The sequence below is a fragment of the Miscanthus floridulus genome, chromosome 7 (assembly GCF_019320115.1).
Source record: "Miscanthus floridulus cultivar M001 chromosome 7, ASM1932011v1, whole genome shotgun sequence".
Taxonomy (NCBI): Eukaryota; Viridiplantae; Streptophyta; class Magnoliopsida; order Poales; family Poaceae; genus Miscanthus; species Miscanthus floridulus.
Window position 1 is genome coordinate 134459152 of NC_089586.1, and position 141076 is coordinate 134600227.

At 49.4% G+C, this 141076-nt stretch overlaps 12 protein-coding genes, 1 non-coding gene and 4 pseudogenes across 14 annotated transcripts in view; 6 read left to right on the top strand and 11 right to left on the bottom strand.

Annotated features, from left to right (window-relative positions):
- The window catches only part of LOC136468096 (uncharacterized), a 5331-nt gene extending 5241 nt beyond the window's left edge, over positions 1–90 (top strand). The window contains exon 7 of the mRNA XM_066466966.1: positions 1–90. This exon is cut by the window's left edge and continues 299 nt beyond it. The gene's annotated coding sequence lies outside the window, so the exon portion shown is untranslated.
- Positions 91–744: 654 nt separating this feature from the next.
- Positions 745–2329, top strand: LOC136468097 (protein ELC-like). Its single transcript, XM_066466967.1, has one exon. The coding sequence runs from the start codon at positions 888–890 to the stop codon at positions 2091–2093; it is 1206 nt and encodes a 401-aa protein (XP_066323064.1). The 5' UTR covers positions 745–887; the 3' UTR covers positions 2094–2329.
- Positions 2330–3831: 1502 nt separating this feature from the next.
- On the bottom strand, positions 3832–6150 carry LOC136466347 (SEC1 family transport protein SLY1-like; annotated as a pseudogene).
- A 15990-nt stretch (positions 6151–22140) lies between these two features.
- LOC136468098 (U-box domain-containing protein 24-like) lies at positions 22141–25645 on the top strand. The gene is given in 5 exon segments (XM_066466969.1): positions 22141–22385; positions 22758–23392; positions 23556–23865; positions 23989–24626; positions 24628–25645. Coding segments are annotated over 4 exon segments (2526 nt in total). The 5' UTR covers positions 22141–22385; positions 22758–22819; the 3' UTR covers positions 25633–25645.
- Positions 25646–25708: 63 nt separating this feature from the next.
- Positions 25709–28669, bottom strand: LOC136468100 (metal tolerance protein C2). The gene is made up of 10 exons (XM_066466971.1): positions 27971–28669; positions 27630–27738; positions 27496–27535; positions 27086–27162; positions 26867–26955; positions 26692–26761; positions 26541–26579; positions 26291–26441; positions 26110–26199; positions 25709–26018 (listed from the first exon to the last, which is right to left on the bottom strand). Exons 1-10 carry the CDS (start codon positions 28281–28283, stop codon positions 25917–25919), a joined length of 1080 nt encoding a protein of 359 aa, XP_066323068.1. The 5' UTR covers positions 28284–28669; the 3' UTR covers positions 25709–25916.
- Positions 28670–28824: 155 nt separating this feature from the next.
- On the bottom strand, positions 28825–30771 carry LOC136468099 (uncharacterized). The gene has a single exon (XM_066466970.1). The coding sequence runs from the start codon at positions 30417–30419 to the stop codon at positions 29058–29060; it is 1362 nt and encodes a 453-aa protein (XP_066323067.1). The 5' UTR covers positions 30420–30771; the 3' UTR covers positions 28825–29057.
- A 2437-nt stretch (positions 30772–33208) lies between these two features.
- On the bottom strand, positions 33209–63016 carry LOC136468101 (callose synthase 3-like). Its single transcript, XM_066466972.1, is given in 43 exon segments — positions 33209–34020; positions 34101–34286; positions 34663–34713; positions 34819–35583; positions 35585–35617; positions 35700–35929; positions 36014–36126; positions 36427–36510; positions 36597–36715; positions 36791–36910; positions 37653–37797; positions 41484–41664; positions 41751–41819; positions 41941–42066; positions 42167–42276; positions 42856–43007; positions 43113–43242; positions 43987–44084; positions 44157–44280; positions 44394–44554; positions 44647–44731; positions 44823–44926; positions 45049–45174; positions 45702–45788; positions 45871–45920; positions 45991–46072; positions 46601–46661; positions 46740–46792; positions 46873–47207; positions 53311–53425; positions 53536–53658; positions 54276–54366; positions 54461–54537; positions 54610–54747; positions 60597–60723; positions 60812–60903; positions 60992–61084; positions 61190–61306; positions 61418–61528; positions 61668–61761; positions 61880–62105; positions 62227–62592; positions 62729–63016. Coding segments are annotated over 42 exon segments (5868 nt in total). The 5' UTR covers positions 62462–62592; positions 62729–63016; the 3' UTR covers positions 33209–33771.
- TRNAK-CUU (transfer RNA lysine (anticodon CUU)) lies at positions 37408–37480 on the top strand. The gene has a single exon. It is a non-coding gene; the product is annotated as a tRNA-Lys (tRNA).
- Positions 38234–39481, bottom strand: LOC136468103 (uncharacterized; annotated as a pseudogene).
- On the bottom strand, positions 58872–59911 carry LOC136468102 (uncharacterized; annotated as a pseudogene).
- Positions 63017–63527: 511 nt separating the features above from the next.
- On the bottom strand, positions 63528–66658 carry LOC136466348 (uncharacterized). Its single transcript, XM_066464715.1, has 3 exons — positions 64294–66658; positions 64096–64214; positions 63528–63998 (listed from the first exon to the last, which is right to left on the bottom strand). The coding sequence occupies exons 1-3, from the start codon at positions 66149–66151 to the stop codon at positions 63528–63530; spliced, it is 2448 nt and encodes an 815-aa protein (XP_066320812.1). The 5' UTR covers positions 66152–66658.
- A 1891-nt stretch (positions 66659–68549) lies between these two features.
- LOC136464909 (outer envelope pore protein 21, chloroplastic-like) lies at positions 68550–70688 on the top strand. Of its 2 annotated transcripts, none has more exons than XM_066463858.1 (5): positions 68550–68792; positions 68934–69023; positions 69131–69286; positions 69413–69511; positions 70405–70688. In XM_066463858.1, exons 1-5 carry the CDS (start codon positions 68703–68705, stop codon positions 70486–70488), a joined length of 519 nt encoding a protein of 172 aa, XP_066319955.1. In that variant the 5' UTR covers positions 68550–68702; the 3' UTR covers positions 70489–70688. The 2 variants fall into 2 exon arrangements, with proteins under 2 accessions (XP_066319955.1, XP_066319956.1); XM_066463859.1 differs by lacking the exon at positions 70405–70688 and adding an exon at positions 69628–69699.
- A 3142-nt stretch (positions 70689–73830) lies between these two features.
- On the top strand, positions 73831–74903 carry LOC136464910 (probable E3 ubiquitin-protein ligase ATL44). Its single transcript, XM_066463860.1, has one exon. It carries the CDS (start codon positions 73890–73892, stop codon positions 74607–74609), a length of 720 nt encoding a protein of 239 aa, XP_066319957.1. The 5' UTR covers positions 73831–73889; the 3' UTR covers positions 74610–74903.
- A 2201-nt stretch (positions 74904–77104) lies between these two features.
- On the bottom strand, positions 77105–78433 carry LOC136466349 (uncharacterized). The gene has a single exon (XM_066464716.1). The coding sequence runs from the start codon at positions 78431–78433 to the stop codon at positions 77105–77107; it is 1329 nt and encodes a 442-aa protein (XP_066320813.1).
- A 41237-nt stretch (positions 78434–119670) lies between these two features.
- Positions 119671–122069, bottom strand: LOC136464911 (monosaccharide-sensing protein 2-like; annotated as a pseudogene).
- Positions 122070–130631: 8562 nt separating this feature from the next.
- LOC136468104 (calcium-dependent protein kinase 6-like) lies at positions 130632–134710 on the bottom strand. Its single transcript, XM_066466973.1, has 3 exons — positions 134418–134710; positions 131333–134205; positions 130632–131202 (listed from the first exon to the last, which is right to left on the bottom strand). Exons 2-3 carry the CDS (start codon positions 132884–132886, stop codon positions 131086–131088), a joined length of 1671 nt encoding a protein of 556 aa, XP_066323070.1. The 5' UTR covers positions 132887–134205; positions 134418–134710; the 3' UTR covers positions 130632–131085.
- Positions 134711–136662: 1952 nt separating this feature from the next.
- On the bottom strand, positions 136663–137823 carry LOC136466350 (homoserine kinase-like). Its single transcript, XM_066464717.1, has one exon. The coding sequence runs from the start codon at positions 137821–137823 to the stop codon at positions 136663–136665; it is 1161 nt and encodes a 386-aa protein (XP_066320814.1).
- Positions 137824–141076: the final 3253 nt, after the last annotated feature.

The window sequence follows — 141076 nt, forward strand, 5'->3', positions numbered from 1 at the left end:
GCTTTTGCTTTGTACTCCGTAGCACAGTAACAGTACTATAGTAGTAGCAACACATGCATGCTTCATTCAGGGAGAAGCATGTTATCCATAGTTGATTGACTTGCCATGGTTGAGGAGGCACATATACACATCAAAGATGCATCCTTGAATTGGATTGATACTCTTGTGTGTGCGTTGGCAAATGGCAATGGATTTTTTTTGGAAGAATAAATGGCAATGCAAATTGCAAATGCAGGGTGTATGTATGGAGGAAGCAGTTGTTGAAGCTGTCAGAAATTCCAGTTCCAGTTTCAGTTCCTTGGAGGCTAAGGAAGGAGGTGAGCCAAATTGGGACGCTGTGCCTATGCGAAAGCCTACGCGGTAAGCCAAATTGACACGCAGACGCGGAGAGAGAAAAGGATGGTTTTTATTACAGTGTAAAATTCGCAATAACTTAGTAATATATATTTTATTAATTACTAAGTATAAATAAGGGTAGTTTTTTTGAACTGAAATACGTAGAAATAACCTTTGATTGTTTTTTTTGTATAAATATAAAAGTATCAAAAGATAATACTACAATTATTACTCGGGAACATTATTTTTTGTTGAAAAAGAAAGAAAAACAAGTTTGCTTGCTTGCAGTTTGCTTGTTGGCCGTCGCCGCTTCCTTGCCTCTCCACCCAACTCCCTCCGTCTCCGTCTCCGTCTCCATCCCAAGGAAGGGAGAAGAAGGGATACCCAACCAACCAACCCAGCGGCGGCGTCCCCACTCCCCAGCGCAGCAAGGAACGACAAGGAAAGAAAACTCCCCCTCCCCACCCCCACCCCAGCAGTCCCCACAAACAGTTGTTCGACGACAAACAAATCGGAATCGAAACCCTAGCTCGGTTTCGCCCTCGGATCCGATGGCTCGTTCGCCGCCGCCCCCTTCCTCCGCCGGCGGCGCGCAGTACGCGCAGCAGTTCCTCAACACGGCGCTCTCCCAGCGGGGGCCGTCCGCGCTGCCGTACGCCGAGGACGTCAAGTGGCTGATCCGCAACCACCTGGTGGCGCTAGCCGAGGCCTTCCCCTCCCTCCACCCCAAGGCCGCCCTCTTCACCCACAACGACGGCCGCGCCGCTCACCTCCTCCAGGCCGACGGCACAATCCCCATCGACCACGCCGGCGCCTCCTACAACCTCCCAGCCGTCATCTGGCTGCCAGAGCCCTACCCGCGCTCCCCGCCGCTCGTCTTCCTCTCCCCGACCCGAGACATGGTCATCAAGCCCCACCACAGGCTCGTCGACAGCTCCGGCCTCGTCGCCAACGCGCCCTACCTCCGCTCCTGGGTCTTCCCCTCCTCCAACCTCGTCGACCTCGTCCGATCCCTCTCCCACCTATTCGGCCTCGACCCGCCCCTCTTCACCAAGAATCCTCCTGCCGCCGCTCCGCCACCGAATCCCTCACCGACGCCGACCCCGCCACCACGGGTCGCCCCATCCCCCTCCCCCTCCCCCTCCCCCTCCTACAGGCTTGGGGGCTTCCCGGCGTCGCCCCAGCTCGCCCCCCGCCCGCCCCCCACCGAGGACCCTGCCGAGGTCTTCAAGCGCAACGCCGTCGCCAAGCTCGTCGACATGGCCTACGCCGACGCCGCGGCACTGCGGACCGCGCGGGAGGCCGAGGTTGATGCCCTCTTCGCCGTCCAGGCCGAGCTGCGGCACAGGGGTGACATCGTCGCTCAAGGGGTGCGCAAGATGGGGGAGGAGAAGGAAGCGCTCGAGCGCCACCTGCAGGACGTCATGATGGCCACCGATGTCATGGAGGCCTGGGTCAGGGACAACAACAGGAGAGGCGGCAACCAAGCCACCGAGGACGCCATCGAGCCCGCGGATGTGCTGTCAAGGCAGATGATCGAGTGCACAGCGGCAGATTTGGTGCTCGAGGACACCATCTACGCTCTCGACAAGGCAATCCAGGAAGGATCTGTGCCCTTTGACGGCTACCTCAGGAGCGTGCGCGCACTGTCGCGCGAGCAGTTCTTCCACCGCGCCCTATCTGCCAAGGTGCATAGCGCGCAGCAGCAGGCTAAGGTTGCTAGCATGGCAGCACGTGCACCGCAGTACGCATCATAGGGATCATGGTCAGTATACTTGCTTGGTCTGCAGCCCCTCAGATTTTGTCTGCTCGTCTTATTAAGTACCTGTGTCTGTAAAGTTTCTACTCCATGTTTGTTTACTGCTTACTAGGGAAGGGGAAGATACAATGTTGCCTGTCACATTTACTTTATAGGACTAAGAGGACTGGATGGATATGAAAGGACTTGTGTCTATAATAACTTGAGTTTGAATTGCATCACATGATGCATGTATGGCTTTTGAGCTCGCAGTTCACATTGCATACTTCATTTCTGTTTATTCTTCAATACTTGATAGTTCCATCATCAGAAACCTTTCAATGTCCTGTTCTTCTTTGGAGATGAACCACGAACTTCTATCTGTTTATCTCTATAATTCCATGGGCCTGCTTGTTCCCCATGTGTTAACTCAGCAGTGCAACCATGATGAAATTCAAGTGCTAGCTCATTGTCATATAGTATATAGATTCATGTTCACCTTTGGAAGGTTAGATTTTCATTCTTTCATTTCCAGGGGTAACTATGTGAATGCTAGGATCTTTTAAGTTGATCAGTTCTGAGTTCTTGCTTATTTTCAAAAGCGTTCTATCTTAACATGGAATATGAGTAACCATATTATCTCTGTTGGAATTGAAGGTTGACTGCTTTAGCTTGATCCCCTTTTTTCTTCATTTTTTGGCCCCCAGATCCCCATGGAAGGATAGGATGCTAGTATGTCACCATTGCTTGATATGATGCTATCCTTTTTTTCTCTCTCTCCTTGGTTCCGCATGAAGATCATCCTAATTTGGTAGTTGCAGTGCAGCCCTGATGAGGTTTGACTCTCTCGTGTTAACGTCGGTTAATCAGTTTCTTTGGTGGGGAGAGCTTGGGTTTGATCTCAGTGGTTTATGGTCGAGCTTTGGTAGAGATTTTGATCTGATCTTGAGTTTGAATTGTAACTGTCTGACCATTCTACTTCTATGCATGTTAAGATGTAGAGTTGAGCAGCACAGGGGTTACTGAAAGCAAAGGCTTCTGTTTCTAAGTTCTGCTTGCTTTTATTTATACTTTATGCTAATTCTGTAGGTTAGTTATGACTTGGTAGCTGTCAGATTCGTTTGTCATGGTCATGGCAGTGACTACTTCCATAGGAACCCAGAGTCAAGAACTGGTTAGCTCTGTTTTCACATGTTGTGGTGATTAGAGAGAAAATAAGCTTCTTATAACTCTGTTGAGACTCACAGATGTATGGTTTGTCTTGTGAATAGATTACACGATGCAATAACCTGTATGGTATTTTGTGCTGAAGAATTGTAACATCAACTTGGGGCGGCGTCAGATGTGTTGGATCATTTTTTGTTTAAAAAGCTTTAAATACTGCTCTTTTCATCCTAAAATATAAATGAGAGAAAAACACTATAGATTCTAACTGATAAGCCGGCTGATAAGTTCAAGCGAACAGGCCAGTTGTGTCCAAACCAATCTGGATTTGACCAAATTTGTAGAATTTTATTAGTTTTGAGTTGGGCAGTTGTCCAGAATGTGAGGTAGTTGTTTGGGTTTCCTCTATGCAGTATCGATGTTGTGTTGGAACCATGCAATTCAACCCCTGCTAGGGACTGTTTGGATTTGTTCATCTGGAGCTGTTTGGATTGGTTCGGCTGGGTACATTACATACTGCTTGCGGTGACTCATATCCACGGCCCTGTTCGCTTATCTTATAATCTGTCTTTTTCAGCCAAAACAGATTTTTTCTCTCACAACAAATCAGCCGGAACAGTGTTTTGGCTAGTTTTTTCAGCGAAGCGAATGGGGTCAATTATCATCACCAGGCAAAACTTGTAGATCCTTTGCTCGCGCTTGCCTCAACTCACTGCAACTGCAAGTAGTTTTAACAGTGGTCGCGTTTGGATCCCTGTCCAGCTGCCGGAAGGACCTAATGAACGGTACATGTGCTAAGTGGACATCAGAATCCAGCAGCTGGTGAAATAAAATGAAAATCAAATTTTCAGTGACAAGAAACCAAGAGTTGGGTTTTGGGCAGTCCTCATCCAAGACTACAATACAACTACCAGATGAACAGAAATAAAATGAAAAACAAATTTTCAGTGACAAGAAACCAAGAGTTGGGTCTTGGGCAGTCGTCATCCAAGACTGCAATACAACTACCAGATGAACAAACCATAAGGAAAATCACGCCACAAAACTCTTTGCACTCTGTCAAACAGGTTCATCAAATAAATCTACCCTGCAGAGCATGGATTCATTTTAACTGGATTTACAAGCTCCTCTGAACCTGAGTTCACTTACTAGCTGTGCACTAACTGTAACCAGTGCAAAAGATTGCAAACCAGATTACACTACTAACATATTCTGAGTAAAGAAAAACCAGAGAAGGAAACTGATGATCATCTGACAAGGTTCAAAGGATATATGAAAGAAAAGCTATATATTGATAACTTATCCAAGGCGGTCTCAGTTTGGCAAATTTCACTACCGTTGAATTTCAGTCTAAGGTTTTAACATAAAAAAGGCCTGGGATGCAAGGAAAGAGCTCGTTACTGTAGCAGTGGAGGGTTGTTGACACCACCACCCAGCCCTGCTTTCTGCCCCAATTCTGAGAGTTGCTCGATAAACTCCACCCCATTGACAATCTCGGTTGCACCGTATATGACATGCTTTGAAGGCTGCGAGCATTCTGCCAGCTCCATCAAGCTCCTGTACTCAATGCAATTCCCACCACCAATCATGAAGACAATTGCTTCTCTGAATGGCCCTTTGAACTGCCCACCACTTCCCGATCTAGGGGACCGTGGATCAAACAGCAGATAGCTGTCCACCTCCGGATTCGGCTTCCCTTCCATGAGAGCTTCAACTGTCCTTGTCAATGCAAGCTGCCTCCCAGTGGACAGAAGATTCTTTACCCCTGCCGTCACCGCGCTAATGGACTGCCCATACAGCTTCTCTGCCCAATCAACAATGTTGCTCCTGGTTGCTGTGTTTGAGGAGGCACTAAACTGCGTGTTCAGTGACTTTACCCTCTTGACATACTGAAACGCGGACATGTCGCCTCGACCTGCTCCAGCTCGGACACGACAGGCGACTCAAAAGAGAGGAGGTAGGTCACAGCCAGACGGAGCTTGTCCTCCTTCGTGCCCTTCCCTCGAGGAGGCCCAGCAGCGCGCTCCTGTCCACGGTGCCCTTGGTGAGCATGTCGTTCTCGCAGTCGCAGTATCCATCCAGCGATCTCTCCTTGATGTGCCCTAGCAACGCTGTTGCGATATTCGTGTGCTTGTCAATCATCTTCTTGCGTTCTGTGAGCTCTGGGAGCGAGTTCACGGCATTCATGAGGTGCTTGGTGTTGCCAATGAGATCCGTGCCATCGAACTCGATCCCATCCTTGCTGCCACCGGTGCGCTGGTTCACCTCGTCGACATCCTGCTTGTACTTGGCGAGCTGTGACTCGATCTCCTCGGCCACCCTGGGGAACGGTGACCAGCTGTTCGCCACCCAGAAGGCATCGGAGTCATCGAGATCGTAGGTCTTGGCCGGGCCAGACTTGTCTGCGGGCATCTTGAGCTTGAGGCCGAGGACGTCATGGACCAAGGGGCAGTAGCTCCAATCGTGCTGTATCCCCACGGAGAGGTCGAAGTTCCTGTCGAGGAGGCAGAGCACGGGGCGCTGGAAGAAGGCGACGGAGGCTGAGGCCTCGGTGAAACTAGCCAAAGAATTGAAAGGTAGGTACCCATGATCGGAAGTAATGTCGTAATACTTTGTTGTCGTGACGAACCATTGTAATTCTTGTAGATTATCGACATAAAACCAAGGCGCAGTTCGATGTGCTGGTGCAGGAAGCCAAAGTCCAGAAAGACAACTTCAACACTATAATCGCCACAATAAAACCAGTGCTCGACTACGTCGACGTTGAACTGGTGCCCCGTCCTGACAGCAGGCAGCAAGGGCCAGATACCATCATTCAGAGATGCAAGGCAGCGTGGGAGAACTTCAAAAACTTCAATCGCGACACCATTTTGACCGCCGCTACTCATGCCCTTGCAGTGGTTCGGTCCCATTATCCGTCCATCGACATCTAGTTGATAGGTGGTGGGTTTGCCGATGGGCTTAGCGACGCGCAAACCCAGCAGCTAGAGGATAACGTTGAGGATGTAGCAAAAATTCTTGTCGGCGATATAGACCTGTTTGGTGAAACAGAAACTACCGGTGAAGCTTAAGAAGCTGCCCGAATATTGTCGTCTATAACACTTTAATTAACCTGGCGATGAAGAATCGTTGTATTTACTTCCCGATGCAGTTATGCATAAGTAGTGTTTGATCAGTTAGTTTTCACTAAACTTGACGCCTTAGCTAGGTCATAATCCATAACGCGTAACGCGGAGCTCATGCGTATGTTGGAAAAAACAAGCGTTATCACAAGACCGTAGCCTACCGTCCAACATGCAGAGCACGGAGCTCATAGCACGTTTGGTGGGATGTTGGACCCATGGTGTCCTCCGGAGTTCTCATTGCAAAAAAACATGCTATTCAGCAGCCAACTTGAGTAACTTGGCGAGAAAAATAGTTCAAGTGGCATCCGAGCAGTTAGTTCAAGCCTGAAATCTAGGCCTTGACTAGCCTGTAGTCCATAACATCGAGCGCAGAGGCCCTGACACGTGTAGGATGAACAGGCATGACAAAGGAATCGCAACCGACCAACCGTAACGTAGAGCGCGGAGCCCCTAAGCGCGCGTAGGATGTAGTCGGAGACTGGGTCTTCTCCATAGAAAACAGAAGGAAAAAACATGTGCTGCTCGAAGATTGGCGAGCTATGTTTTGAAATTTGGAGCAAAAAATCGTCGTCGTTTTTTGTAGAAAAACCTGTGTGATCCGGAGAAAACATAGTAGGCGATTTATGGAGAAATCGTACTCGGCGAATTGGAGAAATCATGTTCGGCGATTTTTGGAGTTAACGTGTTCGAAGAATTAGAGAAATTGTGCTCGGCGATTTGGAGAAATCGTGCTCGGCGATTTGAAGAGATCGTGCTCGGCGATTTGGGCATACTTGGCGAGCGTATTGGAGGCCGTCACGGAGTGGCGTATAGCCCGCTAACGGTAAGTGAAGCTTATGATGAAGGAAAAAATGGAGAAAAATTATGGAGACCATAACTTTATTAATATTAAAGAAAAGAATACATATCTATGTTATTTTAGGGGTAGAAACGTATAAGGTGCTCTATGTGCCAGGAGTTGGGAACATGAGTCCATCTAAGTCACATAAGCGATAAGACCCTAGTCAAGTAACACCTTTTATGACGTAAGGGCCCTCCCATGGTGAAGACAGCTTGTGAAGCCCTTCAGTTTTTTTATTTCTGATGTAAGACGAGGTCGCCGATCACGAACGAATGACCTTTGACGTTACGGTTGTAATACCTCCGCAGACCTTTGAGGTACTTGGATGTGCGAACACAAGTAATCAGACATTCTTCCTCGGCCCGATCAATGTCTTCTGTCCGAACAGCTGCGGCTTGGTCTTCATCATAGTTTTCTACTCTAGGTGCTCGGAATGCAATATCCGCTGGAAGTATGGCCTCTGAGCCATAGACCATAAAATATGGAGATACGCCAGTACTGTGACTAGCTTGAGTGCGCAGTCCCTAGACCACAACTGGTAGTTCTTTGAGCCATCTGCCTGGATGCTTTTCTTCTTTTTGATAGAGCCTTTTTTTGAGGGCGTCAAGGATCATACCATTGGCTCGTTCGACCTGGCCGTTAGCTCTAGGATGAGCAACGGAAACGTATTTAATAGAGATGCACCGTTCTTCGCAAAAGCCCCAAAAATGATGGCCGGTAAAAGTTGTCCCGAGGTTAGTGATAATGCTGTTCGGGAGACCAAATCTATGTACGATGTCTTCAAAGAGCTCGACTGCTTTCTTAGCAGTAGCTGCGATGAGTGGTTTGTACTCAATCCACTTGGAGAACTTATCAATGGCGATGTACACATACCTAAAACCTCCTGGTGCTAGTTTGAAAGGTCCGATCATATCCAGTCCCCAACATGAGAATGGCCAGGAAGCTAGGATGGTCTGTAGTTCCTGTGCCGGTACATGTATTTGCTTGGCAAAAAACTGACAACCCTCACATCGTCGAACGAGATTTTCCACATTGGAGATGGTCGTGGGCCAGTAAAAACCTGCTCGGAAAGCTTTGCCGACTAGTGTTCTCGAAGCCGCATGATTGCCATAGGAGCCAGAGTGAATTTTGGAGAGTAGCTTCACACCATCGTCTTGGATGATGCACTTCTACAGTATCCCTTCCTTGGCACTTTTCCTCATCAGGCTACCGTCTACCAACACGTAGTGCTTACTTCGGTGAATTAGTCGTTCGGTTTCGATTTTGTCGGCGGGTACTTCGCCATTGGAGAGGTATTTGATGAACTGTTCCCTCCAATCGGTGACCTGTGAAGGTATCATGAGCACCAACTGCTCGGCAGGGGGTACTTCTACAACTTCCTTATCTTCTTTAATGGATGGTGTCAAGAGGTCCTGAACGAAAACCCCTGGTGGAGACGCGGTGCGAGACGATCCTATCTTTGATAGCTGGTCGGCTATTTGGTTTTGATCCCGTACCACATGGTGGTACTCGATGCCATAGAATTTCCCTTCAAGCTTCCTGATTTCGGCGCAGTATGCGTCCATCTTCTCACTGGAACAGGACCAATCTTTATTGTGCTGATTGATAACCAGCATGGAATCTCTATATACCATGAGGCGTTTGACGCTAAGCTCAATGGCTATATGGAGGCCGTGGAGACATGCTTCGTATTCCGCAGCATTGTTGGAGACCGGGAAATGTATGTGAAGAACATATCAGAGTTTATCCTTTGTTGGTGTGATGAACAGAATGCTCGCACTGGCACCATTGATATTAAGGGCGCCATCGAAGTACATCACCTAGTGCTCGGGGCAAGTGGCGGCGATGGGTTCTTGGATTTCGGTCCACTCAGCGATGAAATCAGCAAGCGCCTGTGACTTTATGGTCGGTCTGCTTTTGAAGTCAATGGAGTAGGTGCCGAGCTCAACAGCCCACTTGATGATACGACCATTGGCCTCTTTATTGCAGAGAATATCCCCCAGAGGGAACACAGTGACCATGGCGATCTTATAGTATTCGAAGTAATGTCAGAGCTTGCGTGAGGTGATCAAAATTGCATATAACAGCTTTTGCACCTGAGGATAATGAGTTTTGGGCTCATTAAGTACCTCGCTGATGAAATAGACCAGACGTTGTACCTTGTAGGCGTGTCCAGTTTCCTCGTGTTCGACGACAATAGCCATACTGACAACTCGAGAAGTGGCGGCGATGTAAACCAGCAGAGTTTCATCTGGTCGTGGCACTGTCATGATCAGAGGTTTTGTTAGAAACAATTTGAGCTGCTCGAAAGCTGTGTCTGCCTCCTCCGACCAAGAAAAAAGCTCAGAGGCCTTGAGGAGCTTGAAGAAGGGTAGCCCTTTTTCACCGAGGCGTGAGATAAATCGGCTTAACGCAGCCATGCAGCCTGTAAGCTTCTGTATATCCTTGACACACGTCGACCATTTCATGTTGGTGATGGCAGAGACCTTATCAAGGTTCGGTTCAATGCCCCAAGCGCTGACGATGTAGCCTAGCAGGATACCGGATGGAACTCCAAAGATGCACTTTGAAGGGTTCAGCTTCCATCGGTATTTGCTCAAGTTTGTGAAAGTTTCTTCAAGGTCGGCGATGAGTTTGTCGGCGGTTTTAGTCTTGACGACCACGTCGTCGATGTAGGCCTCGATGTTATGGCCGATCTGTTGGTCGAGGCACGTCTGGATAGCCCTTTGGTAGGTCGCTCTAGCGTTCTTTAGTCCGAAGGACATAGTAGTGTAGCAGTATGCATCGAAAGGCGTAATGAAAGATGTTTTGACCTGGTCTTCCTTGTTGAGGGAGATCTGATGGTAGCCGGAGTAACAATCAAGAAAGGAGAGCAATTCATAGCCAGCGGTGGAGTCTACAACCTCGTCTATCTGAGGTAGGCCAAAGGGGTCTTTAGGGCAGTGTTTATTAAGATCAGTATAATCAACACACATTCTCCATTCTTTATTCTTTTTCTTAACAAGAATAGGATTAGCTAACCAATCTGGATGATACACTTCTTTTATAAATCCAATAGCTAAGAGCCATTTTATTTCTACCCTAATAGCCTCCTTTTTGTCTAGCGCAAATCGGCGAAGTTTTTGCTTGATCGGTTTAGCGGTCGGTGAGACATTTAAGGAGTGCTCGATCTTCTCTCATGGTACCCCCGGCAAGTTTATAGGTTTCCAAGCAAACACATCGGCGTTGGCATGTAGGAAGGAGATGAGCGTGCTTTCCTATTTGGGGTCAAGGTGAGCCCCAATTTTCACCGTCTTGGAAGGGTCGTCGAGGCCGAGGCTGATCTCCTTGACTTCCTTGGACTTGGTGGAGGCACAAGGAGGTTCTGGGATCTCCATGTCGTCAGCAGACAGCATCTTGGCTTCGGCGATCACGCTAGCCATTTGGATGGAGAGGTCGGTGGTTTCGGCGAGGGCGAGACTTTCTGTCTCGCAGGCGTAGGTGATGGAGAGGTTGGCCCGCAAAGATAGGACCCCTACGGGCAAAGGCATCTTTAACACCAAATACGTGTAGTGTGGAATGGCCATGAACTTGGCCAGAGCCGGTCACCCCAGTATGGCATGATAGGTGGTGTCGAAGTCTACGACGTAGAAGTTGATATGCTCCACTCGGTAGTTGGTTATCGTGCCAAACTATACTAGTAGGGTAATCTCCCCAAGCGGTCTGGATGCCCTACCAGGTACCACGCCCCAAAAGGAGGAGTCTGAAGGCATGACATCTGTTGGACCGAGGCCGAGCTCCCTTAGGGCCCCGGCGAAGAGTAGATTCAAAGCGCTCCCACCGTCGATGAGGACTTTTCTGAAGAGCACCTTCTGGACAGTCGCGTCAAGGATGAGGGGAAAATGCCCTGTGTAGGGTATGTCCACCCACTGGTTGGCCCTATTGAAGGTGATGGAGATTTTGGACCACGAGCGATAGCTAGGGTTGGTGGTAGTTTCTTCTAAAATGACGACGAGCACTCGTCGGGCGGCAAGCTTCCATTCCCTTCTGCTCTCGTTGGAGGCGAAACCCCCAAAGATGGTGGCAACCACCTTATCGTGGTCCTGGAAGGCATTATTGTTATCCCTAGGAGGTCGACGTCCTCCGTTCCCGCCATTGTCGTCGTTGTACTTTTTCTCCTAGAACTCCTTAGCCAAACCAAGACAATCCTTCATCTTGTGTTTGGCATTCTTATGCAGGGGCACGATCCATCAAGGATCTTCTTATACTGCTCATCGTAGTTATGCTTTGTGCGCGGCTCATTGACGTTGGCAACAAAGTGATCTGGTCAGCGGCGGCGATTCTGACCAGCTTTGTATCCATCTGGCCGATCTCGTCCGCTGTCCCGATGGAAACTACGGTCATCGTAGCGACGACCGTTGTGCTATCGGTCGTCATTGCGGTCATCGTGGCGGCAATCGTTGTGCTGTCGGTCATCGTTGCGGTCGTCATGGCGGGTGATTAGTGCCCGTATCTTCATTAAAACGCACCTTCGCTTCCTCAGCGTCGGCGTACTGGTTGGCAGTTGTGATCATCTCGCCGATTCTGGTAGGTGGCTTCCTATTGAACTTAGAATGGAGTTCTCGGTGATGAAGTCCTCGGACGAAGGCGGTAATGACTTTGGCTTCCATGATGTTGGGAATAGAATTCCTCATCTCAGAGAAGCGTCTGATGTAGCTATGGAGTAGTTCAGACGGCTTTTGGGTGATGCGGTTGAGATCATGCTTGGTACCCGGTCGCCTGCATGTGGCCATGTAGTTGTCGATGAAAACTCTTTTCAGATCTTCCCAAGATCCGATGGAGTCTAGGGCAAGGCTTGTGAACCAGCTCATGGCGGCTGGCGTGAGCATGACGGGGAGATAATTTGCCATGATGTTGGTGTCTCCTCTAGCGGCGCGGACGGCGGTGGCGTAAGCCTGCAGCCACTGAGTTGGATTCATCCTCCCTTCATAGGGCTTGACCCCAGTGATTTTGAATCCACAGGGCCACTAGAGCATTTAGAGCACCCTGGTGAAAGCTGGGGGCCCTTCCAGGCTGTCGAAGCTGACATCGGCAGTATTGCCAATGACGATTGGCTCCAAAGCTGAGTTTGGGTTGCCGTACTCTACCTTGTACTCCTGGCGACGTCATACTTCATATTCATGGCACCTGAAATGTCATTGATCGATAGGCCATCGTGCATCCCGAAGGTTATTGAGGTGCACTCGGGCGTCCTGTTCGACCTCTTGGTCGTGCTGGCGATGATGCTTGGCGTTGTGGCCTCCAACTCCCCCCTAGGGAGGTAGTGACTGGTCGGTGAAGTGGCTTTGACTGGGGCGGCGATTAGATCTAGGACCGGCTGATCGGCAGATCACGCTCATGGAGCATGAAGGTCTCTAAACTTCTTGGATCTCATTAACTTGACAGTGTGCTGCTTTAAGCATAGCGGCGACCTTGGCGAGTTCGGGCGTCTATGGTAGGTGAGCAAGTTCATTGGCGGCCACAGCCAGATTGGCACTCGGAGTCTTGAAAACGTCGTGGCCGTCAATGCGGGGGAATTCTTCGTTGAGGTTGCGATGGAGGGGCCTTCCTTATGAATCGAACTGGTTATCACGAGCGGCCTCGGCCATCGCAATGGCGTGTTCGTTATCACGTTGTTGCGCATGGTTGGCATTCCTATTTTCACGAGCGGCGTGTTCCTCATCTGTTTCGCCATTTCGAGGGGGCTGTCGATACTGACGTTGAAGATTGCGCCACCCCAGAAAGGCAGGAGAGGAGGTTGCTTGGTGAAGGTCTCGGAGAGGGGCTCGGTGGAGCCTTGAGACTCAGAGTCTGGATTTTCCTCAAGGATAGTTTGGAGGGATGCTCCGAGACCCCAGCTGGCGTGCAGCATGTTGACGGTTGGTGGAAGCTAGTCGGCGAGCTGGTTGGTGAATTTGCCCCTCAGGGCGTCCTGATACGTAGCGGCGGTGTTGGCGAGCCCGAAGGGCAGGGCGGTGAGCCCTAAGGTTTCCCGAGCACTAAACACTAACAGATCAAGATCGGAAGGTGGTCAGTGCTGAACAAGGGTGTCTAGAGCCGACTCGGCAATGGAGAGGCAATCGGCGAGTTTCAGGCCGACCCGATCAATAGACTCGATCAGATCGTCATTGTTGACGTGCCTCCTCCGATAGCGAGGAAGCGAGCGGCGAGTGGCTGATGAAGTCGGCCTCGGAAGTGGCTCTGAGATTGGATCTACAGTCATAGGTGCGAGGGTGGTCGGCGCAGAACGGATCTGCACTGGCTCGAGAAGCTCTCCAACTCCATCGGCGTTGATGACCCATGTGATGGATCCAACTGTGAAGATCTGGCTAGTCTACGGGAGGAACAAAGAGCCTGTAGAAAAAGCCATCTTGGTCGACAAGGAAACAGCACGCACACCCCTACCTAGCACGCCAACTATCGACAGAATATCATCGGCAGTCCACCGAGGGGTATCCCACGATGGTAGATTGATCGGCAGAGGAGCGTGTAATCAAGAACAAGAAGGCAACAGAGACACACGAGTTATACAGGTTCAGGCCATCAGTATGACATAATACCTTACTCCTATGGTCTGTTGATTTGTATTAGCTATCATATGATTTGTCATGATTTCATAGGGGGTCCCTACCCGCCTTATATAGTCTAGGGGCAAGGTTACAAGACGGTTAGATCTGAGAGATAACCGGAAAGTAATAACAGATTACAAAAAACACGGGATCGTGCATATCCTATCAGACTACGTGACATCTTCCGAATATCCTTCCCATGCCTTGCGGGAGGTGCCGAGCAGAATCGTGCCCCGCAAGGCTCCTTCTCGTGGGCTAGACTGCCCCTAGAGGCGTAGCCCATGTGGCCTACCGTGGGTATCCGGGGTCATACCCCCACAGACACCCCCAAACAATAGAGCCGTTGGCTCAATTATTGGGCTGACTACGGGACGACCGAACGCACAGGTCGTGTGCACTGGACGCGTTCAGTGTGGTGACCAGACGCGTCCAGTCGTAGCCTGACTGCCATGTGTCCCTTTCAAATTGTTTAGCCATTGGTGCCCAATGGCTATCTCTATGCACAGTAATACTTCATGATTGGACGCGCTGTTAGAAAATGATCGGACCCCAAAGACACAGCGTCGGGTCGAGTCTAGAGAGCTCCTAGAGCTGCTCTGGACCGACCGAACGCTCCCAGCGTCTGATGAATTATTGCGCTGAAAACCCAAGACTTGCTGGTTCACACTGGACGCGTCTGGTGCGGCGACCGGACGCGTCCAGTCAGCTCTCTGCAATCCTACTTCGGGCTATATCACTTTGACTTGACACTAAATAGTAACTCAGTCAGCGTCCAGGTCACTCCACTAAGCCAGAGTCAGGTCACTTTCACTTAGTCGCTCACCTTAGGTCCAAATATCGGATGCGTCCAGAGTCAGGTCACTTTCACTTAGTCGCTCACCTCGAGTCCAAATATCAGGACGCGTCCGATCACTTCTGTCTGACTTTCCCAAGACTGGATAAAATACCAGACACGTCCGGTCCTAATTTCGGACATAGCCGGTCACTCTACGACCAGCGCGACTAACTCCTTTTCAACTCTATCTTCTTTACCCTTGCTTGAAATGTGCCAACCACCAAGTGTATCACCTTGTGCACATGTGTTAGCATATTTTCACAAATGTTTTCAAGGGTGTTAGCACTCCACTAGATCCTAAATGCATATGCAATGAGTTAGAGCATCTAGTGGAACTTTGAAAACCGCATTTTGATACGAGTTTCACCCCTCTTAATAGTACGACTATCGATCCTAAATGTGATCACACTCGCTAAGTGTCTCAATCACTAAACCGAAAAGCTCCTATTAATTTCACCTTTGACTTGAGCTTTTTGTTTTTCTCTTTCTTCTTTTTCAAGTTCAAGCACTTGATCATCACCATGGCATCACCATCATCATGATCTTCACCATTGCTTCACCACTTGAAATAATGCTACCTATCTCATGATCACTTAGATGTAACTAGGTTAGCACTTAGGGTTTCATCAATTCACCAAAACCAAACTAGAGCTTTCGCCTATCCCTATCAACCAAACACTGAGATGGGTCCAACCCAACCCAAAAAACTAGGGTCCGGTCTGACCCATCCCACATGTCCTAGAACCAAACACACGCTAACTATCAGTCCCCCTGGTGCCTCAGTTTATGGATCCACCACTGCTGCAAAACGTTAGTTATTTTCAACATCGATATGAACAGCTGAAAGAGAGAGAAATGATTGACACTAGTGTATATGTAAGCAATAAGCATACCATTCTGTTTTCTTCACTTAGAGCATCCCCAATACATCCCCTTATCCCCATAAAACTGTCATATTGGGGATAATTATGCCTTTTTCTCAGCAGTTCCCCAATATCTCTCCCCTTTTTTGGTGGTCGCCAATATTTCTCTCATCTTCCCTCAAAGAAAGGGGAGATATAACTCCCCCAATACCATGTGGACCATCCCAACTACCACTTTTGAGCCATATTTTCTCTTACACTCTTGTGGGACCCACCTTCCATATGGGTAGTGGAGGAGATATATTGGGGTACTGCTGCAACAACTCCCCTAATATTGACAAAAGATGATATTGGGCTACCCCAATACATGTAATTAGGGAAAGATTATTGGAGAACTGCAGGAAGATGCTCTTACTATGTATGGGATAGATCCATACACACACACTTGAACCCGTAAGTTTCGCTTGCAAGCTTATGGTACCAAAATCATATGCCTTCACTTATAATTGTACGTTCCAAAAAAAATGTGCTCCCGACTGCAATTAAAAATTCATCCGTTTATATATACTCCTTCCATACTGGTAATTCAAGTCAGTTTTGGACAAGGCTTGGATCAAACATTTAGAATATAAATCATGAATAACTTTTAAGTTGTTAATTTTGTAAATGTGAAAACCATTTAACTAGATTTGTATTGAAAAGTACTTTCATAAAAATATACATATATCATTTTTAATAAGTATTTTTATAAAAAAAATAAAAAGCTAAAGTTATGCTTTGGAGACCGTGTTGTCCAGAACACCTTGAATTACCCATAGAGAGAGAGAGAGTATATGGTTGTTGTGGTTTTTGAATTTTTATATTTTCTATCGGGAGGCCGAAAGCAAAATGGGCAAAGGTGAAGGAAGGGGGCCTGCCAGGTGGCCTCCGTGGGTTTGGTTGGGTTAGTTGACTTGACTGGTTGGGTTAGTTGACTTGACGACCCCGCCAAACCAAGCCAAAGTGAAGCTGACCCTCAGCCTGTTCGACAGGCTTGAATTGGCTGGCTGGGGCTGGTGTTGGACCAGCCAGCCAAGCAGCTGCTTCCAGCAGCCAACCAGCCCCCAGTCAATTCAAATTGGCTGAATAGCCATTTGAAATTTAAACTCTTCCCCTCAACCAATCTCAGTTCTCTAAGTCCAACAACACTACCAAAATTTAACAAAAAAGGTATGTAGCCATGGTCATGAATTTTAAACTATAAAATTAGTTCCAACGTGCACCGGCACTAGTAAGATACTTATAAAGACGCTCGAATCAACTGATGAACTACACTTGTATTAAACATTTCTCATGGTATTTCGGTCCTCCTTGCATTGAAATCCAGCTTGTTCTTTAGCCTCAACTGAGAACATCTTCCTGCCTTCTAAGAACTCCTAACAAATGAACAAAGAATCATGAGCAATGGTTCAATCAAAGACAAAAGTCAATAACAGTATAATTAGCAGGGATCGAAGATTTTTCTTTGATTCAGGGCAACAGCTACATACAAAACAATCAAAAATCAAAAGAAGGCACCCAAGTTGTGTCATCCAGTTCTTGACCCCTACTATACATCTTCTAAGCAATGAGATATCAACAACCTGTACAAAGGAAGTAACAGTAGGCCAATAATTATGTCTGACTAAGTGTTCTTCACAGTTCAAATATAACAAAGAAATAAAAGTATAATGTGCATGCCTCAAACAAGAATAATGGACTGCTGCCACCAGAAATAGAATTTCACAGCTCAAATAAAATATAAGGAGATGGATGTACAAATGAATGTGCTCAAATTAAAGGACAATCTACAAACACCAGTTGCCAAAATAGAAGCACAACATGATATGCTTGTCCCAGTATGATGCATCTAAACAGATACAATATGCCTCGCTTTATGCAAAAAGCATGTCGCAACTTGCCATAATTAAAGCAAAACAAACATCATTCAAGAGGGCTACTGAAATTGCAAACATGTATGTACTGCTACAGGCTACATGAATGAATGATCTGGGTTAAAGGTGAATTTTAAGGTTTGACAACAACCTCACCTGTTTCCAAAGTACAGTGAGTCAGATGGTAGACACCACAAAATACTCCAAGTACAATATAAAGTCATCAACAGAGAAATGAGAGTAGAATAGAAAAATGAAAAGAAAGGAAATCAAAATATGAGATCCAGATAGCCAATCTAAAACCAGTTCCACCTGCAATAGAGTGACAAAGGACCAAAACCCTCAAGTCTATCACTTCCATCTGCTTCTCTGTCAACCATGTCCATGATATCATCATCAACTTGTTCACCCTATCAGAATATGAAAAGGCATTTGAGCATTTATTTCTAAAACGAGAAAAGGAACAATTAGCCTACTGACAAACCAATCAAGTCCTCAAAGCCTGCAACATTGGTCCATCCAGTGAAAACCTTAGGTGCAAACAAAGATACAAAGCGCAACTCTACCTAATGATATCCACTGGCCCAGTTGTTCCTGTACTCCCTGTTCTGAACTCCATTGATCACTCTCGCCTCCAAGTCACTGAATGCTGACAACTTACTATTATCCTGCATAGAAATTGCAAACATATATGTACAGCTACAGGCTACATGAATGAATGATCTGGGTGTTGGGTCATTTTCATCCCACCCTCACACATAACTTCATAAAATAAACGTACCAGGTTAGTGATATATTCAGCAGCAATGTCCTTTACTAGTGACTACAGTTTGTGGCTGCAAAATCAAGAACAACACATATGAGCAAACAACAAAGTCTTTTATTATCACTTACAATGTAAATTACTAATCTGAACTGTATTGGATAATTGATTGCATTATAAACTTAATAAAATAACAGAAGATTAAATTAAGGAACTAGAAAAAGGATGAAATAATCTTGGCCTATTCAGTAACTTACTTGTACAGATGATACATGCATTTACTCAACTAGGATCTGCTTCTATTTTGTAGCTACCAAATGACAGTCCATTACAAATACCCAACAAATGACACTCCATTTGTTTAATTCCATACAACAAAAGATTACAACATCCACTAGGGTTAACAAATCTTGGCCCACACAAGATGCATTCATTAAATACCTAACTTAAATTCAAGTACTAAAGTAGGTTCATTACATCACCTTCCCTCAATCATATACCACTCCACACTATAGCTGATATAAACTCCCTTACTGTAGTTGTTTAGGTTCTACTATTTAGTATCACCCACTCTGATAGATCATACGATGGTGCATTATGTCCATACTTACGCAACCACAAATAATTATCCATTGCAAAGCATGATATGATAATCATTGCTTGCTTTTTCCTCAGAAAGAAAGGAACTCGTTCAAGAATATGCCATCATTCTTTGAGCCCCCCAAACCTTTTTTTTCAATTACATTGCGTAGCCTCGCGTGAATGTAGTTAAATTTCTCTTCGCATTCTAACTGTCTCCAATTCTATGCCCCTAAAGTCGTTTATATGGTACCTTGTATTCTGGAAAGGAGTCATGTATCCTTGAGTCTCCGTGTATCCCGTGTCTGCCAGGTAGTAGCGTCCTACAATAATTGAAATAATTTCACAATTAGTGCCAACAATGACCTGCCAACTACCTACACATATACTGCATGAAAGATATTTGCAAGTCATCACGAACCTGCGGGTGGATGCGAGAACCATTCATCGGCCTGACAGTCTCTTAGGACTACCATGTCATGACATGCTCCCGCCTTCCCGGCACCCACATAGGTGAAGCGGCCATCCATATCCACAATGGCGCAAACATTAATTAAAGTTTCTTCTTTCCTATTAAAGAAGTCAGCTTTGGCTTCCTGATTAACCTCAACCTTTATGTGTGTACCATCTATAGCACCTATGCACCCATCAAACCATGGTGCATATTCAGCAAGTTTCTAGCTGACTCGTCGGGTAGTTCCTATCTACTGGAACTAGTATAGTCTGTGCCCACCTGTACATAACCTCTGTTAGTGCAGTAACCTTCCTACTAACCGTATCTAAGGACCTTTCCAATCTATCTTTGCATTCTCTACTAGCAGACTGGTGGGCACAAGTCCAGACATATATTCCTAAAGCTTCAACGGAACTACACTTGTCTGTAGATGGCAGCTCAAACGAAAGCAACATGTTATGCAAATGCATGAAGGCATCACGGGACATACGCAAATTATCTATGCATTTTGTGGGGTCATCAAGAGTAAGTTGCATCCATTGAGAACCGGTGAGCTTAGGGTATGGGACAAGGAGGATTTACCGCTGGACGTTGCTGCGCCAGAATGCCTTTCAAACTTCTTAGCACCATAGCTGCCTTCGCCAAGTTCACCATGCCCGATCCGTCACTGGAAGTGTCGCTATTGGACTGACTCCTCGTTGCTACTTATTCTACAATATTGAAAAGTGCACAAACCAAAAAGATGTGACAGCATATATTGGCATGTTATCGTACTAGAAATAACAAAAAAGAATCACTTTCAATTACCTAATACATGTGGAGGACACAACCAGTCAACTAACAAAATTTCTGCAGTCAATTAACGAAATATCTGGGACCAACCATATCCTGCTGCCAAAGTTTACTATACATGCTCAAATTAGAAATTGACATCAAATAGAATGCAGATGGTGCTTCAACTAGAATGTTCATAGTACACCACCCATCTAAGTGAACATAGTTCTCGACAACGGTCTTTATTACAACGAAGGCAAAGAACATAACGCTGACAAGGTACATAAACCACTCAACATGCTCACGCTGGAAAACTAAACTAACTAAAGAAGCCGCAGGAGGAAGTATGATGCTGATCACTTTGACTTGGACGAAATGAAGTCCCATGAGACATTCACCCAGTTCAGTCGACCCTCTTTTGTTTCCAAATCAAGAAAAGCCCGACGACGGATCCTGCTACTACAAAGATTAAGGGCTTGGGCAAAGACTACATCACTCTCAGTGTAACCATCTTGCTTTAGAATCTAATTGACTTGGGCAATCTCCTCGGCATCAGTGGCTTGACGGGCCTTATTCCCCCTAGCATCCCTGATAATGTCGCTTAGGTCATCAAGGCAGTCATCAAGGGTTGGAGTCCTACTACTCTTCTTACTACGAGGACTAGTTAACGGAATGATCCCTAGTGACTCTCTTAGAGGGCTGACCAACACTACGTGGTTGTAGGGGCTCGTCGGACAAGGCTTGAGGAGTTTGAGGGCTGGCACTACTAGGTGTATGGTCAGGTTGATGTCCCCCTACTAGATACCAACTCGCCCCTATCATGTGGGGTACGTCCCAAAATCAAGGTAAGTTGCTCACAGCATGGTGGACGTCTGAACCTCTCACGAGCGGTTTGGCTACTTTCCTGCACGTGATCCAGGGATGGCCATGTTAGTAGTCAGTTAGTGCGAACCTAAATGCTAAAAAAGAGTCAACGAAAAGGGTGTAGTTAGTACCCATTGCCTGTGGTGTACCAACCAGGGATCAGCTGTCACTTCTCCAGTCTACGGGTCACGGCCAAGCCCAGTATGGCTCTATCCGTCGCGCCAATTGAAATACGCCCTTTTCAGCTCGTTGTACTTGTTCTAGAGCTGTTTCTTGTTGTACCCGAGCCTTGTGGCCTCGTTAAAGGCACGGTAGACATTTGTCCACCCAAGAGGGGTTGGGGAATTGTTGCCCCAGTGACATAGGTTTTCCTGTTGAGTGATTAGCTCAAGAAACAATGAGCAGGTTCTTTCATCCCAACTAGCACGGTCACGGTTCATCTGATGCAATGTGCGACATTCCAATGTATTATTGTCATGGATGGTATGGAAAAGGAAAAAAGATGTTCCTAGCATTACGGAAAGTAGGGTTTGGGCGAAGAAAAAGGGAACTTGCCTTTCCAAAACGCTTGCGGCGTTTTGAACGGAGGTTGTACTGCCTGGCTGCAGGTGGAGAGCACGACGAAGTCGACGACGCTGCTAGTGTGGGCAGCGTTGAGCAGTCGGCGTCGATGGAGGCGGGTTCGGGGAGGGAGGCGCAGCTCAAGGTCTCCAAGGGGGGTGGGGCGCGGGGAAACCTACAAGACAAGGCCGTGGGGTTCAGATCCGGCAGGGTGAGACTGCGGCGGTGTGGGATCCGCGGGGTACCTTGCTGGAGGCAGTCGGCGTCGATGGAGGCGGGTTCGGGGAGGGAGGCGCAGCTCAAGGTCTCCGAGGGGGTGGGGCACGGGGAAACCTACAAGACAAGGCCGCGGGGCTCAGATCCGGCCGGGTCAGACCGCGACGGCGTGGGATCGGGGGTACCTTGCTGGAGGCCGTCGGCGTCGATGGAGGCGGGTTTGGGAGGGAGGCGTAGCTCAAGTTCTCCGAGGCTGTCGACGGCGAGACTCGACGACACGGCGTACAGAGCCGCTCACGACTACCGAGACTCACGCGCAGAGACGGGGACGAACAGCGAGGCTGCGGCGGAACCCTAACCACGCGAAGGAGAAAAGAGGAAGGAGACAAGGGCACGCACGCGCCTAGGCATAGCTTATCGGCCAGCCGTTCGGCTGGGATAAGCCCGAGCACAGCCAGCACAGCCAGCCGGTTAAGGCCTGCCGAACAGTCTGCCTATCAAAATTCAAACACAGACTGGGTGGGGGGCCCGCATGGCAGCCTGTGTAGTCGGGCGGAGAAGAGAAGAGAAGTCGACCGGGCCAGCTCGGCGTCGGCGGCTCCTCTCCTCTTCTCCTTCCCCTTGCATAGTTCCATTCAACGCCGCACGCCGGGACCGGGAGCCGAGCTCGTCTCGTTTCCCCTCCCAGGTCGCCACCAGCCCAGGCGCGGACCTGTTCGCCGGCACGCCGTCCCCCTCTCCGTCCTCGCCGCCGCTGCCCGCTGATTGATTGGTATGTACAGTACAGTTGGTTGGTGGGTGGGTGAGGTTCGTTTCCTTTGTTATTTATGCAGAAGCTGATTGATTGCCGTGCTCAAGCTCAACAATGGACATGGACGGGCAGTCCCATCCCTGATCCCTTTCAATTAACTAATTTCTCTCAAAGGCTAGCTGCTACTAGTGCTGTGCTAGGCCCTCATCATCCGCTAGCATAAATTAGTTGGTGCTCACCTCACCGTTAAGCTAGGATTTCTTCTTATTACGTTGTACGTAGTTTGTAATTTGTATTTGTGTCCTCAACCGAAAGAGGGGTCCGGTCAGAAAAAAAGAAGACGACGAAATCATCCATATCCATCGGCTCATAGGATGCTTGTTGTTTTGACAGACAGGCAGGCAGACATAGATCGTCGGAATTGAATTGAACTGAATCGAAGTCAAAGAAGATAGATGGCGGTGGCACATGATTTTGGTGGCGGCGACAGCGAGCTGGAGGAGCAATCCAACGAGGGGTACCAGGAGCCGGCGTTCGAGGCCTTCATGTGCCCTCTCACCAGGCAGGTGATGCACGACCCCGTGACCATCGAGACGGGGCAGACCTTCGAGCGGGAGGCCATCCTCAAGTGGTTCAGGGAGTGCAGGGACAGCGGGAGGAAGCCGACGTGCCCGCTCACGCAGGCGGAGCTGCGCAGCACCGACATCAGCCCCAGCATCGCCCTGCGCAACGTCATCGACGAGTGGAGGGCCAGGAACGAGGACAAGGAGCTCGACAAGGCCTTCGCTTCCCTCGCCCAGGCTGTGCCTGCGTCTGTCTCTGTGTCTGCTCAAGACGACGCCGACACCCTGCGCGCGCTCCTCTACGTCTCCCACATGTGCCACAGGAGCGCCGCCAAGAAGACCCTCGTGCGCAGGCAAGGCGTCATACCCACCATCACTGACCTGCTCAAGAGCAGCAGCAGAAGGGTTCGCCTCAAGGCCCTTGAAGTCCTTCGTCTCATCGTCGAGGACAACGATGAAAATAAGGTCCGTCGTCTCCGTTGCTTAATTGGTGTTGTTTGCTTTAAAACAGAATTCCCTTGTACCCATTTGAATCAGCATGAATGGCTCATACTCCTGAATCCTGATGCTGCATCCAACAAGCATAATGCTTCATTTCCCTCCCTTGTATGCATGCATGTATGTATAGGAAGAGCTGGGGAAAGGTGACACCATACGCACCATCATCAAGTTCCTGTCCAATGAGAATTTCCAAGAGAGGGAGCTTGCAGTGTCTCTATTGTACGAGCTCTCCAAGCTCGATCCTATATGCGAAAGGATCGGCGCAATCTACGGGGCCATACTCCTACTGGTTGGGATGGCAAGCAGCAAATCAGAGAATGGTGTGGCTGTGGAGAAAGCCGAGAACACGCTCAAGAATCTGGAGAAGTATGAAACAAACGTCAAGCAAATGGCTGAGAACGGCAGGCTTCAGCCTCTGCTTACAAAACTTATTGAAGGTATGTTATACATGCAGTTGCAGTGCACTTCCCTTGTTGCCAATCAATCTGCTTCTTCTTTCTCCAATACAACTTTGCAATTTGCATAACGGATCACAAGGCTGAATATATAAACTGCCGCAGGCACACCTGAAGTTCAGGTCGCCATGGCTGAATACCTTGGTGAGCTTGCGTTGGCGAACGACGTGAAGGTTGTGGTGGCAGAGCAGGTTGGGGCTCTGCTCGTGAGCATCATGAAGACGGGCAGCCTTCCAGCGAGAGAGGCCACGCTCAAAGCCCTGAGGGAGATATCGTCAAACGAGTCCAGCGCCAAGATCCTGCTCCAGGCGGGCATCCTGCCGCCGCTGGTGAAGGACCTCTTCTCCTTGGGCGCCGGCCACCTGCCCATGAGGCTCAAGGAGGTGTCGGCCGCGATCCTGGCCAACCTGGTGGCGTCTGGCGCCAGCTTCCGGTCCATCCCGCTGGACGACAGCGAGGAGACGCTGCTGTCGGAGGAGATGGTGCACAGCCTGCTCCACCTCATCAGCAACACCGGGCCGGCCATCGAGTGCAAGCTCCTCAACGTCCTCGTGGGGCTCACCGGCTCCCCGTCGACGGTGGCCGACGTGGTCTCCGCCATCCGGAGCTCCGGGGCCACCATCAGCCTGATCCAGCTCGTGGAGGCCGCGCACCGGGAGATCCGCGTGGAGTCCCTCAAGCTGCTGCGCAACGTGTCGCCGTACATGGGCGCGGAGCTCGCGGACGCCCTCGGCCTCGGGGGCAAGCACCGGCCACCTGGGCAGCCTGCTGGGGGTGGTCACCGTCACCGAAGACCACCGGAGCGGCGTGACGGAGGAGCAGGCAGCGGCCGTGGCTCTGCTGGGCGACCTCCCCGAGAGGGACTGGAACCTGACGCGGCAGCTGCAGGAGCTGGGCGCGTTCCGGGCGCTGGCTACGAAGCTGGTGGAGCTCCGGCGGGGCACGATCCGCGGCAACCGGCTCGTGGCACCCTTCACGGAGGGGGCGGTGAAGGTGCTGTACAGGGTGACGTGCGCGCTGCAGGAAGAGGAGGCGGAGGTGTACGTGGAGCTGGCGCGGGAGGTGGGCCTGGCGCCGCTGTTCGTGGAGCTGCTGCAGCAGATGAGCAGCGGGCAGGACGCCGTGCTGCTCTACTCGGCCATGGCGCTGGAGAACCTGTCGCTGCAGTCGGCGAGGCTGACGGACGTGCCGGAGCCGCCGCCGCCTCGGAGTCTCATGTGCGGGTGCTTCGGGGGCCCAGGGCAGGGGAAGCAGCCGCAGCCGCCCGGGGCCATGGGGACGTGCCGCGTCCACGGCGGCTTCTGCTCGCTGCGGGAGACGTTCTGCCTCGCGGAGGGCGGGTGCAAGGCGGTGGAGCGGCTGGTGGCGTGCCTGGAGCACGCGGATGCCCGCGTGGTGGAGGCGGCGCTGGCGGCGCTGTCCACGCTGGTGGGGGACGGCGTGGCCAACGCGACGGAGGGGGTGCTGGTGGTCGGGGAGGCGGAGGGCCTGCGCCCCGTGGTGGAGGTGCTGGTGGAGAACCGGACGGAGGCGCTGCAGCGGCGGGCGGTGTGGGCCGTGGAGCGCATCCTGCGCGTCGAGGACATCGCGCTGGAGGTGGCGGCTGACCAGACCGTGGCGTCCGCGCTGGTGGAGGCCTACCGCAATGGCGACGTCCGCACCCGGCAGACGGCGGAGCGTGCGCTCCGCCACCTGGACAGGATCCCCAACTTCTCCAGCGCCTTCCACCAGGCCAAAGGCAGAACATGAATCAAGTTTTTTTTTTTCTAGCTGCTGTGAGTATATATAATTGTGTGTGTATGTATATGTATCTATGTCCATGGCGTATGCACATTCATTTTGTTCATTCCTGCGTCTTGTGTGTATAAAACAACCATTCCATTGATTTGGGTATATATCATGCCACAAAATGTCAGCACAGCGCTGATCTAACCTGTCGAATGCAGTGAGCAGTGTCACACTGGCTCTACCGCTCTAGCTTTTTCCCAATAATGTTGATATATATGGCGCGTGGGGGACTCAGAAACAAACTACTACGACTCATCAGTATGGACCGTCAGATCCTGTATGCCCAAATCCTGATACAGACCATGCGTGTATTCAAGGACTGCCCGGTCGTCTGCGCCGCTCTTCACCTATATAATGCAATGCAAAACAGCCAGCATCAGGAATTGCTTCAGTGCAAATAATGGGCTTTGCAGCAACTGTGTCAAGGGTTTTATTTACCCTGATGGAGACAGATCCAACTGCCTGACCAGGAACAAGCTCCCAGAATCGACCTTGCCATACTTCGGAGACATCTTCACAAGCCGCAATCTGGAGAATATCTATCACTTACTCATGTGTCTTAAGTGCATTTTCTTTTTCAACCAAATGAACAACTACGTCTACTTGAGGCATTGTTTACCTGTCTGGAGCACTTTGTAAATGCTGAAGGTGGCACATTGCTAGGAGCAATTTGCAGTAGGATATTACCGGTGGCTTTAAATAACGGCAAAACCAGCATAAAAACTGCCACCGAGACAATTCCCAGGCACAGAACTTCAGCATTCTCAACCCTACGGATAGGAGCACAAAAGGACTAAACAGATGGCCACAAGTCACCATGATAAATGGGAAGCATAGGAAAAGTGGAAAACCATCAAAGGTAGGCTTACCCCAATGAAAGAAACCAAGAAGCTAGTATCAATCCTGCACTGTGAAAGAATTAACAAGCGCCAATTAAAACCAATGGTGTGGCGACCGGCAAGGCACCAAAGTTTGAAGTGTACAAGGGAAAAGCACAAAAATGGCTGAGAATGCATGTACCTCCGTATCGAATCTGCCAACACATGCAAACAGACCGAGTGGTAGTTCATATCCTCTGCATTCCTGTAAACTGGCAATCATAATTATGTTTAAGTTTCAACTCTTATCTGACATGGAAACAAGTACAAAATCGCCATTTGCACTAGAAGTAACAGGATATAAGTTGCTTCCATACCTATGTTAACACGAGCGTAGCTCCGAAAGAACCAAACACCAAGTAAATTAACCAAAAGATTGGTGACAGCAGAAACAATGAGATAATGCCTGCAAGATAGTTTTTTTAGAAGATAAGCAGGTGTCAGCATGAACCCACAGAAAGGCAGTGGAGGAAGACTACTAATAGCAAAAACAGCTATCATCCCATCTGAAGACACTTAACATAAATGGCACTTACTTGTGCTCCGATTCATCTTGCATAAAAGCATGCAATGCTTCAACAGCCAAGGAGAAAGACAGGAACAATAGAAACAGCTGTCTACACAAAGAACCATATGGTGATGGTCAAAATGTTAGCACAAAACAAAATGTCACAAAGGGTTAAAATCAAGTGTAATACTCAAAACCGCTATACCATATGTAAGCACATGAACAGAGTGTTAAATTTTTGTTTTCGGCAAGTTGTAGGGACAGTACACATGATAATCAAGTGAAGATGTAAACCATGGATGAATTTCAGCTCTATCATCGAACAAATGTTTAACATAAACTTGAAAGTTGGACTTGATGATATTATTAATAATATGAGAGCATTCCATACAACCGTATGCACACGTATTCATAAGATGGAAGGTTTTGGAAGCTTACGGCATTTGTAAAGGCAGCCAGAACCTCCAATCTCTTGTACCTGAAAGAAAGCAGGCAACAATAAGTGAGTGTGAATCAGTGCACGGATGAACAGAACTAGAGCCTGAAAAGCGACAGGGAATGAGGAGACTGACCCATAAGTGTAGAGGTTATCAGGCTTGGTTCGAGATGCAGCCATAGCGAACAATGAGAAAGTTAACAAGCCACATCCAAAGGTGAGATGGAAAGCATCTGAGACTAAGCCTGCAAAACAAGGGCACCAGTGATCACTGCTCGAGTTCCTCTTCCATCCAGCAGCATAAATGAAGCAGATATACCGAGTAGTAGATGTAGGATGCAATAATAGTTTATAGGATGCAGTAGCAGCATGCTGTTGACACAGAAGTGCTTGCAATGAATCGATCGACGAAGCCCTAGGATCCATTAACTATGTCGTAATCTGAGTCATGGAGCTCTTGTTGATGTAATGTAATACCTACGCGTCCGGTGAAGAGGCCGATGGCGAACTCGGTGGCAGAGTAGGCGACGTTGAGGGCGAGGAGGAGGGCGAGGCGGCGCATGGGGCGGCTGGCCGTGGCGAGGCGGAGGAGCTTCCTGCTGGGCTTGGGCCCCTCGTAGACCGAGGGAAGGGGAAGGGGGATGGGCATGGAGATGGAGGAGTCGGAGCGGGCAAGGCGCGGCGTGATGGCGTTGGAGGAGAGCTGGCGGGAGAAGGCGAGGCGACGGTCCCCGCTGCCGACGACGCCGTAGTTGGCGTTCCACGACGCCTTCGCCGTGGGGGTGTCCATGGCCGCCGTCGCCGCCGCCGCCGCCGAGATCTGGTGCCGCTGCTACTGGGATCGCGGGTAGTGGTCAACGGACAAAGGTGAGGACGAGGGAAGGACGGATTGTGGCCGTTGGATCCTAAATCTATAGCTCTCTTCTTTGGCTCCGGTTGGGTCTCCTCTCCCTGGCCTTGCTTGACAAAGTTATCAGGCATCTACTGACCAGCATGTCTCTCAGCCGCCGCCTGAATTCATTTTACAGGCTCCTTTCAACAACCGAAAAGAAAAAAAAAATACAGGCAGGATCACGCCATGTTCAGCAACAAGAAGGGGGATGGTCTCACATTCACATTATTACGTGATGAGTAATATATAAGATATATAAGATGCTGCCGCATTTTACAATTCCAAGCAAATGACATAAACGGACGATACATTCAGATTCAGGTATACACACCACAACTCTATAGACAGAAATATATAAGCAACTTCTATTAAAAAAAAGAAATATATAAGCAACACATAAACAGCGCAACATCAGAAAACCACCCATCCGGGACAATGATTATGACAACAAATTCATCATCTCAGTTATTTCCTCCATGTCTGCCACTTTGAGATCATCATAACAAGTTGTAGTAACAAGAAAAACAAAGTGAAAGACAGAAAACATATACGCAACATGTCAGTCTCCAAAAGCAAGTCCATTCCATGTCGCTCGCATCCCTTCATCCTTCATTGACAAGTATGTACAGCACCAATAACAAGTACTGAGCTACTTCTCTTGTCCATCTCTCATCAATCTTCACTGCAAAGCTGCGCGAGCCTAACCTCATCCTCGCCATTGTCCTCATCCATCTTCTCCTCTAACGCTGAATCAACCATCTCTATGCTGTGCTCACCTGTCTTCTCAGTACCCACAACACCCTGCTGCTTCTCTGCATTGTGCGCGCCAGTCTTCCCCAAAACACCAACAACAACATCCTGCTCATCTGCACCACCAGTCTTCTCTGAACCCGCAGCACCCTGCTGCTTCTCTGCATTGTGCACGTCAGTCTTCTCCAAAACACCAACACCATCCTGCTCACCTGAACCATTTCCACCAGTCATCTCTGAATGTGCAGCACCCTGCTCCTCGGTATCGTCCCCGCCAGACTTCTCCAAACCCATGGCACCCTGAGCTTGTGCTCTGCCCTTCTCGGATCCCACACGAACCCTCTCTACATCATCCTCGCTGCTATTCTCTGAGCCGATATGGATCCTCTCTGCATCATTCTGAGGAGGAGCTTCCTCCACTTCATTCTCACCACCTCCGACACCACCACCTAGCGAGAATCGTGCCTCAAGGGCCTCCAGGCGGCGCCTCATGTCACCAACCTCTTGCTCCATCAAGAAGAGCCTCTCCTTTAGCGTCAGGTTCTCCTCCTCAAGGCGAGCCACATGCGCATCCTGGTCATACTCGTCCTCGTCCTCCAACACGTAGCCCCCAGCATCCTCCCCTCTACCAGGGTACACCATCTCAAAGCGGCTGAGGTCATGGTCAAGGCGTCGCTCCACCTCGACGTGCTCCTCGACATCGCTTCCACTGGAGTTCCCCTCGTCATCGTCATCAGATGCGGCAGCATTGGGGTTGGCTGGCTGGGGGGAGCTACGGAGGCGGATGAGGCCCTTCATGGAGCCGTACCCATCGACGCCCCACTGCGCCTGGGCCATGTCAGCGAGGCCCTCGCGGGAGGGGGAGAGACGCGGGGTGGGGAGCACGGCGGGCGTGACGGGGCACGGGGAGACGAGGGAGGCAATGCCGCCGGCGCGCTTGGCCCGGATGATGAAGGAGGTGGTGTTGCGCGGCGCGGCGGCCTTGTTGTTTTTGTTCTTGGGGAAGAAATACTTGCGGGTTTGGTTGGGGTTGGGGTTGCCGCCGCCGTTGTTCTTGAACCAGCGGCGAGCCTTGGCGCGGTTCTGCACCTGTAGATCGCCGAGGGCCGGTGGCTGGTAGGCGGCGGCGGGATTCTTGCGCTTCCAGCCGCGGTTGGGATTGGGAGGGGGGAGGAAGGGCTGCGGCTGCGCGTTGGGGGCGGCGGCGTGGTCCTCGGAGGGTGGCTGCAAGGCGGCGGGAGGCGGCGCCCCCCAGATGGGGAACATCATCTGGCTGGGATCCATGGGCTTGCTCTCTTCTTCCTCCTGCTTGTTCGAATTTAAAGGATTTGTAGCAGGATGATGTGTGGGATCAAGGAAATGGGTAAATCCCCTTGCTAGCTTGTCCCTTTTATTACTTCCCCTCTCTCTCCCTCCGAAAAAAGGGCGGCGAGACCGCGAGATTGATGATGTCGAGAGGTGGTGGAAACTTGATCGAATCGAAGGATGAACGGATGGATCGGTGAGGACACCGGCTAGAGGTGTCCGATTCGATCAATTTCCCAGGGAACGCGAAGCAAACCCTAACCCTAGCTCGAAGAGGCGGAGCTGGAGAATGGGGAAGGGAAGAGAGGGAACCCACCCTCAGAAGAAGTGACCAGACCAGACCAGACCAGAACACAACAGAGATGGGTGGGTGGCCATGTCCAGGTGGGTAGTCGTAGTCGATCAGAATAGATGATCCTTTTTTGTTTGATGGAAAATTAGAAAGAAATACTGTCGATATTTGAGAGCAGAGAGCGCCAAGTGCCTAGGCGCGCCGCACAACGCAGTGCTCCAAATTTTTTAAAAAGTTTGATCAAATACATCCATATACTACTATTTATAATATATAATAAGTATCATTAAATTAAATACGAAATATATTTTCATAATATACTTATTTGGAGCTAGTGATATTACTTTTTATATTTTTAGCCAAACTTTAAAAAGTTTAACTCCTCGTAAGATAAAATGTGCATTTATTTTAAGACGAAGAGAGTAGCAAAAGGCAAAAGATTCGAACGCTTTGTTCCTGCTTTTCTTAATTATTAAACTAATTTCTATAAAATTTCTACACAGTTTCTCTGAAATTTATGCGTTCTAAACTGACCTTGGATGGTATCTTTTTATAGCCCAACCTTCGTATGTGAACTCACGTATTAACGCACACCACGGGCACACATATTGGACGTGTTTGGTTGGAGACCAAAGCTTGCCATGCCAAAGGTTGGTCATGCCACATTTTCTTCGGCAGTTGTTTGGTTCATTGCCACAGTTATGGCACGCCGAACTTTCCTAGCACCCTGCCTCACATGTCATAGACTCATTTTCGTGTTATAACTTGCCTACAAGTTTGGCTTCGATTTTGCTCGTCACACTTTCTGTGGCAGCCATAGTTTGCCGAAGGTCAGGCGTGGCAAGTTTTGGTCGCCAATCAAACAGGCCCTAACACATCTACACCTCTAGTGAGTAAGCTAGACCTACATACTATATTTAGGGTTAAGAGTACACAGTTGAAAAATATGACAATTGTGGCTCATCCGTGCTAGGCAAATGAATTTATTAATAGAGAATAAATCCCATGGGTGAGACACTCGAAATCAGCACTCGAACTCGGGTGGGCAACCTGAGCGCACGCTCAGCTGACCAACCCAGCACAAGCTCCGTCTTTATAGGTTGCCCAGGTCTCGTTGGGACGCCATTTCAATAAAAAAATAGTTCCTATGATCTTCCTAAATTTCACCCAATTTTGATTTACCTTTCCAATCGAAAACATAGTTTTTTTTTTATTTTCTTTAGCTTCTGAAGCTGTTCGAATTTGCTCTTTAACGGTTTTAAAAACGGTTTTAGTTCACGTCTCCTATATTACAGTCCATCAGTTTTCTATATGACGACAGTCAGTTCACCAAAATATAAGTGAAAGTCCCGGAGGTACCAAAAGTATATATATACTTTTCAAGAAAATAATCAAAAAAAAATTCTAAAAATGTGCAAAAAAAAATCCTAAAATCTTATTTAATCTTAGAAGTTTAGCTCAGTCATTTTTCATTTTCTCCCCTAAAATAAAGCCTGTATTATGGTGACTAAGCTTGAAATTATTTGAATCTTATATAGTTTGTTTTATGTTTATTTGTTAATATCGAAATGTCTATATTGATGAACGATGACCCTGGCCACGTGGAAGTCAACTAACTTCAGTAACAACATGTGTTACTTTCTATTTAATACTTTCTCCATTCTAAATTATAAGTTATTGTGGTTTTTTCTATACATAGCTTTTATTATACAACTAAATCTAAATATATGCCATGTCCAGTATATCTAGAAAAAAAATAAAATGATTTGTAATTCAAAATAGAAGCATTATTCGACCTAAGAGAGCATTAGGAGCAGATCCGGATACTTTATTTCTGCTAGAGACGAGGCAACTGAGGAGAGTGGGAGAGCGAGGAGCCGATGACGCATCCTCATGTACAACTATGACGGACTAAAGATAGTATTTGGTTGGAGGGACTAATAAGTGGGACAAGACGGACCTAGTTCTAGTAGTGTTTGGTTAGAGACAAGTCAGAGTTAAGGATATCATACTATAGAATATTCCCCTACACGTAGGAGACTGCCCCAAAAAACTGACTGGTAGAGTCATCCTAAGTGGGTCAAGCGTCACTGGCATGAGCACACAAGGAAGAAGAGGGGGCACGAGCAGAGGGTGGCGTGGCATCCTGAGCTTGCAGGCACAGGGCCAAGGGTGGCTCGCCGGCGTGGAGGCCGAGCTCGCCGAGGGCAGTGCAGGGTGCTCAGAGTTTACAGCCTGTTCGGCAGGCCGTAAATGATCGTGGATTATTTACTGCTGGCTGGTTTGGTGTAAGAGAAAAATACTGTTTCAGCTTATAATCCACGATCGTATACGAGCAAGCGAACAGGCCGTCAGTGAGTAGGGGCGAGACGGAGAAGAGAAAAAAAAAAAAGATGCTGACATGTGGGCCCCACATGTCATTGTTTTATCTCATTTTTTATGTCCTGAAACCAAACACAGAATAAAGATGGCCATGTTTCCCTCAACCAAACAAGAAATAGAACAGTCATATCCTTTAATACAGAGACGATATCTCTCACTCCACTTTGTCTCTCAACCAAACACTACACAAGTGAATGAACGAGGATAAGTACAAATGTCCAATGAGGCAACGGAGCAATCTCAATTGACCGGCTCAAATTCTGTCGCCTACAAAAACCATATAAAGAAAGCACATGAAGAGGTAGGCACATATACAATCTGGCATGTTAGCAGAAATGAATTCCTTGCAATATAACCTGGTCAGTTTCGGGGTCTCCAGTGCCCAATAACCAATACTACTATAATGCCACGTGGGGGCATGGTTGCATTGTAGGTCAGCACTCAGCACTACCAGGCAAGGAAGGCCACACACAACAGAACAGACCATGCAAACTTACCATCCGCGGCCTCCCTCTCCCCCTCTCTCTCACGCATACATACACTTACATTATCGTCCAACAGAGTTGAAAGAGAAACTACCATTTACAGTCAAGAGGGGAGGGGGGCAACTAGTTAAATTGCCTAACAATATCATCCTCCATCTACCTACTCGGCTACTCACTCCTTGTTCCGCGCAGCCCGGTCTTTCTTGTGTCCGCCTAGGATACGAGAAATCTGCAGACCTCTACTGAAGGCCTGGTTGAACAACATCCTTGTCTGGAACTCCGAAACAAAGGGGAACCAAGCGAGGAATGCGATCGGGGTGAACAACAGCAAGCCCATGATGATCTCATAGCCTCGGGCAAGCGCCTTGACCGATCCCCATAGCCCCATATGTGAAATAGCTGACCTCATAGTTTGTGCTATCTGAAACCAACAACACGTGAGGGAGGGTCACGACCCAACCGTCAGCCAAACAAAGCAACCATGCAGCAGAAACTACTTACCAGAAGCAAACCCCATCCAGTTGGCATGAACGCAAGGATGCAAACAAAGATGTCCTGAACTGTCATGTGTGGGATTGCTATCAATATTATGATAATAGAGATAAACGTTATGAATATCAGCCCCTTGATCAACCGGAACACAAGCTGGAACTCTGCACTGAATTTCCTCCTGCCAACTGATACAGTCTGCAAACGACAGAGCACGTAGCCAACAGTCAGCAGCATTTCACGTCAATGATATACCTATTCGATCAAGTAATAGCCTAAACAATCCTTTCTAATTTCTAAGCTGGTAAAAAACATAGTAAACGTGCTTCTAGGACCCTCTAAACATGCAACCTTCCAGTGGGACACCACAAATTCCGGTATTTAGTTCACCAAACCCATTGCAGTATCCTTGCACAAATCTCTATTACCTTTAGAGCATTAAAATCGCACGTGCATTTCACATGTGCAAGTGGTTATGCATGTATGTTACATGTACAACTCTAGCCAGTGTCACTCATGGGTAGGCATCAAAATTAAACAAACCAGAGTGATAAGAGCACAGGTGGCAGGTTACCTTCATCACGAGCAAAATGACAAAGATTATGACCCATGAGATGCAATAAACCTGGAAAGAACATAAATAAATGTTTGAGTACATCCTGTACAGCATTTGCTGATATGCATAAATCAGAAAGATATATCTCACAATACTAAATGAGATTTATATTACCAGAACGCTCTTTGTGTGAGTGGTGATGTTCAAATGATAAACAAGACCATACTGGTAGATAAAGAAGCGCAATGCAAGCACTATTTCAAGAACAGTGCCACGCTTTCCAGAATGCCTAAGAGGCTCCTGCTCTTTTTCCCACCATGACTCCCAACTTTTCTCTGGTGGCACCCCAATACCTCCACGGTTACTGATCCACTTATTCCAGTCAGTCCAGTCATCCACAATTTTCTGCCACTCGAACCCAGAAGGATTAAACAGGAATGGGGCAAAGAGCCAGGTGACAACCATAAACCACATGGAAATTGTGATGAAAATGTACGCGATAGCTCCTCGGTATGACTGCCCAAATATTTCATACACAATAAGCAAAATCATCAGTTCGATGCCCTTCACAAAATGACTTCGCGAATACAATCGATAGTTCTCAGCAAATTTGGCATGGAACACCACAAATCCACGCCCTGTAGCTCTATATTCAGCTCCTCCATGTAGCAGTGTGGTTCCGTAGTAGTGAGTTTTGGTCCCAAGAGAGAATGTGAAGAACACAGATGCTAACTGGAGCTGCATAAGTACAAAGTCACTCAATGCAGTTCTGAATCCTCTCTCTAGACCAATTTCCATCATCATAGGCAGCGCCATCAAGAACCCAAGCTGCACAAAAGACTGTGAAGCTAGAGCAACCTGGAGAGGCTCATTGTGTATAAACCTCTTTCCAGTGGCTAGTGCTTCATCAAGGCCACTGAGGACAAGATACAGGCGCCCAGTAGAGGAATACATACACGGTCCAAACTGTTATCTGAGAAGGGGCAGAAAAAGTCACAAAGGTCAGATTAAATCAATAGTTCTGAAAGTTGAGAAGTCAAGGGAGAAGTTTATACCATTGTGCTGAAGTAAAAACCAATAGTAGTGTAGTAGCAGGACAACATTCTGAAAAAGTCAAAACGATGTCCAAGTCGGTAGACGTCACGGCTCAGTGTCTGTTCACCATTACCATTTGCTATTTTTGCTTCAAATAGTGAGATCTGATTGAGACCAACATCTCTGCCCTTGCCAACTTGCATGTATTCATGATGTGTAACATTTCCTTCACGCAATGTTGAATTAAATCCTATCATCAAGTAACAAATATATTAGCAAAATAATTTCCATTGAGATTAAGCAATAATGGGAGGCAGGGGAAACAATGGCATACCAGCAAATATGTCTTCACTAAGATTGATAATCTTAGAAGCTTTGCTTACACCTCCCCTTGTGAGGTGGAAAAGTCGATCAAAGATATCAGGATGCCCATAATGAAACCGAACTCTGGATACAAAGATTTTTGTGAGGAGAAACACAAAAAAAATCAGTTAATGAGTTGTAGTACTCACAGAGGAAAAAACAAGCTAAGCATTCCAACTTGACTGAATGCATATAATATTAAGATGGAAATTCCAATAATTGTTAGTTCATTGCAAAATTGGAAATAAAAAATATTGATAAGAAACTCCAACATATTAATTATCACGAAGAAGCTTGCTAAAAACCAGGTGAAGTAAACCCACAAAACATGAAATACTATGGATACTGATGTGGTATAGAAATGTCCATAATAAGATGAATCACCTCAAAGGATTGGCAAGTACACGTTGTCCAATGGTCACAAAACTTGTTTCTTGGTTTGACATGAACCATGCAAGAGAAGAAACACTGTAGAAGAATTAAGAGATTATACATTGATTGTCCAACTAAATGGCACTAATAAACTCAGAAATTAAACATAAATTTAGGTATACCTGCCAGTGAAGATATGTTCTCTCACACCAAGTATTGATGGATATCTCACACCATCATGTTTCTTCAGAAACTCTTGCAACAAATTCCTCATTTTCAAAGTCTCCTCCATATAATGTTCCTGTTAGATAAAACGGTATAGTAAAAAACTGTCACATAATCTGCCGTGGAACAAAAGGAACCAATTGATGCATACCTGATTCATGTCGATGGTTTGAAGACCTTCACCTCGTGTGAAAATTATGGCATGGTTCTGGTTTTCTGGTTTTCCTTCACCTAGCATTGCATTCCCTGGAAGCTTTATCCTATATATATCCTATGCAGCAAAATATGAAAATATGACAGGTAAACAGGTTTATCCTCATTTGCACCAAGAGATCAGGAAATACATTCATTCTAATAGGTACTATTTGAGTATTCTAGATTTCTTATACAGTTCTAGTGAAATATCATAGACCAATTCAATGACACAATTGGTCATATATTGTTCCCTTCACACCATCTTGTCAGCATACCTCAAAGTGCCAAACAAATCTAGGATACATATAGTGCCAATTTATAGTGCATGCATAGCCACGAAATTTAGCAGGTTACAAAGTAAAAAAAAAAAAAAAAATTGGCATGGATTAAATTTTGGAACGAGCAATATCCACAACAACAAAAACAACAAAGCCAGAAAATAAATATATAGAGATATTGTTAGTGGATCTAAAGCCTGTTCATGGTTCGGGCAGACAGCTGCTTCCTCTGCACTCATATTCTCTAGATATATTTCATCTTTAAGTCCCTTTTTATTGTCTCCTCCCATGTCAAGCCCACCTAGCTCAGTTAGTAGAGCACAAGGCTCTTAACCTTGCGGTTGTGGGTTCAAGCCCCATAATGGGTGTATTACAGATCCACAGACTACAAAAAACTAACATGCTTATGCTACAGAAAAAAAGGAAGATCCAGTACATACAGGTGCAGAAGTAAAAAACTATAGTAGAAACAAAACAATATAATTTTAATTTGATCAATCCAGCACGACCAACAATGAATTAAAAATCATTTCGCAGTACCTGATCAAGTTTCTGGCCAGGATCATCAGGCTTTGTTACTGCTGCCTTCACCAATGCGGAGTAGTAAACCTTCTCTATTTTCTTATTTCTGTCTTTGCTAGGCTCTTCGACTTCGTCGATGTAGGCAACCCTAAGTGACGGATAACTGCCAAAGAGAGATTTTCCTTTCAATCACTGTGAAGGTCAGGGCTTCAATACAAGTAACATAAAACAATGTGTTGCAATGGTCAAAGCAAAGAAACCTAAGAACAGGAAAAGGAACCTAAATCGATCTTGTAAAGGGAATAAAATAGAAGTCACAGATGAATTACGAGAAGAGGAAAAGATTTAGAGAGCCAACATGTTATGTGGCCAGTTGGGGTTGTTGGGATCGAGAGGAGCGAGCTGAGGGAAGTGGCGGCGATGTGCGTGCCACAGTACCCGCAGCGCTACAGTATCCGCGGGTACTGTTCCCGCAGCGCTAGGGGCGCAGTGGGAGGCCGGCCGCGGGGCTTCGCCCACGGCCAGCAAGAGAGAAGGGATTTCCTTCTAATCTCTTTCTTAATTATAGGCCCTTGACTCCTCTAACACTACACCCCACCTGAACATGCAGCTCGTCCTCGAGCTGCAATCTAACGATGACACTAACGATGCCTCCACTAGACACAAACCTAACACCTAAAAATAAACCTTTTACATCTCGGCTTATTTTATTGACCTGAAGAAGACTACGACTTTTTATTTTTGACTCCTGAAGATACGGCGGACACCCTCCGCTTGCTGGACCAGCACGTGTGTAGCCACCTGGATCCCATGGAGACCATCGGAACAAGAGGGGTGCACGGGTATGGCCACCTAGAATTAGTGGCAACAACAACCAGCGGAGATGTGCTCGTGGCGGACGGTGGCGGAATGCGATGGCGCTAGGCAGTGCGTCCCCGCCGGTGACAAGGAGGGAAGCGGCTCCCATATCGCCGGTGCCGCAGAGTTGGAGTTCGCCGCCCACGGAAAAAACACCATGCTTGCGCCTGAAGACAACAGCAAGTTGGCGCGGTTGCTGGTGGCCGTCCGACCAGGCGAGGTCGACCGACCATGCTAGGTCGCGCTCCTCTATGCTGAGGTCGACCGCCGTCAAGGTCGCCTCGTGCATAGGTGAGCGCATCTTCTGCAGCCGCCGGCGCGCTAGGAGGCCACGCGCCGCAGCCTACAGCCGCATCGCCGCAAACACCTTGCAGACACTTGCCCGCGCAATCGCCTTCCTCTCCGTGAGCCGCAAGGCTGCTGCTGTAGGGACGACTGGACGCCGCCGCTTGAAGATGGGGTGTTGTTGTCCCTGCCGGCGCGCTAGGAGGCAATGCGCCACCGCCTGCAGCTGCGCCGCCGATGCCTGGATGCCATCCACGCCCCCATAGAAGACGCCATCGCTGTCCTGCTGTGGCGGCACGGGGCTGGGGGTGGTGAACGACGGTATCAGTGAAGGAGAGGTGGAAAGCAGCGCGGGACTGCTGCTCTCCTCGGCGGTCAAGAGTCCGTTGGACGGTTGCGGCGGCCAGCTGACCGGCTGCGGGAAAGGGCCGGGCGCCGAACTCGCATGCAGGGCGGCCAGGGTCGCCTGCATGGCCGCCATGGCCGCCTGCATGGCCGTCATGCCGCGGGCGATCGCAGCCACGTCGGCGGCCAAAGATTCCAACGTCAGGGGCGCTCCCGAGGATGCGGACGACAACCCCGACGCGGCCGACGGCGCTGGCGCTGATGGCAGGGGGTGGACATGATCGAACCAGATATCTCTGATACCAGATTGTTTTGGGGTTGTTGGGATCGAGAGGAGCGAGCTGAGGGAAGTGGCGGCGATGCGCGCGCTACAGTACCCACAGCGCTACAGTACCCGCTGGTACTGTTCGCTTGGTGGTGGCGGCGGCTAGGGCTAGGGGTGCAGTGGGAGGCCGGCCGCGGGGCTTCGTCCACGGCCGGCAAGAGAGAAGAGATTTCCTTCTAATCTCTTGCTTGATTATAGATTGATACATCTCCTCTCATTATATAGAGAGGTCTGACTTGGCCCCTAAGCAAGCGACTAATTAACTCTAATGGGCTAAGGCCCAATAGGCCCTTGACTCCTCTAACACAACAACACATTATTTAAGTGACAACCTACAAGGGATTCTTGCTCTCCTACAACCACTCTAACCTTTAGGACCCTAAGATTCTTGCCATAAACAACATTGCCATGTCAGAATAGCTAAATTTAAATCCACCAGTGTGCTTCCTAATTGCTTCGGATGAGATTTTCTTGGTTGGACTTGCTTTTTTTTTTTGGAAAACGCAGGAGAGCTGCGCTTCATTGTATTAGAGAAGAAAATGGTCCCCATACAACCCACTTATCTCATACGGGGACTTGCTATTGGCTTGCACTCTTTGGTTATGTAGTCCACCACAGTTAAGTAGGAATCCTACTCCTAGTAGAGTTAGTATAGACATCCTTGAGAACGCATCTTATTCAAATGGGAATAGGCTATGAATCACCTTTTCCAACATATACACACATGAAATACAGGCTAAAAAAATATGTTTGTAGTACTTGTTAGAGTATATTTGGTAGTCAGAATATTTTAATCTAATATTGCCATATGTATCTGGGGAGGCATCTTGCCCCTTAAGTCTTTGTACTCTATATATCCTGCCAAAGGCTCAATGCAATATAATCCAATTCCACCCAATTCTATTCCTTCTACATGGTATCACGAGTTTTGGTTTAGATCCTAGGCACAAACCCTAAAGCTTCCACTTCTATGCCGAGTGCAGCGTTGCCCGTACCTAGGGCTCGCATCGACAACTGTGTTGATCGGCCGTTCTAGAGTCTTTTCCCAATCCATTAGATGATTGGGGTTTTCTCTCTCGCTGGTCATTGGCCGGTATTTTTTTGGTTCTCTACCGTCTCTACTCCAACGTCTGCCATCGACTACACTAGCATCTACCTCCTCGACCGTACGACTAGGCCGGACATGTGATGCCCGTGTCGTTTCTCAGTCATCCCATCCCGCCTCATGCGTACTCCGTCTGATCAACCGATTGTGCACGATCCACTGGGATTCTGTGACGTTCGTCATCGAGTACTACACACATCCTCTTCGAGCAACAGGGGTTGCTATTGCTACTGTGTTGACTCCTTGGGCTGCAGCACCACCACCCATGTTCGTGTGTCCTCTAGCTATTCATCTACATTGTCGTCCCATGTGTGCAATCTCTTGTGCATCGTCTGTCTGCAATGGTCTTCATCATGTTGATTGGGTCTTCATCACCAACATCACGCCGTACCTTGTGTCAAGACTGCTTGCCTTTGAGCAAGATTGTCCACCCAAACTACTCGCCTTCTGGTAGGAGCGTCCGCTCCCTCCACGACTTCAACCGCATCCACCTCAACCTCGGTTACTTCGGCGACTAAAAATGGCAATCGTCTGCATGAGCTACTCGTCGGTTTCTACTCCAATTGCAGCATTTAAATTGCGACGTCACTATGATTGCGAGGGGATGTTAGCCTTCTACTTCTTCTCCATACCGCCTGCGATGCTCCTGCTAAGATTGCGGGGGATGTTACAATATATTTAGTAGTTATGATATTGTAATCAACTATTGCCATATGTCTCTATATATACCGCCAGAGAGGCTCAATGCAATGCAATGCAACACAAGCCATGCATTATATGCAATTCTTCCTGCTTTCACTTATATCTTGGGAGTCCGGGACATTATTATCAAAACACAATTTTGCTCTATTTTACTACAGAACATAATATGTTCTCCTGTGGGTACTCAGTAAATAGAACATAGTCTAGTTGATTTTAAATCAAGACTTACGTGGTCATCAATCTCAGAATATCCTGTGCATGTGGATCACCAGAACGTTTCTGGATACCATATTGCTGGCATGATACAACATATGTGAATTTCATGTCAGCTATAGCTTTGCATTGAGTCAAAAGTTGCGATTCATCAGATTCAGATAACAGGTCAGCTGCTCTAAAACCCTCCATAAGATCTGAGGAAAGAAAGTCAAATAATGAAATAGTCATACAATGTTTAGAGTATCGAAATAGGATAAGCTGTCAAGTATTCAGAAAATACCATCATCTCTGGCCATATCAAGGAAAGCCTGAAGGACTAAAGCTTGTCTGTAGTACATCATCCCCCTTACTGTAAGAAAGGACAACAATTATTAAATTAATGAAATTATCGAACATGTACTATATACAAAGAAGTTTCATTGAGAGAAGAAAGTATAATAGCAGCTATGACAGAAGCCAAAGATGATTACCAGTTCTTGTCAAAGTTTGTCCCCGGTATGATGCCCAAAGGCGAAGCTGCTCTTCAGATTGCTCAGTCTCGTGGAGTTGATCTTCACTCTCACAATACACCCTTTCAAGAAAATTTTTCCATTCATCTGCAAGGATGTTGGATAGAAACATTCTTTTGATTATCAGAAGAATTTGTGGGAAATATTGAGGTGTGTCTAGCCACAAATCAACATTTCAGCAAAGAACCTGGGTAGATTTTTTGCAAATAGAAAAGGATAGAAACTCCATCCTCATTCTGTTCCCCTAGTGCTTGTGAAGAGAAAAGAACGTCTTCTATATAATAAGGAGTCAAGACACTGCAATAGCCACCCAGTGAAGAGGAATCAAAACAAGTGTAATTAGAACATGAATTGTAACTCTAGTTAACAAAAGTTCAGAAAAGGAAGCAATATGATTTGAGCATATGAATAGAATTGTATCACATGTTAGTCAGTAATGTTCATAGATAATTTAAGCCTGTGGCCCATAAAGCTTTGGGTTGTACTATGACACTAAATCACTTGTAGTCAATAACTTCATGGAATAAAGGTGTATAGTTTCCTCAAAAGAATAACAAAAAATGTTAGTGTGTACAAAGTGTACAGCTATAGATATTTTCATCTCTTCTAGTTTATCTACAAGATACTACCATCCAGCTGGAGATAATATGTTTTGTTGGTCACTAAGTGAGGATGAGCTTCCTTTCTCGAAAGATACATAAGAGAACCAACAAGTTCTATTTAACTGAAAATAGTGTTGAATATCTAAGTAAATAGAAGCATAATAACTCCATGGATAATAAATGGAAGTCTGTTAACGCTTATATCACTTACTAGTAAAACATACAAGCCAGCTAGGAATGTTATAGCATAGATCTTATAGTGAGTGAAACTTACGAGAAGGGCAACATTTGCCGCACTTTTGGGGCATCTGGCATCGACATAAAAAGAGAATTAGCAAAGAAAGATATCCTCCTTCTAGCATCCAGGTTTGTAGGGACATCCATAGCTGATTCCTTCACCGTGAGCAAAAGTCGAAGCCTTTTTATCTGAAACCAATAAATAGGCATAATAAAAAAAAATAGCTTTATTCAAAATTAAATATTTTTAGTAATACAAGAAAATAATAAATAAAGTCAGACAAGAAACAGAACCTTTTCATTCCATGCTTGTGTTTTCTTTACAGGAAAATCAATAGCTTTTGTGAACAACTGATCTTGTTGGTCAAGTGGTGTCATTCCTTCAGATCTTTTATTATTTGCACCATGTATTGACTCCAGTAGTCTGCCAAAGAGATAATGATAATAATAGATATATCAAAAGAAAATACAATAAACAACCACCAAGAACCTAGCCGTGATCACCAAAGATATTGATGAAAAACTATGTGTGGCCACATGAGTTACTGCAAACTATTCATTATGAACAAAAATATTGTTTTTATCTATCAAGAACAGCGTGATGTTTTTGTATAATAAGATAGGCATGTTCAGTTGGCAACTAAATTTACCACGCCAAAACTGAGGCGGCCACAGCTTTTGGTCCCTCCCACAACTTAGTCTCTAACTTCTTAGCTTTTTGGTTCACATGTTATAGACTCATGTTTCTTGCCTAACTTTACCTAAGGTTAGGTGGCTATTTTTCTTGGCACAAACGTGTGGACTAACATTAGCCACCTTAGCAAAACATGTGTGGCAACATTAGCTACCAACCAAATATGCCCAAACTGACCCATTACAGACACCATGTTATAGGAGACACCAGGGAAATTCTGAACGACTATACCCACCAACCAAGAAAAAAGAAACAACTCTCATTACGGCCAAATAACTTCTTTAATAGCCATTTTGTAACCAATAATAGCACATATTCGCCACTACTAGGTGAATTGTGCATGGAAAGCAAGCTCCCCGTTAAGTAAACATGCATATAGAAAAAAAATTAACGATTAAAACAAATTTAAAGATATTTAAAGATTAAAGGCTACTCTTCAAGTTTGTACAGTAGAATGGTCACTAGGTTCCGTACTCGCTGAGCTGGTCAACCATTATGTCCCTTGTAACCACTTCAAGCATGTCTTGGAACAATATGATGACCTGACCCTGTTCTTCTTTGTTGTTACTTTCCTGCATTGAAGGAATGAGAATTAAAAATTTCCACACTGAACATTATTAAAACATTGATAACTAATTTTATACCAGTAAGTCAAGCAGCTCAATAAACTTCTTGCTTAGGGTAGGAAGGTTACTCATGTTCAGCTCCTTTATCAAAGTCTCTTCTGCTATATGCTCATCCACCGCATAGAAAATCTTTTGTATGAAACTGAAAATATTGCATAATATATCAACTTAATCAACTAGGTTCAAAACAAATTTTAAGCTTTAACAGTCAAGGGTGTAGTAATATGAATGAAAGCATAATAATGTCAAACATACCCTCTCTCTTTTGTACCGATCACTAGTGCATATATGATGTTTTTGAAAGAAGCGTAGCATTCCTTGATAGCATAAGTAAAATATGGGTCCGATTTCATCCTCTTCTTTAGATCACGATCTTTTCCACCACTATCTGCGGCCATATCCAATGCTATTGGAATCTGAAATACAGTCAATAAAGGAAACTGAAACAAAAGCTCATCGAAATAGATAGCACAGAAATAGGCAGCAAACAAGTTACAAGAATATATACCTTGCTGGCAAGCAGGAATGGTGGCCATTGGATTATATCCATATCACGATCTTTGCAGTATGGAACAAGTAACAAGTCCTTCTCTCTGCCGTTTTTTAAAATATCATAAACAACACCTTGGCAAGAAGGCAAACAAGGAAGTCCATATATACATGAGTAAAGATAGGATGTTGCACCTGTCGTCTATCAAATCTTCCTCGCGAAAGCTTGTGATAATTAAATTCCAAATCTGAGCAAATCTTGCGGCTATTTTTTCTTCTTCTTTGGTGTCCTCAGGTGTCTAAAGAAATTCAAATGTACCAGGTTAATCGAACAAAAAAATGTGTAATAAATACTTTCCATGGCAAGAATCTACATTAGACGTGGTGTCAAGTAAAAGCTGTTAGAAAAAAGAGTCCACACCTTAGAAGGTTTGGAGAAAGCAGCCCGGAGTCCTCTCCTCTTGCTTGTGTCAGATGGAATCAAGCATTGATTGAAAGCCTTAGGCAGAGATTCAAACCGAGATCTCAACATTTCCAATGTCCTTATCTGATCTCATGAAACCAGCAACAGTGAATAGGGTAAGTTACTTAGATCACTTATAAATAATTAATACAAAACCATCAAAAAGTACAATACAACTCAAAAGCTCTATATGCATGAAACAAGCTAAGTGTTCATACACATGCACACAAAAAAAAGGTGTGTCAGAAGAATTTGAGCTTCTATCAATTCAAACAGAGAAATGCCTCAGGAAAAATTTAAAAGGAAGTGACACTTAAATCAGAAGATCATATCCAGTGATACCAATCTCAAAAACTGGTGCAAACAGACACAAAAAAGAGATGTATTTGAGAACATGATTCAACTAATCTATTATGCTACAAGATTTCGATCCAGAACCTGACTGCACACTGAGACTGGGAAAAGAGGGCAAATAAGAAAAGCAAATATTTCATTTGTTGCTGAAGATTGCATAGGAGAATAACTAACAAAATAACGTCACACAATGACACAAGCACAACCAACCCCCGTCTACTGAATAATAAAGTAATTTATTGGCCAGCTTTACTAACCTCACCAAGGCGGCGACAAGCCCCATAGATACCACCAATTAGCGTTGAAAAAATTGCATACCAAATTTGAGTATCCATGAAATAGACCTGAAGCACTCAATTAGGGTAAGTCCAAACAGGAGCAACAGAACCTACTGATCAAGAGAACAAAAAAGGGCAAGAAGCATACAAGAATGATAGGAGCCCAAAGCGCAATGACAACACCAATGTTGTTATTTGCTGCAGATTAAAAAAACCAAGTAAGCAAATATCAAAATATCTAATAGAAGATCATCATTTCGAGGCATACCATGGGGGAAAAACTCGTGCCACTTAAATGTTCGTATTGGCTCCTTCATTATATCTTTTGTTGGCTGCACAAGTGGTTTGATCTGCACAATATGTACACATGAGAGGATGAGTAACCAAATTTTGACTTATCAACAAAAGGAGGAAATGCCAACTAATCTACAGCTCTCCATCCTAAGTCTCACAGATTTTGATGAGACAAAACTCACATAGAGAATAGAGTAGCATATACAGTTTATTCGCTTATGGGAAACATAAATGTTAATCACTTTTAAGTCCATTGTGCATAAGGTCCGTTAACATACATAATTTTGGACCTGCTATTACACATCTTACACTTCCGATCATACTTATGTTGCATGTGGATCTTAATATCTTATCTTAGTATCATATAATTCTCTTTAATTGACACCTCTATAGATCCCAACCTGCATCTAAAGAATTGTCGAACTGCCTCACTCTTGTACATTCTATCCTCCTGTAGGAGCAAGGAATTGATATAGAATTTGAACTAAATGCTAGGGATTTGAATACACATTCCCCCTGCCATGCATGAATATACTCATGCACATGTATAATAGAAAAATGAACACATTGATTCCAAATAATACCTCCACATAGAAGCTCACAACCAATTTAGTGGCCAAAAGCAAGACCCAGAACATTGTATACCTACAAGGGCAACAACACTCATTAAAGGCATTTAATGGTAAACTAAAAGAAACAAAAAACTGAGATAGGCAAGCATACTTGAAAAGGGAGAATGCGCCCTCATGCATTCCTCTTCCAACAAATAAGCGAGGCTGTATAAGTTTTAGATTAATCATTACTATCTAAAGGGTAATAAGAACTAAATCAGCTTAAAATATAAAACAAGAAATACCTGCGACCACCACATTATGAATGTTACGACTTTAAGATTTGATCTCTCAAGAGCTCTCCTAATTACAGGGAAAAGAAATAGTGTAGCGGACAGCAAGTTTGGTGCCAAATAAATCACAACTGCCAAAATGTATAATGATGGCTGATTCTGACCATCACCAAGCCAACTTTTAATTGTTCTTGCAAGGCCAGTTGGATTCTCCCAAGTGTATGCATAAGTTACAGGCAAAACCACAACCCAAGCAGCAGCTGATAGTAACTTCAAGATGTATCGTAGCTTAATAACAAGAGACATGTTTCTTCTTGCTTTCCAGCTCAAGATAATATCCAAGATTGCTGCAGTAGAAAATACCCCATTAAATCATAAAATAAACTTCTGTAACCTAAATAAATATAATGCTCCTCCAGTTTTGTGCAAAGATAAATTATTTTGAATCCTTTTGTCCGGCTATTTTGAGATAAATGTGCTCATAAATCTTCTCATCGTTCTTTCAACCTTTTAAATATATTGTTACAGCAGCAGAAGCTCTAGCTGTTCTCATTGTTACCAAAAAAAAAAAAAACTCAGAGGTAAAGTCAATAGATGTTTAGATATCATGATTGTTAGAGTATTTATTTCCTACCTGTACATGCCGCCTCCTCCAGGCTGGCCTGGCCCTTTGGGCTACCCTGTATCCTCTATTTATATGTAACCCTCTTGTAATCTCATCATAAAGTGAATCTAAGCCTGTTGGCATTCCTCTATCATGGTATTAGACTAATCACGTCTTGGGCCTTTCACCTCCCGCCCACCCCTCTGCCTCCCCCCCCCCCCCCCCCCCCCCCCCCCCCCCCCCCGTCCCCTCGGCCGCCGCGCCTCGCCTTGATGGCTGCAGCGCCGATGGCCCCCGTGGCCCCTTCGGCTGCCGCGCCCTACTCCGGCGCCTCGGCAGCTTCCACCGCGACTCAGCTTCGTGACGAAGCCCTCACCGCCGCCAAGACGCTAGAAGAGGAGGCCGTCTCCTTGCGCATCACCAACTCCGAGCGCAGTCAGCAACTCCAGGAGGAGGCTGACCTTCTCAAGTCAGCCGCCGCTGCCCAGGAACGCGTCCGTGCCGCCGCCGCTGCTCTTGACCAAGAGCGCGCGCAGGCTGATGTCCTGGAACAGCAGGCCGCTGCCCTCCGTGAGCGTCTTCGCACGGAATCCCTCCGGGACGACGACACCCTGGACGGCGACGACGACCGCTCCGAAGCTGCGGCCATTGCTCATCTGCACAGCCAGGCCGCCGCTGTCCAGAACATCAAGACCTTGATCCCCATCGTTCTTGATCTACAGTCTTCCAACTACTCCAAGTGGCGCGGCTACGTCCTTCTCATCCTCTGCCGATTCACTCTGAAGGACCACGTCCTCAGTGACGATTCCCGCTTCGCCGACCCGACATGGTCGCGCATGGACTGTGTGGTCGTCTTCTGGCTCTTCAACACCATCTCCTCCGACCTCCTGGACGTCATCCACGAGCGTGACGGCATCACTGCTCGGGCGGCCTGGCTCAAGATCGAACAAAGTTCCTGAACAATCGTGAGTCCCGCGCCATGCTTCTCGACGCCGAGTTTCGCACCCTCTCCCAGGGCACCCTCTCCATCGACGATTACTGCCGCAAGATGAAGCGTATGGCTGATGCACTTGCCGATCTTGGCGAGCCCATCAACGACCGTACTCTTGTGTTGAATGTTCTGCGTGGCCTCAACGAGCGCTTCTAGTTCATGTCGCAGCTCGTCACCCGTCAGCGGTCGTTCCCTTCGTTTGCTGACGTCCGCGCTGACCTACGCCTGGCCGAGCTCAACATGGCGCCTCCCTCGGCTCTCATCGCCTCTTCGTCCAGCAAGCTGCCTGCCTCCTCGTCGACACCTGGGCCTGCATCCCCGCGCCCTCCACAGGCTACCGGGGGGGTGTCATCTGGCAGCAGCTGTGGCCGACGTCGTCGCGGCGGCCGTGGCCAAGGTGGTTCACACAGTGGCTCGCCAGGCGGATCGCAGTGGCCCTCCCTCCTCGACCCATGGACCGGGTCCATCCATATGTGGCCCGAGTCTGCCCCCAGTGGTCCTCGCGGTCCACCGCCTCGCGTCGGCCCGCCTTCGTCTCTGCAGCAAGCTCTGATGACGGGCATGCCTCTTCCTGGAGCATACTGTCCTCCGGCTCCTGCAGCGTACTACCAGGCGCCCACCCAGACGTCCCCTTTTGCATGGTCACCATGGGATCCCCAGTCCCTTGCCAACGCCTTCAGCACCGTCACCCTCACCCCGCCACCAAGTTCCTCGGACTGGGTTGTCGACTCGGGCGCCACTTCTCACATTGCTTCCAACCCTGGTATGGTCACCATGTCGCCATCCTCCTCTTTTCCTTCCTCCATTGTGGTGGGCAATGGTGCCACCTTACCGGTCGTTGGCACCGGCTACTCTACTCTTCCTGGTCCCTTTCATCTCAACAAGTTCTTATAGCCCCTGACATCATTAAAAACCTTCTTTCTGTTAGACAGTTCACCTCTGATAATCTCGTTTCTGTTGAGTTTGACCCTCTTGGTGTTTCTGTGAAGGATCTCCGTACCAGGAACGTCCTCCTTCGGTGTAACAGCTCAGGGCCCCTCTACACCCTGCAGCTCCCGTCGTCGCCCTCCGGTTCCTGCGCTCTTGTGGCCACTCCCTCCCCGGCTACTTGGCATCGTCGCCTCGGCTACCCCGGCAAGGCAACTCTTCAGAGCCTCACCCAGTCTTCTTCGATTATCTGCAGCAAGCCTGATGATGACTCCCTCTGCCATGCTTGTCAGCTTGGGCGCCATGTCCGCTTACCCTTTACTAGTTCCTTGTCGAGAGCACCTCATAATTTCGATTTGATCCATTGTGATCTGTGGACATCCCCAATTATCAGTGCATCTGGATTTAAATATTATCTAGTTATTATTGATGATTGCTTTCATTTTCTTTGAACTTTTCCTCTTCGCTTAAAGTCTGACACTTTTTCTGTCCTCTCTAATTTTTCGCCTATGTGCTCACTCAGTTTGGTTGCACCATCAAATCCGTGCAATGTGACAACGGCCGTGAGCTTGACAACTCTGCGTCTCGTGCTTTCTTTCTTGCTAAAGGTGTTTCTCTCCGCATGTCTTGCCCCTATACCTCATAGCAAAATGGCAAAGCCGAGCACATGCTTCGTACCACCAACAATGTCACCCGCACCTTGCTCTTCCAAGCTTCCATGCCCCCCTCCTATTGGGCTGATGCCCTTGCCACTGCCACCCACATCATCAATCGCCTCCCCACCAAGACTCTAAACATGAGCACCCCTTTCTTCGCGATCTATGGCACTCATCCTTCCTATCATGACCTCCGGACCTTTGGGTGCACTTGTTACCCCAACCTCACCGCCACCACTCCTCACAAACTCGCCCTGTGTTCTTCTCTGTGCGTTTTCATTGGCTATTCTCCTGATCACAAGGGCTACAGGTGCCTCGACCTCTCCACCAACCGCGTCATCATCTCTCGCCACGTTGTTTTCGACGAAACAATGTTTCCTTTCTCCCTTCGTCGGCCCTCACCACCTACACACGAGCTTGATTTTCTAACTGATGACGACCCCCCGTCAGTCTCTTTTCTGCCTGCAGGTATACCTGGGGGCGCAAGCTCCCTGCCAGCGCCTACGCCTCTACGCGCCCCCTCCCAGCCTGTGCCATCGGTCACTTCGGTGCCGGGACTGGGCACGCAGGCGTCCAGACCACCTCCACCGGGTTTCACCGTGCGCCGGCCGCCGGTCGCCTCGGTGCCTGCCCCAGGCACACCGGCGTCCCGGTCTCCCCCACCCGGCTTCACCACGCTTCGGCCGGCGCCCCCTGTGCAGGCGCCCCCGGCGTCCGCCCCTGCACCGGCGTCCACGACGCCCCCTGTGCAGGCGCCCCCGGCATCCTACTTCGACAAACCGCCCGTCGTCCATGTCTACACCCGGCGTGCCCCGGCACCCAGCTCGCCGCCTGAGCCCCTCGCTGGGGCTCCTCCTCGACGCTCCGGCGTCATTCCCTCTCCACCGCGCTATGTCAAGAGTGGTCCTCCGCTTCCGGCAGGCGCTGTTCCCATCCCGCTCGTCGCAAATTCTCATGGCATGGCGACCCGTGGGAAATCTGGGTACCAGCAGCCTCGTCTCGCTCTGCACACCGAGGCCCTGTCCCCGCTACCTTGGTCCTGTCGTGACGCTCTCACCAATCACCATTGGCGTCGGGCTATGGAAGAAGAATATGTTGCTCTCTTGGACAACCACACTTGGGATCTCGTCCCTCGCCCTGCCAAGGCGAATGTGGTCACCGACAAATGGATTTTCAAACACAAGTTTCAGGCTAATGGCTCTCTGGACAGATACAAGGCTCGATGGGTGCTTCGCGGGTTTACACAACGCCCCGGTGTTGATTACGATGAAACCTTCAGCCCTGTCGTCAAGCCAGCTACTGTTCGCACCGTCCTCACTCTGGCTCACTCTCGGGACTGGTCGATCCATCAACTTGATGTGAAGAACGCTTTCCTTCATGGGACATTGTCAGAAACGGTGTACTGCTCTCAGCCCACTGGTTTTGCCGATCCTACTCTTCCCGAACACGTCTGCAGGCTCAACAAGTCCCTCTACGGTTTGAAGCAGGCACCGCGAGCATGGTACAGTCGGTTTGCTTCTTATCTGCTCTCTCTGGGTTTCACTGAAGCCAAGTCCGACACCTCCCTTTTCATCTATCACCGCGGCACCGAGACAGTCTACTTGCTCCTATATGTGGATGATATTGTTGTTACAGCCTCCTCTCAGCCGCTCTTATACCGGGTGATTGATGCACTGAAGAAGGAATTTGTCATGAAGGATCTTGGTTCCCTGCACCATTTTCTTGGCGTGGCAGTTCAGCGACAGAAGGACACTCTGTTTCTCTCACAGCATCAGTACACTCTGGACATTCTTGCTCGTCATGGCATGAGCGACTGCAAGCCTTGTTCCACCCCTATTGACACTTGTGCCAAAGTCTCTGCTGATGCCGGCCTCTCTGTTGATGATCCTACAGCATATCGCAGCCTTGTGGGTGCTCTCCAGTACCTAACTTTCACCCGGCCCGACATCGCGTACGCCGTTCAACAAGTCTGCCTGCACATGCATGATCCCTGGGAAGTTCATCTTGTTGCTGCCAAGCGGATTCTTCGCTACCTTCTGGGCACTATCGGCTTTGGTCTTGTCATTCCCCGCTCTGCCCCGACTCAGCTCATCGTCTACACCGACGCTGACTGGGCTGGCTGCCCTGACACCCGCCGTTCCACCTCCGGCTATGCTGTCTTCCTCGGTGGCAGCCTCATCTCCTGGTCGTCCAAGCGCCAGCCCACTGTTTCACGGTCGAGCGCCGAGGCCGAATACCGTGCAGTTGACAACGGCGTCGCCGAAGCCTCCTGGCTGCGGCAACTTCTGCAGGAGCTGCATCACCCTCTGGATTCTGCCTGCCTCGTCTACTACGACAACGTCAGCGCCGTCTACCTCTCCACCAACCCCGTTCAGCATCAGCGTACCAAGCACGTGGAAATCGACCTTCACTTCGTCCGAGAACGGGTCGCCCTTGGGGCTGTCCATGTGCTTCACGTTCCCACCACGTCGCAGTTCGCCGATGTCTTCACCAAGGGCCTTCCTTCTTCTGTTTTTATGGATTTTCGCTCCAGTCTGAACGTTCGTTCTAACGACGTTCCGACTGCGGGGGGGTGTTAGAGTATTTATTTCCTACCTGTACATGCCGCCTCCTCCAGGCTGGCCTGGCCCTTTGGGCTACCCTGTATCCTCTATTTATATGTAACCCTCTTGTAATCTCATTATAAAGTGAATCTAAGCCTGTTGGCATTCCTCTATCAATGATCAATTGCAAAGTCGTGTGTACTCATTTGTCCTATTGCACAACAGAGTCTTGTTTTGTGTTCAAAATTGATGAGAATGAGAACTACGTGACACCTTGATAATTCAACAATCCCAACCATTTTCTACAAAGTACCAACAACAACAACAACAAAGCCTTTAAGTCCCAAACAAATTGGGGTAGGCTAGAGTTGAAACCCAGCAGAAGCAATCAAGGTTTAGGCACAAAGTACCAAGTTGCAAAAAATAAGTTGCTAATAGTGAGTTCCAAGACTTAATTGACCTAAACAGAACAACCATTGCAATCTTTTTTCCTTTTCTTTGATGAAGATTGGAACTGAGATTGCTAAGGCATTATAAGTATTCAGTATGCTATTTACAACACAGCAGCCATCTGCTAAAATTCATATAGAACCCAAGCCAATTCTAGCGAATTAGACATGCAACTAAGATCCTCATTGATAACAGCACCAACAGCACGTACCCATTAGCCTTTGTCATGATATAAAAAAGGAACATAGAGAGGGGTTGGGGGGGGGGGGGGGGGCATACCTTGACCCAGTTTCAGTATAGCCGCAGTTATAAATATGCTCAAAACCTGTTTGAACACTCCTCTATCAAAGATATCACTTGGTGTGCCACCATTCCAAGCAATTATAATCATAGCCTGTGTAAGTAAACATGGCATAAATAATTGTAACAACTAAGGATAAGAAAACAGATCGCATAAAAAAAAGAGTAACCAAAAGAACTCGAACAAGCCAGAGAATTGAAAACCTGTAAAGATAAAATTAAGAAGCTCCACATCCTATCAAAGCTGCGGAAGATGTGCCAAAATGACCGTATTTCAACAAAGTTGACTTTTCCCATCCAATTGCCATTACCCACAGGCCTGTCCTCCTGGAACAAAATAAGAAACAACAGTACCATCTATCAAAATAGTGTATCCACATGTTTCACCAGCTCTGGTGTGCTCTCTAGGCTAAACTGCAAAAGCTAGAAACACGCAGCCAAATTGTCTCTTTCCCACTAACTAGAAAGTTCTCCCTCTATGCTTGACTTAAATTCATCTACATTAGAACTGAAGTTTGGCATAGAATCAAGCCCTTAGTAAGAATATTCACTAAATAAAAGGTCAAAAAGTACCAAATGAAGAAGAAGAAAAGAAGCAGCTTGCTACAGTACCATACCCACATTGCTACATAGTACAAACTGCCTTTTTGCATTAATAGCAAAAACATACTGACTAGTATCAGATGAATCTTGTTTGACTGCTGCACAACTCGAGAACGTTTTACATTCCCATCCTCGGATGAAGTTTCTTCTCAGAAATAGTTAGAACGGATGTATATTTGCCAAATGCCTCTAGTGTCAGGTCTATGGAAAGATATAAAGGTGTATAGTACTCTACTTTATATCAACGCTCCCATTATAATACTCATGTAACAAAATATTACCTAGCTCAAACCTAATTGATTTAAAAAATGTAAGTATATTCATTATCACAAGGGACATACTCCATCCACATGGTGAAGAGAAGCATTTGGAGTCTTGAAAAAATCTGCATCAGATCGCATAGGCCATCCCAATCGGAAGCAATCTCTTGACCTGAGTAGCAGTGCAGAAATAATTGCATGACATTCCCCAATATATAGGCCCATGCAACTATATAAGAAAAATGAGTGATCAGATCAGCCCTTACCAAAAGTACTCATTAAGATCATCGTAGTTTCTCCAGTGTGAGTGCTTTGATTTCATGGTCTTGCTCCTCTCGACTTCCTATGTAAAAGGTGCAAAGGATATAACTATGATTCAGGGCATAACAGTGGGCAAAAGAAATTAAAATTGTACCTTTTCTATAACTTTGTAGATTGGAGTCACAACTCTCTTCAAGAAGGCTTCTTCTTCTCCACCATAAGCTGGTTTAACATTTTCACCAGTCGTCGGGCTCACATTTCCAGCCAACATACCATAGAGTTCAAAGGCCATCTGTTATTAAACAAAATAAGACTCTCAACACTCACTAATAATAATCCTACTGCAAGACTTATGGTCGATAATGTCCCAAAGCCAATCGATCATGACCAACAAGCTGCCTTGATACTTAAGCGCATTGCAAGCATATTAATTTACACAAGTTCATTATAGCCACAAAGAAGAAAGAAGCATGAAAGGCCAGTAAGATTACACATGTTATGTTGATAACTCGTTAGGCACAAAACATTACGTATTAAACACACCATTTCACCCGTCGACAATGGTTTGAATACTCATAGCACCCTAAAGAAAAGGAACAACACAAACTATATAGTCGGATCGGACGCCATCATGCATTTAAATTATCAGGTCACTTTCACCATGCTAGTCTCAGGGCTGTAGTCAGAAAATGACAGTATGTTTACAATCTTTGAAGTCAGAGAGAGAGAGAGAGATGACGCAAACGAACTTTTTAAGCTATGTATATCTGTATATGTACGAATATTTAGATTTGGCACGCGAAAACCAAATGTGTAGATTGTCCTGAAATCTACTAGTGCAGTATGATAATTTGCAAGGTCCATACATGTACTTGTAGAAAAGTATAGGAATCACACCACACACCCAATGTGGGGGGGTGCTGGATATATATAGCCACAGTCACAATACAATACAAGGCAACTAAGCTATGGTTAATCACTATCCTAAAATACATGATCCCGATGGATCCTTTCCTAATGCTAGCCTTCCTAATGAGTCATTTCCTAATACCCGCCCGCAGTCGAAGCGGTAGGAGGATCACGGACGCAGAGGCTGGACCGAAAGTCTGTGAACAGCTGCACAGGAAGACCCTTGGTCATGATATCCGCAAATTGGTGAGCCGAAGGAACGTGGAGGACGCGAATCTGACCCAAGGCCACCTTCTCGCGAACGAAGTGGATGTCGATCTCGATATGCTTGGTGCGACGGTGGTGGACAGGATTAGCAATCATGTAGATGGCGCTAACGTTGTCACAGTAGACCACTGTAGCCAAGGGAACCGAGATGTGAAGTTCCTGAAGGAGTTGCCGTACCCAACAGCATTCGGCGACGACATGTGCAATAGCCCGGTATTCGGCCTCTGCGTTGGAGCGGGAGACCGTGGTCTGGCGTTTGGATGACCAAGACACTAGATTGTCGCCGAGGAAGACGCAGAAGCCGGAGGTGGAGCGGCGGGTGTCCGGGCAGCCTGCCCAGTCAGCATCGGAGTAGGTGGTGATTTGGTCGACGGGGCCGGTGCCCAGGTGGAGGCCGACGGAGAGCGTGCCCTTCACATAGCGTAGGATACGCTTGATCAGCGCCATATGCGGCTCACGCGGGTCATGCATGAACAAGCAGACCTGTTGAACAGCAAAGGCCAAGTCAGGCCGCGTCAGTGTGAGGTACTGAAGGGCGCCGGCGAGGCTCCGGTACTCAGAGGGGTCAGCCACCGGGGCACCGTCGGTGATGGACAGCTTGGTCCATGCATCGGCCGGCGTGGCAGTGGGGTGGCACTCGGACATGCCAGCCCGCTAGAGGAGGTCGACGGCGTACTGGCGCTGGGACAGGAATAGACCGGAGTGATCCCGTGTCACAGTGATCCCGAGGAAGTGATGGAGGTCGCTGAGATCCGTCATGGCGAACTCCGAGGGGAGGCGAGCCATGACGTGCTAGAGCAGCTCAGGAGATGACGCCGTGAGGATGATGTAGTCGACGCAGAGGAGCAGGTAGGCGATGCGGGCGCCCTCTTTGTACACAAAGAGGGAGGCGTCAGACTTGGAGGCAGTAAAGCCGATGGTGCGGATGTAGCTGGCAAATCGCTGGTTCCAAGCCCGGGGCGCCTGCTTGAGTCCGTACAGGGACTTCTGCAGCAAGTAGACGTAGTCAAGGGTGGCCGGGTCGACGAAGCCAGACGGCTGCTGGCAGTAGACCGTCTCCTCGAGATGCCCATGGAGGAAGGCGTTCTTCACATCCAGCTGATGAATGGGCCAGGAGCGTGAGGCGGCGATGCTGAGGACGGGGCGGATCGTCGCCGGTTTGACAACCGGGCTGAAGGTCTCGTCGTAGTTGACACCAGCTTGCTGGGAGAAGCCGCGGATGACCCAGCGCGCCTTGTGCTAAGCCAGAGTATCGTCCGAGTGGAACTTGTGTTTGAACAGCCACTTGCCGGTGACAATATTAGCGCCGGCGGGCCGAGGTACGAGGCGCCAGGTGCCGTTGGCGAGGAGAGCATTGTATTCCGCCGACATTGCAGCCCGCTAGTTGGGGTCGGCAAGGGCGCTGCGATAGTTGGCCGGAATCGGGGAGGTCGTCATGGCGGAGAAGCCGTAGCGGTCGACCGGACGCCAGCTGCCAGTCTGTAGCCGTGTCACCGGGCGCGAAGGTGGTGGAGGCGCAGCAGGCGGTGCTGCAGACGCCGAGGGTGCCGTCGAGGGCACTGGGGGCGCGGCAGGGGGCGCCATGGGTGCCGCAGGGGGCGCCGGGGGTCGTGGACGCCGCTGATAGGTGGCCCCAAAGCGACCAGTCCCGCCCGGACGCGGAGCAGGGTGTGCTAAAGCCGGGGACCCGCCCGGAAGCTGCACCGGGCCGGCGTAGATGATCGCCGGGTCCTGGTAATCCAGCAGCACAGCTTTGCTACTGGGAAGAGGCGCAGATGAGCGCTCAATAGCAGTAGGAGGCGGAGTGTCCGCTGGTGGAGAAAGTCCCTGCATCAAGAAGTCAAGTGATGACGGCACGGAGGCTGCCGACGGAGCTGCAGCAAAGGGGAACACAGTCTCATCGAACACAACATGACATGACACTACGACACACCGAGTGGCCATGTCCAGGCAGCGGTACCCTTTGTGGGAAGAAGGGTAGCCGAGGAACACGCACGGGGTCGATCGAGGGGAGAGTTTGTGGGATGTCGTGGCATTAAGATTTGGATAGCAGAGGCAACCGAACACACGAAGGGAGGAGTAATCCGGGAGCTGCTAATGAAGGAGTTGGTAGGGGATGGCATGTTGTATAGAAGCAGATGGGCGCCGGTTGAGCAGATATGTGACAGCGGCCAAGGCTTCAGCCCAGTATGGTGGTGGCATGGAGGCGTGGAGCAGCAAAGTGCGGATGGTGTTGTTGATAGTGCGAAGTATGCGTTCGGCTTTGCCATTTTGTTGGGAGGTGTAGGGGCAGGAGAGGCGCAAGCTGATGCTGTGGCTGGAGAGGAAGTCAGTAGTGGCCCGGTTGAGGAACTCGGTGCCATTATCAGCCTGAAATGCTTTGGGGGTGACGCTGAACTGCGTACGAGCAAAAGCGATGAACTCAACAAGATGGCGATGAACCTCATATTTGTGGCGTAATGGAAAAGTCCAACAAAAATGAGAAAAATCATCAAGCATTACAAGATAATATTTGAACCCCGAAGTGCTCAAAACAAGGGATGTCCATACATCACAGTGAAGTAACTCAAAGATAGAGGTAGTGATAGATGTAGAGCTACTGAATGGGAGCCGGGTGTGTTTGCCAAGTTGACAGGCATGACATAAAGACCGCGGCTGCTTATTACATGACATGACAAACATGTTCTGTAGGGTGGCGAGGGCGGAAGGACTCGGGTGACCAAGACGATGATGCCAGAGCGTGGCCGAGGTGGCGAGGCTGCAGGTGGGCGGTGGCGTGGGGGTGATGGTGTAGAGATCCCCGCCACTATTGCAGCGAAGAATCACGCGTCCCGTCTGCAGGTCCTTGACAGAAAAAACCCAGAGCGTCAAATTCAATGGAACATGAATTGTCGCGAGTGAATTGACGGACAGAAAGAAGATTGCGCACTAGAGTAGGAGCAACAAGGACATTGTTAAGGTGGAAGGTAGTGTTGGTTGCCGACAAGGTAGAAGTGCCACGATAGGAAATAGGAATGTTACTGCCATTACCAACAGTAATGAAGGAATCGGAGTGAGGGAGGCGGGAGAGGAGTATACCATCCGAGGGCGACATGTGTGTAGATGCGCCCGTGTCGAGGACCCAGGGGTTTGAACCCTGGAGGGACAGCTGGTTCAGGGCAGCAACAAGACCGGCCTGATTCCAGGGACCAGTGCCCGGCTGAGGAGGGGCGTCGTCGGAGTACTGTGCTGGGGCGAAGGCAATGTGGGCCAGCGGAGGGGGTGGGCCAGCGGAGGGGTGCCCAGGACGCCAGGGCCGCTGTGGGGGTGCCACTACTGCTGGTAGCCGCCCCACTGCTGCTGTTGGCCGCCCCAGGGGGAGAAGCAGAACCAGGGGCCGGCTAGCTGGGGAGGGCCGCGGCTGCCTCCCTGGGACGAACCGCCACCACCCTTCCGCCGATTGCGATAGCCGCCGCCGCCGCTGCTGCCCGACCGGCCGCCGTGGCCAGAAGCGCCTTGACTGCCCATGGACGCATGGCAGGCAGTGCCGCAGGAAGGAGTTCCTGCGAGGAGGGCGGTCTGGGAGGTGACCTGGCCCTCGTTGGCAAGGCGAAGCTCCTTGAGGACGAGCTTTTCGCGGGCGGTGGCGAAGTTGGGCAGCGGATTGGAATCCGCGATGTTGTCGGCGGTGCTAGGAAAACGGGGGTTGAGGCCGCGCAACAGGTTGAGGACAAGCTGCGATTCGATGACGGTGTGGCCGACGTCGCACCGGGCATCGGCCGTGGTCTTCATCTTCTGGCAGTAGGCGTCGATGGAGAGGTCACCCTGAGTCATCAAATGGAATTCGTGACTCAGGAAGACGGTGCGAGAGGCCTTGTTCGCCTGGTAGATGCCGGAGATTGCCGTCCACAGCTGACGGGCGGTCTGATCCGGGGCCTCGGAGAGATCGAGGACGTCGTCCCCGACGGTGCTGAGGAGCCAATTGCGGACACAGGAGTCAGCAGCAGCCCAGGCCGTGTCGGTAGGGCGTGCCATCGACGTGCAAGAGAAGGTCGAATTTGCCGCAGAGGGAGAGGAAGAAGGACGACCAGCAAGTGAAGTTAGGGCACTTCAACTCGAGGGTGATCGGCACATGGGATTTGACTGAGATGGTGGCGTAGGGAGGAATGGAGAAGACAGCCGGTGCCGAGGCTGAGGATGAGGAGTCGGTGAGGGCAGTAGAGGAATCGTTGGAAAGGGGAGGGGTAGTCATGGTGGCGGCTTGGCAAGAAGGACCAGTGCCGGGGGTGGGAGAGGGAGAGAAGGGCGCGACCAGGGTGGTGGCGCAGCAGCGGGAGGAGGGGGTGGGCGAGTGGACCTAGGCCCGGACTCGTGATACCATGTAGAAAAGTATAGGAATTACACCACACACCCAATGTGGGGGGTGCTGGATATATATAGCCACAGTCACAATACAATACAAGGCAACTAGGCTATGGTTAATCACTATCCTAAAATACATGATCCTGATGGATCCTTTCCTAATGCTAGCCTTCCTAATGAGTCATTTCCTATTAGTACTGCAATCTAAATTATTGGTCAAAGTTGCATCTTTGGGATAGTGTCATTGTCTATATAACTATTTCATAACTAGAGGAAGAAATTGCTAATGTTGTACTGAGGAACTGTGTACATGAGGCAGCTAGACAGAGACTATTTTATTCAACTCTTCCGCATGGTTGTCCTTGTACCAAAGCAAAATTGCACCCAACATAAGCATTCTCACAAACTGTGGAAGCAAACAGAATGTGATTGTTCAGATTATGCTACCAGCTTTGTGCAAGCGAAGATCACATAAGCTAAAATCATACTATTTCTCAATCAAATTTTCGTCATACAAGACAATTATTTATGCTAGAAGAACTAACCCTTGCAAGATTCATTTCAATAGTTTAGTAAGTATACAATGCAATAAACTTATTTTGGAAAACTCAGGATTGTCCATACATGATGATAGATATAGCAAAGACACTCTGGCATGAATCTCAGGTTAGCTGCCTCGCCCCATATGAGCAGATAAAGACCCATATAGAGAAGCTTGCGTTGTTGAACCTCCTGTTGGATAGTCGGCAACCTAGATTGGAAATGATCAATTCAGAGTCAATCAGTATTGAGCAGAGCATATAACTACAGCTCTTTACAGAATCATGAGCATCTCATACCATAAGCTGCTTTTGCGGCCAAGATATTTGCACCATCTCTTGTAATTCTTAAATAGCTTCTTCATTACTGTATCCAGCGCTCGGTCATCCAACTGAGAACATCAGCCAGTAAGAAATGGGTAAGTGCCACAAGCATGAAGCACCACATGTGTTTTATATGATATTGATCAAAGGGGATACCTTTGGTTGTTGATCAAGTTTGGGAATCTGTCTTATGTGCACGTTGGCAAGCAAGAGTATGAGATGCTCCCTTTGGTTGGATACGTTATCTTTCTGCGGAGTGATGAGCAAAGTTAGAGAGCATGGATTCAGAGGTCAGGTCACAAACAGTTATGAGCCAGAGGATGGTGAAAAGATCATCCATCCAAGTGTGATAACCTGGAATCCAAACATGGCCTGAAGCCAGGCAAGAAGATCTGCATCGGGCTTCTTGTCGTGTTCCTTGGGCCATGGCAGACCTCTGGTGTTGCGAAGAGCGTGGAAAGCAGCTTGGATCTACACACATAATGATGACACATGCAAGGCAACATATAAGTCATAGCGTAAATGCATAACCCTCATGTGAGACTATGAATGGCAGCAAGTTGATATGAAGTAGGTGGCAACCTCAGGATAGCGCATGATAGCCTGGTTGGCGCTGTCAGGATCAAGCGGGAGGATATTGTAAGGAAGGTATAGCTTCTTCTTTTCCTCGACCTGGTTGTGCGTCTCCAGAATCTGCAGGGGTGGTTGTGTTGTGTGAATAGGGAATTAAGGAGAGGTGCAATAGGAAGATGCAACCAACCAGTAGAAGTGAAGCTAGAGCTACTAGTGCATATATCAATGGTACTCCAGCAAGAAAGGTAGTGATGGTTACCGACTGATCGACTTCGATTTTCTGGGAGACGTTTACGGCTTTGAGGACCTCAAAGAGCACGGCGGCAGTTTGATAAGCTTTGGTGAGCTGAGCCCTGGGATGGATGGATGGAATGATCGGTCGATTTGGTAATAATAATTTTATGGTTACTTTTATATTTAGAACGGCTAAGTAATAATGAATGGGATAAAATAAAGGAGGAAGAGACAGACCGGTCGGCTTTATCAGCAGCGTTTTGAAGCGCCTGAATGTACTTCTTGTAGTAGTGCTGGTAGAAGCTCTGCATTTCTCTGGCGTCACTCTGCTTGACCCTGCCCTTGAGCGTGGGATCGTTCTCCCTCTCGAGCCTCTGCAGCAGGGCGGTTTTGAACTGGCGGACACCACGGCCGCTGGAGGTGGGGTCGAGGCGATGCGCCTTCTCGAAGGCGTAGAAGCGGCCTGGAGAGGGAGGGGGAGGGGGAGGCGGAGGCGGAGGCCGAATTATTGATTGATTGCAGAGAAAAAGGGAAGCAGAAGCAGCAAACAAACTGAAAACGAAACGAATTCTACTACTACTCACAGAGGTAGGCTACTCGCGGGTTGCTGGCCTCGACCTCGTTGGCCACACGCAGGATGGGCGCGATCTCGACAAGCGACGACGGGACGACCTCGCTGTCGAATATGGAGTCGCCGAGGTTGCCGGCGGTCTGGGTGCGGTAGATCCTCCTGGCGCCGGTGGAGGCAGGGGAGGCGGAGGAGGAGTCTCCCCCGGGGGCCATCCTGCGGCCCCCGCCGCCCCCCGAGGAGGACGCCATGGGTATGGGCGGGTCCTCGGCTACTGACTAGCGTAGTAGAGCAGCAGCAGCAGCAGCAAGTGAATGGCGATCGATGTTTTTCTTCCTCCTCCTCTTGCTGATGATCAATCTGCTCTCTCTGCCTCCCTCCCCTGCAACAGCCAGACTTGAATTAAACCAGCATGGAACGGGAAAGCAGAGCCAGTTTATATATATAATTTGATTTGAGAAGAAACTTGGAGAAAAAAAAGGAAAACAAAAAACTGACCGAGGGAGAGAGATACATACAGATACACCTATTTGGGAAGGAAAGAGGGGGCGCGGAGAGCGAGTCGCCTCCGGACGGATGGATCGTGCGGGAGGAGGAATTGATTTCTGGGGGAGGAGGAAGAGGAAAGGCGCTGCCTCCGCCGCGTCTTGCCCCTGGTGGTGGTGGTGCAGGTGCTGGACTGCTGGTGCGAAGAAGAGAAGAGGAGAGAAGCGCTCCCGGTGGGAGTGCGAGCTTTGCTTTGCTGTGTGCTCTGCTGCTTTCCCAGCTTTCCCTCTCCTCTCCTTCTCCCGAAAAGCATGGCCGCCTGCTTTCACTCGCCTCACTTTTTTGCAGTGTAGGGGGGGTGGGGGCAGCAGCCCTGCCCAGCCCAGTGGCGGTGGGTACACGTACAGACAGCAGAGGCGTAGAGCAACCCAAGCGACGAGACCCGCGTTTTACTCTTCCTCGACGTCGACGGCGACGTCGGTACCTCGCGCACCTGCTTCTTTGAATTTCACCGCCTCTCTCCAAATTATATTCATGCTCTGTTTAGAACGGGAGCATAGTTTTTACGGCGGCGTGGCGAGGCGCGGCGACCCACCACCTTCACACCTTTACAGCGTCTATGGCGCGCGGCGTGGCGACGCCATACACACATCGGCGTGGCGAATACATACATTATAGTCTAGGATATTAGGAAATTATATTGACAAATGGTAATGCAAATGTAGCTTAAAAGGTATAGTCTACAATATTAGCAAATCAAAATAGCAATGTAAATGTAGCACAAAAGACATAGAACTCTCTCATCTCTCAAACTTCCAAATCTCTCATCTCTCAAAAGTCGTCCAATGCAAACTCATCGAGATCGTTAGAAGCATCCATGTTCTCTTCACCATCTTCAGTAGCATCCATTGGTTGTTCACCAAAATCATCTATATCATCATCATCCAAAATGATCTCTTCTTCCTCTCCCTCTTCCTCATCTTCTTCAACCACTCTTGATATATGCCTTGCATGACGAGCGTAGGTCCTAGGAAGATTACGACCTCGAAGCTCACGTGATGCACCAATGGCTTCATCAACTTGATCCCATGTGAGGTCCGAACCACGTGCACCTTCAGGTTGGGCCATTGGGTCTACCCATTCATTGTTCCAATCAAAATCTTCTATAACCAAAGGGTCATAGCTTTTACCCGCTTCCTCGCGGCGCTTTCGGAACCTACTAGTCATTTTCCGATTATAGGAAACATAAACCAAATCATTCAATCTTTTATGCTCCAGCCGGTTTCTCTTCTTAGTATGAATCTACAATTGATCATAAAGCAAGCAAAGTTAATAAAATATGCTTTAACCGGTTTCATTCAATTGAATCAGAATTATGGAACTTGAGTACTTTACTTACAAATTCAAAAGTGCTCCAATTACGCTCACAACCGGATGATGAAGCACAAAGACTAACAATACGCTTTGCAAATCTTTGTAGGTCAATGGATCGGCCACCATACGTACGCCACCAATCAACTAAATTAACAATACACATTCATATATTAGGATTTAAGCCTTAAATAACATGCAGCAATTAAATTTTTAAATCACTTACGAGGGTTCTTTGACTTCATGGTTTGGAGGGCCATACAATTCTTGAAGATATCTCCACGTTGATCTTCATAGAGCATGGATTGTTGATCAATTTTGTTTCGAATGCTCTCATCTTCCACCATTCGTGCAAGCACATCATTGAAACAACCCCTTAGATGACCAACATATTCATCATTCTCCTTTTGGATGGTATAGAATTTTCCTGGGTTCAAAAAGAGGGCAGCGCCATAGAGTGGGGTATCCATTTGCCTATCCCAACGACTCTCAATAATTTGTATGATCTTGTTGAGCAAGCTTCTCTTGTTTTCAGTAGAGAAGCTAGCCTTGATCTTCTCTTTTGCATGATTCATGAGAGCAGCAACCTCTGGCATGGCAGGCCTCTCATCACCATCAACCACCCTCAACACAATGATAAGTGGTAGAGAAGCTCTAAGGCAATCCTCAACGGAGTTCCAAAACTCCCTAGAAAGCACAATATCATACACTTTTTTCCCGGCCTCTGTCTTTGCTAGTTTGCAACCAGTCCAATCCTCGGTGGTAAACAGAAATCTTAATGCATCTTTGTGCTTGTACAAACTCTGCAAGGTGAGGAATGTGGTAGCAAACCGAGTGGCTGCGGGTCTCACAAGATCCCTCCCATTTGTCTTCTCCCTCATTGCACTAAGAAGTCTTCCATGTCTATAGATGAAAGTAGTGACATGCCGGGCACGTGAGATAGGCTTCTTAAATTCCTTCAACTTCCCTACGTCTTCCAACATAAGGTCTAAGCAATGTGCAGCACAAGGAGTCCAATAAAGTGTAGGAAACCTCTCCATGAGAAGCTTGCCCGCTGCTTTATAGTTAGCTCCATTATCAGTGACAACTTGCACAACTTTATCTACTCCAATGTCCATGATTTTCTTCTCTAACAAATCAGCTAACATCACCTGATCATGAACTTCACTTGATGCATCAATTGACTCCAAGAAGAAAGTCCCCTCCGGACTATTGACTAGAAAGTTGATCAAATGATGCCCCCTCCTATCTGTCCATCCATCTGACATCAATGTGCAGCCATATTGTTTCCATGCTTCCTCATGTTTCTTCCTCAAATCATCTGTCTCCTTAACAACCTTTTGGAGCAATGGCTCCCTAAGCTCATGGTAGGTAGGAGGCTTATACCCAGAACCGTACTGTGCAGTGGCCTCTATAGCAATCTCAAACTGCCTAGAATTTACGGCATTGAATGGTATGCCACACTCATAAAAGAACCTGGCCCACTCTAAGTTGACAGCTTCTCTTTCTTCCTTTGTCCTCATGCTAGCTTGAATACTGATTTGAGAAGGACCCTTCGAGTGTCTTTCTTCCACAACCTCTGTTGGAGTTCTCCGAAGCATTGAACCAACTGACTTGCTGGGCTCTTTTGGAGCACAGAACTTCAATGTGGATTGTTTCCTTTTGGCAGCTGTCCCTGAACTAGGATGCACAATGCTTCTAGCAACATCTTGGGACTCCTCTATCAAAACAATCACATCATCTTCCCCTTGTTGCTCTCCTTCTTCATCATCAAGGACAAGTGGTCTCTTCTTCTTCTTCATAGCATCTTGCATCTCTCGTGCAATAGTTGTTGTGGTATTGACACATTTCTGAACATCTCCATAACCACCCACAAGATGCTCCTTGAGCCTTGTAATTCCTCCAGTTATTCTTCTATCACATAAGCAACACTGCACAACATCTCTATTGCCAATGGTTGGCCAAAATCCATATTTCCACCCAGGATCATTTGACTTTGCCGGCTTCCGCTTTGGATCAGTCTTTGGATCAATATTTGATGCCGCGTCCGAGGCCTCCGCGCTTCCAGTCCCTTGAGTAGCCATGTTCTGTACTTCTGTCAAAAAAAAGAAAGGCGTTGAAGAACAGAGGCACAGAGAGAACAGAGAAGCAGAGGCAGTGAGGCACTTCAACTCACCACTTCGTGTCTTCACTCGGGCTCGGATCACAGAGGCACAGAGAGAACAGAGGAACGGAGGAACAGGCGGCGGCGGCTCGGGCTCAGATAGGAGGCGCCTCCAGGCAGGGGAACAGAGGAACAGAGGCCTCTCTTCTTGGTGCGCAGCCGCCCGGCCTCTCTCTTCCCCGGCGCCCTCCCCCTCCCCACCACCCTCCCTTCCCCTATGCGCCTCCCCCTCCCTTCCTCCTCGCCCGCACGGGAGTCGCGTGCAGGGGAGCTCAGATCGGAGGCGGCTCCAGGCGGGGGACAGAGGAACAGAGGCCGGCGGATCGGGAGGGCGGGGGAGGCCGACGGACGGCGGCCGACGGAGGGCGGGCGAGGCCGACTCCAGGCGGCGGCGGCTTGGGCTCGGATCGGAGGCGGCTCCAGGCGGGAACAGAGGAACAGAGGATGGGTGGATCGGGAGGGCGGGGGAGGCCTACGGACGGCGGCCGACGGAGGACGGGCGAGGCCGACTCCAGGCGGCAGCGGCTCGGGCCGGCGGAGGGCGGGCGAGGAGATTGCGGCGGCGGGGCGGGGAGATTGCGGCGGCAGGGCGTTTCCAGGCGCGGGGGGGTTCCTCTATTTGTGCCTGGGCCCGGCTGTACCCTACACTCGGCGTGTAGGGCGCCCGCCACAGCGCACTACGGCGCCACAGGACGCCATATCGGCGCCACGGGGACGCCACGGCGCTATGGCGGACGCCATACACGCCGGAGCCGTGGCGTCGCCGTGGCGAGAGCCATAAAACCGCCACGGCGATATGGCGACGATATGGCGACGCCACAATAACTATGAACGGGAGAATTTTATTTTTTATTTTTCGAAAATTAAATTATTCCTGTAGGATTCATGTACTGTACTGTACTGTCTCTACAAAATTCCTTTGTTTCTTTTCCGTTCCCATTGCAGGGCGGCAGGCGGTGTGGGCTTAGGGTGCGTTTAGATCAAAAAATTTTAGATTTTGGCTCACTGTAGCATTTCGTTTGTATTTGGTAATTAGTGTCTAATTATGGACTAATTAGGTTTAAAAGTTTCGTCTCGCGATTTCTCGACCAACTGTGTAATTAGTTTTTTTTTCGTCTACATTTAGTACTCCATGCATGTGCCGCAAGATTCGATGTGACAGTTACTATGCAAAATTTTTTGGCAACTAAACAGGGCCTAGCTTTCCCTAAGTAAGCAGGTCAAAGAGACAGAATTTTGAGTTTCACGCACACTCAGCAGTCACTTACTAGTCTGATGATTGGGTATGTCAGTCATATGTGGCGGTAGGTCGGACCGAAAAGGATCATGCTCCTCGTCTCTTCTTTTCTTCCCTATCTACTGCTGCGTGGCTTAATGGCGAAGCTACCTCACATCCATTCCGTGGATACTCTCATCTCATCTATATCGTCTATGGAAAATAATAATGCGTCCCATATATATAGTAATTTGATTTGAAAATAGTATGTTATCTTAAATGGGCATGTTTGTATTTTTTTTTTTTACAAAATGCTACGTCGAAGTAGTTCATAACAGATCCAATAATACATGTAAATCTAAGAATTTTATAATTAAATCAAAAGTAAAAAAAAAGGCTTGTCTAAGATCCACTTACATTTTGGAACTACTAGTGCACTAGCACGAGTTTCACTTGCTCTTCTTTTTAAATGCACTCCTCCTATATTTCAGGTGCCTGAACTTTAAGGTTATTTTAGACAACATTCATATACAAACAACTAGTACAAGTAAAATTGTTATTTTTGTGATTTGTTATTTGTCTTTGTATCTAATCTATCACTTTTTTGTTCTTGTTTGATTATAGAAATAATTTTAAATTGTTAATTTTCTTTGTGCAAGCATAGGTTTTGTCGAGTTTGTGGTTTTGTTTATTGTTTAAAGGGTATATTAGTCTCTATATAAATCGAAAATTGCAGAGTATGCCTATATAAATTACAATGATCTAAAGCTACAATTTCAGTATAAAATATATGTAATAACTATCATCCGAAAGGAAGCTGAAATTTAGGCATATGAATTTTAGCAAGTCCCTTTTAAATGAAAGGATGTTTTCCTGCTATATTTTCAAATGGGGAAAATGAAAGGCAAAAAGGCAACAAGGTCCGAGGCCAGCCTCAGAAAAAGGGAGTGAAAGGGAGCCCAGAGCGGCCGCCGGCCAGCCCATCCCAGCCCATAAAATGCCGTGGTATGATGATGGGGCCCGGCCTATCCGGCCCCGCCCATGGCCCATCATCTCTCCTCGTCCCCCCTATCCTACCCGCAGGCGGCGGCTAATAGGCAATTCGGTCTCGCCACGTCGCAGTCCGCCCCCGCCGCCGGAGTCTCAGATTAAACCCTACCGGACCTATCGTGGCGCGACTGCAGGAGCTGCTTGCTTCTGCTGCTGCTCTGTCGCTCTGTCCCTCTCCTCAAGCGGTCACGCCCGCTGCCCGCCCATGGAGACCTCGCTGCGCCTGCGCAGTGGCGGCGGCCTCCGCATCCACGCCAAGGAGAAGCTGCCCCTCGGACACAGCTCGCTGCTGCAGGTGTAGCTGCCCTTCCTCCTCTTCCCTCTAGTTAGTTTCTGCCTTGTAACATTCATTCAGTCGTCTGACCCTCTCAATTTCATCTCAACTGATTGGGTTCGGTTGTGTTTGGTTCGATTCGATCCCACGGCTGCCGCGCAGGCTCATGCGGAGCTCGACCTCCACAAAAGCCCCGCCGGAGTTACTGCCCCGAGTTACCTCGCTCTCTTTGTCAGGCACTTCTACCCCCAGGTCAGCCGTCAGCTCATTCCCTCTCCATGCCTGCCAACCAATCCTTCCTTTTACAAGTTATAACCAAACCAATTTGCCAAAAATTAAAATAAAAATGCCATGTCTAGCTATCAGCAAACCTCGGAGCTGGCGTCCAGTTGCACAACGGCGATGACCTCTCCTACAGCCTTCGCGCCAAGAAGGCCGTCCTGTTCAAACCAGACAATGGCTTCCTAGGCCTAAACCTCAAAGGACGCCTACTTATCGACAAAGAGTTCAAGCCGGTAACTTTCTCGCATATAGCAAAGCAAAAATACGCCTCCTGTCAGTCCTGTCCTGTCCCGTGTGATCTTATTAACCACACCACAACCTTGCTCTCAGTCTCAGCCTGTGCTCCTTGGTCCTTGCAGACAAAGACAGCTGGAGCCGTTGAATTGGCCTGGACCATACTTGACTTCAAACAGGGCCAAGATGTAAGGCTCAAAGTTGGCTACGAATTGTATGACAAGGTAATTAGACCATCCGTATTACCAGCCGCTTCATTTATGCACGAGATGCAAAATGTTCCATCGGCAAGCAAACCGCCTAAACAGCTGCTTCCTTTTAGCGATTTTTTTATGCAGAGAGTAGAATGCATGGGTGTAGGGTGGTGAAACATGATTAACCATGAACAAATGCAGTGTTCAAATAGCCTGTTCGCTGGTTGTTTTCTAGGCTGATAAGCCCGGCTGCTGCTGGTTTGTTGTGAGAGGAAAACACTGTACCATAGCTGATAAGCCCTGGCTAAAACCAACAAGCGAACAGGCTGAAAAGCCGCAAATATTCACAAGCTGAGTGAATTATCTAGTCATATAAGTTTCAGTTAGATTGCAAATTATTTCTCTGATTCTTTTCGCCTTACAATCCTCTGGGTGATGCTGGTTCACTCCTGCCTATGACCATAGCACATTAACATGATTGCTTCTGTCCGGATCATTTTGACTTAGTTAGACACTCTTTTCTGTGGGCAGTATTAACGCAGAGCACTTTCTCTAAAAATAAATTTACAGCTGGGATTGTTTATTTGTCACCAGCGAGGTTACCATATGTTCACTGGAGAAACCTTTGGGGAAAACATGTGTATCGCCCTGAGTGCAAGTAAATTGATGTGCTGTTTTTAACACTTCTTGGTGTTTGACATTCGTAGCATCCTAGTTTGTTGTTGTATCAAGGCATTCCCTTTTTGTTGTGGCTATCTATCTTGCTGATATACTTCGAAGTAGTATGCTCTAAAAAAATAGTACATTTGGTCTGATGCTACTGATTTGGGGCTAAACATGAGAGAGAGAGAGAGAGAGAGAGAAGAGATTGTCTTTGTGCCTTGTCGTGATCTTTTAAAATTATTATTGTTATTTGACTGCAGGTGCCTTATTTCCAGCTTAGAGAAAACAGTTGGACGCTGAATGCTTATATGGATGGGAAATGGGATGTTAGATTTGAAATGTGATGAGAATCCACTTTTCAGAAGTGTTTGTGTAGGATCTTATTAGCATCATTTCTTAAGCTACCAATTATGTACTGTACTGGAGAGTGTTGATACCATTAATCCATTTTTATGCAAACTGGAAACTATTTAGTATCTTTTCATCATGTATGTGGTACAGAACCAGAACTATTCATCTGGTTTGGAAGCGTACAGTTGGCTCACTGCATCAGCTTTGGTAGTCTTCTGTACTATAATAGTGTTTGTGTGTGTGTGTGTGTGTGTGTGTGTGTGTGTATATATATATATATATATATATATATATATATATATATATATATAGCTGCTCCCCTGCTCCCTTCATAATATGCCACTCGATTCTATCCATATGAGTTAATTAATTGGGTTTGTGCAGAGTAGGATCCGATAAGTAACGTCTTGCATATGTTATGCCTCCGTGCATAACTTTGTATATTCCGATACAAAATAAATTATTTAATTATTTGGGAGTATGTATGCATACTACGTATCATCTTTTATTTAAATATTTGGGAGTATGTATACATACGTAGTATCATTTGGGAGTATGTATACGTACGTAGTAAATTATTTAATTATTTGGAAGTATGTATACATACATAGAAAATTATTTAATTATTTGGGAGTACATGTACATACGTACATCAACGCTGAGTAATGAAAGTACATTACTCGGAGAAAAAATATATATAATACTGTAGTAGTATGAAACATACTTGCACCAAAAATGGGAAAATGTAGAACAAACTTTGGTAAAAAAATGTAGAACAATGTATTGCCACTGCTATAATCTAAAAACGTATCGAGTGATACAACCATATTGAAGTATCGAATGATACTTAATTTATGAAAAGAGTATCCGATGATACTCTTCTGTGATAAAGTATCTAAACATACTCTTTTTTCAAAAAGTGTCTAAACATACTTTTCTAACATACACTTCTCTGGAAAAATATCTAAACATACTCTTCTCTGAAAGATAGTATCCAAGAATACGCTTTTTAATTCATAGTGACTGTCGACGACAAGTGCAGAGAAGCAAGGAGAGAACGCCTTGTATCCAAGATAAGATGATTTGATTTAAGTAGTAGTGCGATTGTCTTATAATCCGTACTTCTCGGCTTGTTTTTTCAGCTGGAACGATGTTTTTCTCTCGCAACAAATCAGCCGGAACAGTATTTCGGCTTTTTTTTCAGCGAAGCGAACGGAGCCAAGATCAATGGAATCAACCGGATCTGCAATCTGCAAGGATAAGCCTCCTATTCGGATCTGCAATCTGCAAGGATATTAAATTGGAATTAACAAATCGAACACAACAAGAAGGATTAGTGAACTGAGATGGAAACAAGCAAACACGGATGAGCAACACAGATGACAGACGGGGGCTAGGCGCTCTTGATCACGAAAAACAGGCAACACGAGTGAGCAAGAGATTTGCCTACGGATTGACAACAAACTAAATGAGAAATACACGAATGGATTGATGGTGCTGTAATCGGTAATCCTAATTCAGATTTCAGAGGAGGTATGGACTGTTCGTTGTCGACTCAGCGCACGAGAACAGAGGCGTCGCTCGAGTTGGATAAGCCCGCCCGCCCGGCGGAGGCAGCGCACACGGCCTAGCAGCAGATACGCGCGGGCCTGGCAGCGCCACCGTCGCCGGGGCCGCGCCGCCGTCGATGGCCTGGCGTGCACCAGCTCGTCGGCGACAGGAAGTGGATGAGTGGACTAGTGTTCTGTATGCGAAGACAAACTGGCTAGATGAGGACGAAGATGCAGTCAGCCATGATTTGTGCCTACGTATATACTCGACCCACCGTCTCCCAAATCCGTTTTCCACGCTAATTATCCGGACACCCGCTCGTACGCTGATTTTTAAATTCACGTATATACGCATACTGCGCGTACCGACGGTAGGTACAAACGGGTCAAGGTTTTTTTAACCCGTTAGCTGCGGTAACAGAACAGCCAGCCTCTCGTGTGTGCCTAGGAGGGTGAGGTCGGAAAATTTTCCATATATATATATATATATATATGGATTTTATATATTCCTAGGAGTAGTTACTCCCATAATCAATAAATCACGTTACGTGTGTGTACATACTCATTTATCAGTTTGAGTATGTTGACATACTAATATTAAGATACTCTAAATCTTTACTATGTGAAAAAAATTCAAAAAAACACATATTTTTTAATATATTATATAATATTATGATAGTAGCATATAAAATAAGTATAACCATATACTCTAAGTATAGATATATACTTATCATACATAGTACTCTAGATGATCTAGTATGATATATACTCTATCTACGTACACTTCGTCGGGCCATATACGCCATAAATCTAGAGATATATACACATGGGAGTAACTACTCCATAGAAGTATGAATATATATATATATATATATATATATATATATATATATATATATATATATATATATATATATATACACTACCCTGTAGCTGGCTACAAAATAACTTATTATGTAGCCACTTTAAGTTACGATAATTATTATGTTAATTTACGAGATTATAGTAACTCCTTACTAAGTGGTTTACTATAACGTAATGGTAAATATCTCCATGTGTTATAGTAACCCAACTATCGTAAATATGTATTGACATTATCTAAATTAGTATATAAAATTATCGTAAATGGAGGTGACTACAAAATAACTTATTTTGTAGCTGGCTACTGAATATATATATATATATATATATATATATATATATATATATATATATATATATATATATATATATATATATATATATATATATATATATATAGAGAGAGAGAGAGAGAGAGAGAGAGAGAGAGAGAGAGAGAGAGAGAGGAAGAGGAACCTCTGTTGGGTGTGGTGGTGGCATCTCTAGTACCTGAACGAAAAGACTGAAAACTGAAAAGGGAGAGAGTGTGTGGTATGCTAGTTGAAGGCTTGAGTGCATCTGCGTGTGCACCTGCTGCTCTTCTCATCTCAAGTTTAGTTGGCGAAATTTTTTGGAAAATGATACTATAGTACTTTCGTTGTTATTTGGTAATTAGTGTCCAATCATAATCTAATTAGGCTTAAAAGATTCGTCTCGTGAATTTCGTCTAAACTGTGTAATTAGTTTTATTTTTTATTTATATTTAATGCTTCATGTATGCGTTTAAAGATTCGATGTGACGGGAAATCTTAAAAAAATTTACAAAATTTTGAAAACTAAACAGACACACAGTCTTGTATGCGTCTCGTGTTGCTTACCCGTCTCCGTCTGTCTATAAAACCAGACCCAGACCCAGACTGGTCGTGCTCGCCTCGGTGGTAGTAGTAGACTGAAACCCCTCGCCTTGCTGGCCTGGCCGTGGCCGAACAACAAGCTAAGCTACCATGCGCACTCCGGCGGGCCTCCTCCACTCAGCCATCTCTGACACCCCATCTCCGGCTGCTTCTTTGCCTCTCCTGCTCCATGCTCATGCAGAGGAGCAGCAACAGCAGCAGGCCATCTCCGTGGACTCCAACACGGTGGTCATCCTGGCGTCCCTCCTCTGCGCCCTTATCTGCGTGGCCGGCCTTGCGCTCGTCGCCCGGTGCGCCTGCCGCAGAGGAGGAGGAGGAGGAGGAGCCTCTGTGTCACTGGTGGCCAATAGCGGCGGCAACAGCTCTGGCGGCAGGTCGTCCGCCCAGCCGCCCAGGGGACTGGAGAAGGCGGCCATCGAGGCGCTGCCCACCGTCTCCGTCTCTTCTTCCCTGAATAAACTGAAAGGAAGGACAAGAGAGGACGACAAGGAGTGCGCCATCTGCCTGGCGGCGTTCGCGGAGGGAGACCAGCTCCGCTTGCTGCCGCGCTGCGCCCACGGCTTCCACGCGGCCTGCATCGATACCTGGCTCGCCGCCCACGCCAGCTGCCCCTCCTGCCGCGCCACCATCGTCGTCTCCGTCATCTCGCCATCGCCGCCGCCGCTGTGCCGGAGGTGCGGGGCAGCCTGCTGCGACCTGCAGGACGCCATGGCAGCACCGGAGACTGCTGCTGCTGCTGCGGCTGCGGGCTTGCTTACTCCTTGGCCGATCGATGGAGCGAGCTTGTCATCATCCACATCCATCCACTGATGGCAAATGGAAATGGCCAAGGAATGAAGATGCAAAGAATTCATCCCAGTCTTGGATCCGATCCAAATCCATGGAAACGTAATAATGCCATTCATTGGATACAATACAAGCAAGCACGTAATCAATCCGCATATATGGATGGATGGCCATGTAATTCATGTAGAAACTGCCTGTCCAGTTTCATACCACTAGTATAAACTGTACATCAAGCGCAGGAACTGGAACAGGACATCAAGAATTCGTGGCTGGACTGCAGGCACTACACTTTGTACGTACGCGAGCGCCTTTGACGTATGTGTTCTACGGAGTACTCCCTCCATCCCATCATTCTCACTTCCTCTAAACATTTAACATTTTTTTTACTTTGACCAATTATATATAAAACAATATTAATATTTATAATGCATAATTAGTGCCATTAGATGAATCGATGAATATATTTTCATAATAAATTTATGAGTAAAATGCATCATATGTACTCAAACTATTGTGTGGTTCCCAAATAGGTACATAAACTAAAAAACCTACCAACTAGGTATTGGATCTATATTTTTTGGTCACCAGCAGTACTAACTTGGCCACGTAGGCAACATCAGCTCATATACAAGCCACCCTGGACGCCCATTTTGCTAAACACCCACCCCCCCCCCCCAGCCAAACCATCCATTCACATTCACAGTTCATTACATATGCTAAGAAAACCACCCAGCCTAACCATCCATTCACATTCACAGGTCCCATTTTATATGCTAAGAGAACACACCATCCGAACCATCCATTCATTCATAGTGACATATATTGACTGAGAAACCATTTATTTCCATAGTTGTGGTCATTACAGCCAAGATGTCATAACAAACTAGGAATTGTTTTGTTGCTTCCATTACATATGCTAAGAAAACAACAAGTTGCTGCAAATGATCTATACCTATATGAGATCACTACACAAAAGGCAACTATAGTTGCTGGACAAAAGGCAACGTATAGTTGCTGGACAAAAGGCAACTATATTTCCTACACAAAAGACTACCTAAAGTGTTGTCTGAGCTATCCTACTGTCCAGATTGACCTCTCTTGGTCTTACCTGTCTTCTTACTAGGGGCAGCACCGTTGTTCTTCACTATCTTGGTCCTTGAGGTCCTTCCAGTCTTTGTTGCTGTTGTAAGTGGAGTATGCCTTGCTGGTGGGAGGTTGGAAATGATGTAGGTAGAGTCTGGCAATGGTGAAGTAGATGGAATGTGCCTCATGTTCTATGAAGCCTGAATACAATAGGTTACATCAGTTTTGTGATATGCCAGTAATAAATGGTTGTGACTGAAACTGAAATGAACATTACTGGTACCTCATCTAGTAGTTGTGACAGCATGGGGTTATCTACTTGGGACATTACTGGTACCTCAACTAGGTTAGTCACCTCCTAAACCAATAATAAAGTTAGATAGTTACATTTGCACATGTAAAATGTATGGTTGTGGCTGTGCACATACCTGGGAATGACTCACCTCATAACTTGGTTGTTGCTCTGGCTCAGTTGTAGTTGTAGTAGCAGTTCTAGTTGGTTTTTTTGTTTTCTTAATAGCTGGTAGGCCTGCCTTGTTTGCTTCACACCTAGCTGAGTTATAACCAGTTTGTCTACAATGGTTGCAGTGCATGATTACTCCATGTTTGGACAGCCTTGGTCTATTAGGACCTTGAACTTCATGTGCTGCCCTTTTTCTTGCCTTAGGTGGTCTGCCTACCCTCTTCTCATACTTAGGTGGCTGCACTTCTGGACCTCCAACATTCTCCTAGGAAGATTTTTCAGAACATGGATATATGTTGCAGCCATATGCATTTTTGAATGCATCAATGGAGCAACAATTTGGGAGCACTGAATCTTCTAGGATTCTTTCATGCTTCAGGCAAGAAATGGCATGGCTGCATGGTATGCCTGTCAACTGCCACCTTCTGCATTCACAATTTTTGCCCATAATATCAACCACATACTGCCACTCTCGGTCATGAACTTCAAAGATACCATTCCCACTTGGTATAGGATAGCATGTGTTGGAGAAATCAGCATGCCTAGCTAACCTTTTCCTGATCTTTGGGCATATGGCCATTCCTACCCATTTCTCAGTCACTTCTTTCTGTTTATTGTAATGCCTGACCATTAGTTGGGACTTGATCTTCTGTATCATGGTCAAGATAGGCAGTTCTCTAGCTTCCAAGATGTAATTGTTGAAAACTTCACAAGTGTTGTTTAACAAGATATCACATTTCGGGTACTCACTGAAAAAGGCTCTAACCCAAGTGTTTGGTGGCATCTTCTCTAACCATGCATAGGCATCCTTGTTGAGCACTTTCATTTTCTCCATTTCTTGGTTCCACCTTGTTACTGTACTTGCTCTAGCACATGCCCACAGTTCATTCTTCAAGTTTTCCCCTTTGAAGTGGCCTTGGAAGTTTGAGTATAGATGCCTAACACAGAACCTATGCTCAGAGTCAGGGAAAACTTACTGGACAGCAGGGATTAGTCCTTTTTGTTTATCTGTCATTATGGTCCAAGGAGTGGTGTTGTCTATGCCAAGATCTTGTTTTAGTGTCTCTAGGAACCACTTCCATGATGCTAGACACTCTACCTCTACCACTGCCATGGCTACAGGAAAGATACAATCATTTGGGTCTATGCCTACAGCAGTGAGTAGCTGTCCCCCAAATTTAGTCTTGATGTGGCAGCCATCTAGACATATCACTGGCCTGCATCCACTGAGGAAACCCCTCTTACAAGCATCGAAAGACACATAAAGTGAACTGAAGTAGCCATCAAGCAAGTTCAGAAAGAAGCTACTACCTGGATTTGACTTCCTGAGTTCATGACCATAATTCCAAAGAAGATTGAATTGCTGCACTTCATCTCCATAAATGATGTTCCATGCCATCCTTCTTGCCCTACTCAGCTTCATCCTAGAGGAGGTCAAGTTCAACTTCAACTGAACTGTCCTTCCAAAATTGGTCAGGCTCATCTTCTCATCAGCCCTAAACTTGTCCAAGTACTTGTTAGCTAGCCATTTTGCAGTGCACCTCTTAAGCACCCATTTCTTCTGACAATGGTGATCACCAACATAAGATTTGATCAAGAAACATTCCATCCTAGAATCAAATGAAGCATACAAGTACCATGGACAACCAACATCACAATGAGCTTTGATTCTGATCTTGTCATTCCATGGCATCTTTATCTCCACCCTATGTTTGATATTGTATTCTGTAATAGCCTTTCTTAGCAGTTGTGCTGATGCAAACTTCATTCCAATTTTGAAAATAGGGTTCTGTAGGTCCTCTGGCCTGAAGGTCTTCAAATTCATCCCAACTTGGCCCTCTTCCTCAGCTGGTAACTCTAACTCATTCTCATCAGACGACAGCTCATCCCATTCCCTAACCGTAGCCATCTTCTCTTTGCCATATGGAGCATTTCTCTTCTTCCCTTTGCTGACTACAATGCCCTTGGCTGCACCCTCATCAACCACCCCATCATCAACATTGTCATAGAATAGGTCATCATCATCATCATCAACTTCATAGTCACTGTCTAAGAAGTACCCATCTATACTGCCATCATTGTCACTGTTGTTGTTGTTGCCCACATCATCTCTTTCAGGTGGCACCTTCCTAGGACTTAACATTTTGGGTAGTGTACCAATTGGATTCAACACAATGTCTTTGTCAAATGAATTATAGATATCAAAGTACATCACAAAGTTTTTGATCTTATATGCAAATTGGTTCATGATTTGTGTATCTGCATCTGAGTCTACAATTCTCAAACCAGTAGGCACAACCATCTCAGGCAACAATCAGTACACCTCTACATTGTCAAGTCCATAACCTAACATCACACTAATCTCATCAACTACGAAAAAACGCCAATACTTCTCTTTGATATGGTCAAACCAATCAACCTTGCCATCAAGATAAATCTGATCTTTACCAGACCCACAGAAAAATCCCCCATGATGTATTTCCACACAGAACTCGTCATCATCAAGCCCTAAACATTCAGATAAACCTAAAGTTCAGTGCTTTGCCCTGACAACCCAATCTATGCATCAAATCCATGTACTACCACACCAAGTTTGCGGCACTTACCATAAACAGGTGCTGGTTCCCCTTCCAATCGCCGACGACCAGCCATGGTGCCGTGCCGCGCCGCGCCACACCTCCCACGACGACGTCCTTGGCCTCGGCCTGCTTGCGGCACCCGCTCGCGGAGCGTGGCGACCGCGCCCCTCACGAGGCCGCTCTCGCCCCCATCTGACCCCCGCCGAGCACACCCCTCACGAGCACGCAGCGAGATGGGGAGGCGGGCAGCGGCGAGACTGGAGGGAGGCGGGTGGCGATGAGATTGTGGGGGAGGGGGGCGGCGAGAATGGAGGGGCCGGCGGCGGCAAGACTGGGAGGGCCGGGCGGCGGCGATTTCACGGGCGGCGGCGGTGTATCGAGAGAATACGAGAGAGAGAAGACCGGCACGGGAGACTTCAGGGACGGGAGGGGTTTCAGCCGTACTACACCTAGGGACCAAGAAGTGACCGGCCACGTTCGGCGGGGGGGGGTTCAGCAAAAATCCCATGACGATTGCGATGCTGGTGCCTACGTGGCTTGTCCACCTAAGCTGTTGTTGCCTGCGTGGCCTAATCTTGTGCTGTTGGTGACAAAAAATATAGATCCAGTACCTAGTTGGTAGGTTTTTCAGTTCGAGTACTATTTAGGAACCACACAATAGTTTGAGTACCTGCGGTGCATTTTACTCTAAATTTATTTAGTGATACAAATGTTGCTAATATTTTCTATAAAAATGGTCAAACTTGACTAATTTTGACCAACACGCGACGGAGAGAGTATATTATATTTTTTTTGTCAATGTCTATCTTTGTCTATCTATAGGAAATACTCTAGCGGTTTTCAAATTAAAAGATTGCAATTCTAGATTTAAACCAAGTCAAACTTTCTTTAAGTTTAACTAAGTTTATAAAAAAGTTTATATCAACATTTAAATCTCTAAATATATTTATTATAAAAATATATTCCATAATTATTAATCTAATGATACTTATTCGTATCATAAATGATACTTTTTTCGTATAAATTTGATCAAACTAAAAGTTGTTTGGCATCTCAAAAACAAGAATTGTATTCTTTTTGGGTAGTAATTAGTTCAAAATATTGTATATCTGAAAATAGATGGGATGGTAATTAGTTAGTAGTACTCCATCCATTCTAATAAATTACAAAACGTACTTATTATAATTTGAAACAGAGTGAGTAGTATATTAAATACCGATGGAGTAATACTAATATAAAGTATTGTAGTTGTGTTTCTTCAAACTTTGACGATTATTGTCTCTTAAAAATATTAATATTTACTCTTCTACTACATGTGGTTGTGTTGAAAATAAATAGAAGATGTGTAGTGCGGACAAATCTGCTGCTGTTGGAGAGAACATGCTATCTATCTATCCCTTATTCTCTTTAGCTCCTGGTCGATGCTTTAATTTCTCCATTTAGTTTTCAGCCGCTGCTAGCTGCTAGCTGCATCTGCATCTCTGCGCAAGGGTGCTTCTAACACGATGATGGCCTGATGGGGCCCCCTTTGGCTCGCTTGACCTCGTAAAGCAAAGCGATCAGTTTAATTTCAGCCGTTGCAAGTGCTACCTCCACTATCATGCAAATATACTCGCTCCACTTTCGTTCATGCTACTCTCTCTCTGTCTCCAGTAGTACCATGGGCATCTAAACGATGGTTTAGTCTGTTTAAACATTGCACAATGGTCTGTCTCTGTCGTTTCTGTTTATTCAGTTTAGACGGTCATTTTGCCTATTTAATTGACCGTTTAGATCGCATAATGGATAAACGGTAGGTATCTTACTTTTACTATTTAACATTTAGGATAACAATACCAATAGTGAATCATTCTTCTTTCATCATACCTTATGGGGCGTAAATATTCCTAACAATTATTTGTACACACAAATTGATCGACTACACCTTGACCATCACTGCCCTAGCCTATCTTTGCCCAAACGGTGTTGGTGTTATGCCACGTCACAACCACCTTTGCCGCTAATATCTGCAGCACCTAGCCACCTTGTTGGCCCGCCCAATCTGCCGCCAACCCACCACAATCGATTAGCCACTGTGCAAGGGCCTCCCTAGCACGACCATCACATTCCACACCTAAACTTTGGCCATCACATTCCAAACATATAGTGACCATGTTTTCTTTGGAATTTTTGTTAGGCAGGGGAATATAGTTTGTAAACTCACCGTCGGCCCTTTGGGTCTATGGTTGAGCATAAGGGCAATGACAATGTTTATTATAAAAAAAACTTATCATTGTTCTTATGCTACAAGGTTAAAGGACCAAGTGGTCTATGCAGCAGGTGACATTAGTTATGACAGACATCACAACGTTTGAAACATAGGAAATAAAAGACCAGTCCCACTGCTAAAAAAAATATTTCGCTCATCTTCTCCTTTAGGGCATGTTTGGAATGCAGAAAAATTTTCTGTTCCTGTGTTTTTCCTGTAAAATTAAACTAATTACCGTGAAATTTATATGCTATTTATGTGAAATTTCTGTGTTCCAAATAGACCCTTAACTTCCCCCGTTTCCTCATCATCAGACTTCCATCCATGGCATTCTCACTCCTGAAAACCCCTACTTTCCATGCCTAGCTCAAGCCTACATGGCTTAGATCTAGGAGCAAGAGAGCGGTGAGTACGCGAAAGGCGACGACAAGCCATGGGGAGGTGTGCTCGAGGCGAGCGGCCAGTCGACCATGAGTAAGGCAGATGGAGTGCTTGCCTCCTTTAATTTTCTCACTGGATCAAGCCCCAAGCCATGTAGTGCGGTGGGTCTTTGGCGAAGAGGCTGGATCTAGAGATGGAAAGAGGCCTTGTTGCTTCCTCTCCCTTGTCAAGCTCGTGGCAAGGAGCTGCCTGACACATGATGGTAAGGGAAAAGAAATAATTGTTTACTTTTATGGGTGGCCCTTAAACTTGTAGGCCACTTTATTTCTGACATCTCTATAGACAGATTTGTGCGTTGATTCACAATGTATATAGGGACTTGCTAGCGCCTGGACATCTGATCCAAGGCACTAGCATCGGACGGTGCTCCTGAACCCACGCCTGATGCACCCATCCCGCTCCAGAGGCCACGCGGGCCCATGCATGCGAGGGGACCACCCCGAGCCCGCTCTATTTCACATGCCCGCATGCATGCAGCACCACTACCACCACCACCACTAGGCTCGTGATGCAGTGACCCGTGGCGGCATGGTGACCTACGGCGGCGCACTAGCAGCAACATGTGCTTCCACAAGATCTACTTTTGAAAAATTCAAATGAAACACTTGCAACATATGTCTTAAAAAGGTGAAACACTTGAAACATGCGCGTATAGCCATAGCAATATGTGTAACACCATATCTACTTTTAAAATATCCAAATGCAACACTTGCAACATATAAAAGAAGACAGATGAAACACTTGCAAAAACACACTTAAAACCATAGCAAAACATATGTAACATCTAAACAAAACACTTGCAACATATGTGTGAAACATATACAACATCCATATAAACATACTTACAACATACGTGTGAAAAACAGATGGAACATTAGGAACAGACGCTTGCAACATATGTCTACAAACCATTGCAACAAATGCAACATCCTGGTCTACTTTTGCAATATTTGTATTAAACACTTATAACATACCTCTAAAACATTTAAAATGTACGCTTGCAACATGCGCTTTCAGCGCAACATCTCTTTTCTGCTTGGGAGAAATGGAGTTTTATCGGCGTGTGAAGTTCATCGGTCTAGAGCTCATCGGTGGCATGGTGCGATCGGCCAGGGGGGTGGGATAGCCATCGAGCGCGGTGGCCAGAGCGGAGCTACCCTTCGTTTGTTTGAGCCCAACGATGGAGCTTTTTATTTCGGTGGACCGGCCAAGGGACACCACAGCCTTGGAGTAGACCGAGTAGGGGGAAGCTACGGACCGGCCAAGGGCGCGATGGGGCGTCGGCCGAAGCGGAGCCACCCGCCATTTCTTTGAGCTCGACGATGGAGCTTCGTGTTGTTATTGGACCGGCCAGGGGACATCGCAGCCTTGGCACGGACTGAGCAGGGGGCAGCTGTGGACCAGCCAGGGGAGCGCAATTGGGTAGCTGCTGGACACGGGGCACCATGGATTACGGACTCTAGGGGGCGCTAGCGAGGCCGGTGGTCGGCGAAGGAACTCCATGGTTGCGGCGCTGCAGAGCGCGGTCGTTGTGGAGAGCCTTTTAGAGAATGGAGCAGCAGAATAATGTTAGAGACGAGTGGACAAGGGGATACTCCAGTTGGACTATTGGGCTAGTGATGCGGCCTACGAAGGCAACATTGGGACGATCAGACGTCCTGACCACATCATTATCAATGTATATAGACAACTTTGGGTGGCTTAGGCCTAGCCCCAACACAAAACACGCTAGATGTTAGTCCCATGCTCCACCTACACCGCAAGCCTCCAGTTCATGTAGAATAGTGGTTTTGCTTAGCAGCATAGCAGCATAAGTACTTGCAGAAGTAATAAGTGCATGATGTGACAAAAGTTTCTGGTTTGTGTTATGGAAGATGGTATGATGATTGTGTTACATTGTCGGGTATCGATATTAGGGATACCCAAAGCAAGGAAGTTAGCCCCCATGCTGTCTTCTCTGGATGGGGCAAGATGTATTAAAAAGTCTCACCCAAACCCAAGGCCACGAGCTCTGCCTCATTCGACCCCAAGGCCGTGGGCTCTGTCTCACCCGACCTCGAGGCCACGGGCTCCGTCTCGCCTGACCTCGAGGCCATGGGCTCTGTCTCGCCTGACCTCGAGGTCGGGGGCTCTATCTCGCCCGACCTCGAGGCTGAGGGCTCCGTCTCGCCCAACCCCTTGGGTGTAGGCTCTATCTCGCCTGACCCCAAGGATGTAGGTTCTGTCCTGTCCGACAGGGACCCATACCGCTGCCAACCACTCTAGGTCCAAGCATATGGGCCTGGGTCAAAACTCTGACACCAGGAAAGAGACTGGCATGCCTCGATATAACCCATGGCTATAACAGGCCATACCTGAGGATTCACATCAAGAACAGCGTCGGGCGTACCGATGCTATTCTGCCTAACCCTTGTATGAACGCTGATAGGCGCGTCAATTCACCACGATGTCTGCTGGGATGGAATGGAACACCATGACTGGCGGATGATGCCTGCGCATGGCGTTAGTGACGAATAGGGCCGCGACATGGAGCTATCCCTGTTGATATCTATAGGATCGATGGGACCCACATGAAGGAGAAGAAGAACCTGGTGATCCTGGAAGCCTTCTTCTTCTCTCTTTTTTCTCCTTTTTCTCTGCTGTAATCCGCGCTTCTCCTTCGCCTATAAAAGGGGAAGCAGGACGCCCCATGAAAGGGGATCCAAATCCACATGAGACCGAACCACAAGATAAAAACATAAGAGCACGACACAAGCACATGGTTGAGCAGTGATCGAGCTCTCAGCATCAGTTCACTCCTTTCACTAGAGACTTGGGATCCTTTCACTCTCTTGCTGTTTGTAACCCCTACTGCAAACCAAGTGCTGATAACATGAGCAGCAGTAAACTAGACGTAGGGATGTTCTGCCCAAACTAGTATAAACCCTTGTGTCCTATGAGCACACCATCCGAACCAGACTCACAAATATAAATTTACTCGTCGGTGGTCCAAAAACACCGACAGTTTGCATGCCAGGTAGGGGGATTTTTGCATGTCTTGATGTCCACATTAGGCCTTGGATGGCTAGTCACGGCGTTAGCTGGGTCCTGGGCATGCAAGTGCACTTTAGGAACCTAGACTTCATCGTCATGATGGGGGAAGAGGTGGTGCAGGCTCCCATCGCCGTCCAACCTCTCCACTCCGCCAGCCTCGACACGATCGCCGAGGCGCTTGAGGAGCTATGGCTGCACGCACCAGAGGACCACGTCCCTAGGAGCAACCAACTCCTCGGCTTCAATTACGGGAGGCTAGAGCGCTAGCTCGACGTCTTCCTAGGACCCCGACCGTCCTAGGAGAACCTAGGCCGCCTCACCTTCTCATTCGCCAACGTCATAACGTAGCTTGCTAGAGGAAAACCGCTCTCCCCAGAATACCTCATCTAGAGCGCCCCGACAGCGGTCTCGTTTGGTCTGCGCAACGCCACAGAGACTGTTGGCCACCTTGTGGCGCAACGCACGCCCTCATCCTCTATGAACGACGAGTTCTTGGGGATGACCGAATATATCATGGAATCTTTCCACGACCTCCTTGTGAGAGAATCAGAGTCACCCTCTGACTCCGACTCCAGCAGGGGGAGCCATCACCCCTTGCGTGAATGTTTCATGGCAGGTGCCCCCAAGGGATACATCGAAAGCATCCATGAGGGAGGAGATACCCCAGCAGATGACCTCGACGATAAGGTCAAGGGAGACATAGGGCCCTACCTCGCCTGTGGGTAGAGCAGCTGAGGGCGTGGCATCAAGAGCTCAAAGAAGCATGACTCTAGCTCGAGCAGGAACGTGTGAAGCTCGAGCGAGAGATCGAGCACCATGGAGACGGTGGGCGTGCGCGTGTCGTGGCCCATGACATGAACCAGAGGATCATCAAGGATGACGAAGCCCTCCCACACTTCACCTGGGCAAGCTAGAACATCGCTGCCACAACGGCCTTACTCCAGGGGCTCCCGGAGCCAGTGATACCTGAGGATCGTCGGGCCCATCGTGAGATTCACAAACTACTCGAGCGTGCGGTGGCGCAGCAAGGCGGTAGGTCACGCATCGTGGTCTCCGTGCATGAATGTCTCGGTCTCCACCATGACGCGTGTGACACCCTTGATGCCTGTAGGCGTATCCACGGTGATGCGAGGGAGGAGACTAGCCGTGGCTACCACTGTCGTCATGGCAGACACTACGATAGCGGCGAGGACCGAAGCCTGAGCTCCAACTTGCTAGGGCCTCAGGCCTTTGGACGACACATCCTCAATGTCGTCTTCCCACCGCAGTACCGACCACCAACCAACATCTTAAAATACTCTGAGGAAACAAACCTTGGACTTTGGCTCGAGGATTATCGGCTAGCTTGTCAAGCCAGTGGAGTGGATAGTGATGATTTCATTATCCGCAACCTTCCATTGTTCCTGGCCGATTTGGCGTGAACGTGGTTGGACACCTTCCGCCTAACCGAATCCAAAGTTAGGTGAACCTAAAAGAGATCTTCGTGGGAAACTTCCTGGGCACATACGCACACATGGAATCTCAAAAACTACCAATAGAAGTCTAGGGAAACTCTTTGTGGGTACATTTGGCGCTTCTCCCGGTAGTGCAATGAGCTGCCCAACTTTGTCGACGTCGACGTCATAGGAGCTTTTCTATTTGGGACCACCTATGAGTCCCTAGTTTACAAGCTAGGATGTAAGGGCCAGTGAACCACCAAGGAGCTCCTCGACATCACCACCAGCCATGCCTCAGGCGAGGAAGCGGTCAGGGCAATTTTTGACCGCCTCAAAGGCAAGGCAAAGCGGGATGAGGACACCGACGAAGGCGCCTCCAACCGTCCCAACAGTGGCGACACGAGGGCTCGATCATGGCCATCACCAATCGTAAGGGGAGTCAGAAGCCCACCGATGGTACCCTGGACCACTTCGAGAAGCTGCTTGAAGGGTCATGCCCAAACCATGCTTTCCGCACCTATACAAGGATTGCATCCTCATGAAGCAGTTCTTGTCTGGAGGCTCCAGCAAAGGGGAGCATAGGAAGGAGCCCAAGCCAACTATAGATGATGCCAAGGGGAAGGACATTGGCTTTTCAACACTGAATGGCTGCCTCATGATCTTCGGAGGGTCAGCGGCCTATGACTCTAAGCGCTGCCAGAAGCTTGTGCGCCACGAGGTCTATATGGCCGAGCCGGCCGTGCCTACCTTCCTCTAATGGTCGGAGTCTGCCATAACCTTTGATCGAACCGACCACCCAAAAAGTGTCCCATAGCCAGGAATATATCGGCTCGAGGTCGACCCAATCATCGACACGAAGCGACTCACCAAGGTACTGATGGATGGAGCCAGTGGCCTCAACATCATGTATGCTAAAATGCTCGATGCCATGGGCATCGATCGAGCGCGTATCTGACCGACCAGGGCGCCTTTCCATGGCGTCGTGTAGGAAAGCATACCATGCCACTTGGGTAGATCGATCTGCCTATCTCCTTCGAGGATTTGACCAATTATAGGATGGAGACCCTTACCTTCAAGGTGGTTAGGTTCCATGGAACCTACCACGCCATCCTAGAATGTCCATGCTACGCGAAGTTCATGGACGTCCCCAACTACAACTATCTGAAGTTGAAGATGTTGGGTCCATGTGGGGTCATCACCATTGGTGCCTCCTTCTAGCATGCCTACGAGTGCGAGGTTGAGTGCTACGAACATGTCATGACAATTGTCTCCTTCAAAGAGCTTACGGCCATCAGGGAGGAGGTCGCTGAAGAAGCACTCGACCCCAAGCGGACGACCAAGTCTTTCGAGCCTATAGAGGGCACTAAGGAGGTCCTCATAGACCCCAGTGACCCCAAGGGCAAAGTGTTGCACATTGGCACCATGCTTTCCTTTGAATAGAAAAGCATGCTCATCGGCTTCCTTCACGCCAACAGAGACATATTTTCGTGGAGACCCTCGGAGGCATTCTGAGAGAAGTCACCGAGCATGCCTTGAAGATCAGGCCAAGCTCCAAGCCAGTGAAGCAGCGCCTATGTCACTTCAACGAGGAGAAATGCAGGGCCATTAGCAAGGAGATTACGAAGCTTTTGGTGGCTGGGTTCATCAAGGAAGTATACCACCCTGAGTGGTTAGCCAATCCCATTCTTGTACAAAAAATAGTGGCAAATGGAGAATGTGTGTTACCAAGTAGTCGACTTGACCTCAGGGTGCGAAACCCTTTACTTCCTTAATGCGTACTCTGGGTACCATCAAATCACAATGAAAGAGTCCGACTAGCTTGTGACATCTTTCATCACCCCATTTCAATCATTCTGCTATGTTACAATGTCGTTTGGTCTAAAAAACATAGAGGCTACATACCAACGCTATATGCCCCAAGTGTTTTGGGGATCTCATCGGGTGGACCATTGAGGCCTACGTGGATGACATCATGGTCAAATCCAAATGGGCTGACCAGGTCATAACCGACCTAGAGCAGACCTTCATGAAACTTCAAGCAAATGACATCAAACTCAATACCAAGAAGTGTGTTTTTGGGGTCCCCGGTGTCCTCAAGACAAGACATGGGCCGCACCATCAGAGGTGGCCCGGCCCACAAGATCGAGGCATGCACGGTGCTGCTCAACATGCACCGCAAGACATTGCATAGTACCAAATAGGCTACTTTACTTGTAACCCTACCTCCTCCAGAGTATATAAGGAGAGGTAGGGGTCCCCTAGTCAATATCTCCATCATCTCTCATTGATATACAGCAATACAATCAGACACGGGACGTAGGTATTACGCCTTCACGGCGGCCGAACCTAGATAAAACCTTGTGTCTGTCTTGCGTCACCATCTTGTTTATAGCTTGCGCATCTATCTGCCGATAATCTACTACCTTGGGCATACCCCTAGGTAGACTGTTGACCATATTTCATCGATAGTGGTGTGCTAGGTAGGGGGTGTGCGTACTACTCCCTAGACGAACAAGATGGTCATCATCCCCGGTTCCATGGCTACGCCGAACGGCCTCATGTTCACCATCGGTCAGATCACCTAGACCACTAGCTCTGACAACTTCATCGCCATGACCATGGAGGAGGAGCAGATCCAATCTGCATTGACCACTGCTTCACCAGCATCAGCTACGGCTCCGACCACATTGGATCTGGCTCTAGCCACACTAGCATCGTCTTCAGCCACGCCGACAACCTGTTGTTCGCTTCCTCACTACAAAGGGAGGCAGATCGACAACACCGACCTGCTCAACTCCATCGATCAGGATGACATCACCCGGACTACTTACTCCGACCACCTGCCGCGTCGCAATGATGATCACCACGAAGAACGGCGCCGTGACAACCGCGACTGCCGCCATGATGATAGTTCTGAAAGCTCGAGCGCCGGGCAACTTCATCAACGCTAACCAGATAATGCCATACACCGCCGACTAGACGTTCTATCTAAAGCTAAGTGATGCTTTTATATTTTTCTAAATATTCTCCAATCTTCGTATATCACCATAATATTTCTCTGAGCTGTTTTCTCTATGTTTGCTCTCCAAATGTTTTTCTTTCATGTATACCATCTTAAAGATGGCATACAGCTAAGTCTAAGGCAAACCTTTGAACAGTCACATTGATGCTCGGATGCCTCCAGAGACGGCTCTGTCTCTGGCTCCTCCCTACACGTGCACGAGCGTCTGCCCTCTGCGTTATGGGTGGTCGGCAGTGGCTCCTTGGTCACGCCTGTTACTCCTACACGTGCATGGGCTCCGCGCTCAACGTTATGGACTATGGGCTAGCTAGGGCTGGAGACTCAGCTACACACTAACTGTTCGAGTAGTTTATATTAAACATAAATATATTTTTACGCCAACTAATTGCCGAACTGCAACGCCGTTTCATTACCATTGCTGATTTTTCTCCAGAGTTCATTTATTTTTACATCATGTACTACCCGTTCTACATGTTTGTATTGCAGGATCATCGTCCACCTGGTGCTTGGACTTCTCCACCGATCAACTGGTTAGACCACTTGGCTCATGGACTCCATCACTGACCAGTTGATCAAACTGATCGCCAGCTACGCTGGTGTCGGTGTTTCGGACCGGGGGGTCCTCAACCGACTAGTGAATTTGTTCTACGTGCTCCCGATTCCGGATGGTGATGCAAAGAGACACAAGATTTATACTGGTTCGGGCAATTGGTACCCTACGTCCAGTCTGAGAGATCGAACTTGTATTCCTTGCACCGAAGTGCTCGTAGTAGGGGGTTACAAGCTAAGGGAAAGAGGGAACTAGTCCTAGGTCTCGGCAAGGTGTCGTGTGGGCCATCTGAGACGTTGCTCTCAAGCGGCAGGAATGTGTGCATGTGTGTGTTACAGGGTGTTCTCCCCGGTCCCCCTCCCTAAGTGGCCTAAGTCCTCTCCTTTTATAGTTGAAGGGAGGACAGGGACAGTACACGTATTACTATGCGGCGTCGTGCCAACAAGGGCGGCATGTCCGAACCCTGTGGCCTGTTCCTATGGTAGCGTGGTCGTCGGAGTGGTCCATCCTTGGAGTACTGGGGTGGCGTGGTCATCCCATCAGGTCTCGTGCGTCGTGGGAGCCCCAGGAATGCCTCGGAGTGGACGCGACGGCAAACGTGCAAGCTACTGTGGACGGACTGTGCGCGAGGCTGAGACTTGGTTGGTGCCGAGGCTTGTACTATGGTGGGGGAGTCTTGGCAGGCTCGAACCCCAAGATCGCCGAGGCCCTGGTATACAATGCCGAGGCCTTGAGCGGGCGGCCGATCATGGGTACACTGTTTGGACACAGTGGCCAGTAATCCCCATTGTACCCTGTCCTAGTTGGTATGGTGCTGATCGTGGACACAGTGGTAGGACACAGTGGCCGGTAATCCCCGCCGTGCCCTGTCCTGGCCGGTATGGCGCTAATCGTGGACACAGTGGTAGGACACAGTGGCCGGTAATCCCCGCCGTGCCCTGTCCTGGCCGGTATGGCGCTGATCCGACCTCGGGTCACGTCGGCCATCCTATGGCGTTGAGCCACCATGCGGCTGAGATTGCAGGAGTGGTTGAAGCATTAATGAGACATGACACACTGTCGGGAGGGTCGGCCGAGGTGGGGGCGATGGACCATGGACGAGCCGGCCTCGAGCGACATGGAGAATGAGGACTCACATGAGACGGAGATCAGGCTCCTTGCTGAGGCTTCGGGCGAGAGGCCTCACGCGAGACGAAGATCAGGCTCCTTGCCGAGGCTTCGGGTGAGAGGCCTCACGCAAGACGGAGAACGCGCCTCCTGCCGAGGCCTTCTGTGGAGAGCCTCGGGTGAGACGGAGACGGCGTTCCCTGCCGAGGCCTTCCTGGGGAGCCTCGCATGAAGCAGAGTTTGTGTTAGGATGCCGAGACCTCCTGCTCGAGGCTCGAGGCGAGGAGGAGGAGGACCTAGTGGGCTCAATCGTGGCGGGTGAGGGGCCCACGACTTACCTTCTAGCTTTTATTATTATTTTATTATTTTTTAGATGGGACTCTAGTGACCCATTTGATGTTTCGCTTGGGGTACCCCATTCTAAGGTACCCGACAGTAGCCCCTGAGCCTCGGGGGGAGTGCGTGCACTCCCCCTAAGGTTTTGCCGAGGCTTGGTTCATACCTGCCTCGTAGGAATTGGCGTTTGTTTTTTGAGGTTCCGGTGGGTGCGCGCGAGCGCACCCGCCGGGTGTAGCCCTCGAGCCCCCGGAGGAGTGGAGTTACTCCTCCAGGGGCTTTTTTTATTTTCGCGTCTGAACGAGTAGTTCTTATTGCATTTGCCAAGCCCCCAAGCGCAAGTTCGGGTTGCGGGGGTCTTGGCGAGGCTACAGGAAGAAGCCCTCTAGCCTCCACACGGAGCGAGAGGTTCGTCAGGGGTCCCCTGACTTTGGGTATGATCCCCACGCTTCCTTTCGCTCAGAAGGAGGGGTGGAATGTGCCAGGCTACCCTCGATGGGAACGAGCGTGGATACTTCCAGTGAGCTGTTAGCGGGTAGTCCGAGTGGAGGCCCGAGCCCCGTTCGCTGGGGGACGGCTAGTGGTCCAGAGACGCACTCCAAGAGTACCAGGGGGTTTCTCTAGTGGGTGCCGAGGCCATTCACGAGCCTCGGTGGCTCGGTGCCTCCCTACGGTGGGATCCCATTCGGATACTTCTCTGCCGGTCTCGGACATGACTTAGGATGCCCTGAGCAACTATTCGCTCGGGTCTGGGCCATTCGTAGGCTCGCACCAATGTCATCCCTGACTCTGTTGCCCTAGGGCGGCTGTCGAAACCTTTTGGAGGCCCAGCCTTCGAACCCCTGGACCGTAACGGGCTCGATGCCCTTTTATCGTGTTTGTAGCGAAACCTCTAGCGCGGTTTTGGACTGTTTGTCTTTATCTTGGGTGTTCTGGCCCTTTCATCTGATCTTCACATGTCCTTTTCGTTTGGACGGAGGGTTAGTTTGCCGAGCCTATTCTGGTCTTGACGAGGTTGCTGGAAGAGCCCCTAGCCTCTGCGTGAGAGGGCCGTTGGGAGTTCTCCTAACTTTTTATACGCCCCTCACGTGTGAGGGTTTGTTTGCCGAGGCCCCTTTGGGCACGAGCCCGGGTCGTGGGGTCTTGGCATATTTGTAGGAGGAGCCCCCTAGCCTCTGCATAGGGCGAGAAGGCCGTCAGAGGTTCCCCTAACTTTTTATGCAACCCTTGTGCTTCCTTTTCGCTCAGAAGGAGGGGTGGAATGTGCCTCGCTACCCTCGATGGGCACGAGCGGTGGCACTTCCGGTGAGCTGTTATCGGGTAATCCGAGTGGAGGCCTGAACCCCGTTCGTTAGGGGACGGCTAGCGGTCCAGAGACACACTCCAAGAGTACCAGAGGATTTCTCTAGTGGGTGCCAAGGCCATTCGTTGGGCCTCGGTGGCTCGGTGCCTCCCTATGGTGGGATCCCATTCGGATACTTTCCTGTCGGTCATGGACACAACTTTGGGCGTCCCAAGCATTTCGCTCGCTTGGGTCTCGGCCCCATATAGGCTCACCCGCAGTCACCCCTAACTCTATTATCCTAGGGCAGTTGCCGAAACCCTTTGGGGTCCAGCCTTCGAACCCCTGGATCATAATAGGCTCAGAGCCTGGTTCCTTCCTATGAAAGGAACAGGCCGCGGGAAATATCTTCCCTATCGGCTCGGCCGCGGGTGGCACGCCTTTTGAGGCAGTTTCATGGGGTGGTGAAATGATGCCTGTTGCCGTAGTGGCCGAGTGCGACATGATGGATGGGACGTAATTGTCATCGCATTTAATGCGGGAGACGTGGGCGCGTGGGCCACCGAAATCGGCTCGTGGTTAACCGCGCCGGACGGGGGAAAACCTCCCCGATTTCATCACCCGTTCGTTTCGCCTCCTCCCTGCAAAAATACCTGAGGAATCTTGCCCCTCCTCGTCTTACCTTACCTGCATTAGCACCGTCTCCGTCGAGCTATCGCCAGAGCAGCGGGTGCCGGGAAGAGGAGGAGAGAAGAGCGAGCCTAGGGAGAAAGCGAGGAAAAAGCGAGAGCATAGGAGGGAGAGAGAAAAACTCACTGCCGCGCCCGATTCCTCCATCATACCCATGGCTGGCAACGTTGTCGTTGTCGAGGCGGACCCTTGGGATCCATCGGACGTCACCGAGGAGACGCTCTAGTCGCTTGTCGATGGTGGACTCCTCCGCCCGATGACAGACCCTAGTAGGCCGGAGTGGATTGCTTCGTACGGTGAGCCGAAGCCAAGGCCCTGCAATGGCTATGTCGTGAGCTTTGTCTCCTTCCACGAGCATGGCCTCGGCATCCCGGCGGACCGGTTCATGTGGGCGCTCCCGTACTACTACGGCGTGGAGCTCCATAATTTTAATCCCAACTCCATCGCTCAGGCGGCTAGCTTTGTTGCCGTCTATGAGGGGTATTTGGGGATCGCTCCCCATTGGGATTTGTGGCTCCACCTGTTCCGGGTGAGGCATACTACCAAGCCGATGGGCACGTCGGGTAAGAGGAAGGCGTCGAGGGCCGGAGGCTGCACTCTCCAAGTGCGTCAGGACCGCCTGCACCTCTACATCCCGGCCCAACTCACGTCCTCCAACCACCGGTGGTACATGAGTTGGTTTTACCTCTGCAACGACGGTGGAGGACTTCCCCTCTACACCGGGCGGATTGTGGGGAGTCGCCCATAGAAATGGAAGTGGGGCGTCCCAAAGGTCGACCAGCCCAAGCTGGAGCCGCTCCTAGAGGGGCTGGCGAGGCTGCGGAGCCATGGCCTCACGGTTGCTGTGGTCGTGGCCGCCTTCCACCGCCGGAGGGTGCTGCTGCTGATGGCTCGGCGGCGGTGGCTGTTCGAGATGAGGCTGGGTGAGCCCGTTGAAGGCACCCAGATGTCTTCCTCCGCCCTCTCCGATGAGGAAATTCTCCGTCGGGTGGGGGAGACGGTGGATGCGAAGTTGAGGGGCGGCAACCTGACCCCCTTCGCGATGCGACCGTCGCGGGGGTTCCTTTCGCTGGTAAGTCGAGTGCCGCTGTGGCCTCTGAGCCTCCTCAATCTCCCTTTATCCCTTGTTTCCTTATGCGCGCTTGTCGTTTCTTCAGGGGATGAGGGACGTGCGCTCCTCCCCGCCGCCCGTTCCCGAGGACGCAGGGCAGCGGGCGATCAACCGCGCTCACACCGATGCGTAGAAGAAGCGAAAGGACGCTAAGGCGGTGAAGCGCATGAAGCACCTCCTTGTGCGCGAGGCGTTGGATAAGCGCCACCGTCAGCAACGGAAGGATGGTCTCCCGTTGGAGGAATCCCCGTCGATGTCATTGTCGACGGAGGCCTCGGACGGGAACGATAAGGGCGAGGGAGGGCGAGGTCCCCTAGACCACCTTCCTGACGTCGTGGAGGTGGCGCCCGGGGTGTCGGCAAGTAGCCCGGCACCCCCGAGCAGGGGAGGAGAAGCGGACTCAGGGCCAGCAGTTGCCCGCTCCGGGGTTGAGGCCGACACGCCTGAGGCACGGGCGTTAGGCAAACGCGCCGTCAGCCCGGTAAGCTCGGCGGCCGTAGTGGAGCAGGTGGCGGTGGAGGCGACGCCACCGCCCCCGTAGAGGACTGAAGGGGCGCCGGGGTCTGCTGAGGACCGACTGGCGCCGATGGATACGGATGCGACGCCACTACCGTCGCCTCCGCCGTTGCGGATGCAGTATGCCATGGCGAAGCGGGGGCCGCCTCGTTCCAAGTAAGTGTATTTTTGGCAGGGTCGTAGTGTCTTCCGTTCGCTTCTTTGGTCTCGCACTGACCCTATAGGTTAATTTTCTTTAGTCAGAAGCAGCTTGCGGATGACCTCCCCTTGGCACCCCTCAAGGCGCTTAAGGTGAGCCCTGGCTCCTCTACCCACTAGGTGGTGGAGGCACAAGCCGCCATCCAACGTGGCGCAGCGTCGGCGAGGGTCGACCCAAAGGAACCGGCCGCCCAAGGAGGGGTTGCCAAGGCGGCCCCTACACGGTCAGATGGGGCCATCGTGCCCTTTGTTTCCAAGGCTCTCGGGGCCTTCGAGGCTGAGGCAATGGAGGCCCCGGCGCCTACGACCGCTGAGACCGCAGTGTCCGCGGTCGGCGTTTCTGCGTCTGCCGCGGCCATAATGGTGGAGGCCGGAGCCCCCGAGACCGCCGAGGCCGTGATTGCAGAGGCCAGAGCTCTCGAGGTCACCATGGCCATCATGATGGCGGCGAGGCCGTCTGTGTAGGAGGCGGAGATGCAGGTGGTGGAGGCCTCGGCCGTGCCCTTGGCTCAGGGCCCGCTGTTGTTGCGGGAGAGCGCCCGGGAGACGGCGGTCTATCCGATCTCCTTCGATGATACTTCCTAGGCGCAGGAGGTGGTCGGCGCCGAGGAGACCAATGCCGTGGAGCAGCCGGTGCCGCTCTTGGGCGAGGGAAGCTCAGCCCTCATGCGGGTGCGACCTGAGCCCCATGGGTGGGATCACCTGCGGGTACTGTGGCGGAGCCAGGACGACCCTGAGGGGGAGCCTCTGTTCGCCCTCAAGGACATGGCCGAGGGCGGGTGCTGGAGTACCTTCAAGCAGTACCGTGAGCTGGTAGAGCGGTCGCTACGGACAGCGCTGTCCGTGGTGGCTGACGAACTGCCCGGAGTCGCCTAGGTTCGTGTTTTCCTTTCACGTGACGTTGTTCTTTTCTCGGTTTTGTCGTAATCGACGACCTCTGCTCTGCCTCCTCAGGAGCTCGAGACCCGGTCTCTCGGGAAGTCGGTCTTCCTCCGGCGGGAGAGGGGAATCTGGGACCAGCTTCAGCGATAGAGGGGCCTTCTTGCTGATGCCAACGAGCTTCTGTTGGCACGAAGCGCGGAGGTGGAGGACCTCTGCCTTCGCTGTGCCGACGCGAAGGTCGAGGCGGCCACAGCCTAGATGTAGCTCGCCCCCTTGGCGGCGTGGATCAAGGAGCTAGAGGAGGAGCTTACCCACGCCGTCAGCGATCGGGATGCCTTCAGATCCCGGGCTGAAGAAGCGACGGCCTTGGGCAAGGCCCTCGTCGGGCAGCTGGGGGTAGAGGAGAGTGCGCATCGGCTGACCAAAGGTGCTCTGAACGAGGCCCTTGCTGCGGTTGAGGCCTCGCAAATCAAGGCCATGGTTTTGAGGGGGACGGTCAAGGGTGAGCTTGAGTCCCCTTGTTTTGTTTTATTCTCCTTATGTTCGCCTCCTAACTTCCTTGTATGACGCAGAGCTAGGGAGTGAAGCTTCTGGGGCGGCCGAGGCCTCTCGGGTCAAGGCCCAGCAGTTGAGGGAGAAGGTCGAGGCCTGTCAGGCCGAGACCCGACACTAGGAGCTGAAGGCCAAGGGTGAGTTCCGTGGGCTTCTGTCCCCAACTTAGGTTGTTTTTTCTCTGGCTCGACCTCATTGCATTTTCCACGGTGCAGAGTCAGAGGCGGAGTTCTCTCGGGCCGCCGAGGCTTCTAGCGTGGTGCAGACAGTGCTTGATACCGAGATCAAGGAGCACGAGGCACTGAAACATGCCGCCCTTTCCGCCTGCGAGGCCTTGGAGGTCGAGGGGGTTCAGTCAGGCAGCTCCCTTGGGAGCCGCTTGATTGCGCTGAGCAGCCAGATGTGTGAACGGCTCCAAGGGGCGCTGCACACGGGTGTCAAGCGGGCGATGGCCGTCATCTCCTCTCACTACCTTGGCGTCGACCTCCCGGCCATCAGTGATGGCTATGTTCTGCCTGATGATGACGAAGAGGCCAACGTGGCGGTCGCGAAGCTGATGGAGGCGGCGGAGGGCCCTGGCGCAGTGCTGGCGACGCTCTTCGAAGAGGAGGTGGTGCCCCCCTGCCATCTGCCGGTGCTGAAGGCCCTGAACCTTGATCTGGGCCCCGGGGGCTATGTAAAGATAGAATATGGGTTATTTTTGTATCATAACATTTGTAGCCGTCGAGGCCTTTATTTCTGAAGTATTTGTGTTTCTTAGTTGTTTTTCTCATGTTTTTGAGCCTTTGCCCTCTGTTGCTTCTGATCAGATTTTGTTTGCGAAACACCCCTTTGGGGCCTAAGCCATTCCTTGAGCGAGAGGTAGTGAGGGAGTGCCGTAGCTCGGGGGCGTAGGCCGTCTCGTGACTCTACCGGCCTCTTGTTTAGGAAGCAGACCTTGGTCCGAGGAGTCTTCACAAATGATTCGTCAGAGCCTGCTAGAGTCATGGCGTAGGAATTTTTGTGAAAAGCAACTTAAAGAATGGTGCATGGGACCTAGGGGGAGTCCCCCATCTAGCCCCCAAGGGAGGCTTGGTTCTGCTGAGGCAGAGCCGAGTCTCCCTTGTCGTGTTTATTGTCCTACCGAGACCTATGGTGGGCTCAGGGGGTTTCTCAAAAAATAAGACCAACTAAAGGACGCTTTTTAATTGTATTTCGAGAAATGACATATACAATGCTTGGAAATTTAGGGATAAAAGCGACATAGCTGTTCTATGTTCCAAGCATTGGTGAAGATTTCGCCCTTCTCATTGGCCAGCTTGTAGGTCCTGGGCTTCAGTACTTGGGCGATGATGTACGGTCCTTCCCATGGCGGGGTCAGCTTGTGGCGACCCTTGTTGCTCTGTGCTAGCCTGAACACCAGGTTGCCTACCTTCAGGTCTCGGCCTCAGACGCGTTGGGCCTTATAGCGCCGCAGGCTCTGCTGATACTTGGATGAGTGTAATAGCGCAACGTCTCGGGCTTCCTCCAGCTGATCGAGGGCGTCCTCCCAGGTGGTGCGGTTGCTTTGTTCATTATAGGCTTGCAGCCTCGGGGAACCATATTCCAGGTCGGTGGGGAGGATGGCCTCGGCCCCATAGACTAGGAAGAAAGGCATGAATCCTATGGCTTGGCTTGGAGTGTTCCTCAGGCTCCAGATGACCGACGGGAGTTCGGCGAGCCATTTCTTGCCAAACTTTTTCAACCAGTTGTGAATCCTTGGCTTGAGGCCTTGTAGGATCATGCCGTTGGCACGCTCTACTTGGCCGTTGGTCCTTGGGTATCCTACGGCTGACCAGGCCACACGGATGTGGTGGTCGTCGCAAAATGTCAGGAACTTTTTGCCGGTGAACTGCGTCCCGTTGTCGGTGATGATGGTGTTGGGGACCCCAAACCTGTGGATAATGTCAGTGAAGAACAGCACCGCCTGCTCGGATTTGATTCGATTGATCGGACGGGCCTCGATCCATTTGGAGAACTTGTCGATTGATACCAGTAGATGGGTGTAGCCCCCGGGGGCCTTTTGCAGAGGCTCGACCATGTCAAGCCCCCACACGGCGAATGGCCATGTGATGGGGATGGTTTGCAGGGCTAGGGCTAGGAGATGTGTCTGCCGAGCGTAGTACTGACATCCTTCACAGGAGCGTACTAGCTTGGTAGCGTCGGCGACCACCGTCGGCCAGTAGAACCCTTGGCGGAAAGCGTTCCCTATGAGCGTCCAAGGCGCCGCATGGTGCCCGCAGGTGCCTGCGTGTAAGTCCCAAAGCAGGGCCTAGCCCGCCTTGGCACTAATACATTGTTGGAGGACACCTGAGGGACTTCGCCTGTACAATTCGCCGTTGTAGAGGGCATAGGTCTTGGCTCAGTGCGCAAGCCATCGTGCTTCAGTCCTGTCGTCAGGAAGCTCCCCCTAATCAAGCCAACCGAGGAACGGGACCCGCCAATCTGCGTCCTGATCAGTCTGTAGAGGCTCGGCGTTGACCTCCATGACCTCGGGCTCGGTCGAGGGGGTCTCGATAGCAGAGGGGGCATCGGGCTTCGCCATGGGCTCCACAGGTGGGCCCTCCTCTATTGTCGAGGTGCAGCCGATGGAAGGTTTGTGGAGGTCTCTAGCGAAGACGTTCGGGGGGGCCGGGGCTCGCGCCGAGGCCATCTTTGCTAGCTCATCGGTGGCCTCGTTGTACTTTCACACGACATGATTTAGTTCGAGACCATCGAACTTGTCTTCTAGGCATCGTACCATCTTGCAGTAAGCCTCCATTTTAGGGTCGAGCCAATTTGACTCCTTCATCACTTGATCTATGATGAGCCGCGAGTCGCCTCGGACATCGAGGCGCCGTGCCCCAAGCTCGATGGCGACTTGTAAGCCATTGATGAGGGCCTCGTATTCGGCCATATTGTTGGAGGTGGCGAAGTGGAGCCGCACCATGTAGCGCATGTGTACTCCAAGGGGCGAAATGAAGAGCAGGCCCGCGCCTACCCCAGTCTTCATCAGGGATCCGTCGAAGTATAGGGTCTAGCATTCTGTCTGAATTTGAGCGGGTGGCAGTTGGGTATCTGTCCATTTAGCCATGAAATCGGCCAAGACCTGAGACTTGATCGCTTTTCGAGGCGCGAAGGTCAAGGTTTCCCCCATAAGCTCGATAGCCCTCTTGACTATCCTGCCCAAGGCCTCCCGGTTATGAACTATCTCGCCCAGGGGGGAAGGATGATACCACAGTCACCGGGTGCGACTCGAAGTAGTGGCGCAGTTTGCGCCGGGCCAGGACCACAGTGTAGACCAGTTTCTAGATGTGGGGGTAGCGTGCTTTGGTCTTGGAGAGCACCTCACTGATGAAATAAACAGGTCATTGGGTGGGTAGAGTATGCCCTTCTTCCTACCTCTCTACCACTACGGCGGCGCTGACCACTTGGGTCATTGCGGCGACGTAGAGTAAGAGGGCCTCGTCCATGGCTGGGGGTATCAGAATGGGAGGATTGGTGAGCAGCCTCTTAAGTCTATCGAGGGCTTCCTCAGCCTTGGGGGTCCAAGAAAAACGCTCGGACTTTCTCAAGAGTCGGTACAGAGGCAAGCCTTTTTTGTTGAGGCGTGAGATGAAGCGGCTTAGGGCCGCAAGGCATCCCATGACCCTTTGCACTCCCTTGAGGTCTCTAATTGGTCCCATGCTGGTTATGGCCGAGACCTTCTCTAGGTTGGCTTCAATGCCATGTTCCGAGACTATGACTCCCAAGAGCATGCCTCGGGGGACCCCAAACACACACTTCTTGGGATTGAGCTTGATGCCCTTCTCCCTAAGGCATTTGAAGGTTATCCTTAAGTCGTTGACAAGACCCTCGGCCTTCCTGGTTTTGACCACAATGTCGTCTATGTAGGCCTCGACGGTCCGCCTAATGTTGTCGCCAAAGACCTGTGTCATGCATCGTTGGTACGTGGCACCAGTGTTTCTGAGGCCAAAGGGCATCGTGATGTAGCAGTACATGCCGAATGGTGTGATGAAAGAAGTCATGAGCTGGTCGGATTCTTTCATCTTGATCTGATGATAACCAGAATACGCATCGAGGAAAGACAGGGTCTCGCACCCTGCGGTGTAGTCAACGATTTGATCAATTCGAGGTAATGGGAAGGGGACCTTTGGATAGGCTTTGTTCAAACCGGTGTAGTCTACACACATTCTCCATTTCCCATTTTTCTTCTTGACCAACATGGGGTTAGCCAACCACTCTAGGTGGGACACTTCCTTGATGAACCCGGCCGCCAAGAGTTTCTGTATCTCCTCACCGATGGCCCTACGCTTTTCCTCGTCAAAGCGGCGCAGGCGTTGTCTCGCGGGTCTAGATTCGGCCCAGATGTCCAGGGCGTGCTCGGCGACCTCCCTTGGTATTCCCGGCATGTCCGAGGGACTCCACGCGAATATGTCGGCATTCACGCGGAGAAAGTCAACAAGCACGGCTTCCTATTTGATGTCGAGGGAGGCTTTGATCCTTAGCGCTCGGTCATCGGGGCAGGCGGGGTCGACCGGGATGAGTGTGATGGTTTCCGCGGGCTCGAACGCCCCCGTGCAACGCTTGGAGTTAGGTACCTCGCCACTGAGTTGGTCGAGGTGGGCGATGAGGGTCTCGGCCTCTGCAAGAGCCTCGGCGTACTCGATGCATTCGACATCGCAGTCGTACGCATGTTAGTACGTGGACTCGACTGTGATGACACCGCTAGGGCTTGGCATTTTGAGCTTGAGGTAGGTGTAGTTGGGCACTGCCATGAACTTGGCGTAGCACGGCTGCCCCAGGATGGTGTGGTAGGCTCCCCCGAACCCGACTACCTCGAAGGTGAGGACTTCCTTGCGGTAGTTGGAGGGGGTGCCGAAGCAGACAGGAAGGTCGATGCGCCCGAGGGGTCGCGTACACTTCCCTGGCACGATGCTGTGGAAGGATGCGACGTCACCTCGGAGCCTCGACTGGTTGATCTCCAAGAGCTCCAGGGTGTTGGCGTAGAGGATGTTGAGGCCGCTGCCTCCGTCCATCAACACTTTGGAGAGTCGGGTGTTGCCAACGATCGGGTCGACGACCAGTGGGTACTGCCCGGGATTTGGAATATGGTCAGGGTGGTCATCTCGATCGAAGGTGATCGCCTCTCGGGACTAGTCAAGGTACTAGGGGGTGGCCACCTTGACCAAAAAGACCTCTCGGTGTTCCCTCTTGCGCTGCCGTGCCGTAAGGCAGGCCGAGGGCCCACTGAAGATCATGAAGGCGTTGCGTACCTCGAGGAACCCGTCGTCCTTGTCCTCGTCCCGGCCGCCGGCACCCTTCTGCTTGGCGTCGTCGTCAGGGAGCCCGAGCTTGGCGTAGTAATGCCGTAGCATGGTGCAATCCTCAAGAGCGTGCTTGACCAGGCCCTGGTGGTAAGGGCAGAGTTTCTTGAGCATGTCGTCGAAGGGCCTGGGGCCTTTGAAGCCTCAGGGGTTCTCGTGTTCCGCGGCTGCGACCAGATCAGCCTCCAGGACCTCCTGCTTCCCCAGGCGCCCCTTTTTCTTTCTCTTAGGGAGGTGGGAGGCTGAGGCCTCGGGGGCCTCGTCCCTCCGCTTACCCTTGGTGTCGGTGTCGGGGAAGATGGCTCCGACTGCCTCTTCACCCGAGGCGAAGCTGGTGGCAATGTCAAGAAGTGTGGCAGCAGAGCACGGCACATTCCGACCTAACTCTTGGACCAAGTCCCGACAAGTGGTGCCAGAGAGGAAAGCTTGGACGATCTTCGAATCGCCGACGCTGGGCAACTCGATGCACTATTTGGAGAAGCGCCGGATGAAGTCTCAGAGAGACTCATCTGGCTTCTGGCGACAGTTCTTAAGGTCCTAGGAGTTCCCAGGGCGCACGTATGTGCCCTGGAAGTTCCCGACAAAGATCCTAACCAAGTCGCGCCAGTCATGGATTTGCGAGGGAGGAAGGTGCTTGAGCCAGGCTCGCGCCGAGTCCGACAGGAGCAAGGGGAGATTGCGGATGATGAGCAGGTCATCGTCCGCGCCACCCAGTTGGTAGGCCAGGCGGTAATCGGCAAGCCAGAGCTCCAGGTTGGTCTCACCGATGTACCTTGCGAGATTGGCTGGCTGCCAAAACCGGGTGGGAAAAGAGCAGCGCGGATGGCCCTGCTAAAGACCCGAGGGCCTGGCGGTTCAGGGGAAGGACTGCGGTCTTCCCCGCTGTCATAGCGACCGCCTTGGTGTGGGTGGTAGCCCCGAGCGAGCCCCTCATTGTCGTGGCGTCGTTGCCTGCTGACCACCTCATGGTCTCCCTGCACCTCGTGTCGGTTGCCGAGGCGGTCCAGAAGCATGGGGACCCTGTGGGCTATTAGTGCTCGGTCAGGCTTAGGGCGAGCCGGGGCTTCCCTCTCTAGCCGAGGTGGCGCCATGGGTAGGTTCGAGGTGCCCCTGTGCCGTCGGGAGGCAGAACTCTTGGCCTGCTGAACCGCAGCGGTCTCTAGGAGATCGCGGAGCTCGCCGCGGACCCGCCGCCCCTCCGTGGTAGAAGGCTCGGGCATTGCGCGGACCAGCATTGCCGCAGCCGTGATGTTCTAGCTAGCGTGATTGAAGACTAGGGGTTGCTCACTCCCTTCGTCGTCGTGGATGCGGTGATGCACATCGCGGGCCCTCCATCGGGCTCCCCCGCCTTCGCCGTGGCCTCGCTGTTCTTGTTCGAGAGTGTCTCGAAGCTACTGCAGAAGGAGTTGGTCTTGTTTGACCTTGGCCTGGAGCTCTCGGAGCTGCTCTAGGTCTAGGCGCTGAGGTCGTGCAGGAGCAACGTTCTCATTTCATGCGGCCGTTAGGGCAATGCGTGGGGGCGTGGCGGCGCCCGCCCCTGGGCGAAGCGGGGAGCGGCTACCTACCACCTCGTCCTCTTCGCCTGCCCTCGGCATCCTGAGCCCAACGTGGAAACACTCGCGAGTGGGATCATAAGTGCCCTCATCATCGGAGTCAGAGTAACCAAAGCAGTAGTCGCTTGCGGCCAAGAACTAGCGCAAAGCCCCAGAGTCATGGAGCCCGGAGAAATCCACTCCGGGCCATGCCACGTCCTCATCCGAGGAGTTGGTGTGGATGCTTAGGTCGAGACTGAAGCACTGGCAGCACTCTGAGGGATCCTCGTGAGCGGCAGCGTATGCATAGGCGTAAGAAATGACAGCATTTCTCAACCTAAAGGGGTATGGGGATGGTGCCGTCGCCAGATTCTGCTCCGCCGGGGTCGGTTCTTCAAGGAGTGGGGGAGCGGAGCTTGATGACTGGGCATCGCCGCGAGCCACCAGTGATTTTCCTTTGTCCAAGCTCAGGCCAGACAGGTCCCCAGCCAGGGACCCCGTACCAATAGCTGGTCGTAGGATATCGGCGGGGAGTGGCGTGCCGCCCCGGGTTCACGTAGCGTCGGGGTGGCCTTGCTCGTGTCATGCCTGGCGAGCGCGGCGAGAGCGGCCGCCCGGGCACCGCCTGCGCCTAGGCTGCCGGTGCGTAACTTCATCGTCGGATGGTGGGGCTTGAGGAGCGAGGAGTACCATGTCGTACTCATGCCCTAGAGATATGAACTCTAGGCTCCCGAACCAAACCACGGTGCCGAGACACAATGGTCATATGGGGTCTGCCATCCGGCACCTGCTGGGATGACGAAACTAACACGCAGAGGCCCCTACCTGGCGCGCCAACTGTCGGTGTTTCGGACCAAGGGGTCCTCAACCGACTAGTGAATTTGTTCTGCGTGCTCCCGATTTCGGATGGTGATGCAAAGAGACACAAGATTTATACTGGTTCGGGCAATCGGTACCCTACGTCCAGTCTGAGAGATCGAACTTGTATTCCTTGCACCGAAGTGCTTGTAGTAGGGGGTTACAAGCTAAGGGAAAGAGGGAACTAGTCCCAGGTCTTGGTAAGGTGTCATGTGGGCCGTCTGAGATGTTGCTCTCAAGCGGCGGGAATGTGTGCGTGTGTGTGTTACAGGGTGCTCTCCCCGGTCCCCCTCTCTAAGTGGCCCAAGTCCTCTCCTTTTATAGTTGAAGGGAGGATAGGGACAGTACACGTATTACTATGCGGCATCGTGCCGATAGGGGCGGCATGTCCGAACCCTGTGGCCTGTTCCTATGGCGGCGTGGTCATCGGAGTGGTCCGTCCTTGGAGTACTGGGGTGGCGTGGTCATCCCATTAGGTCCCATGCATTGTGGGAGCCCTGAGAATGCCTTGGAGTGGACGCAGTGGCGAACGTGCAAGCTACTGTGGACGGACTATGCGCGAGGCCGAGACTTGGTCAGTGCAGAGGCTTCTACTACGGTGGGGGAGTCTCGGCAGGCTCGAACCCCAAGATCGCCGAGGCCCTGGTATACAGTGCTGAGGCCTTGAGCAGGCGGCCGATCATGGGTACAACGTTTGGACACAGTGGCCGGTAATCCTCGTCGTACCCTGTCCCAGTTGGTATGGCGCTGATCATGGACACAATGGTAGGACACAGTGGCCGATAATCCCCGCCGTGCCCTGTCCTAGCCGGTATGGCACTGATCATGGACATAGTGGTAGGACACAGTGGCCGGTAATCCCCGCCGTGCCCTGTCCTGGTCGGTATGGCGCTGATCCGACCTTGGGTCACGTTGGCCGTCCTGTGGCGTTGAGCCACCGTGCGGCTGAGATTGCGGGAGTGGTTGAAGCATTAATGAGACATGACATGCTGTCGGAAGGGTCAGCCGAGGCGGGGGGCAATGGACCGCGGATGAGCTAGCCTCGAGCGACATGGAGAATGAGGACTCGCGCGAGACGGAGATCAGGCTCCTTGCCGAGGCTTCGGGCGAGAGGCCTCGCGCGAGACGGAGATCAGGCTCCTTGTCGAGGCTTCGGGCGAGAGGCCTCGCGTGAGACGAAGAACGCGCCTCCTGCCGAGGCCTTCCGTGGAGAGCCTCGGGCAAGACAGAGACGGCGTTCCCTACCGAGGCCTTCCTAGGGAGCCTCGCACAAAGCGGAGTTTGCGTCAGGATGCCGAGACCTCCTGCTCGAGGCTCGAGGTGAGGAGGAGGAGGACCCAGTGGGCTCGATCGTGGCGGGTGAGGGGCCCACGACTTGCCTTCTAGCTTTTATTATTATTTTATTATTTTTTAGATGGGACTCTAGTGACCCATTTGATGTTTCGCTTGGGGTACCCCATTCTAAGGTACCCGACAGCTGGTTACTCCTCGGCGCATGGATACTTCGTGCTCGAGGACTAAGTGGGCATAGTTCACCGCATGGACATCGTCAGCTATGTCGGTGCTCGGACCTCACCACCTACGCTGGGGACTCCTCGGTGCTCGGACCTCTACGTCGAGGACTCCTCAGTGCTCAGACAATGCCAGCCATGCCGAGGACTCCTCGCTCCTCGGTGCTAGGACATCGCCAGCGATGCTGGGGACTCCTCGCTCTTCAGTGCTTGGACAATGCCAGCGACATGCCGGGGACTCCTCACTCCTCAGTGCTCAGACATCGCCAGCGGCGCCATGGACTCCTCGCTCCTCGGTGCTCAGACATTGCCAGCGATACGCCAGGGACTCCTCGGTGCTTGGTCATCGCCAGCGACACCGAGGACTCCTTGCTCCTCGGTGCTCGATCATCGCCGCCTACGCCGGGGACTCCTCGCTCCTCGATGCTCGGACATTGCCAGCGACACCAAGGACTCCTCGCTCTTCAGTGCTCAGACAACGCCAGTGACACGCTAGGGACTCCTCGCTCCTCGATGCTCGGACATCGCCAGTGGCGCCGTGGACTCCTTGCTCCTCGGTGCTCGGACATCACCAGCGATATGCCGAGGACTCCTCAGTGCTCGGTCATCGCCAGTGATACCGGGGACTCCTCGTTCCTTGGTGCTCGGTCATCGCCACCTACACCGGGGACTCCTCGCTCCTCGCTCCTCGGTGCTCGGTCATCGCCAGCGATGTTGGGGACTACTCGCTCCTCGGTGCTCGGTCATCGCCAGCGACGCTGGAGACTCCTCGCTCCTCGGTGCTCAGACATCACTGCCTACACTAGGGACTCCTCGCTCCTTGGTGCTCGGTCATCGTCGGCTACGCCGGAGACTCCTCGGTGCTTGGATCTTGCTATGTCTTGTCGGTGTGCTATCAAGCTGCTCCATGCTATTCAGATCAGGGTGCTGATCTCAGGCAGCATGTCTGGGGTCTTGATACGTGCATGTCAAACGACATCGGTAAGCTTTTAGACTTCTTTTTCTTTGACCCTGCTACAAGATTCATTCTTCATCTTCCAGCAGGCTTGAGGACTAAGTGGGCACACTTCACCTTGCGGTGAATGTGCTTGTTCTCATCTTGAGGCTATGCTCGGGGACTGGCTGCCTGCTCGGCTAGTCTTCTACTTTCTGACCCTGGCACCACGCGACTACATCACCTACTGTTAGGCTCAGGGACTAGCTATAGGGGTATGTCCCCTGGTGTCCTCAAGACAAGACATGGGCCACACCATCAGAGGTGGCCCGACCCACAATATCAAGGCGTGCATGGCGCTGCTCGGCGTGCACCGCAAGACATTGTATAGTACCAAATAGGCTACTTTACTTGTAACCCTACCTCCTCCAGAGTATATAAGGAGAGGTAGGGGTCTCCTAGTCGATATCTCCATCATCTCTCATTGACATACAGTAATACAATCAGGCGCAGGACGTAGGTATTACGCCTTCACGGTGGCCAAACCTGGATAAAATCTCGTGTCTGTCTTCCATCACCATCTTGTTTGTAGCTTACGCATCTATCTGCCGATAATCTACTACCTTGGGTATACCCCTAGGTAGACTGCCAACCATATTTCATCGACAAGTATGCTGCTGGGTTTTATCATCTCCGAGCGTGGCATCGAAGCTAACCCAGAGAAGATCTCAGCCATCATGAGGATGGGCCTAATTCAGAACATAAAGGGGGTATAGCGAGTGACTAGGTGCATCGCTGCACTCAGCCGCTTTATCTCGTGCCTCGGCGAATGAGGTCTCCCCCTTTATCGGCTTCTGAAGAACGCTGTCCATTTTGAATGGATGTCCGAGGCCTAGGAGGCACTTAATAAGGTCAAGCAGCTCCTGACGAAGGCCCTGATCCTTCGTTAGGAGCTACCCTAGTGGTAGAGCACCGCCCTACTATATATTATGGCCACCACACAAGTGGTCAGCGCTGCCCTGGTGGTAGAGCGAGAAGAAGAGGGACACGCCCTCAAAGTGCAGTGTCCCATGTACTTCATTAGCAAGGTCTTGTCCGATTCTAAGACTCGCTACCCCCAAATCTAGAAACTCTTGTATGTCATCCTTATTGCTAATAGGAAGTTGCATCACTACTTCGAGTTGCATTCGGTGATGGTCGTGGCATCCTTCCCCCTTGGCGAGGTCATCCAAAACCGGGATGCCATAGGAAGAATCGTGAAGTGGGCACTCGAGCTAATGGGTCAAGGCATTTTATATGCCCCTTGGACAGCCATCAAGTCCCAACTGTTGGCTGATTTCATTACAGAATAGACCAAGGTCCAAATGCCGCTAGCAGTCATCGACCAAGAGTACTAGACGATGTACTTCGATGGATCACCGATGAAGAAAGGCGTCGGCGCAGGATTGGTCTTTGTTTCGCCCCTCGGGGTACGCATGAGGTACATGGTTGTCATCCATTTCCCCTCCTCCAACAATGTGGCCAAGTATGTGGCACTCATCAATGGTCTACGCATTGCCATCGAGTGGGGTATCCGATGGCTTGATGTCCGAGGCGACTCCCAGCTGATCATCGACCAAGTCATGAAGGAATCAAGCTACCACAATGCCAAGATGGATGCATATTACCAAGAAGTCTGCAAGCTAGAGGACAAGTTTGATGGTCTCGAGCTTAATCACATCCCAAGGTGTCTCAATGAGGTGGCTGATGCACTGGCAAAAATGGCGAACGACCAAGAGCCGGTGCCAATAGGCATATTCACCAGCGATCAGTACAAGCCCTCGATCCATTATGAGGAGCTAGAATAGACCGGTGACACGCTACCTGCCCTAGGCTCAGGGGCTAACCAGCCAGTGGCTCCATCCAACCCTGAAGTCATGGAGCTTGATGAGGATCTAGCGATAGAGCTCGACCCTCTAACTGATTGGAGGATGCCTTACCTTGACTACCTCCTCCGTGAGGCACTACCAACAGAAAAAATGCAGGCTCGGTAGCTCATGTGTTGTGCCAAGTCCTTTGTCCTTATTGAGGGCGAGCTCTATAGGTGAAGCCACACACGGGATCCTACAGCGCTACATCCCCATCGAACAAGGGAATCAGTTGCTGAGTGATATCCACGGTGGGGTCTGTGGGCACCATGCCATGCCTAGGACCCTAGTTGAAAGCGTGTTCTGACAAGGCTTCTACTAGCCGACCGTAGTAGCCAATGCTAAACAAATTGTGTGCACCTATGAAGGGTGTCAATACTATGCTCGATAGACCCATCTGACGGCCCAAGCACTCCAAATGATCCCCATCACATGGTCGTTTGCGATCTAGGGGCTCAATCTAGTTGGACCTCTCAAGAGGGCGCCTGGGGGCTATATGCACTTGCTTGTCACCGTAGACAAGTTTACAAAGTGGATAGGGGCTCGACCAATTTCTGCGATCAAGTCCGAGCAAGCCATGCTGTTCTTTCTTGACATCGTCCATCGCTTTGGAGTCCCGAACTCCATTATCATAGATAATGGCACGCGGTTCACTGAGAAAAAGTTCCTCCGATTCTGCGATGAATACCACATTCGCGTTGATTGGACTACCGTGGTGCACCCCCTCATGAATGGATAGGTCAAGCGCACGAACGACACGGTCCTACAAGGCCTCAAGCCTAGGATCTTTAACTAGTTGAACAAGTTTGACAGATGATGGGTCATAGAGCTTCCCATGGTGCTCTAGAGCTTGAGGACGACCTCGAGCTAGGCCACCGGCTATACACCATTCTTCATGGTCTATGGTTCCGAGGCTATCCTCCTGACCGACCACGATTATGGAGTGCCAAGGGACAGGGCATATGACAAACAGGGAGCCGAGGCATCCCTTAAGGATGCCATGGACTAGCTAGATGAACCGTGTGACATTTCCCTCCTCTGCTCGGCCAAGTACTAGCAAGCATTGCGTCGATACCACAACCATTGAGTGTGGGGCTAGGCCTTCAATGTCGGGGACCTGGTGCTCTGCCTCATCTAGAGCAACAAAAACTGCCATAAGCTCTCTCTACCATGGGAGGGACTGTATGTCGTCGCTGAGGTTCTCTGACTAGGCACCTATAAGCTCAAGACCATCGACGGCGAAGTCTTCATCAACGCGTGGAACATCAAATAGCTATGTCGCTTTTACCCTTAATCTATGCATGCTTTCTCTTATTGGTTTCACTATCGACTCCTCGATCTTTAGTGACACCTGACCCTAGTAATGGCAGGGGGTCAGGCCTCACTTGGGGGCTAATAAGAGCATATCTATCCGGTAGACATTCTTTATGCTCGACCCTTTCTCACGTTAACACCTAGAAGCAAGGGTTGCGGAAACAAACACTGAGTAAAACTGGTCAGACCGTAAGAAACCTACACCTCGGTGGCTATGGTGTTTTTGCTCACCAGCGTGATCAGAGTTTGTTCACCCACACCGCGAGCTTTACAGCCTTAACAATGGAAGGGGTCGGAATACACTAACCTTTTTATACGAAAAGGGGAGAAGGACTAAAAATCTGTTAGGCCATAACGAAATTTAAGAGCTTATCCACTTATTACAAAGTTCGTCGCATGGCTCATCTACCTAATTAAATTCTTGGGGGGATGATCTCATCCTCTATCTCCACAAGAAAGCCCAATGTCAGTGGGTCACATAAGTCGATCGGATGGCTTGGTCGCTGCCGAGAGATGGGTAAGGAGCAGTAGAATGCCCCATGCGGGTTATACCGACTCTGTCACAAACAACGGACCCGGATTCCACTTGAACATATCTGGTAAAAGTTCCCTGAACTCGTCACTCCTACCATCGAGGTAAGTCCTATGCTAGCGGGTCACCCAAGTCGATCGGATGGTTTGGGCCGCTGCCGAGAGATGGGTCACCCCTAATTTACACACGTTCTCTCTTATTAATTTTGCTATTGAGCCCTTGACCCTAGCAGCGGTAGGGGGTTAGGCCTCACTCAGGGGCTGGAAAGAGTGTCTATTCGGTAGACATTCTCAATGCCCGACCCCTTTCTCACGCTATAACCTAGAATCAAGGTGTGCTGAAACAAACTCTGAGTAAAACTGGTCGGGTTACAAGAAACCTATGCCCCAGTGGCTATGGTATTTTTGCTCACCAGCGTTATCAGAGTTTTTATCCCTACACCCTGAGCTTTAGCCTCTACCTTCCTAGGAAGGGTTTGGAGGGGCCCACCTATAAAATCTCCATCGAGGAGAGGACAGCAGGTCGTCGAAGTCGATCTGATGGCTCGGGCCGCTACCGAGAGATGGGTAAGGAGCAGTGGGATGCCCCCATACAAGTTATGCCAACTCTATCATGAATGATGGATCTAGACCCCACATGGACATATCTGGTAAGAGCTCCCCAAACCCATCACTCGAGCCATCAAGGTAACTTTATCAACACCCACTTTTCTTTTCCACTGCATGATCATTCATTCATCCATTCTCATGCATGCATTCATACATACATACATTCATACATTCATTCATGCATCAATCCATACATTCATCCCATACATCCAAGCATCGCATATGAAATTATTGCATCACAACACTTCACGTCATGTCACAAAGTGGTAGTCGTCTCATTCGATATGCGCGGTGACCGACCGAGGTTCAAAGACCGGCCCGTGAAGGGCTCGAGGCCGCCTCGCATCAAACAGAGCCAGGGGAGAAAAATGTAGATGAGCCCCAGAGGCCCTTGCTTGACCCTGCTCAGATGCAGACAGGGACATCTTGACCTTTCTTGTTCGATCCTAACCTCAAGCCAAGCCCACAGAATCTCCATCGAGGAAAGGCCAGTGGGCCACCTGAGTCGGTCTTTGGAATGACTCGGGCATCTACCGAGAGGCGGGTTAAGGAGCAGTGGAATGCCACATGAGGACTATGCCGACCCCATCAGCGAATGATGGACCCAGATTTCACTCGGACATGCCATTTAGCGAGCTCGCCGAGCATGACACTTGAGCCATCGAGGAAAGTGTCGTTAGCTCAGCCCCTTAGGTTATGAAAACCACAGACAGGGTGACGCATGAAATTTGGCTGACCCTTACTGACCCCAATAGGGCTTAGGGGCTCGAGCCACCCAACCCTAACTCAGGAATCCAACCGACCGGGGTTCGAAGGCCAGCCTGTGAAGGGCTCAAGGCCACCTCGCATCGAACAGAGCCAGGGGAGAAAAATGTAGATGAGCCCCAGCGGCCTTCGCCCGACCCGCTTAGAAGCGAACAGGGTCATCTCAACCTTCTCATTCGATCCTAACCATGAGCCAATCCCATAGAATCTCCATCGAGGGGAGGCCAGCGGGCCACCTAAGTCACTCTCCAGAGCGACACGGGCATCTACCGGGAGGTGGGTTAAGGAGCAGTGGAATGCCATATGAGGGCTATGTCGACCTCGTCATGAATGACAGACCTGGATTCCACTCGAACATGCCTGTTAGCGAGATCACCGAGCACGTCACTCGAGCCATCGAGGCAAGTGACGTTAGCTTAGCACCTCTGGTTGTGGAAACCGTAGATGGGGTAACGATCACAAAGACGAGCTAACCCTCAACCGGACCCCCGCTACACACGAGGGCTCGAGGAAAGTTGGACTTGCAAGAAGACTGAATGCACGGTCGTAGAACGTTGGCTCAGATCCTAGGGAGGGGGTACACATGAAAACTAAGACTAGTTTCGTTATCCTCTCCTCGATCTTTAGTGACACCCGACCCCTACAACTGCAAGGGATCAGGTCTCACTCGGGGGCTACTATCGGGGACCAATACTAGGATACCCGAAGAGGAGGAGCTAATGGTCATCAACATTAATTCATCCGAACAATCAAGAGCATGACTATGGCTCCAACTAACCCCTAGGCACGTGGGCTCTACCTTGACTAACCTCTAGGGAGCCTCTAGGGAAGGAGTTTGCCTCGCCTGACCCCAAGGCTACAGGCTCTGCCTCGCTCGACCCTTGGGTTTGCGCTTTGTCTCGCTCGGCCTCTAGGGGAGGGCTCCACCTCGCTGGACCCTAAGGCCACAGGCTCCACCTTGCTCGACCCTTGGGTTTACGCTCTGCCTTGCTAGACTCTTGGGTTTGAGCTCCGCCTCACCCGACCCTTAGGTTTGCGCTCTGCCTTATCCAGCCTTTGGGTGAGGGCTCTGCCTCTCCTAACCCTTGGGTTTACGCTCTGCCTCACCCAGCCTCTAGGGGAGGACTCCACCTCATCTGACCCCAAAGCCACAGACTCCATCTCACCCAACAGAGACCCATGCCACCACTAACTACTCTAGGTCTAAGCGTATGGGCCTAGGTCAAAGCTTTGACACCAGGGATGAGACTGATATGCCCCGATGTAACCCATGGCCACGAGGGGCCATACCGAAGGGTTCACATCAAGAACAGCGTTAGGCGTACCAGTGTTGTTCTACCCAACCCCTATATGAACACTGGTAGGTGCGTTAGCTCACTAGGACATCCGCTGTGATGGAATGGAACACCATGATTGGCAGATGACGCCTGCATGTGGTGCCTATGGCAGATAGGGCCATGACATAGAGCTGTCCCTGTTGACATCTATAGGGTTGGCGGAACCAATATGAAGGAGAAGGACCTAGCAATCCTAAAGGCCATGCTCTCCCTCTCGCTTCTTCTCTTTTCCTCTGCTGTAACCCATGCTTTCTCTTGGTCTATAAAAGGGAAAGCAGGGCGTTCCATGGAAAAAACTTGAATCGATCGATTGAGGCAAGATCCGATCAAACCATCATGAACCCATCGAACCTCGAACCGACCAGAACACAACACAAGCACACAGTTGAGCGGCAACCAAGCTCTCAGCACCCATTCACTCTTTCCACCAGAGACTTCAGACCTATCCCTCTCTCGCCCATTAGTAACCCCTACTACAAACTTTCAGTGCTAGTAAAATGAGCAGCAGCAACGAACTGGATGTATGGACATTCTGCCTGAACCAATATGAACCTCGTGTCCTCTAAGCACACCATCCGAGCCAGACACGCAATACTAAAAAATTACTCATTGGTGGTAACTCAAAACACCGACACCCTTGGCTACAACCTTAAGGTCCCTCTCCCTCTGAAGCTACTTCTCAAGGTGGCCGACCCATTGCTGAGCATCGGCGCGCTCATGGCGAGCCAGCTTAGTCCCCATGTAGAGCTCCTCTATGGCCTAGAGCAAATCGTCCCGCTCCTTCCATAGCCGTTCGGCCTCCACAGCGTTCGTGCGCGCCCTCTCAATCAAGGTCACGAGCTTCTCCTCGGCCTCACAGGCATCATCGTGAGCGTCCTTCTCCCTGACTCAGAGGTCGGCCACCTCCTGGGTGGCAAGGGTAAGCTCAGCCACCTCCTGACGGGCGACAGCAAGCTATGCGACCAGCCCCTCACTCCATCACGTCTCCTTAGCAAGGGGTTGGGACTTCTCTTGGCTGTGGGCCATAAGGACTTGCAAAGAAGACAAGACTTAGAGGTGTGGAAAGAGAACATAGGGGTCAGAAGCACGGTCATATCATACCTGGCCAACTGGGGCGACAATGTCACGCATCGAGCCCAGCATGGTGGTTAGGGCGCGAACTGCATCCCCATCCTCTGTGTGGACACTCCCCTATTCCCTCTCCTTTGCTGCTTCATCAAGGGCAGACACTCGGACTAGAGACTGGGACGTCCCTGCGTCGACCTCAAGTAGCGCTAACCTCTCTAGCGACGGTAGCTCCTCCAGAGCGGCTCCTCTAGCGACAGAGGGGACGGGTGACACGGACATAGAGGCCTGTCCTGTTGCCACATCCACGAAGGATGCCTTGGGTGCGCCCCCTTCTGTCCACCCTACCACAGACATGGACACCTGCACGGATGGTGACTCTGGTCGTGCCTCATCTGCCTGCGACGTCGAGGACACGACTGGCCGCACTGCGCCCGCCACGGACGCCCCGGACGCGCCCTCCGCCACCTGCTCTTCGGTGGACATAGCCATCGGCTGCGCCTCCCCGGTCGACAACGTGGCCGCCCCGACGCCACTCACGCCCTCCACCGGCGTAGTGATAGCGGGCTCCTAGCGTATTTGCTGGAGGAGGATCTTTTTTAGAGCAAATCGTAGGAGAGTCCCACGTCCTCCGACGCTGCAAGGGACATGGCAGTCAGTTCGCGACAAAAAATCGTTAGCACAAAAGGATGACAAAAACTCTTGACTCACCTTGACACCATCATACGAGGATGTTTTGTCGGCATGTTGCCCAACCCTGGCTACTCCTTGTCGGCATGTTGTCGCTTCGAGCCCTCCCTTGGCTCCGAGGGCTCAGACGAATCAAAACAGTCGCCTCCCATCGACTCCGGAGGCGCCACCGAGGGCTCGAACGGAGCAGGGTGACATGTTTTCGTCGGCTCTGGGGCCATCGTCGAAGCTCCAGATGCGGTAGGGCGGTTTGTTTCTGCTAGCTCCGGGGGCACATCCTTTCCCTCCTACCTCGTGACATGCCACGGGAAGGGTCCTGCCTACGGTGAAGATGGGTCCTCGTCCTCGGTAGCTAGATCATCCCATGGGATGGGCAACATGGAGCCATCATCTTCATCCTCCTCCTCTTCTTCTTCCTCCTCTTCTTCCAATGAGCCTTGATGTCGCTTCCCTCGCTACAGCTTCGCTCGCTGCTTCGACCACCATTTCTTCTCCTCGTCATCCTTCTTATTCTTACGCTGCTCATCCGTGGCATGGTTCATCGCCCTCATGGCCACGTGCTTTGGTAGCGATGCGATGGAGTCCTGAAAGACTAACCTCGCTGGCAGCTCGATGAAGCCCATGTCCAACCGCACCATAGGATGCCCCAAGATTGGGAACACGGTGTTGGCCTCCCCCGTGGCCTCCTTGATGCGCTGCGTGAGCTTGCTATCGTAGAGCAGCCCCTGGGCGATTGCCGTCCTGACGAGCTATGCGTCGGGCGTCATCCCGTACAGCGGGAGGACGCGCGCCATCAGAGGCGCCACCCTCCTTGTGTGATACCCCCTGATGACGCTAGCCCCGTGAAGGCTGTGGGTCTTCAGAAACACGATGGCCTCGAGGAGGTCACACATCCTCTTCTTCTCCTTGACGGGTGGCCCCCACGGCCATGACGGCGGTACCTCTTCAACCAGGTGCTCGGAGAAGATCGGCAAGGGAGCGGCAGGGTCGTTCTTCAGGTAGAACCAATGCGAGTGCCACCCCTTGTTGGATCTGGAGAGCTGGCAGGGCATGTACTCGGCCGCCCGCTGCCCCCTGGAGGTGGATGCCCGCGCATCCCATCAGCACCAGGGTCTCTCAGCCTCTCTCCTTCTTCTTGATCAAGGAGATGCCGAAGAAATCTCTCCAAAGCTTGAAGTGGGGCTCGATCCCCAGGTACCCCTCGCACATCGCGATGAAGGCCGCGATTTGCTAGGATCCCATTGGGGTTCAGGTGCTTGTAGCTTGATCTGATAGTGGTGCAATAGACCCTAGAAGAACTGGGTGAGGAGGAACCATGAGTCCTCGTGGCTAGGCACAAGCCACTCCACCGCATCGGTCCTATCCGCAGAGAAGACCGCGCTTGATGAGGCCCTCCATGCGCGCATGGGTAACATCAGAGCAGGTACCACAAATCCACGGAGGATGGAGGTGGCTACGGAGAAGCAAAGGCGGCGGAGGAGGAGCGGAAGGTAAGGATCTAGGGCTCTGGCGGCAGATTAGCAAGCATGGCAGATCCGAACAGTGGTGGCGGAGAAATAGAGAAGGTTAGGCTGTAGTTTTTCTGTGAGGAACGCAAAGGGGGAGGCCGCTATTTATAGGGCGAAGCAGGACAAGAAGGCAAACCATCCACCTAGATTCACGCGCTCGCTGCGCCGCGTCATGTCACCTCCCTCCAAAGATCGTGCGCATGCTATCTCTGGACATGCCCCCGAAGGATACGCCGGATGATGGTTTGCCCGTTCAATGGGCCAAGAACCATCGCAAGTAAGAAGGGATCTAGAGCTGAACACGCTCCTATGGCCCATTTAGGACTAGGAGTTCAAAGGCTAGCCCACCGATGGGTTCACAGCAGCTTCGGGGCACCATTAGAGCGAGGGGTGGAAAGGGATGGACCCACTAGCGCCTAGTACCTAGGCGCATGAAGTGTCACGGGCATCCTGGGCCATGTTCAAGTCTTGGGTTCCCAGTCCATGGTTTTTCCTCAAACAAAGGCGATGAGCCCTTGGGACCAGCCAATCAGACCCAAGAACTATATGGACTAACCGCCAAGTGTATGGAGTCGGTCACCAGCTGACCCGTGCTAGACCCCCATGAACGGGAAGTCAGGGCCCCACTCGGACTAGCCCGTTAAACAGCTCACCGAGCACCACGTTTCATCCATCACTAGATCGACTGGACCCCTGCTACGCGTGGGGGCTCGAGGAAAGTTGGACTCGCAAGGAGACCAAACGTGCGGTCGTAGTACAACGACAGGACCGATCGGATCCTAGGGATCAGAATCAAGAAAAATCTTTTCGACCTACCTGAATCCTATGGTTACATGCTCCCAAGAAGACCGATCGTGACAAAATGGAACCGCCGCCCTACCAGGACATGCCATGGGCTACAAAAAGAAGGACCAAGGCCCTTAGAGTCCTCCCGTCCGAAAAAGCCTCCAAAAGAGTATTCTACTCCTCCGCAGGGCTTAGGGCTACTGTCAGGTATCGATATTAGGGATACCCAAAGTAAGGAAGTTAGCGCTCATGCTGACTTCCCCGGATGGGGCAAGACGTATTAAAAAGTCTTGCCCGACCCTAAGGACACGGGCTCTGCCTCGCCTGACCCCAAGGCCGTGGGCTCCTTCTTGCCCAACCTTGAGGCTGTAGGCTCCGTCTCGACCGACCTCAAGGCCATAGGGGTCTCACCCAAGGCCGCGGGCTCCATCTCATCCCAACCTCGAGTTCGGGGGCTCCATCTCACCCAACCTCGAGGCCGCGAGCTCCATCTCGCTCGACCCCTCGAGTGCGGGCTCTGTCTCACTGACCCCTCAGGTGTGGGCTCTGTTCACCTGACCCCAAGGATGTGGGCTCCTTCTCGCCCGACCCCTCGGGTGCGGGCTCTGTCTCACTAACCCCTTAGGTGCGGGCTTCGTTCGCTCGACCCCAAGGACACGGGTTCTGTCTCGTCCAACGAGGGACCCATACCGTAGCCAACCACTCTAGGTCAAGCGTGTGGGACTAGGTCAAAACTCTGACACCAGGGAAGAGACTGACATGCTTCGATATACCCATAGCCATGACGGGCCATACCTGAGGATTCACATCAAGAACAGCAACAGGCGTGCCGATGCTGTTCTGCCTAACCCTCGTACAAACGCTGACATGCGTGTCAGTTCATCATGACGTCCACTGGGACAGAATGGAACGCCATGACCGGTAGATGACGCCTGCGCATGGCACCAGTGACGAACAGGGTCACGACGTGGAGCCATCCCTATTGACATCTACAGGATCGGCGTGACCCGCATGAAGAAGAAGGACCCCGACGATTTTGGAAGCCTTCTTCTCTCTCTCTTTCTTCTCCTTTTCCTCCGCTGTAACCCGTGCTTTCCCTTCGCCTATAAAAGGGGAAGCAAGGCGCCCCATGAAAGGGGATCCAGATCCGCACGAGATCGAACCACAAGATAAAAACATAAGAGCACGACACGAGCACACGGCTGAGCAACGATCGAGCTCTCAGCACCCGTTCACTCCCTTTCACCAGAGACTTGAGATCCTTTCCCTCTCTCGTCTGTTTGTAACCCCTACTGCAAACCAAGTGTCGGTAACATGAGCAGCAGCAAACTGGACGTAGGGACGTTCCATCCGAACCTAGTATAAACCCTTGTGTCCTCCGAGCACAGCATCCAAGCTAGACGTGCAAATACAAATTTACTCGTCTGTGGTCCGAAAACACCGACATACGCATTTTCACATAGGTGAGAGGAAGGACTAGAAATGCTTCTGTCAATAATAAAGTTGTTTTTCCTAGCAAAATGTTGGCTTGCGCTATAAGAGGAATAGCTCACGTCCTCTCTACCTACTGTGGACAACAACTTTTCAGCTGAAGCCAACTGACTGTGGATAGCTCATATTGAGGCTGGCTTTATGGACAGTTCCTTTTTTCGAAGGGAAGGGAGTCATATATTAAATTTTGGCACAATACATCCTCAAATTACATATGAAAAAATCTGAATAAAAAATACATAATATTCTATCGAGATTCATATATAGTCTTCTTCCCCAATGACTTCTTTAGCTCAAACGCCGAAGCCAAAGTGCAGTCCTTATGCCGAATCCAATGACCAACCCAAAACATTAGACATGCCACAAGATTCAACGCTTCGGAACTAGTTCAAAACACATCTAAATCGCTGAAAGAATATCGGTAGTTGCATCGTCGAGTACGACATAGGATGCAAATTCATCACCTTGATATCATTGAATTCATCTCTGCCACCATCGACAATGAGATCGATGACCCAGAGTCGCTGTCCTCGTAGGGGCTCCCAGAAGCACCCATCCCCTTGCAGATAAAGGCTATAAATTGATCGCCTGCTGATGAAATCGACGCCTACAACGGTGATCTCGTCGTGGTAGTCACCGAAGTCATCGCAGAAAACACGATCCCGACCGAAAATCGTCGGTAGATTTATTTGGCTAAACCCTAAACAAACTGAATATAAAACTGCTAAAAAAGAGAGAATGGGTCTTCTCTCCTTTTTACCTCTGGCAGGAGAGGAAGAAGAAAAGGAGGTCGAGGCGCGGGCGTGGCGGTACATCCTCTGTTGATTGCTCATCCAAGTCACCAGGAATCGTGTCACATTATGGCTCCGTTCGCTTAGCTGAAAAAACAAACAAACATTGTTTCGACTGATTTATTGTGAGAGAGAAATACTGTTCGAGCTAAAAAACAAGCTGAAAACGTATGGATTATAAGATAAATATATTGGTTTAATTTGCCGCCGCACCTGCTTGTGGCTTGTGCCATGTCCTTTTTGCTGTCGAAGCCTGTTGCCCCTGCGCATTCGGCAGATTCTACGCAGGGAGAGATTGGCTGCCCTGCCCTTGTAGGTGACCATCATCACCCATTCATTCAGCCGGTGCTGCAAACCTGCAACTGCAAGGTGTTGAGTAGAGCAATGCTGCGCTGTGCTGTGCATAGCCTTCAGATCAGCTCGAAGCTCGTCCACGGCGGCCATGGAAAACCGTAAATGCTACTACTACAGTAGGAAACAAGCTCACCACAAAGAGGCACGACATGACAGTTTTAGCAATTATCAGGAAGAGACATAATTTGAATCCCCCATCACAATTCACAAACTATCCATTCCCGCCTCCTTGTTTTTTTTCTTCTTTCTGTTCCATCATTGATCTAATGTATGTATAGGAAAAGTGTATACATATATAGAATCAAACACAAACAAACAAACAAAAACACAATGGATAGTAATAATAGGTGTGATAATTAATCCGAATTCAATTCAATCCAATCCAAAAGTCAATTCAACGGTGATCCTGCTCTGCATCGGCCGCCATGGCTGGCAGTCCTCTGGCTCCGACGTTGAAGAACTCGATGATGACCTCGAGGGGAAGGCCCTTGGTCTCCGGCACTCGCAGCGCCACGAAGGCGAGCGCCAGGCAGCAGACGACGGCGTAGAAGCCGAACACCCCAGTGAGCCCCACCCATCTGAGCATCACCGGCAGGCTGTAGGTGACCGCGATGTCACCGAGCCAGAATGCTAGCGAGCAGATGGCGATGCAGAGCCCCCGCATCCCGCGTCGGGAAGATCTCGGCGCACAAGGATGTTGGGGATGGGTCCCGAACCCCATGACGAAGCAGCACAGGTACACCATGACGCTCCCCGTGGTCCACCGCCGCGTGCGCCGTCGCAGCCATCGGCACCACGCTCGCCGCCACCAGCGCCGCCAGCGACGCGATCAGCAGCGGGATCGTCCACAGCAGCAGGCTCCGCCGCCCCGATGCGTCCATGAGCCGCATCGCCACGCCGATGGTGGGCAGCATCAGCAGCGTGGTGAGGCCGCTGATGAGGATGGACGTGGAGTCGGCGCTCAGCCCCAGGCTCGCCAGCAGCACGCTGACGCCGGCCTGGTCCAGGATCTGCGGCGTGTAGTAGAGCACGCCGTTGATGCCCGAGAACTGCTGCAGCACCTGCATGGTGACGCCGCACACCAGCGCGTGACGCACGCCAGGCTCCAGGAGCTCGCGCCACCGCGCCCGCCGCCGCTGCCGGCGGCCTCCTCGGACACCGCCGCCGGGTGCACGAACGCCGGTCCGTGTACATCCCCGTCCCCCTGCTGCTTGGCGGCGTGCAGGTACAGCGCCGACTGGCTCACCAGCGCCGCCGCGTGCACACCGTCCTCGCCGCCGCCGCCCGCCTCCTCGTGCAGGTACATCCTCTTCACGCCGCCCTCCGGCCCGTCCGTGCACTTCCACGCCAGCTGCCAGCCGCCGCCGATGCCCATGGTGGTGGCCGTGTCGCCTCCTCCCGTCATGCTGCTCAGCCCGCGGGCGTCCAGCAGCGGCGCGCGGAGATCCCCCGTGCCGCTGGCATCGTCGTCCGACTGGCAGCCGGCGATCTCCTCGTCCCAGTCCAGGGGCTCCTGCTTGTTGTCGTGGAAGCTGAGCATGCTGCCGAGGTTGGAGAAGAGCATGCTGCCGCGGGTGCTCGTGGCGTCGGCCGCGACGGGGGGCCTGAGGTCGTGCACGCTGCCGAGGAGCGCGACGACGGGGTCCTTGAGGTGGTCCAGCATGCTGCCCTGGCGCGAGCCCAGGCCGATGGCGCTGCCCAGCATGCTGCCCTGCGCGCCAAGCGGCAGCGGCAGCGGCTGCGCCACCCACGACATGCCGCGCTCGGGCCCGTACAGGACTGTCGCGTTGGCGTTCTCGTCGGCGGGGCCCGGGGGCCCGACGATGTACTCCTCGATGGCCGTGTCTCCGGCGGTGCCCAGGCCTTCGACGAGGAGAGCCATCTCCCCCGCGACGTCGTCCCTGCCCCTGAGCATCTGGAGCACGGCCCTGGCCTCCTTCATCCTGCCCTTGCTGACGAGCCAGCACGGGGACTCCGGGAGGTAGCAGACGGTTAGGAGCAGGTAGAGGAGGGAGAGGAGTGAGAGGACGCCGAGCATGAGGCGCCAGTCCGGTTGCGGCGCCAGCGTCATGGAGAAGACCATGCAGTAGGCGAGGAACATGCCGCCGGATCCCGTGAACTGCGGGAGCGTGTTGAGGAGGCCGCGGATCTCGGGCGGCGCCGTCTCGGAGATGTAGACCGGGACGAGCGTGACGGCGAGTCCGATGGCGAAGCCAGTCGACGAGGCGCGCGAGGAGGAGGACGTGCACGCCGGGGGACCAGAGCATGAGGAGGCCCGCGAGGAAGTAGAGCAGCGAGGAGGCGATGAGCATGGGGCGGCGGCCGACGGAGTCGGAGACGGGCCCGGAGAAGGTGGTGATGAGGGTGGCGCCGACGAGGGAGGTGGCGACGAGGAGGCCCTCCACGGCGGGCTGGGACTCGAGGTGGAAGTCGCGCTTGATGTAGAGGACGGCGCCCGCGATGGTGGCGTTGTCCCATCCCTGCAGCATGTTGCCGATCGCCGCGGCGATGGCCACCAGCACCGCGCCACGCATGGTGGTGTCGGTGGTGGAGCAGGCTGCTTGCTGATCGTCGATCGATGAAGCAATGCAACAGTGGCGGAAGTAACGAATGCGCTAGCAATGCGAGCCCATGCAAACTAACTATTACAAAATGCTGCTGTTGCTGCTGCAGGAGCTGGAAGAAGGAGACGATGACGAAGAAGAGGAGATTGAGATCTCACACTTCCTTTTTTGGATTTAAATAGGCTACTAGTGATGCAAGACAACAGATCCAAGGCCAGGGAAGCATTGGATCGCCTCATTTGTTTTTTTTTTCTCCTTTCCTTTCTGATGAAAGCTAGTAGTGAAATAGGAAATAAGAGTTAAATTGGCGATTACTCGTTTTCATCGCGCATCACATGCTGTGTATCATCATTAGCACTAATTAATCGCTGCACTGAGCTTGAATGAAATTAAATCTGACTTTGCAAATGTAACGCAGAGACGAGCAACCAACCAAGCACTACTATTTTGCCCACAAAAAAGCAAGCACTATTTTCGTTATTATATCTCAAAAAAAAGAAAAATTAAATAAATAAAAGGTGTACTATTTTCGATGATGCTGTTTATGACATGACGAAGAAATGGGAGGGATCGGAGGGGGGAAAAATAAATGTTAGCGGGGACGGCTGCAAGGGAGTGATTGTGCCACGTGGGAATGACGACTAGCTAGTCAGATGAACACCGACTAGCTAAGTAGCAATGCAAGGCAAGAACAAGAGGGACTGAACCGAGTCGTTGGCATGTCCGTGCGTCCACCATGAGTCCATGACTATGAGCCAGCTAGCCAAGATGCAGATCCCTGCTAAGCTCTTCCCTCTTGCGAAATTGGCTGCCACTACAGTAGATCTGGAGTCTGTCTCCGGCGGCAGATGATCTGAAGCAAAGCAATCACCATCCAAATATCACAAGAATTCAAACCTCTATCTACCTCCTTTCCCCCCAGCTGCACAAAAACCAGTACTGTTCGTACCAAATCGAAACCAATTCAATTCAGGCATCGATCGCCACCTAACAGCACCACCTTTTCTTTTTCCTTCAAAACAAGGATGCTTCAACCAACATCTGCCGTGGCAGCCCGGCCCGTGCGGTTTAATTCATGTTCCACGCTTGTCAAAATGGAGCTTCGGAGAACCTCACCTTGATGCGGCATTTTTGGAACATAGGATCTTTTTTCTTCTTTGTTACTGTATTTTTTTCCTATGCAATTGAACTAATTTCTATAAACTTCTCGTGTGAATCCTGTGAGATACCTGCGTTCTTTCTGGGGATAAAAGCAGTGTCCGTGTCACACCCTGTCAAATTTATGGCCTCAACATTTTCCTTCCTTTTTTTTATAATATTTAGACTCGTGCTACCATTGTTCCGTTTATATGTGCCACGGCCATGTATATCAGTTCTAGTTGCAAATTGAAACTTGTTCGATTCATGGCACTTTGAAATGGTACAACGGTGGATAAACGCAACAAGTTTTATGTAATGATGGCATGGATCTAAATATTACAGAAGCAATGACGACAAACATTGAAATTGTAACCGAAACAGTGGTACGGGCCTAATTATCCACTCCTTCCCTTCCCTTTCCCTAACTGTTTCATCGATTTAGTTATTAAGGGTCTGTTTGGAAACGTAGGATTGAAAAACAGAGGAAAGGTACAGGAATGAGGTGACAAAACAAAGGAACGAGAAAACACAAGAAAGTATAGAAATAGGCGTTTGGAATATAAGAATTGAAAACATAGGAATGTGTGTTAAGATGGATATTCATTAGTGTTTAGAATAACCCGTTAAACATTTTACAAGGTACCAAAGTTTGTTGCAGGTTTGCAGCTACCTCGGATGGACTTCGCGTAGGAAGAGAAAACAATGGAAATGAGTGGATTTTTGGATTCCCATGAAATCACATTATACCTATAGGATTCGAGAGGAACGGCACTGCATGTTCTTTCATTCCAAACGGGCAAATTGTTGGCATTCCTTTGGATTGAGATTTCCTATACTTTTTCTTTACGTTCCCTGTTCGCTTGTCTTTTTAATCGTACTTTTTTCAGCGAAGGAACTAATGTTTTTATCTCATAACAAATTAGCGAACATTACTTTTCAGCTTGTCTTTTTAGCGAAGCGAATAGGGCCAACAAAGTATTGCCACTTCTTTTTTTGCGACCGCAAAGTATTGCCACTTGGGCACTAAGCTGAGTCACTGCTTCATATATAGGAGTAGAATAGTCAACAGATACGAAAAGAACCATTCTAAAAACGAACATATATATATATATAAGAACTAATCGAGATTTGTAAAGACGAATGCATCGTCAATCAAGCCATCCCAATTTCGCCCATCATCTAGTGCGTTAAGGTTATCTGCAATATCATTTCCTGGTTTTTGTGTGTGTGTGTGTCTCTCTCTCTCTCTCTCTCTCTCTCTCTATATATATATATATATATATATATATATATATATAGAACTACTATCCTGTAGCTGGCTACAGAATAACTTATTCTGTAGCCACTTTGAGTTACGATAATTACTATGTTATTTTATGAGATTATAGTAACTCCTTACTAAGTGGTTTAATATAACGTTATGTTAAATATCCCCATGTGTTATAGTAACCCAACTATCGTAAATATGTATTTATATTATGGTAAATTAGTATATAAAATTATAGTAAATGGAGGTGGCTACAGAATAACTTATTTTATAGCCGGCTACTGAATAGCCTCTCCCTATATATATATATATATATATATATATATATATATATATATATATATATATATATATATATATATATATATATATATATATATATATATATATATATATTTGCTGTTTCAAACTACCGTATATATCTAAGCATACATATATATATATATGCATGATAAGTACTACTCACTAGTAGTTTGATGTAATAGTATATGTTTTAATTTGTCCGCTCCCGATGATAAGCTTGCCATGCAATTGTAGGAACTAGCATTTCAACTTTTATATATTAATCATCAATCATTCATTCTCTAATAAGATTTGAATGTAAAGTGTGTGTTATATATGCTATTTCTGACATGGAGCTGACGAGGTGCCTAAGTCGCCGGTGCACTCGGATTTATGTTTTATCGGTTTGGGATGGGGGGAGTACATTTTGTAGAAAAAAAAGAGTATTATTGATGTACATATGGATAATGACACTTGTATTATTGAAGAAGAAAATACAATAAACCCTTTTTATCACATAAATACATGCACGTGTCTCCTATAGAAGTTATAACTTTGCATTAAGGAGTGCATGTTATTAGCAGTCCAGGTTTAGTACTGAGCCGGGAGAAAGCAGGCCTCCTGTATACACGCCCATAGAAAAGAACTTCAGTCGTGCTCATCACTCAGTCAGTTTAGCAAGCTTAGGTACAAGTATATACTCCATATAAGTATACTAAAAACCTGGCTCTTGGATCCTCGTCATACATACACATTCGTCCCCTGCATGCCACGTGGAACCAATCGATCAGTGCCACACAGGTTATCGAATTTTGACTTGACTCCCACATGCTGGCTCGGCCCCTTGTATGCAGTCATCTTCTTATAGGAATCCTACACCCAAAAGAGGGCTAGGCAGCGTGGCCATGTCGCCTGCTTTTGCCGGCCATCGGATCGGGCGCGCGGACGACCCAGATCGAGCGAGCCCAGATCTTTTTGCAAAAAAAACCTCGAACTTTAGTCGAATCAACCCGCAGTACAGGCCTCCTCTCAGTTTTTTTTTTCAAAAAAGCCCTCGAACTTTACCAAAATTAGGCCTGTATATCGCCGAACCCTCTCTATCCCGACATGACCACGGCGACGGGCGCGACCGGGGTGCGGCGGTGTCGGCTGCCCTCCTCCTGCGCCTCCTCCTCCTCCACTGCTGCTCTCCCTCGCCTGCCTCTCACCTCCATCTCGCCCTCTCCTTCCTCTCTCTCTCTCTCTCTCTCCCCTTCGCTCCTGATGCGGCGGCGGGTGCCAGGCGACGGCGCCCCTGCGGGCGCTGCGCCGGCGCGAGTGGGGCCTGGCGGCCCTTCTACCTCTCCCCCATCCTCCTCGACGTCGCCCCGCAGTGCCGTGGCTTCTCCTGTGCTCCATGAAACCCTAGGTGCCTGTCTCTTCCTCCTCTCTCTCTCTCTCTCTCTCTCTCTCTCTCTCTCTCTCTCTCTCTCTCTCTCTCTCTCTCTCTCTCTCTCTCCTCTCTCTCTCTCTCCTCTCTCTCTCGTCTCTCTCTCTCTCTCTCTCGCTCTCTCTCTCTCGATCACAATCGCCATCACATGTCGCCGTCTTCGACGAAACTGTGCTAGGTCATGCGTGCCTACTTCTGATTTTGGATTCTATATGTCCAGGATCTTTTCCTTTTGTATTGATTCAATCTTTGTTCTGCGGCCATCGCCTTGTCCCCCACCTCGCGACATGCCACCACAGCGAGCTCCCTTCAGTGGAGGGCTCGAGGCTAGTGAAGTCCGTCCACACCGTTGCCAAAGCTTTCTCTTCCTGTGAACCTACCCTTTGCTTCCACTTTCTGCCCTCCTTTTGATTATGTTTGGGTTGATGTGATGTGCCGTGTGCGCCTCCTCTGCTCTTTATTGTTATCCCATGTACTGATTTCAGGCCAGAGAGACACCGCTTCGTTACTGCATAGACATGTTAGGGATCATGCAACCCACTTGGTCGATGAAATGCCACACCAGGAACAACATGATTCAGCATATAAGCTATGCAGATAATACAATGTCTATCAGACCTCTGGTATTCTGTTCAATCTTACCTACTCATATATGGTGATATAATAGTTGAAGTGTTCATAGCTCACTTTTGTAGTTTGCTGCTGATTATGCATATTTACCATAATTCTGGAGGATATATGATTGATTATATCATGATTGCAGGCAAAGCTACTGATCCTTCAGTTGGAATTTCTCAACATGAAACCAACACAGGTTGAATTCCAACATTGTCCAAGATTTTCATGGGTGCCTTCCCAAACGAACGTTGTTCCTTTTTAGCATAAAATACTACCAGATTATTGGCTGTGACTCCCCAATTCTAAAATTACTGTGGGATAGTCGTGGGTTTAATTTCAGAACAAGTATTTGATTGTCATATAGCTACAGAAATACCTTGTATAGTTACATCTAGTTAGCTTAGATTTCAGTATAAGTTTTTGCTTGCTAACAGGGTGCAATCAATACTTGAGATGGTGTTTATTCCTAATCACAATTTATTCGAAACTACAAAATATACTGACATTTAAAAGTTGTGTCTAACCAGATTAGGTTTTATTATGATAGCTAAATCCATATTATGGTTACAAATAAGCATTTCTAACACATAATTGTATTTATCTACCAGAGGCATGCTTATTTAATAGTATAAATGGTCTCTTTATTATACATCTAGGTGAATCCTTACTAAAGTTCAGCAAGCTCAACCCTGGGCTTCAGGCTGTTGCACTGAAAATAGAAGCTTGGTCTAATGGAAAAACACATTGGTATTAATCCAGCAGTTACATGTTCTTCTAAAATCTTTATACAACCTATGATATGCATTGTATTATTCTTGCATATAAAACCCTTGTTGCATCACGTTCCATTCAGATTTGCATATTCGAGTAGAAACTTGGCTAAAAGGTGCTTATTTTCAATTTCCAAGAATTTTTTTCATGTGACTAAAGTGTTCTGTCAGTACCTACATATAATTTACCACTTCGATTTATATTAATAATTCCAGCATAAATGAACCAAGTAAAAGAGGGATCATCTAAATTTATTCATTCAGTCTCAGAGTTTTAGAGGGCATATGACATTGTTCACACTGGCTTCCAGTAGGGTGAGTATCCAAAAATTATTGTTGCAGTTGAAACCCTTGTTACTTTACTTCCCATTCAAGTTTACATATTGGAGTACAAGCCTGGCGATTCAGGTTTCCATGATTCTTTCAAGTATTGCAGTTTTCAGATGATGGTACCTACGCATATAAAATAATTTAATGTACAAAAATTAGTAATTCTAGCTTCAGTGAGCCATGTAAAAAAGGGGCCCGCCAAAATTATTATTTTAGGGTTTAGATTCTGATGCTTGTTTGCACTTAAACTACACCTTGTAGTTGTTATATTCAGGAGTTCAAATTTATTGTGTTAATCTAACGGTTTTATACTCATTTCTCTGTGTATATATGTTAAGTTTAAGAACCTTCAAGTGTATGTTGTACACAATTATCCGTCTTGTACTACAAGAGAAATGAGCTGCAGCCTGCAGGACAAAAAAGACGTCTCACCCAACACCCAATCTGGAAGGCGATAGAGATCCGTGGGCCGGTTCCCTCCGGTGAACTGTTTGCACTTTGCTTGTGCTTGCAATTAGCCAAAATATGCTCTCTATCGTGTAAGTTCATTCACTGTTATTTATAACTTTTTGCAGTAAGCTGTGATTTTATCTTCTGAACAAATATAAAAGATGTTTACTTGCATCATCTTGGATAAATATTTGAAAGGTTTCTCAGTAACCTCTGATGTGAAGCTTATTAAAAATAAAGATGCTTACATAGACCTTGGATTATTTCTTCCAAGGTTTACCTAAGTAGATCCACCATGCAGATAGCAAAGATTCTCTTATTCAGTAATGGTGTCTTTAATAGCTGAGTATATACCTTTTTTGAACTGGGAGCCTTATTCAAGCTTTGTACTACATATAAATGCTTACAACAAATTGGGGAAGTTAATTTCTTTACATATCAAAACATGTGTGATTTGATTACCACCCAATAAATACTTACTAGCAGTCTAGAAGATCAGAGTCAGATAACTACATATCCTTTCTATGTATGCAAAGATATACATAATATAAAACATATATGTTCAGGACACGTTTTATGCTTCATTTAGTAAATTTAGGCAATCTCTATCTTACATACGGTGCCAATTCTAAACTTATAAACAGTTTGTCAATTTAAGCAAATTTTAGAAAGAAACTTATGTCAAATGAAGCCTATTAGTTGGATCAACCTCACTGTTCTAGAGGCAGAAAATTTGCCACCATTGATGCCTACACCTTCAAAGGAAAACTTGCTTTGTAGGTATTATTACTTGTAACATTACAATATCACCTATGTGATAAAATTAGGTAAGATCAATAAACCAGGTTATTCTGTTAACTGATGTTCAACTCTGCCTCTGCTTTCATCTTGAATTATCTATGTTAAGCTAATTTGCAACTATTTTATCTTTACTCCAGAGGCATAAATCTTCAAAGAGTTATACACCAAATAGTCAAATTGGAGCCATGACCTAAAAGAAAGTTACAAATTTGTATTTTTACAATTTATTTTTAATTGAAAGAAACACACTTGATATCCTCGTATTTTCTTTTGGTAAAACCACATGTTTGATATTCTCGTCTTTTACTGCCTGCAGGATACAAAAGGCCATAATATATATCAGAGGAAAATTATAGATAGACGCTAATCAACTTTGTGCCTCTATCACTTCTGTTTTTGTTTTTGTTTAACAATGAAACCTGGTATGTCTTGAATAGATGAGATGTTATTTCACCTGACGATTTGGTCTTTTATTTAACTATAAGTGTGTGGGTGAACAGAGTATATCTTAAACGATGAGATAGTGTAGTACGACCATTGTAAACAACAACAACAAAAAAAAATTGAGAATTATATGCATACATAAACTATATTTTACCAAAGATAACAATACTTGCAGCATTTCATCTAGTAAAGAAAAACAAGGACAATTCACTTAAATACATTGATTAGTGTAATAACAAGAGGGTATCAATATCCCCTTCTTGCCGCCTCTGCATCAATATCCTCTCGTTTGAAATCACTACTGATCAGCTCAGGGATGGCGCGGCAACGCCGGGCCCCAGGTTTCTAGTGATCTGTCATCCAGAATCTCTAATGCCATGTTGTCCTCCAAATAATAATACTCCAAAAAATTAAACTATATATATTTTATTGATAGGAGTTGCATGATTTGTAATAACACCAAGTAACAGAGCATCTCCTAATGATGCTCATATCATATTTGCATATACATATGCTACTACCATGCTCCAGTTCATTCAGTAAGTGCCTTGAACAGTAATATATAATGCTAGCTAGATCTTCAAATAATTTTATTTTACACCTCCTGACACGTATCGATCTCAATGGTGAAGTGCTCATGTATGTATGTACTACGCACTTTATGATGATCCATGCATCAATATTAAAGCTATAGAATATTTCTAATTTTCTTCTTTCTTTATTTTGTTTCTGCAATATAACATGCGATTCAAGCATGACAGATCTTGTTTGTACTCATGTTGAGATCCGCTCCATCACGAGTTCAGGACCCAATGCAAACTGCAAAGCTACGATTGGAAGCATTATCATTATTGTTATATGTATTTTTAAAAAAGAGGCGCTATATATATAGCAGTATAAATAAACAGATAATATTTACAAAATGACTCGTCTTCTCTTAAATTTAGGTTTTTTACCCAAGTGGGGTCATTGGGTACAATACTGTATGAGAGGGTGGTTATACATTACTGCAACAAGAAAATAAGAAATGTTTATACATGTGGACCACTATACTATGCACACACACACACATATCTTATATATATAGGTGCAAATTAATTTGGTAGTAATATATATATATATCAACTGAATCCGATGAGCGAGATTATAAATTTAGAGTGTACAATAGGTTGATGAATAATGACCTTTTTTACATACATTAGAGAAGAAAATTAACCATGCATATATATATGTGCTGTTGCGCGATATGCATGCATGATGTACGTATAGTGCGTAGATCAATTAGTTTCTATTTGCTAAATTGAATCCGTCAAAACAGAAAAAAGAAAAATGAAAACAAAAAGAATCGATCCCCGATACTCGTTAGTTGTTTATTCCCCATCCAAACAATGGAGTTCATTCCTTGGTAAATCTGTAGGATTTTGAAGGTGAAGCAGCAGCAAGCATGTTGGCTGGCTGGCATCATGGTTCATGGAGGGATATGATGAGCACTTGAGCAGCAGGCAACCCAGACACAGTTCAGACAGATCATCGATGCATGGACGAGCGGGCAGAAGTAGCGCGCAGCGGCTAGCCGGCGCCATGGAGGACGCTGCCGTCGGAGGTGTGCCTCATGGTGAGCCTGCCGTGGCCGATGATGCCCTTCTTCATCATTGCCACGAACTCGCCATAGTCGATGCGGCCATCCTGCAGATTGATCGATGAGTATACAGTCATCAGTTAATTAGCTAGTAATCCATGAGCGAGATCGATGATGGGATGCACTCATCGATGGTATGTGGTATGCGATCCACTCATGAGTCACTGACATACGTACGTTGTCCTGGTCCACCTCTGTGATGATGTCGTCGAGACCGACGTCGACCATGTTGTGGTCCCTGCACGCCTGCTCCAGCTCGTCGACGGTGATGTACCCGCTGCCGTCCTTGTCGAAGTAGGCGAATGCGGCGAGCAGGTGCTCCTCGCGCTCCAGCTTGCTCATGTGCACGGTGGCGGCGATGAACTCGTCGTAGTCGATGGTGCCGCTGTTGTCGACGTCGGCGGCGTCCATGAGGTCCCTGATCTCGCTCTCCCTGAGGTTGGAGCCGTGCCTCCTGAGCCCTTCCTTGAGCTCGTCGAAGGTGATGGCCCCGCTGCCGTCCGTGTCCATGGCCTTGAACATCTCCTTGAGCCCCGCCAGCTCCTCCTCCGACAGGCTCTGCGCGATCACCCGCAGCGCCATCTTCTTGAGCCTGTTCATGGCCGAGAACTGCTTGAGCCGCGTCAGCACCGCCGGGTCCAGCGCCCTGTCCGGGGCCACGCCGTTCTCGCAGATCCACGGGTGGCACAGCACCTGGTGCGCGGTGAGCCTGTCGGCCGGCGGCGACCGCAGCATCCGGTGGATGAGGTCCTTGGCGCTGTCGGAGATGGTGGGCCACGGCTCCGAGTCGAAGTCGATGGCGCCCTTGAGCACGGCGTCGAAGATGCCCTGCTGCGTCTCCGCCCAGAAGGGCGGCACCCCGCTGAGGAGGATGTAGATGATGACCCCCGCCGTCCACACGTCCGCCTCGGGACCGTAGTGCTTGCACAGCACCTCCGGCGCCACGTAGTAGGGGGACCCCACCACGTCGGTGAACACCTGGCCGGGCTTGAAGAAGACGGAGAGGCCGAAGTCGATGGCCTTGAGCGACGCGTCGTGTCCCCTGTCCTTGAGCAGAAAGTTCTCGGGCTTGAGGTCCCGGTGCATCACGCCCAGCGAGTGGCACGCCTCGACGACGCCGACGATGACGCGCGCGATCTCGGCGGCCTTGCGCTCCGAGAAGTAGCCCCGGTCGACGATGCGGTCGAAGAGCTCGCCGCCCTCGCAGAGCTCCATGACGATGTGGACGTAGAGCGGGTCCTCGTAGGCGCCCTTGATGGTGACGACGCTGGCGTGGCCGGCGAGGTGGTGCATGATCTGGATCTCGCGGCGCACGTCGTCGACGTCCTCGGGCGTGAGCAGCTTGCGCTTGGCGATGGACTTGCAGGCGAAGGCGGCGCCCGTGGACAGCTCCGTGCACAGGTACGTGGTGCCGAACTGCCCCTGCCCGAGCTTGCGCCCCACCGCGTAGAGGTCGCGCAGCGCCTGGGTGACGTGGCCCAGCACCGCGGTCGGGGACGACAGGTGCTGCTGGTGCCCGCCGCCGCCGCGCATGGTGGTGCTAGTGCTGGTGCTGCTGCTGCTGCTGCAGGTGAGGTGGTGCCGCCGCCGCTGGTAGTGGTTGCGGAGGAGGTCGCTGCTGCTAGAGCTGCTGCAGGCGGAGAGGGAGGACGACAAGGCGCTGCTGTTGTTGTGGTGGCCGTACCAGTAGTAGTCGGTGGGCGAGGAGGAGCCGCGGCAGGAGTTGCCCATGCATCGTACGGTGGCCGGCGGATCAAAATCAAACGCCGGGAGCCGGCATTGTTGTTGCCATCGTCGTCGTGGCCGTCATCGTCAGATCATTTTATAGATGATAAATTAATTTCCTTCTCCGAGCGAGCGAGCGAGCGATCGATCCCGGCCTCGCTGCTCACATCAGCTTCATCGATCGACCGATCGATCCTTAGACGACGGCGACGGACGTCGGATCCTTGCCTAATCAAACACTAACTAATTAGTTAATCTCTCTCTGGTGGAGGACAGGAGGAGGGTTGGTGGGGAGAAAAGCTCGGGATGGAATGGAAATGGAGATGAGGATCGGCGACGACGACGACAGACAGGATGGGAATGGGGGAGCGGAGGCAAACAAAACAAATTCGTAAACTCCGGCGGGAATTGAGGATGGCGACGTGGATATATATAGCAGCTTAGTATTTCCTGCTTGATCTGATGATGAGCAGCAGGTAGACGATCCATCTTCATTCATTCATTTCCCTACAAAAAAGCTACAATACATACATGCACGCATCAACTTGGTCGTGTCGCGTCGTCACTCGTCGATCAGAGTGCGCGGGCACCACGAGCGAGCTAGGAAGAAGGACCTTACGCCCGAGGCACGACACGCCCCCTTCCTCACGTCGCGGTCGCGGCCAAAGGTTGTTTGTTGAATGTTGACCAAGACCTTGCCAGTCGCCACCGTATATTAAGATGATATTATAATACTCCTAGCCCTTCACTTCATTCTCTTCCACAACGTTGCTATTGCTACTCGGTCACGCACATGACAATTAAGCAGTATAGTACATGACAATTATTAGTAGACCTTCATGTCAACCTGCTTCACCCACCGACTAAACTGATAAAACAAAACAACAATGCTATGCTGCTCAGGAACTCGACTCGCAATAAACAACCTCAAATCAAACGGCTCTTTGATTCATTCATTTATTCATATTCCTGGCAGCTGGCATGATGAGGAAACCAGCCCAGATTGAAATTACAGCCCACGGATTAGGATTATTCTGCCAAAATGAGCGTTTCAGCATCTCCTAGTCCTAGCTGTGGAGGCTATGCATTTCCACATCACTAACTTATTGCAAAGCCAAGACAATCAACTAATGGTTTCATCTTTGCTACCTCAGAACTCACATAAACCGAACACCTAAAGTACTTAGTCATGCAACAAGTGAAGGAAAGAAGAGAAAACATACAATCCATGGGGTTCCCTTCCCACCCAGCGTACTCTTCCTTGGGCTACCAGGTATTCCCAGATAGAAATACAGCACCAGTTTCCGAGTGGAGGCCTCCGTAATCTGTGGATAGAATCAGAAGCAAGCATGCATGATTAGGCTTTCAGTAAAACCATCGACAAGTTCTCAGTGAACCAACTATAGTGGTGGATAGCAGATAAGTCAAACAACCGTGCATGCAACATATCAGAATTAACCAGACAATACCTCCTCTCGTGTCTTGCTAACCGTCTGTTTTCACAACAAGCAAAGACATTCACAGCCAGAGAAAGTACCGTAAGTTCATAACACGCAGGTTCCACCAAAAGTCAACTGCAGGTGATCACTGTTCAATGACCCTAACCAATGATGTTATGGCCAGCGGGCGGACCCGTGGCTGAGGAAGCGGGCCTAGCCGTGACATGCGGGAGCGTGATCACCAGGAGCTGCCAGCGACTTAGACAATACTTATAGTTGAATCACCAGGAGCGTGATCTCAATCTCCAGCTGATCTCTATTAGCTTTGGCGTTCAATACTTATAGTTGAATCCTAACAAACTGACTGCTAATTGAAAGGGATAACAAAAGCTCCTAAACAAGAGGATCCTAACAACTGACTCTAAGTCGCTGGCAGCTCCTGGTGATCACGCTCCCGCATGTCGCGGCTAGGCCCGCTTCCTCAGCCACGGGTCCGCCCGCTGACCATAACATTTCTCAATCTCCAGCTGATCTCTATTAGCTTTAGCGTTCAATACTTATTATAGTTGAATCCTAACAAACTGACTGCTAATTGAAAGGGATAACAAAAGCTCCTAAACAATAGGATCCTAACAACTGACTCTTAAGTCGCTGGCAGCTCCTGGTGATCACGCTCCCGCATGTCGCGGCTAGGCCCGCTTCCTCAGCCACGGGTCCGCCCGCTGACCATAACAAATGATGTCACGAAGAAGCTAAAAGTTCAATCTATCCTCTATGGAACAACACTTGTTTTATAGATAATATTGCCTACCCCAACTTGCTTGGGACTGACAGGGGCTTTGTTGTTGTTGTTGTTGTTCTATTACATTGATGGGGATTAGGGAATCATAGATATTGGATGTCAACAAAACTTACATCCTTCTACTTTGATGAAGCACGAGCCAGTAAGTTATTATTAAAAGATTTTGATTCCAAATTTGACATGAAACAGACCTGTTCAGAGTTCCAAAGTTTCATTTCTTTCATGATGGAAGTGAGGTAGTAGAGAATCTAGTGAAATCTATTAGAGCCTGTTCGGATCCCTTGAACTGGATTTAGATTCTAGGACTAGGATCACCAGCTTGGTTCTGCCTTGTAATATGAAATCGCTTTCCATAGATGGAAAAGGAGACTTGCATCCAATTCGCAGGGTGAAAAATGGGACTTATTCCGTGTTGCTTCCGATCAAAGTTCTCGTCCCTGACTCCCTAAGCCACTGCTCTTTCGCTGGGATCTCCCAGCTGCCACCGTCGCTGAGCGCTCCCCATCTCTGCTGTCATTCTCAGCTTGTTACTCGATGACTAGACACCAGCACCTATTCCCTTCTACCAACTGCCAAGCCCAAGTAACCCAGTTCCCCCATCATCCTGCAACTCAACGATGGATTGGCACCAAGTCACCGCTAACCTCTTCAAAAGTGGAGGACTATTTCTAGTCATGGTGGTTTCTCCGTCTTCCTTTCCTCTCGCTGCTCCAACCCCCATGCTTAACACCCTCAATTACGAAGACCAGGAATGTCCGGAGACTCAAGCACTGTGATGTAGTCCCAGCATCCCAGGTAGGTGGTTGTGGATCAGCAGTGGGGGTAGCAGATTGCAGCCAATGTGCAGAGTGCAGACGACAACAGACACAGTGAGGGAGATAATAAACCAAGGGGAGCCTGAGTGTTGTGTGCTGGTTCTTTGGTAACTGATTTGGTAAATAATAGTTTTTGAAGAGTTAGTGCAACATTGAACTACTTGATTGTTTTGGCTTCTCTGAGCAGTTTGATCTGTTGAGTTTGCTTCACGAAATGCTACTTTATTTGTGCTCTGCTACCGTTATTCTTGAATATCCAAACATCTTGAATTTAATTGTTAGAAAATGTTCCAAGATACATCCAAACTAGAAAATCGGTTTTGAGTCAAATTCAGGACAATGCGCTTTTATGTAATATCGAAGCTTAGAGTTGTTTGCTAGGGGACGGTCCAGCCTACGGCTGTAAGACCTCCGAGGGCGCTCGTCAGAAGCGCGTCGTTTGTATGATTAAACTCTTCTTCTTAATTACAATGATACGCAAATCTTTTGCGTATTAGAGAGAGAAAAAAGGACAATGCAATTCTTGTTGAAACTAAAAGATGGAATAGAATGCTAGAATCAGTACCCAAATTGGGCCCTAGGCTAAAACGATACCAAGTATACTCTCTGTAGATGACATCAGTTAATCAGAAGATCTATCTAGGGCGTGGGCATCGAATCTGAATCCCTCTAAAGTCTGAACATAGATGGAAATAGCAAAAGCTTGCAGGTATCACCAACCTTTTGCTAGTCCAACGATGACGTGGCGATGACCCTGGCACCAAGGGTATCGAGTTGAGCGACGGTTGCTGTCGCCTTGAGTTTGCCTGCGCTCCAGAAGGCGTCCACCATCCTGCGGGCAACCTCCTCCCCCTTTTCCTCCCCTTCGATGACGGCCACCGCTGTGGGGCCAGCGCCGCTAATTGTGCAGCCCAGCGCTCCAGCTTGCAGGGCCGCCGCCTTGACAGCCGCCATGCCAGGTATGAGGGGTGCCCTGGTGGGCTCGACGATGCCGTCGGACGACATCGCGGAGCCAATGAGGCCCGCGTCCCCTTGCAGCACCGCCGCCACGAGCGCCGCTGCCTGGCTGGAGTTGCGCACGTGCTGGTGGACGTCGACCTGCTTGGGCAGCGCGGCGCGCATCTTGCTTGTGGGCGCCTCGAAGTCAGGGGTGACGAGGACGAAGTGGAGGCGGAGCGCGGGCGGGGAGCAGAGCGGGACGAGGTGGAAGGGGTCGTAGCTGCGGACGAGGACGAAGCCGCCGAGGATTGCGGGGGCGATGTTGTCGGCGTGGAAGCCGCTGACGGCCTTCTCGGACTCGAGCCCCGCGAGGACGAGGTCGTCGCGTGCGAGGCGGGAGCCGAAGAGGGCGTCGACGGCCTTGGCGGCGGCGGCGGCGGAGGCCGCGGAGGAGCCGAGCCCCGAGCCGAGCGGCAGGCCCTTGGTGAGGTGGATAGAGACGGCGTGGGAGCGGACGCCGAGGGCGCGGAGCGCGGCGATGGCGGCGATGCCGGCGCAGTTGCGGAGCGGGTCCTTGGAGAGGCGGTCCGCGAGGTGGGGCCGCGACGGGGATGTGACAGAGGCGATGGAGACGGTGGCGGGCGGGAGTGTGGGGTCGAGGGTTGCGGTGACGGTGTCGCCCAGGGAGAGGGAGGCGTCGGCGACGGCGCATCCGAGGAAGTCGAAGCCCGGGCCGAGGTTGGCGACGGTGGCTGGCGCGAAGGCCGTGACGGACTGGAAGACGGGGGCGGGGTCGGCGGCGGCGGTAACGTTGACCGTGGCGGGATTGGCTGCTCTGACGCGGAGAGAGACGAGCGATGGCCGAGCCCCGGCCCCGGCCCTGGCCCTAGCCCTGCGGGCGGAGGGGAAGGAGGAGGGCGCGGAGGCTGTGGAAGTCGCCGCCGCCATTGTTTGGTGGGGTGAGGTGAGGACTCTCACTGCTGGGTGCTGGCCGGTGTGACGGAGGAGCTTTTGGTTGGGTTTAGGCTGTCTCCACGACACCACTGCCGAACTCAAACCCAAAACCTAGGTCTCCAATAGAATACTTACCTTTCATCTCTGTAACTAAAACATTCGTAACTATTACATCCATGTCGTGACACCAAAGCGCGTCCCCTGTGTCTCGCGCACGCAAGGGAGGGGCTGGGTGCGCTCATGGCCGGTTTGTGGGCGCGCGCCAGGCTCTTGCGAGCGGGGTGGGTAGGCGCCGTAGAGGCCGCGGGGCCTCCCGCGGGGAGCCTTCAGGCGTTGCCGGGGAGGCTACAGGCGTGGGCCAGATCGCCTGAGGCTGTAGGAGGCCCATCTCGTGCTGATTTGTTGCGGATTCAGAAAGGATGGCGGACGGGCGACCAGCTTGGCTTCCAGATGAGTGAGTTCTCGTTCCCTTGCTTTAATTGATGAACATCAGTGCCATGTTTGGTGTGGTTAGGATTGGATTAAACTATGTAGATATGTATTTGTTCATCTGTAGGAATGACATCGAGACCAGTTTCAATCTAGAAATCAGGATAATTAGTCCAACTATGCGAGGACCATGGTATGGCATTAACAAAGTTGTTGATTTAGACACCACAAATTTTAAAGATCTTGTTGCTGAAATTGTGAATGAGTTTTCTTGCGGGTATGGTGATGTAGTGAAGTTATCCTATTTCTGTGCTGATAGCAAGTCCAACATACAAATTCATTCAGACCAAGACTTAATGCATATGTTCGCGAAACATATGAGCTCCAAGTGTTGTTGCATGTCAATTGCATATCATAAACTTGATGTTGATCCACCAGAAAATCCACTATGGAACAATGTTGACATCCCATGCACCGCATCAATGTCAGCCCCTAGCTATGTAGAACCTAGCAAAGGAACTCAAACTGGGACTGCTACAGAACCAGATAATGACATGGTATAGGCTGAGGATAATTATCTTATGAATCTTGAACCAGAGAATGAACATGTGGGGGTTAATGAGGAGGGTTTATATATTGACATAGCACCTGCTTCTCATGCAAATGTTGACACAACTGAGAAAAAGGATGAAGATTATGATCCAGGTTCAAACTCTAAATCTGATTCTATGTCTGACTTCGATATGGATGCTGATGTAGATGAGATTGTTAAGGATAGAGTGTCATCTTACATCCCTGATGTTGCATACAACAAAGATGACCCTCCTATGGAAGAAGGGAGCATCTATCCAAACAAGCATGAATTTAAGTTGGCTCTTGCAACACATGCTATCAAGAATGAATTTGAGTATAACATTGAAAAGAGTGAACCAGTGAGGTATCAGGTATACTGCATAGGATTGGTAGATGGTTGTAAGTGGAGGATTCATGCATCAATAATGGGCGATAATATTATTGTACAGGTAATATCTTTGTTCATATTTTATCACTAATATTTTGTTCATATTTCTAAATTAATTTTTCTGTTAAATTGAACTTTGTAGGTCAAGAAGAACCCTTCTCCTCATGTCTATCATAGTACTAGGAGAAGTGGAAAAGTGAAGGGTGCTACCAAGTTTTGAATTTTTGAGAAGATTAAGGATTGGTTAGTTGAGGACCCAACTGTTGGGCCTACCGAACTTCAGAGAAGACTGAAGGATGATTATAAAGTCACTATCAGTTACAAGAGAGTGTATGATGGAAAGGAACTTGCTATGGAGGAGTTGTATGGTAACTGGAAAGGAAGTTTTGACAACTTGTACAGGTTTAAGGCACAGATAGAACAATCCTGTCCTGGCAGTTGTGTTGTTATTTTTTTGTAATGAAACCTTATGTTGAAGGTTTCCTTAGAGGTTGCAGGCCTTATTTGGCTGTTGATAGTACATTCTTGACTAGAAAATTCAAAGGTCAGTTATGCATTGCTTGTGTAGTTGATGGGGCATAACTGGATGTACCCAGTTGTAATAGGAGTCATTAATTTTGAAACAAATGAAAACTGAATTTGGTTCATGGAGAGGCTTAAGGAAGCTATAGGTACCCCACCTGGTCTGACCTTTTGCACAGATTGTGGTCAGGCAGTCATGACAGGAGTTAGTGAGGTATTCCCAAATGCAGAGCATAGAGAGTGCATGTGGCACTTGGTGCAGAATTTTAAGAAAAGGTACAGTGGGAAAGTGTTTGATGAACATTTGTGGGCTTCTGCTTATTCTTGAAATTCATATATGTTTGAAAAGCATATCCAGGCCATGGTTGTAGAAAATCCAATAGCAATATTGTACTTGCAGCAAAACCATACAAAACTATGGACAAGAAGTCAGTACTCTACATTACCAAAAGTTAACTATGTCACCAATAATTTAGCAGAAAGCTTCAACAATTAGATAAAAATGATAAGGAGATGCATATAGATGACTTGATGGATATTATAAGATAGAAGCTTCTTATCAAGTGGAACCAGAGAAAAAAATTGCAAATAAAATGGAAAGAAAATTTTTGCCACACATCATAACTAAGCTGAAGGAGCAAAGTAGGAACCTTGACATTGATGTTGTCACTAGCTCACTTGATGGGATTGTAGAGGTTATGGCAAGAGGAGGTTCTAGTTACAGGTTTGTTGTCAACCTATAGGAAAGGACATGCTCATACAGAGCATGGCAAGTTTTTGGATTACCATGTAAGCATGCAATTGCCTTCATCACCTCTATACCTAGAGAGAAGATAGAAGATCATGTGGACAACTACTACTCTGTAGAGAGCTTTAGGGCTGCCTATGATGGTAGAATCCCTACTATACCAGACAAATCCATGTGGTCCAAAGCAGAACATGGTTTCTTCATGCATCCTCCATTGTTGAAGCCAGCAGCTGGTAGGAGAAGGCAAAAAAGATACAAGGGAGCAGTAGAGGGTAGCAGCAAAGGAGCCAAGGGTAGGCATCGGTGTCCAATCTGTCAGCAATATGGACATCATTGGTACACTTGTAAGGATGGTGATTCAGCAGACATAGGAGCAATGCTTGCTAAAAGGTAACATAGAACCTAAACTTTGTAATTATTTTTACATGTTTACATTGTTATAAACATATATGTCCATGTAGAGGTCCACCTAAAAAGAATAAAAAGAAGATAGCATCAGCTACTACTGAGACCAGCATTGTGCCTATAGCACTTGCACAAAGGATGCTCTTTCCAGTTCTACCTACTGTTGCAGATTTATCAAAGAA

Excerpts from the sequence above, each read along its gene's own strand:
- LOC136468097 (XM_066466967.1), top strand. The coding sequence starts at position 888 with ATGGCTCGTTCGCCGCCGCCCCCTTCCTCCGCCGGCGGCGCGCAGTAC.
- LOC136468100 (XM_066466971.1), bottom strand. The coding sequence starts at position 28,283 with ATGGACACCCCCACGGCGAAGGCGTCGTGGAACGCCAACTACGGCGTC. Across the intron at positions 27,739-27,970 it reads CCTCTTCACCGGACGCGTAG|GCTTAGTCTCAGATGCTTTC; the intron begins GTATTACATTAC and ends CTTGTTTTGCAG. Across the intron at positions 26,442-26,540 it reads TCTTGGTTTCTTTCATTGGG|GGTTGAGAATGCTGAAGTTC; the intron begins GTAAGCCTACCT and ends TCCTATCCGTAG.
- LOC136468099 (XM_066466970.1), bottom strand. The coding sequence starts at position 30,419 with ATGGATCCCAGCCAGATGATGTTCCCCATCTGGGGGGCGCCGCCTCCC.
- LOC136466348 (XM_066464715.1), bottom strand. The coding sequence starts at position 66,151 with ATGGCTACTCAAGGGACTGGAAGCGCGGAGGCCTCGGACGCGGCATCA. Across the intron at positions 64,215-64,293 it reads CATGAAGTCAAAGAACCCTC|TTGATTGGTGGCGTACGTAT; the intron begins GTAAGTGATTTA and ends TTGTTAATTTAG. Across the intron at positions 63,999-64,095 it reads ATTGGAGCACTTTTGAATTT|ATTCATACTAAGAAGAGAAA; the intron begins GTAAGTAAAGTA and ends GATCAATTGTAG.
- LOC136464909 (XM_066463858.1), top strand. The coding sequence starts at position 68,703 with ATGGAGACCTCGCTGCGCCTGCGCAGTGGCGGCGGCCTCCGCATCCAC. Across the intron at positions 68,793-68,933 it reads GACACAGCTCGCTGCTGCAG|GCTCATGCGGAGCTCGACCT; the intron begins GTGTAGCTGCCC and ends GCTGCCGCGCAG. Across the intron at positions 69,024-69,130 it reads TCAGGCACTTCTACCCCCAG|CTATCAGCAAACCTCGGAGC; the intron begins GTCAGCCGTCAG and ends TGCCATGTCTAG.
- LOC136464910 (XM_066463860.1), top strand. The coding sequence starts at position 73,890 with ATGCGCACTCCGGCGGGCCTCCTCCACTCAGCCATCTCTGACACCCCA.
- LOC136466349 (XM_066464716.1), bottom strand. The coding sequence starts at position 78,433 with ATGGTTGTGCCTACTGGTTTGAGAATTGTAGACTCAGATGCAGATACA.
- LOC136468104 (XM_066466973.1), bottom strand. The coding sequence starts at position 132,886 with ATGGGCAACTCCTGCCGCGGCTCCTCCTCGCCCACCGACTACTACTGG. Across the intron at positions 131,203-131,332 it reads CAGAGGTGGACCAGGACAAC|GATGGCCGCATCGACTATGG; the intron begins GTACGTATGTCA and ends ATCAATCTGCAG.
- LOC136466350 (XM_066464717.1), bottom strand. The coding sequence starts at position 137,823 with ATGGCGGCGGCGACTTCCACAGCCTCCGCGCCCTCCTCCTTCCCCTCC.